At 39.7% G+C, this 144,179-nt stretch overlaps 1 protein-coding gene across 4 annotated transcripts; it reads left to right on the forward strand.

Moving 5' to 3' along the window:
* The first annotated feature begins 19,915 nt into the window (after positions 1-19,915).
* Positions 19,916-112,113, forward strand: SEPTIN14 (septin 14). Of its 4 annotated transcripts, none has more exons than XM_045047899.1 (11): positions 19,916-20,043; positions 20,680-20,748; positions 31,964-32,084; positions 32,915-33,110; positions 50,238-50,424; positions 52,843-53,004; positions 85,624-85,720; positions 87,012-87,180; positions 96,041-96,173; positions 105,288-105,456; positions 111,926-112,113. In XM_045047899.1, exons 2-11 carry the CDS (start codon positions 20,695-20,697, stop codon positions 111,997-111,999), a joined length of 1,362 nt encoding a protein of 453 aa, XP_044903834.1. In that variant the 5' UTR covers positions 19,916-20,043; positions 20,680-20,694; the 3' UTR covers positions 112,000-112,113. The 4 variants fall into 4 exon arrangements, with proteins under 4 accessions (XP_044903834.1, XP_044903836.1, XP_044903835.1 ...); XM_045047901.1 differs by having other exon boundaries at positions 52,843-52,986; XM_045047900.1 differs by lacking the exon at positions 111,926-112,113 and adding an exon at positions 105,872-106,209.
* The last annotated feature ends 32,066 nt before the right edge of the window (positions 112,114-144,179 follow it).

A 144,179-nucleotide genomic window follows, 5' to 3' on the forward strand; every position in this document is an offset into this window, starting at 1 on the left:
AATTTGCAAAAAGATTTACAAATATCTTTTCCCAATCCGTTGGTTGCCGTTTAGTTTTGTTGACTGTTTCCTTTGCAGTGCAGAAGCTTTTTATCTTCATGAGGTCCTAATAGTTCATTTTTGCTTTTAATTCCCTTGCCTTTGGGGATGTGTCAAGTAAGAAATTGCTACGGCTGAGGTCAGAGAGGTATTTTCCTGCTTTCTCCTCTAGGGTTTTGATGGTTTCCTGTCTCACATTCAGGTCCTTTATCCATTTTGAGTTTATTTTTGTGAATGGTGTGAGAAAGTGGTCTAGTTTCATTATTCTGCATGTTGCTGTCCAGTTCTCCCAGCACCGTTTGTTAAAGAGACTGTCTTTTTTCCATTGGATATTCTTTCCTGCTTTGTCAAAGATTAGTTGGCCATACTTTTGTGGGTCCAATTCTGGAGTCTCTATTCTATTCCATTGGTCTATGTGTCTGTTTTTGTGCCCATACCATGCTGTCTTGATGATTATAGCTTTGTAGTAGAGGCTAAAGTCTGGGATTGTGATGCCTCCCACTTTGGTCTTCTTCTTCAAAATTACTTTGGCTATTCGGGGTCTTTTGTGGTTCCATACGAATTTTAGGATTGCTTGTTCTAGTTTCGAGAAGAATGCTGGTGCAATTTTGATTGGGATTGCATTGAATGTGTAGATAGCTTTGGGTAGTATTGACATTTTGACAATATTTATTCTTCCAGTCCATGAGCATGGAATGTTTTTCCATTTCTTTATGTCTTCTTCAATTTCCTTCATAAGCTTTCTGTAGTTTTCAGCATACAGATCTTTTACATTTTTGGTTAGGTTTATCCCTAGGTATTTTATGCTTCTTGGTGCAATTGTGAAAGGGATCAGTTTCTTTATTTGTCTTTCTGTTGCTTCATTATTAGTGTATAAGAATTCAACTGATTTCTGTATATTAATTTTGTATCCTGCCATTTTGCTGAACCCATGTATCAGTTCTAGCAGACTTTTGGTGGAGTCTATTGGGTTTTCCGTGTATAATATCATGTCATCTGCAAAAAGTGAAAGCTTAACTTCATCTTTGCCAATTTTGATGCCTTTGATTTCCTTTTGTTGTCTGATTGCTGATGCTAGAACTTCCAACACTATGTTAAACAACAGCAGTGAGCGTGGACATCCCTGTTGTGTTCCTGATCTTATGGAAAAAGCTCTCAGTTTTTCCTCATTAGGATGATGTTAGCTGTGGGCTTTACATAAATGACTTTTATGATGTTTAAGTATGTTCTTTCTATCCCGACTTTCTTGAGGGTTTTTATTAAGAAACGATGCCGAATTGTGTCAAATGCTTTTTCTGCATCGATTGACAGGATCATATGGTTCTTTTATTTACTTTTATTAATGCGATGTGTCACATTGATTGATTTGCAAATGTTGAACCAGCCCTGCATCCCAGGAATGAATCCCACTTGATCATGGTGAATAATTCTTTTTTTATGCTGTTGAATTTGATTTGTTAGTATCTTATTGAGAATTTTTTGCATCCATATTCATCAGGGATATTGGCCTGTAGTTCTCTTTTTTTACTGGGTCTCTGTCTGGTTTAGGAATCAAAGTAATACTGGCTTCATAGAATGAGTCTGGAAGTTTTCCTTCCCTTTCTATTTTTTGGAATATCTTGAGAAGGATAGGTATTATCTCTGCTTTAAATGTCTGGTAGAATTCCCCTGGGAAGCCATCTGGTCCTGGACTCTTATTTGTTGGGAGATTTTTGATGACTGATTTAATTTCTTCGGTGGTTATGGGTCTGTTCAAGCTTTCTATTTCATCCTGATTGAGTTTTGGAAGTGTGTGGGTGTTTAGGAATTTGTGCATTTCTTCCAGGTTGTCCAGTTTTTTGGCATGTAATTTTTCATAGTATTCCCTGATAATTGCTTGTATTTCTGAGGGATTGGTTGTAATAATTCCATTTTCACTCATGATTTTATCCATTTGTGTCCTCTCCCTTTTCTTTTTGAGAAGACTGGCTAGAGGTTTATCAATTTTGTTTATTTTTTCAAAAAAAACAACTCTTGGTTTCATTGATCTGCTTTACAGTTTTTTTTAGATTCTATAGTGTTTATTTCTTTTTTTTAAATTATTTATTTATTTATTTATTTATTTATTTATTTATTTTTGGGACAGAGAGAGACAGAGCATGAATGGGGGAGGGGCAGAGAGAGAGGGAGACACAGAATTGGAAACAGGCTCCAGGCTCCGAGCCATCAGCCCAGAGCCCGACGCGGGGCTCGAACTCACGGACCGCGAGATCGTGACCTGGCTGAAGTCGGATGCTTAACCGACTGCGCCACCCAGGCGCCCCTATATTGTTTATTTCTGCTCTAATCTCTATTATTTCTCCTCTTCTTCTGGGTTTGGGGTGTCTTTGCTGTTCTGCTTCCAGTTCCTTTAGGTGTGCTGTTAGATTTTGTATTGGGGATTTTTCTTGTTTCTTGAGATAGGCCTGGATTGCAATGTATTTTCCTCTCAGGACTGCCTTCGCTGCATCCCAAAGCGTTTGGATTGTTGTATTTTCATTTTTGTTTGTTTCCATATATTTTTAAATTTCTTCTCTAATTGCCTGGTTGACTCATTCATTCTTTAGTAGGGTGTTCTTTAACCTCCATGTTTTTGTAGGTTTTCCAGACTTTTTCCTGTGGTTGATTTCAAGCTTCATAGCATTGTAGCCTGAAAGTATGCATGGTATGATCTCAATTCTTGTATACTTATGAAGGGCTGTTTTGTGACCCAGTATGTCATCTATCTTGGAGATGGTTCCATGTGCACTCGAGAAGAAAGTATATTGTGTTGCTTTGGGATGCAGAGTTCTAAATATGTCTGTCAAGTCCATCTGATCCAATGTATCATTCAGTGCCCTTGTTTCTTTATTGACCGTGTGTCTAGATGATCTATCCATTGCTATGAGTGGGGTGTTAAAGTCACTGCAATTACCACATTCTTATCAATAAGGTTGCTTATGTTTGTGAGGAATTGTTTTATATATCTGGGGGCTCCCGTATTCAGTGCATAGACATTTATAATTGTTAGCTCTTCCTGATGGATAGACCTTGTAATTATTACATAATGCCCTTCTTCATCTCTTGTTTCAGCCTTTAATTTAAATTCTAGTTTGTGTGATATAAGTATGGCTACTCCAGCTCTCTTTTGACTTCCAGTAGCATGATAAATAGTTCTCCATCCCCTCACTTTCAATCTGAAGGTGTCCTCAAGTCTAAAATGAGTCTCTTGTAGACAGAAAATAGATGGGTCTTGTTTTTTTTAATCCATTCTGATACCCTGTGTCTTTTGGTTGGTGCATTTAGTCCATTTACGTTCAGTGTTATTATAGATAGATATAAGTTTAGAGTCATTGTGATGTCTGTAGGTTTCATGCTTGTAGCAATGTCTCTGGTACTTTGTCTCACAGGATCCCCCTTAGGATCTCTTGTAGGGCTGGTTTAGTGGTGATGGATTCCTTCAGTTTTTGTATGTTTGGGAAGACTTTTATCTCTCCTTCTATGCTAAATGACAGATTTGCTGGATAAAGGATTCTAGGCTGCATTTTTTTTCTATTCATCACATTGAAGATTTCCTGCCATTCCTTTCTGGCCTGCCAAGTTTCAGTAGAGAGATCCGTCATGAGTCTTAGTGGTCTCCCTTTATATGTTAGAGCACGTTTATCCCTAGCTGCTTTCAGAATTTTCTCTTTATCGCTGTATTTTGCCAGTTTCACTATGACATGTCTCACAGAAGATCGATTCAAGTTACGTCTGAAGGGAGTTCTCTATGCCTTTTGGATTTCAATGTCTTTTTCCTTTCCCAGATCCGGGAAGTTCTCAGCTAGAATTTCTTCAGCACCTTTCCCTCTCTCTTCCTCCTCTGGAATACCAATTATGTGTAGATTATTTCTCTTTAGTGCATCACTTAGTTCTCTAATTTTCCCCTCATACTCCTGGATTTTTTTAATCTCTTTTTCTCAGCTTCCTCTTTTTCCATGATTTTATCTTTTAGTTCACCTATTCTCTCCTCTGCCTCTTCAATCCGAGCTGTGATTGTCTCCATTTTATTTTGCAGCTCTTATAGCATTTTTTAGCTCCTCCTGGCTGTTCTTTAGTCCCTTGATCTCTGTAGCAATAGATTCCCTGCTGTCCCCTATACTGTTTTCAAGCCCAGTGATTAATTTTATGACTATTATTCTAAATTCACTTTCTGTTATATTGTTTAAATCGTTTTTGATCAGTTCGTTAGCTGTTGTTATTTCCTGGACGTTTTTCTGAGGGGAATTCTTCCGTTTCGTCATTTTGGATAGTCCCTGGAGTGGTGCAGGACTGCGGGGCACTTCCCCTGTGCTGTCTTGAATAACCTGCGTTGGTGGGTGGGGCCTCAGTCAGACCTGATGTCTGCCCCCAGCCCACCGCTGGGACCACAGTCAGACTTGTGTACCTTCTCTTCCCCTCTCCTAAGAATGGAATTCACTGTGGGGTGGCGTGACCCGTCTGGGCTACTTGCATACTGCCAAGCTTGAGGTGCTGGGGATCTGGTGTATTAGCTGGGGTGGATGGGCAAGGTGCACAGGGGCAGGAGGGGCAGGCTCAGCTCACTTATCCTTCAGTGATCCACTTCAGGAGGGGCCCTGCAGCACCAGGAGGGAGTCAGACCTGCCGCCGGAGGGATGGATCCACAGAAGCACAGCGATGGGTGTTTACGTGGTGCAAGCAAGTTCCCTGCAGGAACTGGTTCCCTTTGGGATTTTGGCTGGGGGATGGGCGAGGGAGATGGCGCTGGTGAGCGCCTTTGTTCCCCGCCAAACTGAGCTCTGTTGTCTCGGTGCTCAACAACTCTCCTTCCCGTTGTCCTCCAGCCATCCCGCTCTCCGAGCAGAGTTGTTAGCTTATAACCTTCCAGATGTTAAGTCCCACTTGCTGCCCGAACACACTCCATCTGACCCCTCCGCTTTTGCCAGCCAGACTCAGGGCCTCTGCTTGGCCAGCAGGCTGCCCCTCTGCCCCAGCTCCCTCCTGCCAGTCCGTGTAGCACGCACCACCTCTCCGCCCTTCCTACCCTCTTCCATGGGCCTCTCGTCTACGCTTGGCTCCAGAGAATCCATTCTTCTGGTGATTTTCTGGGTTATTTAGGCAAGTGTGGGTGGAATCTATGTGATCAGCAGGACACAGTGAGCCCAGCGTCCTATGCCGCCATCTTTCTCCCCCAGCCAAATTAATTCAAAATTGATAAAAGACCTAAATGTGAGAGTTAAAATTATAAAACTCTTAGAAGAAACAATAGGAGTACAACCTCATGATGTGTTCCTGGAAATGATTTCTTGTATTTGACGTCAAAAGCACAGGCAACAGAGAGGAGTTAAGATGTTAGAGAAGTAGGGTACCCTGGGCTTTCCTGTCCTTCAAACACAGCTGTATTGAGGTCATATCACTTGGAACACTTAGAAAATCAATCTGTGTACTGGCCAAAGGATCTCCATGGTTGAGGGGAGACAGTGTGGCAGGTGTGAGGTGCATGGAAGAGAACTGGGGGTGAGAAAAACAGCAGTGCCATGGAGGGCAGGGAACGTTTCTGTGGAGACACAAAAGGGAGAGAAAGAAAGAAGGGTTGAAAGAGTGAGGCATTGGGTTCATACAAGATGAAAACCTCTGTAGACCACAGACTGAGGAGAGAGAAGTACTGAGTATTGCAGGGTTTTTTGCAAACAGCACTTGGAGCTCAAACTCTGAGGTTTTGGAAGTGTGTGACATTCTCCAGAGCAGAGCTACTAGGGAGAAGGAGGGAGCTGGTTCTTGAGTGCATAGTGTGGTGTAGGGATCTCTGGGGGCACACTGGGAGAGAACATTCCCCATTCCTGGAATACTTTCAGAAGATGGTATATTGCCTTTCCAAGGACAAAAGATCCTGTAGGCTCCAGCAAAAGGCCTTTTACTGGCAGATGACAGAGACGGGCTCAGAAGGCATATAACCTTATTGCTGCTTTTACCAGTGCACCAGTATAGATTCTGCACACAGGCCAGACATGGGGCTGTTTTTCTGGGCCAGAGGACATCAGACAGAGCATGGAGAGGCTCTACTCCAGAGGAAGGGGGAAGGTCTGTGTGGTTCTGGGTCCTTTAAAACTTCAAGTTTTGAATCCCACTTGTGTGCCAAAGGAAAAATGAAGAAGATCTGTGGCCCAGGGTGAGCTGACTGCTCTTGTATTCTGTGAGAACTGCGTGAACAGTGGGGTGTGTGAGATCCCCTGGAGAGATTGGGACAGTGCCATTTTCCCCCAACACAAACATGGTGGGGCTTCATAGAGCAACACAGTGTCCCCCAATGGAGGAGGAACCCACTTAAACCAAGCATGCCCCACTGTGCCTGACAACTGATTATTTACTGGCACAGGGTTGACACTGAGAGTGTGAAGTGGGCCTCTTCTCCAGAAGACCAGTACAGGCAGGACCCCACATGCACCAAGTGTACTGAAACAGAGTGCTTCAAAATGACACCTGTAGTTCTGGTGGAAAGAGGACCAGGCTTACTTTATTTCTTTTTTCTTTTCTGTTCTCTTCTCTTTTCTTTTTCTTTCCTCTTTTCTTTGTTCTTTTTTTTCTTTGCAGCCATGTTCATAGTATTTTTTTAATTTCATTTTCTGTTTTTTTAAATCAGTCTTTGTTCTTTTTTTCACCATTTTTTTCTTTTTTTATCTTTCTTTGGAATCAGCCTTAAGTTTCTGATTGTCTGGTTTTTTTTCATTTCTTTTCCTTTTTTCCCTTTTTTTGTGGGGGGTAGTCAGGCTTTTCTTCCCTTCCCCTCCCTTCCCTTCCCTCCTCCCCTCCTCCTTCCCCTCCACTCCTTGCTCTGCTCTTCTCTTCTTTAGGCTTATTTTAACAAACAAATCAAAACACACTGAGTTAAATGTTCAAACACTCCACCACTGCAAGCAAGAGGAGCTCTTAAAGTGCTGACCAGTGGGAAACAGCAGCCAAAATGCAATAGCGGAGTGCACACAGAATACACTGGAAACACTTCCTGAAGTGCCAGGCCCTGGATACAGTATGATCACTTTTAAATATAGCAGTACTCTCAGGTGCAGGAAACAAAACATGCTTTCATAACACATAAAAGACAGAAACTTAGAAAAAAATGACAAGATGAAAGAATTCTCCCTAAAAGACAGGTGAAGAAGAAATCATAGCAGGGACTTGCTCAAAACAGATATAAGCAATATATCTGAACAATAATTTGGAGCAACAGTTATATGATTACCATCTGGGCTTGAAAAAAGCATAGAAGACACCAGAGAAACTATTGCTGCAGCGAGATCATAAAACCTAAAAACTGGTCAGGCTGAGATAAAAAAAAATGCTATAAATGAAATGCAAAACCGATTGGACACAGTCACAGTAAGGATTGAAGAAGCAGAGGAAATAGGTGAAATAAAAGATAAAATTATGGAAAATAATGAAGCTGAAAAGAAGAGAAGAAAATTATTAGATCACAAGGGGAGACTCAGAAAACTTAGTGATTAAAATGAAACATCTATATCATAAGAGTCTCAGAAGAAGAGTGGGAGAAAGGGGCAGAAGGTTTATTTGACAAATTATAGCTGAGAAATTCCCTAATCTGGGGAAGAAAACAGGCATTCAAGTCCAAGAGGCACAAAGAACTCCCTTCCAAATCAATAAAAACAGGTCAACAGCACAACATATCATGGTGGAAGTTGCAAAATACAAATATAAAGAGAATTCTGAAAGCAGCTAGAGACAAATGTCCTTAACCTCAAAGGTAGACACATGAGGTTAGCAGCAGACCTGTCCACTGAAACTGGGAAGGCCAGAAGGGTGTGGCATGAAATAATCAATGTGTTGAGTGGGAAAAATATGTAGTGAAGAATTCTTTATCCAAAAAGTTTGTCGTTCAGAATAGAAGGAGAGATAAAGAGCTTCCCAGACAAACAAAAACTAAAGGAGTTGGTGACCACTACATCAGCTCTGCAAGAAATTTTAAGGGATACTCTTTGAGTGGAAAAAAAAACAAGACCAACATAAGAGACTACAAAGGACCAGAGAACATCACCAGAAACACCAACTCTACAGGTAACTCAATGGCACTAAATTGATGTCTTTCAATAATCACTCTGAATGTAAATGGACTAATTCTCCAATCAAAAACATAGGGTATCATAATGAATAAAAAACAAGATCCATCTATATTCTGCCTACATAAGACTTATTTTAGACCAAAAGACACCTGCAGATTGAAAGTAGGGGGTGGAGAATCATCTATCATGCTAATGGATGTCAAAGAAAGCCAGATTAGCTATATTTATATCAGACAAACTAGATTTTAAAACAAAGATTATAACAAGAGATGAAGAGGGACATTATATCATAATTAAAGAGCTTATCCATCAAGAATATCTAAGAATTGTAAATATTTAGCCCCCAACATGAAAACTCCCCAATGTATAAATCAATTAATTACAAACATAAATAAACTAATTGATAATAATAATAGTAGGGGACTTTAATATCCCACTTACAACAGTGGACAGATTATCTAAGCAGAAAATCAACAAGGAAACAGTGGCTTTGAGTGACACACTGGACCAGATACACTTAACAGATATATTCAGAACATTTCACCCTAAAGCATCAGAATACGCAATCTTCTCTTGCTCACATGGAACATTTTCCAGACTAGATCACATACTGGGTCACAAATCATCCCTCAACAGATACAAAAAGAAGATCACACCATTCATATTTTCAGACCACTATGAAACTTGAAATCAATGATAGGAACAAATTTGGAAAGCTGTCAAATACATGGAGGTTAAAGAACATCCTACTAAAGAACTAATCGGTTAACCCAGAAGTTTAAAAAAATGAAAAAATACATGGACGCAAATGAAAATGAAAATACAACAGTACAAACCATTTGGGATGAGGCAGAGGCATTCTTATGAGGAAAGTATATTGCAATTCAGGCCTATATCAAGAAGCAAGAAAGGTCCCTAATACACAACTTACCCTTACACCTAAAGGACCTAGAAAAGGGACAGCAAATAAATCCAGCAGAAGAAGGGAAATAATAAAGACTAAAGCAGATATAAATTATATAGAAACAAACAAACAAACAAAACAACCAGTAGAACAGATGAACAAAACTTAGAGCTGGTTCTTTGAAAGTATTAACAAAATTGATAAACCTCTACCCAGACTTATCAAAAAGAAAAGAGAAAAGATCCAAATAGATACAATCATGAATGAAAGAGAAGAGATCACAATCAACACCACAGAAATACAAACAATTAGAATACTATGAAAAATTATATGCCAACAAATTGAGCACTCTGGAAAAAAATGGACAAATTCCCAGAAACTCATATAGTAGCAGAACTGAAACAAGAAAAAATAGAAAATTTGAACAAACTCATAACTGGCAAAGAAATTGAATCAGTAATCAAATGTCTCCCAACAAACAAGAGTCTTGTGCCAGATGGCTTCCCAGGGGAATTCTACTAGACATTTAAAGAAGAGGTAATGCCTATTTTTCTCAAACTGTTCCAAAAAATAGAAATGGAACAAAAATAGAAATGGAAGGAAAGCTTCCAAACTCATTCTATGAAGCCATCATTACCTTAATCCTAAAACCAGTCGAAGACCCACTAAAAAGGAAAATTACAGGTCAATATCCCTGATGAAACTGGATACAGAAATTCTCAATAAGATACCAGCAAATCAAATTCAACAGTACATTAAAAGAAATATTCACCATGATCAAGTGGAATTTATTCCTGGGCTGCAGGGCTGGTTCAATATTTGCATGCAGAAGAATGAAACAGGATCACTTTCTTACACCATACACAAAAATAAATCTAAATGGATGAAAGACCTAAATGTGAGACAGGAAACCATTAAAATCCTATAGGAGAACACAGGTAGCAACCTTTTTACCTTGGCCAGAGCAACCCCATACTACAGATGTGGCTGAAGGCAAAGGAAACAAAACTAAACACCAACTATTGGGACTTCATCAAGATCAGCTTCGGAATACTGAAGGAATCAATCAACAAAACTAAAAAGCCGCTTACAGAAAGGGAGAAGATATTTTCAAGTGACATATCTGATAAAGAGTTAGTGTCCAAAATCTATAAAGAACTTATCAGACTCGGAGATGGGGGCCAACATGGAGGAGAAGTAGGGGGAATCCATACTTCCTGCATCTCTCAAAAGAGAAGTGTAGAAGCCAAAGGACTTTGAACACCAGAGCATAGGAGGAAAAGACACTGAATGTACTAGGAAGAAAATGGGAAAGCTGGAAAAAAGGTGGGTAACTGTGAACTGGGGGAGATAAAAAAAAAACCTGCATGTGCACGGAGAGGAGGGACCCCCCCTTCTGTGGAGAAACAAAGGGAAGAGAAAGAGCAGCTAGGGAAGTGCAGACTGTATCTGGACAGGAGAAAGACCTCTGACTGAGACTGAGAGGGATCTTATCTCTAACCATGGGGCTTTCTTCAGACTGGGCCTGGCTCCCTGTTTGTGCATCTGGGGAGGAGGGGAGCCAGCCCTGGGTGCGGTGGTAGGTCAGAGGCTCAGTCCACAGCTGGAGAAAGTGGTTCCCTGGAGAGCTGTGTGATAGTATGGAATCTGCCTGTGTCTGCCACCTCTGGGTGGAGTGGCTGGGCCAAAGGCACAGTCTGAAGGAGGATAAGGCCGCTGTTTCCCTGGAGTGCTGGGAAAAGACAAAGCCAACCTGCTTCTGCCACCCTGGGGATCATGGCGAGGGCAATGGCTCAATCTGCAGTAGGAGAAGGTGGACCTCCCTGAAGTGCTGTGGCACAGAAAAAGCCAGCCGGTACCACATATCGCCACACTGAGAGGGGCTTCCCCAGTGCCAGAGCGCACGGAGTGGGACTTTGAATCCTAGCCAAGCACAGGGTCAGGGGAGTTGGTGGAGAAAGACTGTCCCATCTGCACCCACGGCACAGTGAGGGTGATTCAAATTGAGCCCACCTGTCTGGCTCCATGGAGAAGAGACTGGGGGATCACCACCCCCCCCCCACTACCACCACCAAGGAAGGAGCTTCAGGGATCACTTCCAGGGCCCATAGTGGAGGTGGGTTCAGATTACGCCAAACCATGCCCCCTTGCACTGGGTAACTGCCTACCCACTGGAGCGGCACAGAACCTGCGGATAGCTACTACCTACAAGTGCTGCAGAATTTCCTGGATTAACCCTAGGTCAATTCTAGATATATAGATATATTCTGTCCCCCCCATTTCTCCTCATCTCTTCCCTCCCCTAGGCTGGTTACTCTGGTTATTGGTCTGTCTAAACTGACATATTTAATCCATTGTCTTTATACATGTTCTACACCTCCTTCTTTACACTCCTTTCTCTCTCTCAAATAATCAAGCAATATAGTTTCTCTGTCTGGGTAAGTTTATCTTCGTTTTGTTTTCCCCACCTCCTTCCTTATTTTCCTTTCTCTCTCTCTGGATTACGGCTTTTAGTCTCTCTGCCTAATCAATGGTTATTTTTTCTTCCCTGTGCCCTGCTCCTGTCATTTCTCTCTTTGTATATGCTCTTTCATTAGCACCACCTCCACCTTCTTCTTTACTTGTAGCCGGTGTTTTTGGGATTTTTGTTTTTAGTCTTTAGGTTTTTGTTTTTGATTGTTTGTATTATTTGTTTGTGTGTTTGTGTGTTTTTGTCTCCTGTTTGTTTTGCTTTACAGGGCTACTCCAAGGAACAAATTAAAGCACATCTGGTGGAGGGTCCAAATTATCACGAGTAGGGTAATAAAATAACCAAAGTCACAAAAACAGAGAGCAAGTAACACTCTCCAAAAAAAAAACAAAAAACAAAACACCTCCTGAGGGGCCAGGCCCTGGATGTATGGCTCCCCCTTTAATGTAGCAGTGCTCGCAGGTGCAGAGAACACAACAAGCTTTTAAAATGCTTAAGGGACAGAAAACTAGCCAAAATGATGAAACGGAAGAATTCTTCTTAAAAGAAATTCCAGGAAGTAGCGACAGCTAACGAATTGACCAAAACCAATTTAAGCATTAAAAGGCACCAGGATTTAGAATAACAGTCATAAAATCAATCGCTGGGCTTAAAAAAAGCATAGAGGACAGCAGAGAATCTATTGCTACAGAGATCAAGGGACTAAAATAGTCATGATGAATTAAAAATGCTATAAATGAGGTGCAAAATAAAATGGAGGTGGTCACAGCACGGATTGAAGAGGCAGAGGGGAGAATGGGTGATTCAGAAGATAAAATTATGGAAAAAGAGGAGCTGAGAAAAGAGAGATAAAAAAAATCCAGGAGATGAGCAGAGAACTAGAGAACCAGGTGATGCCATCATATGGAACAATATCCATATCATAGGATTTTCAGCAGAAGAAAGGGGCTGAAGGTATACTTTAACAAATCATAGCTGAGAACTTCCCTAATCTGGGGAAGGAAAAAAGCATTGAAATCCAAGAGGCACAGAGAACTCCCTTCAGATGTAACTTGAATAGATCTTCTGCACCACATATCATAGTGAAACTGGCAAAATACAAGGATAAAGAGAGAATTCTGAAAGCAGCTAGGGATAAATGGGCCTTAACATACAAAGGTAGACACATAAGGGTAGTGGCAGACGTATCTACTGAAACTTAGCAGGCCAGAAAGGAATGTCAGGAAATCTTCAATGTGATGAACAGAAAAAAAATGCAGCCGAGAATCCTTTATCCAGGAAGTCAGTCATTCAAAATAGAGAGATAAAGGTCTTCCCAAACAAAAAGTGAAGGAATTCATCACTACTAAACCAGCCCTACAAGAGATCTTAAAGGGATGCTGTGAGTGAAATGTTTCAAGGACCACAAAGTACCAGAGACACCACTACAAGCATGAAACCTGCAGATATCACAATAACTCTAAACACAAATCTTTCAATAATAACACTGAATGTAAATGGACTAAATGCTCTAACCAAAAGACATAGGGTATCAGAATGGATAAAAGAACAAGACCCATCTCTTTTCTGTCTACGAGAGACTCATTTTAGACTTGAGGACACCTTCAGATTGAAAGTGAGGGGATGGAGAACTACCTATCATGTTACTGGAAGTCAAAAGAAAGCTGGAGTAGCCATACTTATATCAGACAAACTAGACTTTAAATTAAAGGCTGTAACAAGAGATGAAGGACATTATATAATAATTGCAAGGTCTATCCATTAGGAAGAGCTAACAATTATAAATGTCTAGGCACCGAATTCGATAGCACCAAAATACATAAAACAAATAATCACGAACATAAGCAACCTTATTGATAAGAATGTGGTAATTTCAGGAAACTTTAATACTCCACCTACAGAGAAGGATAGAACATCTAGATAGAGAATAAAGAAACAAGGGCACTGAATGATACATTGGATCAGATGGACTTGACGGATATATTTAGAACTCTGCATCCCAAAGCAACAGAATATACTTTCTTCTTGAGTGCACATGGAACATTCTCCAAGATCGATCAGATACTGAGTCACAAAACAGACCTCAATAAATATAAAAGAATTGAGGTGATACCTTGCACACTTTCCGATCACAATGCTATGAAACTTGAAATCTACCACAGGAAAAAGTCTGGAAAATCTCCAAAAGCATGGAGGTTAAAGAACATCCTACTAAACAATGAATGGTTCAACCAGATTAGAGAAGAAATTAAAAAATATATGGAAACAAATGAAAATGAATATAAAACAATCCAAATGCTTTGGGGTTAGCAAAGGCAGTCCTGAGAGAAAAATACATTGCAATTCAGGCCTATCTCAAGAAACAAGAAAAATCCCAAATACAAAATCTAACAGCACACCTAAAGGAAATAGAAGCAGAACAGCAAAGTCACCCCAAACCCAGCAGAAGAAGAGACATAATAAAGATCAGAGCAGAAATAAACAATATAGAATCTAAAAAAACAGTAGAGCAGATCAATGAAACCAATAGTTCTTTTTTTGAAAAAATAAACAAAATTGACAAACCTCTAGCCAGGCTTCTCAAAAAGAAAACAGAGAGGACCCAGATAGATGAAATCATGAATGAAAATGGAATTATTGCAACCAATCCCTCAGAAATACAAGCAATCATCAGAGAATACTATGAAAAATTGTATGCCAACAAACTGGACAACCTGGAAGAAATGGACAAATTCCTAAGCACCCACACACTTCCAAAACTCAAAAAGGAAGAAATAGAAAACTTGAACAGACCCATAACTGGTGAAGAAATTGAATCAGTTATCAAAAATCTCCCAACAAATAAGGGTCCAGGACCAGATGGCTTCCCAGGGGAATTCTACCAGACATTTAAATTTTTTTTTCAACGTTTATTTATTTTTGGGACAGAGAGAGCCAGAGCATAAACGGGGGAGGGGCAGAGAGAGAGGGAGACACAGAATCGGAAACAGGCTCCAGGCTCCGAGCCATCAGCCCAGAGCCCGACGCGGGGCTCGAACTCACGGACCGCGAGATCGTGACCTGGCTGAAGTCGGACGCTTAACCGACTGCGCCACCCAGGCGCCCCGTCTACCAGACATTTAAAGCAGAGATAATACCTATCCTTCTCAAGCTGTTCCAAAAAATAGAAAGGGAAGGAAACTTCCAGACTCATTCTATGAAGCCAGCATTACATTGATTCCCAAACCAGACAGAGTCCCAGCAAAAAAAGAGAACTACAGACCACTATCCCTGATTAATATGGATGCAAAAATTCTAAACAGGATACTAGCAAATCGCATTCAACAGCATATAAAAGAATTATTCACCATGATCAAGTGGATTCATTTCTGGACTGCAGGGTGGTTCAATATTCAAACACAATCAATGTGATACATCACATTATTAAAAGAAAAGATAAGAGCCATATGATCCTGTCAATCGATGCAGAAAAAGCATTTGACAAAATTCAGCATCCTTTCTTAATAAAAACCCTCGAGAAAGTCAGGATAGAAGGAACATACTTAAACATCATAAAAGCCATTTGTCAAAAGCTCATAGCTAATATCCTCAGTGACGAAAAACTGAGAGCTTTCCCCCTGAGGTCAGGAACACGACAGGGATGCCCACTCTGACCACTGTTGTTTAACATAGTGTTGGAAGTTCTAGCATCAGCAATCAGACAACAAAAGGAAATCAAAGGCATCAAAATTGGCAAAGATGAAGTCAAGCTTTCACTTTTTGCAGACGACATGATATTATACATGGAAAACCCAATAGACTCCACCAAAAGTCTGCTAGAACTGATACATGGGTTCAGCAAAATGGCAGGATACAAAATTAATATACAGAAATCAGTTGAATTCTTGTACACTAACAATGAAGCAACAGAAAGACAAATAAAGAAACTGATCCCATTCACAATTGCACCAAGAAGCATAAAATACCTAGGAATAAACCTAACCAAAGATGTAAAAGATCTGTATGCTGAAAACTATAGAAAGCTTATGAAGGAAATTGAAGAAGACATAAAGAAATGGAAAAACATTCTGTGCTCTTGGATTGGAAGAATAAATATTGTTAAAATGTCGATATGACCCAAAGCTATCTACACATTCAGTATAATTCCAATCAAAATTGCACCAGCATTCTTCTCGAAGCTAGAACAAGCAATCCTAAAATTTGTATGGAACCACAAAAGACCCCGAATAGCCAAAGTAATATTGAAGAAGAAGACCAAAGTGGGAGACATCACAATCCTAGACTTTAGCTTCTACTACAAACTTTAATCATCAAGACAGCATCGTACTGGCACAAAAACAGACACATAGACCAATGGAATAGAATAGAGACTCCAGAATTGGACCCACAAAAGTATGGCCAACTAATCTTTGACAAAGCAGGAAAGAATATCCAATGGAAAAAAGACAGTCTCTTTAACAAATGGTGCTGGGAGAACTGGACAGCAACATGCAGAATAATGAAACTAGACCACTTTCTTACACCTTTCACAAAGATAACCTCAAAATGGATGAAGGACATGAATGTGAGACAGGAAACCATCAGAACCCTAGAGGAGAAATCAGGAAAAAAACCTCTGTGACCTCAGCCCCATCAATTTGTTAACTTGACACATCCCCAAAGTCAAGGGAATTAAAAGCAAAAATGAACTATTGGGACCTCATCAAGATAAAAAGCTTCTGCACTGCAAAGGAAACAATCAACAAAACTAAATGGCAACCAACGGAATGGGAAAAGATATTTGCAAATGACATATCAGAGAAAGGGCTAATATCCAAAATCTATAAAGAACTCACCAAACTCCACACCCAAAAAACAAATAATCCAGTGAAGAAATGGGCAGAACACATGAATAGACACTTTTCTAAAAAAGACATCCAGATGGCCAAGAGGCACATCAAAAGATGCTCAACGTCACTCCTCATCAGGGAAATACAAATCAAAATCACACTGAGAAACCACCTCATGCCGGTCAGAGTGGCTAAAATGAACAAATCAGGAGACTATAGATTCTGCAGAGGATGTGGAGAAACGGGAACCCTCTTGCACTGTTGGTGGGAATGCAAACTGGTGCAGCCATTCTGGAAAACAGTGTGGAGGTTCCTCAAAAAATTAAAAATGGACCTACCCTATGACCCAGCAATAGCACTGCTAGGAATTTACCCAAGGGATACAGGAGTACTGATGCATAGGGTCACTTGTACCCCAATGTTTATAGCAGCACTTTCAACAGTAGCCAAATTATGGAAAGAGCCTAAATGTCCATCGACTGACAAATGGATAAAGAGGATGTGGTTTACATATTCAACGGAATACTAGTAGGCAATGAGAAAGAATGAAATCTGGCCATTTATGGCAACGTGGATGGAACTGGAGAGTGTTATGCTAAGTGAAATAAGTCAGGCAGAGAAAGAGAGATACCACGTGTTTTCACACTTATGTGGATTCTGAGAAACTCAACAGAAGACTGGGGGGTAGGGAAGAGAAAAAAAAGTTACAGAGAGGGAAGGAGGCAAACCATAAGAGACTCTTAAAAAATGAGAACAAACTGAGGGTTGATCGTGGGTGGGAGGGAGGGGAAAGTGGGTGATGGGTATTTAGGAGGGCACCTGTTGGGATGAGCACTGGGTGTTGTATGGAAACCAATTTGGCATAAATTTCATAAAAAAAAGACTTATCAGACTCAACCCCCCAAAAGCAAACAACCCATTAAGAAATGGGCAGAAAATATGAATACTTTTCCAAAGAAGATATCCAGATGGCTAACAGACACATGAAAAGATGCTCAACATCACTCATCATCAGGGAAATACAAATCAAAACCACAATAAGATAACATTTCACACCTGTCAGAATGGCTAAAATTAATAACTCAGGAAGCAACAGGTATTGATGTGGATGCACAGAAAAGGGAACCCTCTTACACTGTTGGTGGGAATGCAGACTGGTGCAGTCACTCTGGAAAACAGTATTATGGAGGTTCCTCAAAAAGTTAAAAATAGAATTCCTCTACAATCCAGGAATTACACTACAAAGTATTTACCCAAAGAATCTGAAAATACTTATACAAAGGGATATATACACCCTAATGTTTATAGCAGCATTATCAACAATAGCCAAATTAGGGAAAGAGCCCAAATGTCCATCAACTGATGGATGGATAAAGAATATATGGTGTATATAAAAAATGGAATACTACTTAGCAATCAAAAAGAATGAAATCTTGCCATTTGCAACAACGTGGATGGAACTAAAGTGTACTATGCTAAGTGAAATAAGTCAGGCAACAAAAGAAAAATATCATATGATTTTACTCATATGTAGAATTTAAGAAACACATCAGATGAACATAGGGGAAGGGAAGGAAAAATCAGATAAAATCAGAGAGGAAGGCAAACCATAAGAGACTCTTAAATATGAGAAGAGGAGTTGTTAGTTGGTAGAGGGGTGGTGCATGTGGGATGGGTTAAATTGGTGATGGGCATTAAGGACACTTGTTGGATAAGCACTGGGTGTTATATGTAAGTGATGAATCACCGGGTTTACTCCTGAAACCAATACTACACTGTATGTTAACTAACTTGAATTAAAAAAAAAAGTTCTCAGCACATGAAAAAAAATTCTACAACTATATATGCGGTGACTGATGTTAACTAGATTTATTGTGTGATTATTTCACATTATATGCAAATATTGAATCATTATGGTGTACACCTGAAAGAAATATAATGTTGTATATCAATTATACCTCAATTAAAAATTTTTAAAAATTAAAAAATATAAATATTTGTTAAATTAAAAAAACTGTTCTAATATAACAAAACCTTAAAAACTAGTGATGTTAGTTGGTTTTGCAACTGAATTTGACATGCCTTGACAAAAGGAGTTATTATATCTCATAATCACATAACTTGTTTTACTTTAAGACATCCATCACACTTGTCTACATTATAAATGTTTATGGGTACTTGCCTTCTTTTTCTTTTTGTGTGAATGTGTGAAGTGACTAAAACACAAGTGACTATTTGGTGACACTGCCTTGATTAAAGTAGCAACAGTTTTATCCACCATTGCTTTTGAACCATCAGTGCAAATGTCAACACATTGGAAAAAGCAAATCACCTTCATATTATTCATATTTATACTCATATTATGGGTTCCCTGTAAGAGGGTCAGTGATCCCCAGAGTCCCAGGGAACATGCTTTCAGAATATTTGCTCCAGATTTATGTGACATAAGTAAACCACTATTTAATACACAGTTTGGAGGCGCCTGGGTGGCTCAGTCAGTTAAGCGTCCGACTTTGCAGGTCATGATCTCAGGGCTGTGAGTTCAAGCCTGTGCTGACAGCTCAGAGCCTGGAGCCTGCTTCATATTCTGGGTCTCCCTCATTCTCTGCCCCTCCCCCGCTCATGCTGTCTCTCTCTGTCTCTCAAAAATAAACATAAAAAAGACGCAGTTAGTTTGGTTTAAAACAAGATAATTTGTATCTCTAGTTTTCAAACCATCTTGTGCAAGTTTGCCAAAAGGCAGCAATTAGAGATATTCTTTTTCTGAAAATACTTTTCTCTTTTTTATAGCTTTATTGAGATGTAACAGAAAAATAAAAATTGTATATATTTAAGGTGTACAATGTGATGTTTTGATATACATATACATTGTGAAATGATTATCCCAATAAAGCTAGTTAACATATCCCTTACCTCACATAGTTAACACACTGTGTGTGTGTGTTTGCATGTGTGTGTGTGTGTGTGTGTGTGTGTCTGTGTGTATGTGGGGAATAAGAACAATTAAGATCTCTTTTAGCAAATTTCAAGTACACAATACAGTATTATTAACTATAATCACCATGCTATAGAGTAGATCTCCAGAACTTTATCCTTTGCATAATTAAAATTTGAGACTCTTGAATTTATAGTAACTTACTTCAAATTCTGAGACAGAATAGGCAGGGGAAGTTAAGAAACAATTTTTTTTTAGTGGTTTAGATGTTTATTGTTGATTTCAGTTAAAGGCTAGAAATGACTGCAATACCCAACATTAAAGTTCTGCTAATACAGAACTTGCATATATAGACCAGAGTAAACAATACCATAACACAGAACACTATCTGTTTTAAAGGATACTATTTACTATTAAGGAAAAAATGAAGTCAACATATACACGAAAGTGGAATAATTCTCAGGAATTATTATTCTCAAGTGAAGAAACCATGATACAGAGCCATTATTTGATACTGTTTACTTTTCTTTTTGCTATACTTGTATATAATATTTCCTTTTAAATCATGCCCCATATTCTCATATCTTTGTGCTCTACTCAAAAGTAGGATAGCATGTCCTTCTCAGACAGTTCTGCTTAGAAATCAGCACATGCTCTTTTGTACCTCCCCTCCCTTGTTCCACAGTGTTGCAAGCACAGTGAATATTTGGTTCATAACTGTGGACAGTAGGAAGAACACCAGCTTTGGAGTCAGTTCAGACCTGTGTCTGCTGCATTGCTGAAATCTTGGGCAAGTAAGTTACTTATTTTTCTGAATATGAATTTTCTCAACTGGCATATGGCAACAAAAATATGTCTATATCTATCTATTATGATGACTAAAGGAGCTAAAGCACATAAGCACTCAGCACAATGCTAGGTGCATAATAAGTGCTTCATAAATGACAGTTTTTATTAATTTAGTACAATGTTTAAGGGACTTGTTTAGATTTTATAAGCTCTTCTTTTCCAACTCTCCTTGAGCTGTATCACCCCAGCCTTCCCTGGTAAGCTTCTCTGGAAAGTTAAGTAATTTTGCCTTTCCTGGTTCTTTTAAGCACTTTTTAAAGCAAAATTACCTATTTTACACTCAGTGCTTTAAAGAAGAATGCTCTCTGTCCTCTTGATTTCAAAAGAGAGTTTACCCTTTCTTTAGATTATTCTGCATGTTTATGGTTAAATATATCACTGTGCATTTTAAGTTGAATATTACATATTATATAGGAGGCTGTCTAGCAAAACAGTTACAATTTAAAACAGATCAATAGTGTGGACTGAAAGCCAAAACCTGGGATAATGTCTCTATTAGACTCTCTTTTGATTTAAATTATATTGAAGGAATATAGTCTTATAAAGTAATTTTTAACAGATTTTTATTTCTTCATTTTCAGGTCTTTCAGCCTGGTATGGCAGAAAAACCATTGTGTATGCCCACACAAATACCCCATGATGAAGATACAGTTGAGTATATCTTTCAAATAGAACTTCCAATTTTGTACTTTAACAAGATTGGGTAATTTCAAAATATTGATTCAGTAAAATGATATAGACATAGGTCATAAAGATTCGTGTTTGTTATGCTTGCACAAGAATTAAATTTTACATTGATTGGAGTTAAATACCAATATTGGTTTAAATAACTGTTCCCTGTTTCTTGAGTTTGCAGACTTTTTTGGTAGTATTCTTATTTAACACCAAAGAATAACAAACCTCCCATTAGGTGGGAAGAATAGCACTATTTTGATGCATGTGTTTGTGGAAATTTATGTGCTGATAATAAATAACTTTTAAGTGAAGTTATTTTAGGAAGTGGTTGGGTGGCTGTTTATTTCTTTGCTCAGTGGGAGATTGAAACAAGTTACATTTTAAGATGAGCCTCTGTACTAGGGACAACTTACAATAATTCACATACAAATTTACACTAAAAAAGAGAGTAGTATGCCTGAATGAGTGAAAAGTGAGTTTTAGAATTCCTTTTGAGCAGAATGTCAAATATATATGTGAACATTGATCTATGTTAAATAGTGCTCATTTATGTCTTAGTACCTAATGGCTCTCTTCTTGGTATTTTCTCTTCCCCCAAACATGCATATCCAAACTACCATATTTTTTCTCTTTTCCTTCTCACTGTTACTCCTCTGAAGAGAATGGCTTATTCAATATTTGTTTTTCTATCAATCACATGCTTAAAATCACACTTGATCCACCTTTCATCTTCACTGCTTTTTAAACTACTGTCAAAGTCATGTCTCAGAAACGAAACCACTGACTTATGTCCATGACATAATATCTTTGGCCCCTCTTTTGCATTAAATCATGGTGAACATTCCTTTGTTTACATGATATTAAAATAATAAAATTTTAGAATTAGAAGGGATACCAAAGGCCAATTAGTCACACTTTAAGCTAAGGTAGAAATGCTCAGTACACACCCTTTAGCAAGTAACCTTCCAACTTTTTTTAACTATTTTACAATTGGCAACTTAGTTTGTTCCCTCATCATGCTCAAACAATAGGAAAGAGAAAACACTCCTCTCAACCTAGTTTTTCACCAGCAGTAACTAATATTTGGACAAGTTTTCATATCAGCACACAGATCAACTTTATTCTTTTTAATAGCTCTGTACTTTTGCTATTATAAATGTACTTTTTTTCAATAGCCAGCCCCTCTAAGTAGTGGTAAGGTAACTTCTGGGCTTTTTTTTTTCCTGTTTCTCTTTCTTCTTCTTCCTCCTCCTCATTTTTTCTTCTTTTTCGTCTTCACAATTCTGTATAATGCTGCATTGAATATCCTCCTACATACTTTTTCATATATATGTTTCATGTATTTTGTTAGAAATGAAATTATTGGATCAGAAAGTATATGCAATTTAAAATTTGATAGTAATTAGCAAGTCACTCTATAAAGATATTATGTCAATTTATGCTACAACCATCAATATGTGAGGATGTCTATCTTGTTTTTTTTTTAATCTCTCTCCTGTATTGGAATTCAAGGCTTAAGTAGACTCATTTAATTGTTTTTTATTGAAGTGTAATTAACATATTGTTTTATATTAGTTTCAGACATACAATATGATTAAACAATTCAATACATTACTCAGCGCTCATAATAATTAATGAACTCTTAGTCCCTTTTTATCTATTTCTTTCATTCTCCCACCTTCCTGTTTTCTGATAACCACCAGTTTCTTCTTTGTATTTAAGAGCCTGTTTTTTTGTGTGTCTTTTTTTCTTTATGTTTTTTGTTTGTTAAATTCCAAATATAAGTGAAATCATATGATATATGTCTTTCTCTAAGTGACTCATGTCAGTTAGCATTATACACTTTAGGTCCATCCATGTTGTTGCAAATGGCAGGTTCTCATTCTTTTTTATGGCCAAGTAATATTCTATTGTGTATATATGCCACATGTTTTTTTACACCAAGTTTTTATTTAAATTCCAGTTAGTTGACATACAGTGTAATATCAGTTTCAGGTGTAAAATTTAGTGATTCAACACTTACATACAACACTCAGTGCTCATCACAATAAGTATCTTCCTTAATCCCCATCACTTATTTACCACATCACCCTTCCCACCTCCCCTCTGGTAACCATCAATTTGTTCTCTATAGTTAAGAGTCTGTTTTTCTATTTGCCTCTATTTCCGCCACTATGTTCATTTGTTTTGTTTCTTAAATTCCACATATGAGTGAAATCATATGGTGTTTGTGTTTCTCTGACTGACTTATGTCACCTAGCACAATACTCTTTTGCTCCATTCATGTTATTGCAAATGGAAAGATTTCATTGTTGCTATTGCTGAGTAATATTCCATTATATATATATATATATATATATATATATATATATATATAGCCAATTTTTCTGTATACATTCATAGTCAATGGGCATTAGGACTCTTTCCATAATTTGGTGATTGTTGATAATGCTGCTATAAACATCAGGGTGCATGTATCCTTTTGAATTAGTATTTTTGTATCCTTTGAGTAAAGACCCAAGAGTGCAATTGCTGGATAATGGAGTAGTTCTATTTTTAAACCTCCATACCATTTTCCAAAATGTCTGCACAAATTTGCATTTCTGTCAAGAGTGCAAGAGGGTTCCTCTTTCTCTGCATCCTTTACCAACATCTGTTGTTTCCTGAGTAGTTAATTTTAGCCATTATGACAGGTGTGAGGTGGTATCTCATTGTGGTTTTGATTTGTATTTCCCTGATGTTGAGCAATGTTGAGCATTTTTTCATGTGTCTGTTAGCCATCTGGATGTCTTCTTTGGAAAAGTGTCTATTCATATCTTCTACCCATTTCTTAACTGGATTATTTGTTTTTTATATGTTGAGTCCCAATAATTTATTCTTGATTTTGTTTCTCTTGCCTCAGGAGACATATCTAGAAATAAGTTGCTATAGCTAATGTCAAAGAGGTTATTGCATATGTTATTCTCTATCTCATATTTAGGTCTTTCCTATCTCACGTTTAAGTCTTTAATCCATTTTGAATTTATTTTTGTGTATGGTGTAAGGAAGTGGTCCAGTTCCTTTCTTTTGCATGTTGCTGAACAGTTTTCCTAACACCATTTGTTGAAGAGACTGTCTTTTTTTCCATTGGATATTCTTTCCTACTTTGTTGAATACTAATTCACCACATAGTTGTGGGTTTATTTCTGGGTTTTCTATTCTGTTCCATTTATCTATGTATATATTTTTGTGCCAGTATCATAGTATTTTGGTGACTACAGCTTTGTAATATAACTTGAAGTCCAGAATTGTGATGGCTCCAGCTTTGCTTTTCTGTTTCAAGGTTGCTTTGGTTATTTTTAGTCCTTGTTCATTCCATACAGGTTTTAGGATAGTTTTTTTCTGGTTCAATGAAAAAATGCTATTGTTATTTTGATAAGGACTGCAATAAGTGTGTAGATTGCTTTGGGTAGTATGGACATTTAAACAATATTTGTTCTTTTGATTCAGGTCATAGAATGTCTTTCTATTTCTTTGTGTCATCTTTTGTTTCCTTCATCAGTGTTTTATAACTTTCAGGGTACGGGTCTTTCACCTCTTGGGTTAGGTTTATTCCTAGATATCTTATTATTTTAGGTGCAATTGTAAATGGGACCAATTCCTTAATTTCTCTTCCTGCTGCTTCCTTATTGGTGTATAGAAATACATATTTCTGCATGTTGATTTTATATCCCGAGACTTTACTGAATTCATGTGTTCTAGACGCTTTTGGTCAAATCTTTTGGGTTTTCTATATGGAGTATTATGTCATCTGCATATAGCGAAAGTTTGCTTTCTTCCTTGCTGATTTGGATGTCTTTTATTTCTTTTTGTTGCCTGATTGCTGAGGATAAGATTGTCGTACTATATTAAGTAGTAATAGTGGGAGAGAACAGGCCTGTCTTGTTCCTGACCATAGAGGAAAAGCTCTCAGTTTTTCCTCACTGAGGATTATATTAGCTGTGAGTCTTTTGTATATGGCCTTTATGATGTTGAGGTATGTTCCATCTACCCTTACTTTGCTGAGGGTTTTTATCAAGAATGGTTGCTGTATTTTGTCAAATGCTTTTTCTGTATCCATTGAGATTATATGGTTCTTACCCTTTCTTTTCTTAGTGTGATATATATGGTTGATTGATTTGTGAATATTGAACCACGCTTGTAGCCAGGAATAAATCCCACTTGATCATGGTGAATGATTTTTTTAAATGTACTGTTGGATTCGATTTGCTAGTATTTTATTGAGAATTTTTGCACCCATATTCATCAGTTATACTGTCCTGTAGTTCTTTTTTTAGTGGAGTCTTTATCTGGTTTTGGTACCAGGCTAATACTGGCTTCAGAGAATGAGTTTGGAGTTTTCCTGCCACTTCTATTTTTTGGAATAGTTTGAGAAGAATAGATATTAACTCTTCTTTAATTGTTTGGTAGAATTCACCTGTGATGTCATCTAGCCCTAGACTTTTGTTTGTTGGGAGATGTTTTATTACTGATATAATTTCTCTTATGGTTATTGGTCTGTCGAAGTTTTCCTTTTACCTGTTTCAGTTTTGGTAGCTTATATACTTCTAGGAATTTATCCATTTCTTCCAGTTTGTCCAATTTGTTGGCATATAGTTTTTCATAATATTGTCCAATAACTGTATTTCTGTGGTGTTGGCTATTATTTCTCCTCTTTCATTTGTGATTTTATTTATCTGGGTCTTTTTTATTTTGTAAGTCTGGCTAGGGGTTTATCAATTTTATTAATTTTTTCAAAGAACCAGCTCCTGGTTTCATTGATCTGTTCTATTGTGGGTTTTTTGTTGTCTTTTAGTTTCTATGCCATTTATTTCTTCTCTAATTTTTGTTATTTCCCTTCTTCTGCTGGCTGCAGGCTTCACTTGTTGTTCTTTGTTGAGCTCCATTAAGTGTAAGATTAGATTGTTTATTTGAGATTTTTCTGGCTTGTTTAGGTGGGCCTGTATTACTATCTACTTCCCTATTAGGATCACTTTGCCACATCTCAAAGGTTTTAAACCGTTCTGTTTTCATTTTCATTTGTTTCCATGTATTTCCTTATTCTTTTATTTCCTGTGTGACCCATTCATGGTTTAGTTGCATGTTGTTTAACCTCCATGTGTTCAAGCTCTTTCCAGACTTTTTCTCATGGTTTACTTCAAGTTTGATAGTGTTGTGGTCAGAAAATATGCATGGTATGATCTCAATATTTTTGTCCTTTTGAGGCCTGATTTTTGACCTAGTATGTGATTTATTCGGGAGAATCTCCCATGTAGACTAAAAAGAATCTGTATTCTGCTATTTTAGATTAGCATGTTCTGAATATATCTGTGAAGTCCATCTGGTCCAGTGTGTCATTCAAAGCCATTGTTTCCTTGTTGATTTTCTGTTTGGATGTTCTCTCCATTGATATAAATGGGGTGTTAAAATCCCCTAATATTATGGTATTATTATCAATGAGTACTTTTATATTTGTTGTTAACTTTTAAAATATATTTTGGTGTTTCATGTTGGGTGCATAAATATTTATAATTTTTAGACCTTGTTGGATTGTCCCCCTTATTATGGCATAGTGCCCTTTTTGGTCTCTTACTACTGACTTTTTTTTTTGAAGTCCATTTTTCGTGTATTAGTATGGCAACTCCACCTTTCTTTTCATGTCCATTGCATGTCAATATTTCTCAATCCCCTCACATTCAATCTGCAGGTGTCTTCAGGTCTAAAATGAGTCTCATAGGCAGCATATAAGTGGGTCTTGTTTTTTTAAATCCATTCTGACACCCTATGGCTTTTGATTGGAGTGTTAAGTCCATTTATATTCGAAGTAATTATTGATAGATATATTCAGTGTCACATCATTACTTGTTTTGTCATTGTTTCTGGAGATTTTTCCTGATCTTTTCTTGTCTTTGCCACCTTTGGTCTCTTCTTTCTTTGCCACTTTTGGTCTTTCCACTCAAAGTATCCCCTTTAATATTTCTTTCAGGGCTGTTTAGTGGTCAGTAATTCCTTTGGTTTTTGTCTGTCTGGGAAACTCTATTTTTCCTTCTATTCTGAATGATAGCCATGCTGGAAAATATTCTTGACTGCAGTTTTCCCCATTCAGCACTTTGAATATATCATGCCACTCCCATTTGGTTTGTCAAGTGTCTATTGAGAAATCTCCAGCTAGCCTTATGGGTTTTCCCTTGTAAGTTAAGGACTTCTTTAGTCTTGCTGCTTTAAAGACGTTTTCTTTCACTCTACTTTGCAAATGTAATTACAATATAGCTTGCTGTTGGCTTGCTTTTGTTGATTTAAAAATTTTTAAAAATGTTTGTTTATTTTTGAGAGCCAGAAAGAGAGACAGAGTGTGAGTGGGGGAGGGGCAAAGGGAGATGGAGACACAGAATCTGAAGCTGTCACAGGCTCTGAGCTGTCAGTACAGATCTCAATGCGGGGCTTGAACTCACAAACCGTGAGATCATGACCTGAGCTGAAGTTGGATGCTTAACCGACTGAGCCACCCAGAGGCCACATTTTGTTGATTTTGATGGGAGTTCTCTGTGCCTCCTGGATCTGGATGTCTGTTTCCTTCCTCAAATTAGGGAAGTTTTCAGCTACTATTTCTTCAAATAAATGTTTTGCCCCCTCTTCTCTGTCTTCTTCTTGTGGGACTCTTGTAATACAAATGTTATTACATTTGATGCAGTCATTGAGTTCCTTAAGTCTATCTCATGTTGCATAATTCTTTCTTATTTTGTTTAGCTTCTTTAATTTCTCTTACTTTGTCTTCTATCACTAATTCATTCCTCTGCTTCTTCCACTCTGCTATTCATTGCACCAAGCCTGTTTCCAATCTCATTTATTGCACTATTCATCTCTGATTGATTCTTTTTGAACTCTTTTATATCTGTGGTAATGGTCTCACTGATCTCTTCTTTTCTTTAAAAAAATTTTTTTTAATGTTTATTTATTTTTGACAGAGAGAGAGAAAGAGCATGAGCGGGGAAGGGGCAGAGAGAGAGGGAGACAGAATCTGAAGCAGGCTCCAGGCTGCGCTGTCAGCACAGAGCCCGACGTGGGGCTTGAACCCACAGACCGCGAGATCATGTCCCGAGCTGAAGTCGGATGCTCAACCGACTGACCCACCCAGGCGCTCCTCTCTTCTTTTCTTTTAAAATATTCATTTTATTTTTATTTTTTTTGAGTTTGTTTTTGAAATAGAGAGAGAGAGAGAGAGAGAGAGAGAGAGAGAATCCTAAGCAGGCTCCATACTGTCAGCACAAAGCCTGATGCAGAGCTTGAACTCATGAACCATGAGATCATGACCTGAGCCAAAATCAAGAGTCAGACAATTAGTTGAGTGAGCCACCAAGGTGCTCTTCTTCTATTCTTTTTTTAAACCCAGAGAATATACTTATTATTTTTGCTTTAAATTCTCCATCAGACATGTTACTTATATCTGCCTTTCTTAGATCTCTGGTTGTGACCTTATCTTGTTGTTTCATTTGGGATGAATTCCTCTGTCATGGCATTTTGTCTAAGTCTCTGCCTTCTTCTGTGTGTTACAAGCCTGTATGTTTCCTGCTCCCTAGAGTAATAGCTTATGAAGAAGAGGTCATAAATGTCCAGGGCCTGTCACTTTAGGAAGTGTCTCTGGTGTGTGCTGCATGCACTGCTATTTGCTCTATTCTTTTTTTTTAAAATTTTTTTTTCAACGTTTATTTATTTTTGGGACAGAGACAGAGCATGAACGGGGAGGGGCAGAGAGAGAGGGAGACACAGAATCGGAAACAGGCTCCAGGCTCCGAGCCATCAGCCCAGAGCCCGACGCGGGGCTCGAACTCACGGACCGCGAGATCGTGACCTGGCTGAAGTTGGACGCTTAACCGACTGCGCCACCCAGGCGCCCCTGCTCTATTCTTCATACCATGCGTCTGCAGGCTCTCCTTGCCTGCAGTGGGTAATGTTGGGTCCCTGGCCAGAATGTGGAGTTTTAACTAGGTATGGCCTTATCTGTTTGTTGAATGAGACCTGATACTACTGAAGCCCTGCAGATCTTCCTGGTCAGGAGACATGGTGTGGCCAGGTGTTTATGCTGGTCTTTCTTCTGGGGAAGGGGCCTGCTGTGCTGGTACCGAGGTAAGCTTGACTGAGAAGGGCAGTTGTGCCAGAGTGTAGGGGTGTGGGATTTGGTGCAGGCAGGTTAGGCAGCCAGTCTTGGTACTGCCTGCTTACTGCAGGTGTGTCTATGTTTATATGAGGGTTGAAGGAGGGAACTGACATAAGCTGTCTCCTTTGTTCCTGTAGAGGTGACTCCTTGAATGCTGCCTCTCAGAGAAGCACTCCAAGAAGAGCAAATAATCTCTCCATGTTTGACCCAGGCATTTTTGAGATGTCTGTGTCCATACTCTCTGCTTCTGGATTATTGCTTACCTTTTATCCGGGAGCAGCACAGTGCCCTCTGGGATCTCTCCCAGCGAAGCCTGCTGACTTTTAAAACCCCAGGCTAGGGGTGCCTGGGTGGCTCAGTCGGTTAAGAGGCCAACTGGCTCAGGTCATGATTTCACGGTCCATGAGTTCGAGCCCCACATCGGGCTCTGTGCTGACAGCTCAGAGCCTGGAGCCTGTTTCAAATTCTGTGTCTCCCTCTCTCTGACCCTCCCCCATTCATGCTCTGTCTCTCTCTGTCTCAAAAATAAATAAACGTTAAAAAAAATTAAAAAAAAAAACCTCCAGGCTTTAGGGACACGGTGTGGGCAAAGGCTTGTAGTAGTCTTCTTGGGGAGGAGCCAACTTCACTGGGACTGAGACAAGTTTGACTGAGAAGGGCATTTGCACCAGAGCACAGAGGGTGAGACTTGGTATAAGCAAGTTAGGCAGCCAGTGTCAGTGCTGTGCTATTTCCAGCAGGTGGCTCTGTGTATATGCTGAGGGGCTGCAGAGGGAAATAGCACCAGCTGGCTCCTTTGTCCCCAGAGAGTCAACTCTGTGAATGCTGACTCTCAGAGATGCACTCCATGAGCAGCAAATAATCTCCCCCACTGTGTGCCCCAGGCATTCTTCAGATTACTGATCCCATGCCTTCTGCCTCCCCATTCCCCTCACTGTCTCCTCCTCCCACCCCCCAGTTGTTTGCCTGCCTTATCTCTAGGAATAAATCAGTGTCTTCAGGGCTCAATCCCAGCAAAGCCTGTGGACCTTTAAAACTCATCTTTAAACCCTGCTGGTTGCAAGAACTCAACCCCTCTTGTTTTTCCAGCCAATGGCTTTAGGGGAAATGTTCTCCTTGTGTGTTCTTTCCCTTGTGTGCTCACTCTCTCTTGCTTTTTCCTGTGAACATAGCTGCTTCCCCTCTGCAGCATTTCTCTGCAGCATTTCTCCATTAAACCATGTCTCCACACTTCCTACATTCTTTGATGTGGCTTCTTTCTCTCCCTTTAGTTATGGAGCTTGTTCTGCCAGTCTTCAGGTTGATTTCTGGATTATTTAGAACGATTTGATAGCTATCTAATTGTGTTCAAGGGATGAGACAAGCCTAGGGTCCTCCTACTTTGCTGCCATCTTCTCCATTATTTTGTCTTCTGTGTCACTAATTCATTACTCTGCTTCTTCCACCCTACTGTTCATTGCATCAGGCCTGTTTCTAACGTCGTTCATTGTATTCTTTATCTCTGACTGATTCATTTTAAGTCTTTTATATCTGTGGTAAGGGTGTCTGATGTCTTCCATTCTTTTCTCAAGCCCTGATAGTATTCTTATGATGGTTGCTTTAAATTTTCCATCAGACATGTTACTTATATCTGTTTCACTGGCCATGGCCTTATCTTGTTCTTTCATTTGTGATCAATCACTCCATCTTTGCATTTTGTTTACGTCTCTGCCTTCTCTCTGTTAGAAAAGCCAGCTATGTCTCTATTCTGAAATAATGGCCTTATGAAGAAGAGATCATGTAACATCCCCAGCCTGTCATTTCAGTAAATGTCTGGATGTGTGCTGCATGCACTCTGCTATTGTGTTTTGGCTGCTCTATCCTTCAGGCCGGTCATCTGCAGAGGTTCTCTTTGCCTGTTGTGGGCATTGTTTGGTCCCTGGCCTAAATGTTGTGAGTTTTAATTAGGTGTGTTCTGGTCTGCTTATGAAATGAGACCTGACACTACCTCCACCAGAACTAAGTGCCCATAAAATTCTCTGGTCAGGAGACATGATGTGGACAGGGGTTTGTGCTTGCCTTCTAAGGGAGGGGTCCACCCCATTGTGCTTGAGGCAAGCTTGAATGAGAAGGGCAGTCCCATCAGAGTGCAGGGAGTGGGCTTTGTGCAAGCAAGTTAGTGTGGGCACTGCACTGCTTCCACAGGTGGCTCTTTGTTTATGCTGAAAGGCAGGGGACTGAAATGGTGCCAGGTAGCTCTTATGTTCCCACAGAGGCATCTGTGAATGATGTCTCTTTGGTATGTGCTCAGAGAAGAGCAAATACTTTCCCCACTATGTGCCCAGGCATTCTTTGGAGTTCTGTTTCCATGGGATCTGCCCCTGGGTTGTTTGCCTGCCTTATATCCAGGAGCAGAAAAATGCCCTTGGGGCTCTCTCCCAGACAAGCCAGCTCACCTTTAAAACTCCAGGCTTTAAGCAACATTGGTTGCAAGAACTCATGAAATTCAGCCCCTCTAGTTTTCCAAACCAATGACTTATGTAAAATATTCTCCTTGGGTGTTCCCCTCTGTGCTCCTCTCTTTCTCACCCTTCTCTCTGATGCTGGCTCCCTCCTTTCTGAAGCACCCATAATCTTTTTCTCCCCTATACCACTTCTCTGCACTTCATACTTTCTTTGATGTGGCCTCTTCTCTCCCTTTGTTGTGGAGTTTGATCTGTCTGTCTTCAGATTGATTTCTGGAGTATTTAGGATGATTTTATAGTTATCTATTTGTGTTCAAGAGACAAGATGAGGCTAGGGTCCTCCTACTTTGCTGCCATCTTCCTCTCCCTCCTCCAGATTTACTATTTTTAAAATTGAAAGCAAAAACTATGTGTCTGGACAAGACTTACTTGTTCACAAATTTACTTAATTCAAATCTTGTCTGAGTTATGATAATCAAATGATAATTCTAATTTCTTAAACCTATTATTAAAATTATTTTTTCAAATGATATTACTAATTTTAATTAATTGTTTTATTTTTGTGTTTTTAAGCAAAGAGGAGATAGTGTCCGTTGCTTAACAATGCTTGGTCATTTTGGTTTTGAATGTTTGCCTCATCAGTTGGTAAACCAATCTATTCAACAAGGATTTTCTTTTAATATTCTCTGTGTGGGTAAGTGCCTGATTCCTCATCTGAATTAGTACTTAATTTTCTCAAATGCTTACTTCAACTTATCTAAAGTAGTGTAACACTGGTGCTGCTAATTCAAGACCATGTCCTTCTATCTGTATTTGTTCCCATCATGTTAGTCACATTACTTAGACTTTTTATACAAATAAATTTTTATTTGTTTTTGAGAGAGAGAGAGACAGAGTGGGGGGGGGGGGACAGAGAGAGATGGAGAGAGAGAATCTCAAGCAGGCTCCACACTGTCAGTACAGAGGCCAATGTGGGGCTAGAATCCATGAATCATGAGATCATGACCTGAGCTGAAACCAAAAGTTGGACGCTAAAGAGACTGAGCCACCCAGGTGCCCCTAGACTTTTATTTTCTTTGGATGTTTCAGTACTCTTCAAAATCTGATATGCTTTCGTGTATATTTTTTCTATATTATATTAATGACTGAGAGAGTCAAGAGAAACATGTATACCTCATTTTTATTCACAAGATTTTTAAAATGCATTTTATTTATTTATTTATTTTTGAAAGAGAGAGAGAGTGCACACACATAAGCAGGGGAAGGGGCAGAGAGAGAAGGAGACAGAATCTGAAGCAAGCTACAGGTTCTGAGCTGTCAGCATAGATCCCAGTGTGGGGTTTGAACCCATGAACTGTGAGATCATGACCTGAACTGAAGTTGGACACTCAACCAACTAAGCCATTCAGGAGCCCCTAAACATGTATACTTTAAAGGACATTATAGTCATTGATGTATTTGGGTTAAGCGTTACTTCTTCTTGCCATTTTATGTCCCTAGATAATGTATCTATGTTTATTACAGGGGAAACTGGAATTGGAAAATCAACACTCATCGACACATTATTCAATACTAATTTGAAAGACAAAAAATCCTCACATTTTTACTCAAATGTTGGACTTAAAATTCAGACATATGAACTTCAGGAAAGTAATGTTCAATTGAAATTAACTGTTGTGAAAACAGTGGGATATGGTGATCAAATAAACAAAGAAGCCAGGTTAGTGTTTTCTTATTTTAATTACAAAAGATTTTATTCTTTCAAGGAATTTACCTTCTTTACTGACATTTCCTCTGGCTATATCACTCCCATCTGCCTCCACCTTTATATAGCCTTCTCTGCTCTCCTTGTGTCTCTTTTAAGGACATTTGTTGTTTGAACTAAGATGTATCCAGAAAATCCAGGATGATCTTGTTTATACAAACACTCTTTTTTTTCCCCAATAAGATTAAATTTACTGGTTTTATAGATTAGGATGCAGACATATCCATCTGATTCTCACCATTGAATCCTTTATATAAGGGTATATCCTTATATATCTATATCAATATCGATATAGATATCCTATATATAAGGTTGATTCCTATAAATTTTTCAAATAGATTTTCCCCATTTATTTACTTGTTGGATATTCTCATTTTTAAAATCACTTACCCAAGTTATAAGTAAATTTATTTCTGTAAAAATTTAAACGATCCAGATGAAATGAAAACCCACTTAGCCAAATGTAAGTACTTAGAGCCTTTTCTTTTTCCAAAAATAGCCACTATTGTAAGTTTAGTAAGTGTACTCTCAGACCTTATGTTGAATTTTTATAATAATTAATATACATTTGAAATAATACAGAACAAGTTTCCTTAAACTATATTATGTATAATATAAAAATGCATAAAACATTTATGAACAGGTTAATAGATAATTCTGAAACAAACATCCAATGTAATCACTTTTCTATTCAAATTGTGGTCTGATTCCCATGGGCCTTAGACATTTCCCTTTCTTATAAAAATTTTTTTAATGTTTATTTTTGACAGAGAGAGATAGAGAGAGAGACAGCATGAGCGGGGGAGGAGCAGAGAGAGAGGGACACACAGAATCTGAAGCAGGCTCCAGGCTCTGAGCTGTCAGCACAGAGCCCAATGCAGGGCTCGAACTCACAGACCGTGAGATCATGACCTGAGCTGAAGTCGGACACTCAACCAACTGAGCCGTCCAGGTGCCCCAAGACATTTCCTTTTCTTGATCACAACCCCTCACCAAACTCATAGAAGAAGAGTGTAAAATGTTTGCCAATGGTTGGGGAGAAGGAGGAATTAAGAGTTCTTGTTCAATGGATAACGTTTTAATCATGCAAGATGAGATCTGCTGTACAACAGATTTAACAGTATATGTAACAGTACTTTATATTACATTCAAAAACTTGTTATGAGAGTAGATATCCATTAAGCGATCTTACTGCAATTAAAAAAAAGCTATAGGAATGCCACAGGAGTTTTACTTAGAGGGAAATTAAAAAAAAATTTTAATGTTTATTTTTGAGAGAGAGAGAGAGAGAGAGAGTGAGGGAAGGGCAGAGAGAGAGGAAGACACAGAAACTGAAGCAGGCTCCCGTCTCTGAGCTGTCAGCACAGAGCCCGATGTGGGGCTCGAACCCACGAACCATGAGATCATGACCTGAGCCAAAGTTGGATGCTCAGCCAACTAAGCCACCTAGGGAAATTAATAGCATAAGATACTTATGTTAGAAAAAACGACAATCTCAAGTATTATAAATTTCAATGTTAAGAAACTAGCCAAATAAGAACAAATTTACCCTAAAGCAAGAAAAAGAAAAGAAAAATCATACTACAGCAGAAATTGATGAAAACAGAAAAAATGTCAGAAAATCAATAAATTGAAAACCTTTAACTAGACTGAGCAAGAAAAATAAATGAGAAGCCAAATACCACCAACATCAGGAATAAGAAAGAAGACATTATTATGGATTTTACAAATATTAAAAAGATAAGAATACAACAAACAATTCAATGCCCATAAAGTCAACAATTTAGAGGTTAGCCATGGGCTTTTCATATATAGCTTTTATTGTGTTGACATAAATTCTTTTATACATAGTTTCAAGAGTTTTGCTATTTTTTTAAATGATGAAAAGGTGTTAAATTACATCAAGTATCTGTTCTGCAACTATTGAAATAGTTATGTAATTTTTCTTTTTCAATCAATGTGGTGTTTATAAATCAACTTACTTATATTGAATAATCCTTGCATTCTGAGGATAAATCCCACCTACTCATTGTGTATGATTCTTTTAATTTGCTGTTGAATTCACGTTGCTAAGTATTTTGTTGAAGATTTTGCATCTGTGTTTATTAGGGATACTTATCTGTAATTTTTTTTTATATCAGGATAATTCTGGCCTTCAAAAGAGTTGGAAATTTTCCCTTTTCTTTAATCCTTTTGGAAGATTTTAAGCATTGGTGTCAATTCTTCTTTAAGTGTTTATTAGAATTCAATACTGAAACCTGAGTTTTCTGTGTTGGTAAATTTTTGATTACTTATTTAACCTCCTTATTTGTACAAGAATACCTGATTTTACTAGACTTACTTTATTGTGCTTGTCAGATATTTTTCTTTTTATGTATTTTTTTTTTTTACAAATTGAAAGTTTATTGCAGCTCTGTGTAGAACAAGTCTATCAGCCTGGCTTTTCCAAGAGCATTTGATGACTTTGTGTCTCTGTGTCACATTTGGTAACTTTGCAATATTTAAAATTTTTTCATGATTATATATTGTTATGATCAGAGATCTCTGATGTTACTTTGTAATTGTTTTGGGGTACTATGAGCTGTGTCCACAAAAGACAGGAAATTTAATTTGTAGATGTTGGGTTTTTAAGTTTTTATTTTAATTCTAGTTAGTTAACGTACAGTATTATATTAGTTTGAGGTGTACAATATTATGATTCCACACTTCCAAACAATACCCAGTTTTTTTCCCTTTGTTTTGTTTCTTAAATTCCACATATGAGTGAAATCATATGGTATTTGTCTTTCTCTGTCTTATTTCACTTAGCATTATACTCCCTAGCTCCCGCTATCTTATCGAAAATGGCAAGATTTCATTATTTTTATGCTGAATAATATTCCATATATAATATTCCATATATAATACATAATATTCCATATATAGTATATAATAAATATATAATATATTCCATACATTATATGGAATTACATATATATTTTTTATTCAGCATAAAAATATATGAATGCATATATGAATAATATATATATAATATATATGCCTCTTCTTTATCCATCAATCTATGGACACTTGGGCTACTTCCATATCTTGGCTATTGTAAACAATGCTGCTATAATTATAGGGGTACATATAGCTCCTTGAATTAGTGTTTTTGTATTCTTTGCTTAAATACCCAGTAGTGCAAATGCTGGATCTTAGGCTAGTTCCATTTTTAACTTTTTGACAAACAAAACTTCATATTGTTTTCCAGAGTGGCTGCCTCAGTTTTCATTTGCACCAACAGTGCATGAGTGTTCTTTTACTCTACATCTTTGCCAACACCTGTTGTTTCTTGTGTTGTTAATTTTAGCCTTTCTGACAGGTGTGAGGTGATACCGCATTGTAGGTTTGATTTGCATTTCCATGATGGTAAGTGATGATGAACATCTTTTCATGTGTCTGTTGACCATCTGGATGTCTTCTTTGAAGAAATGTCTATGTCTTCTTCCATTTTTAATTTTTAAAAAATGTTTATTTAGTTTTGAAAGAGAGAGAGAGACAGAGTGTGAGCAGGTGAGGGCCAGAGAGAGAGAGGGAGACACAGAATCCAAAGTAGGCTCCAGGCTCTGACCTGTCAGAACAGAGCCTGATGCAAGGCTCAAACCTACGAACTGTGAGATCATGACCTGAGCTGAAGTCAGACGCTTAACCTACTGAGCCACCCAGGTGCCCCACCCCTTCTACCCATTTTAAAATTAGATTATTTGTTTTTTGGATGTTGCATTTTATAAGTTCTTTATACAGTTTGGATACTAACCCTTTATCACATATGTAATTTGCAACTATCTTCTCCCATTCCGCAGGTTGCCTTTTAGTTTTGTTGCCTGTTTCCTTTGGTGGGCAGAAGCTTTTTATTCTCATGTAGTTGGAATGGTTTATTTTTTATTTTGTTTCCCTTGCCTCAGGGGACTTACTGAAAAAAAGGTTGCTACAGCTGATGTCAAAGAGGTTACTTCCTGTGTTCACTTCTATGATTTTTATTGTTTTAGGACTCGAATTTAGGTCTTTAATCCATTTTAAATTTGTTTTTATGTATGGTGTAAGAAATGGTCCAGTTTCTTTCTCTTTCGTGTAGCTGAGCTGTTTTCCCAATACCATTTGTTGAAAGGGCTGTCCTTTTCCCATCAGATATTCTTTCCTGCTTTGTCAAAGATTAATTGACTATATAGATGTGGGTTTATTACTGGGTTTTCTATTCTGTTCTATTGATCTACATATCAATATTTGTACCAGTACCATATTGTTTTGATTACTACAGCTTTGTAATATAACTTGAAATGTGGAGTTGTGATGCCTCCAGCTATTCTTTCTCTTTTTATGTTTATTTATTTATTTTGAGAGAGTGAGTGAGTGAGAGAGAGAGCACGTATACAGAAGTGGGTGAGGGGCAGAGAGAGAGGGAGAGAGAGACTCCCAAGTAGGCTCTGTGCTGTCAGCTCACAGCCTGATGCAGGGCTCAATCCCATGACCATGAGATCATGACCTGATCTGAACTCAAGAGTCAGATGCTTCACTGAGCCACCCAAGTGCCCCTGTTTTTCTTTTTCAAGATTGCTTTGGGAATTTGGGGTCTTTTATGGTTCCATATAAAATTTATAATTGTTTTAGTTCTGTGAAAAATGCTGTTGGTATTTTTTTTAGGGATTTAGTTAAATGTGTAACTTGCTTTGGGTAGTATAGACATTTAGCAATATTTGTTCTTTTGATCCATGAGCATGGTATATCTTTCCATTTCTTGGTGTCATCTTCAATTTCTTTCATCAGTGTTTAAATAGTTTTCAAAATACAGGTCTTTCACCTCTTTGTTTAGGTCTCTTACTAGCTATCTTATTGTGTTTGGTGCAATTGTACATGGGATTGAGTCCTTAGTTTCTCTTTCTGTTCTGTAATGATAGCTTCATTAGGGCTATCTAGAAATGCAACAGATTTATGTATTGACTTCGTATTCTGCAACTTTACTAAATTCATTTATCAGTTTGTGCAGTTTTTTAATGGAGTCTTATGAATTTTCTATATACCATCATGTTATCTTCAAATACTGAAAGTTTTACTTCTTTCTGACTAATTTGTATGCCTTTTATTTCTTTTTGTTGTCTAATTGCTATGGTTAAGACTTCTAGTACTATGTTGAAAAAAGTTTGGGGATGGACATCTTTGTATTTTTCCTGTCCTTAGAGGATAACCTCTCCATTTTTAAATATCGCCTTTGATATTCACTGTGGGTTTTCCATATAAGGCCTTTACTATGTTGAGGTAAGCTTCCTCCAAACCTGCTTTGTTGAGGGTTTTTATCATGAATGGATGTTGTACTTTGTCAGATGGTTTTTCTTTGTCTATTGAAATGATCATACGGTTCTTATCCTTTGTCCTATTTATGTGATGTATCACATTCATTGATTTGTGAATATTGGATCACCCTTGCAACCCAGGTATAAATCCCACTTGATCATGGTGAATGATTTTTTAATGTATTGTTGAATACTTTCTGCTAGTATTTTGTTGAGAATTTTTGTAGCCTTATTCATCAGGGATATTTCCCTGTAGTTCTCTCTTTTTAAAAAAAAAAAAAAAAGAAAAACAACTTTTTTATTGAAGCATAGTTGAAACACAATGTTACATTAGTGTTAGGTGCACAACATAGTGATTTGAAAAGCTTATACATTATGCTAGAGAAAGAGAACTTTTGGGGTAAAAGAGAATCCCCATAAGACTAATAGATTTTTCAGCACAAAATTTGCAGGTCAGAGGAAAGTGGAATGACATATTCAAAATACTGAAAAAAACTCCTAACCAAGAATATATTCAGAATTGAAGGATAGAGAAACAGTTTTCCAGGCAAGAAAAGCTGGAGTTTATCAGCACTAAACCAGCCTTACAGGAAGTATTAATGGGATTTTTTTTTAAGTTGAAAAGAAAGGGTGTTAACTAACAACAAGAAAACATGTGAAAGAATAAATCTCACTAGAAAGGTGAATATATAGTAAATGTAGTAGATTATTCACTTTTTAACATTTATTTTGTTTAAATTAATTAATTTTTAAATTTACATCCAAGTTAGTTAGCATATAGTAAAATAATAATTTCAGAAGTAAATTCCTTAATGCTCCTTACCCATTTAGCCCATCCCCCCTCACACAACCCCTCCAGAAACCCCCTATTTTGGCCTCTCCCTGTTTTTATATTATTTTTGCTTCCCTTCCCTTATGTTCATCTGTTTTGTGTCTCAAATTCCTTATATGAGGGAAGTCATATGATATTTGTCTTTCTCTGACTAATTTCACTTAGCATAATATCCTCTAATTCCATCCATGTAGTTGCAAATGGCAAGGTTTCATTCTTTTTGATTGCCAAGTAATACTCCATTGTCTGTGTGTGTGTGTGTGTGTGTGTGTGTGTGTGTGTATATATGTGTGTGTGTATCTATCTATCTATCTATCTTCTTTATCCATTCATCCGTCCATGGACATTTGGGCTCTTTCCATACTTTGGCTATTGTCGATGGTGCTGCTATAAACATTGGGGTGCATGTGCCCCTTCGAAACATCACATCTGAGAAATACAAATCAAAACCACAATGAGATACCACCTCATACCTGTCAGAATGGCTAACATTAACAACTCAGGCAAAAACAGATGTTGGCGAGAAAAAAAAAAAGAGGTTAGTTTGGGAGAGAGCCAAAGCATAAGAGACTGTTAAAAACTGAGAACAAACTGAGGGTTGATGGGGGGTGGGAGGGAGGAGAGGGTGGGTGATGGGTATTAAGGAGGGAACCTTTTGGGATGAGCACTGGGTGTTGTATGGAAACCAATTTGTCAATAAATTTCATATATATATATAAAAAAAAAGAAACATCACATCTGTATCCCTTGGATAAATACCTAGTAATGCAATTGCTCGGTCATAGGGTAGTTCTATTTTTAACTATTTGAGGAACCTCCATACTGTTTTCCTGAGTGGCTGCACCAGCTTGCATTCCCACCAGCAATGCAAAAGAGATCCTCTTTCTCTGCATCCTCGCCAACATCTGTTTTTGCCTGAGTTGTTAATATTAGCCATTCTGACAGGTATGAGGTGGTATCTCATTGTGGTTTTGATTTGTATTTCTCTGATAATGAGTGATGTTGAGCATCTTTTCATGTGTTAGCTGGCCATCTGGATGTCTTCTTTGGAGAAGTGTCTATTTATGTCTTTTATCCATTTCTTCTCTGGATTATTTGAATTTTTTGAGTGCTGAGTTTTTAAGTTCTTTATAGATTTTGGATACTAACCCTTTACCTGATATGTCATTTGATAATACCTTCTCCCATTCTGTTGGTTGCGTTTTAGGTTTGCTGATGGTTTCCTTTGCTGTGCAAAAGCTTTTTATTTTGATGAGGTCCCAGTAGTTCAGTTTTCCTTTTCTTTCCCTAGCCTCTGGAGACATGCTGAGTAAGAAGTTGCTGTGACCAAGGTTAAAGAGGTTTTTGCCTGCTTTTCCCTTGAGGATTTTGATGGCTTTCTGTCTTACGTTTATCTTTCATCCACTTTGAATTTATTTTTATGTAGAATGTAAGAAAGTGGTCCAGATTTATTTTTCTGTATGTTGCTGTCCAGTTTACCCAGCGCCACTTGCTGAAGAGACTGTCTTTATCCCAATGGACATTCTATCCTGCTTTGTCAAAGATTAGTTGGCCATACGTTTGTGGGTCCATTTCTGGGTTCTGTATTCTGTTCCATTGATCTGAGTGTCTGTTCTTGTATCAGTACCATACTGTCTTGACGATTACAACTTTGTAATACATCTTCAAGTCCTGGAGTGTGATGCCTCCAGCTTCGGTTTTATTTTTCAAGATTGCTTTGGCTATCCAGGGTCTTTTCTGGTTCCATACAAATTTTAGGATTGTTTGCTCTAACTCTGTGAAGAATGCTGGTGTTATTTTGATAGATATTGCATTGACTATGTACATTGCTTTGGGTAGTATCAACATTTTAACAACGTTTATTCTCCCTATCCAGGAGCATGGAATCTTTTTCCATTTTTTTGTGTCTTCTTCAATTTCTTTCATAAGCTTTCTATAGTTTTCAGTACATAGATTTTTCATCTCTTTGGTTAGGTTTATTCCTAGGTATTTTATGGTTTTGGTGCAATTGTTAATGGGATAGATTCCTTGATTTCTCTTTCTGTTGCTTCATTGTTGGTGTATAGGAATGCAACCGACTTCTGTGCATTGATTTTATATCCTGCAATTTTGCTGAATTCATGGATCAGTTCAAGCAGTTTTTGGTGGAATCTTTTGGGTTTTCCATATAGAGTAGTATGTCATCTGTTAAGAGTGAAAATTTGGCTTCCTCCTGGCTGATCTGGATGCCTTTAATTCTTTTGTGTTGTCTGATTGCTGAGACTAAGACTTCCAATATTATGTTGAATAACAGTGGTAAGAGTGGACATCCCTGTCTTGTTCCTGACCTTAGGGGAAAACTGTCAGTTTTTCCCCATTAGGATGATATTAGCCGTGGATCTTTCATATATGGCTTTTATGATCTTGAGGTATGATACTTCTATCCCTATTTTCTTGAGGGTTTTTATCAAGAAAGAATGCTATATTTTGTCAAATGCTTTATCTGGATATATTGAAAGTATCATGTGCTTCTTGTCCTTTTTTTAAATTGATGTGATGTATCATATTTATTGTTTTGTGGATATTGAACCAGCCCTGCATCCCATGTATAAACCCCACTTGGTCGTGGTGAATAATTCTTTTAATGTATTGTTGGATCTGGTTGGCTAGTATCTTGTTGAGGATTTTTGCATCCATGTTCATCAGGGAAATTGGTCTGTAGTTGTCCTTTTAATGGGGGCTCTGTCTGGTTTTGGAATGAATGTAATTCTGGCTTCATAGAATGAGTTTGGAAGATTTCCTTTCATTTCTATTTTTTGGAACAGCTTCAAAAGAATAGGTGTTAATTCTTTAAATGTTTTGTAGAATTCCCCTGGAAAGCCATTCTGTCCTGGACTCTTCTTTGTTGGGAGATTTTTGAATATTATTTTGATTTCTTTGCTGGTTATGGGTCTGTTCAAATTTTCTATTTCTTCCTGTTTTAGTTTTGGTAGGAATTTGTCCATTTCTTCCAGATTGCCCACTTTATTGGTGTATAATTGCTGATAATATTATCTTATTATTGTTTGTATTTCTGCAGAGTTGGTTGTGATCTCTTTCATTCTTGATTTTATTTATTTGGGTCTTTTCCTTCTCATTTTTTGGGGGTCGAACTGGCTAGGGGGTTATCGGTTGTGTTAATTCTTTCAAAGAACCAGCTCCTGGTTTTATTTATCTGTTCTATTGTTGTTGTTTTTTTTAGTTTGTTTCTTTGTTGGGTTTTGATAGCATTGATTTATGTTCTAATCTTTTTTTTCTTGTCTTCTGCTGATTTTAGGTTTTATTTGCTGTTCTTTTTCCAGCTCTTCTGGTGTAAGTTTAGGTTATGTATCTGAGACCTTTCTTCCTTCTTTAGGAAGGCCTGTATTGCTATATACTTCCCTCTTATGACAGCCTTTGCTACATCCCAGAGGTTTGAGGCTGTGGTGTTATCATTTTCATTGGCTTCCATGTACTTTTTAATTCCCTCTTTGACTTCTTGCTTAGCCCATTCATTCTTTAGTAGGATGTCCTTTAGTATCCAAGTATTTGTTATCTTTCCAAATTTTTTCCTGTGGGTGATTTCAAGTTTCATAGCATTGTGGTCTGAAATATGCACGGTATGATCTTGATCTCTTTGTACTTGTTGAGGGCTGCTTTGTCTCCCAGTATGTGACCTATTCTGGAGAATGTTCCATGTGCACTGGAGAATAATTTGTATTTCACTGCTGTAGGATGAAATGTTCTGTATATATCTGTTAAGTCCATCTGGTTCAGTGTGTCATTCAAAGCCAAACAATGTCATTCATTGTTTTCTTGTTGATTTTCTGTTTAGATGATCTGTCCATTGCTATAAGTGTGGTGTGAAGTCCCCTACAGTTATGGTATTATTATCAATGAGTTTCTTTATGTTTGTGAATAATTGATGTATATATTTGGATGCTTTCACATTTGGAGCATAAATGTTTACAATTGATAGGTCTTCTTGGTGGATAGACCCATTAATTATGATATAATGCCTTTCTTCATCTCATGTTACGGTCTTTTTTTTTAAACGTTTATTTATTTTTGAGACAGAGAGAGACAGAGCATGAATGGGGGAGGGGAAGAGAGAGAGGGAGACACAGAATCTGAAACAGGCTCCAGGCTCTGAGCCATCAGCCCAGAGCCCGACATGGGGCTCGAACTCATGGACCGTGAGATCATGACCTGAGCTGAAGGCGGACGCTTAACCGACTGAGCCACCCAGGCGCCCCTCATGTTACAGTCTTTATTTTAAAATCTAGATTGCCTGATATAAGTATGGCCACTCCAGATTTCTTTTGTTGACCATTAGCATGATAGATGGTTCTCCACCCCCTTATTTTCAATCTGAAGCTGTTTTTAGGTCTAACGTGGGTATCTTGTAAATAGCATATAGATGGATATTGTTTTCTTATCCATTCTGTTACCCCATGTCTTTTGATTGGAGCATTGAGTCCAATGACGTTTAGAGTGAGTACTGAAAGATATGAATTTATACCATTATGTTGCCTGTAGAGTTGATGTTCCTGGTGGTATTCTCTGGTCCTTTCTAGTATTTGCTGCTTTTGGTAACTTTTTTTTTTTCATTTTTTTCTCCCCTCAGAGAGTCCCCCTTAAAATTTCTGGCCAGGCTGGTTTAATGGTCACAAACTCTTTTAATTTTTGTTTGTCTGGGAAAATTTTTATCTCTCCTTCTATTTTGAATGACAGCCTTGCTGGATAAAGAATTCTTGGCTGCATGTTTTTCTGATTCAGCACATTGAATATATCCTGCCACTCCTTTCTGGCCTGCCAAGTTTCTGTGGATAGGTCTGCTGCAAACCTGATCTGTCTTCCCTTGTAGGTTAAGGACTTTTTTTCCCTTGCTGCTTTCATGATTCTCTCCTTGCCTGAGTATTTTGTGAATTTGACTATGACATGCCTTGTTGATGGTCAGTTTTTGTTGAATCTAATGGGAGTTCTCTGTGCTTCCTGGATTTTCATGTGTATGTCTTTCCCCAAGTTAATAAGTTTTCTGCTATGATTTGCTCATGTAAACCTTCTACCCCTATTTCTCTCTCTTCATCTTCTGGAGCTCTTATGAGTCTGATGTTATTCATTTTTAATGAGTCACTGAGTTCTCTAATTCTTATTTCGTTCTCATTTGCATTAGTCTCCCTCTTTTTTTCTGTTTCAGTATTCTCCATAAGTTTGTCCTCTGTATTGCTGATTCGCTCCTTTGTTTCATCCATCCTTGCCACTGTGGTGTCCATTCGAGATTACAGCTCAGTTATAGCAGTATAATTTTATTTTCATCCTGACTAGATTTTACTTCTTTTTTTTTCCACAGAAGGGGATTCTAGTCTGTTTTCAACCCCAGATAGTATTCTTATTATCGTGATTCTAAACTTTGTTTCAGACATCTTGCTTGTATGTGTGTTGATGAAGTCCCTGGCTGTCATTTATTCCTGTTCTTTCTTTTGGGGTAAATTTCTTCCTTTCATCATTTTGAAGGAAAAAAGGAATTAATAAATTAAAAAAATTAAAATTAAAATTAAGAAATTAAAAACAACACAAAGAAATCAAATAAAGGATGATAGATCCTAGGTATGTTTTGGTCTTGTTGAAAAATACTTGATAGATCAGAAAAAAAAGGGGGAAAAAAGAAAAGAAAAAAGAGAACAAAAGAAGGAAATAGGTTGAAATTTTGAAAAAATGGATACAATAAAATAAATAAAATGAAATGATGGAAGTAAATAGAATTTAAAAAATTTACAAAAAGGTAAAAAATATAGTAGGAAAAAATTAAAAATCTTTTTTAAAATATGGAAAATAAAAATAGTGTCTCTTTCTATACACAAGAATAAGAAAGAAAAGAAAAAGAAAAAGAAATTGAATAGATGGACCAATGAACAGAATCAAGTACAATTGAAATTACATCCGGTTTCCCCTAGAGGTCAAACTATGAAGCACTTTATAGTCTGTAAACTAAGCAGGTGGAGAGACTCTGTTCCTCAAGAGGGCAGTTGGCCCAGTTGTGCAGGGCTTAATGTAATGGCTCCGTTCTCCACTAGATGGCGTTGCTTAGCTTACTGGGGTGGATTGTTGTGGCACTTGTGGGTGTGTATGTGAATATGCCGGAGGGTGAAAATGGAGTCACCCAGCTACCCAGTGTCTCTTATCAGAACTCTGTGCTCTCCCCAACCTGCAATCAAGCACGTCTCCTTTGTCTCTGGCTTCCATCCACCACCTGCTTCTACACTGTCTGTGACAAAGCCATCAGGCTGCCAGGTGGCACCTCCATCCTGAGTTTTATCTCAATGGGTCTGTTTCCCAACCCCTCACTTCTGAGGGACTGCAGCTTTGACTCATACCACCCTCTGGGGGAGGGTCTTGCTGAGCAATGGCCAGGTGCTGGTCTGTCCCCAGGAATGTTCATGAGACTGTGCCACTGCCTCTGCCCAGCAACTGTGGCCAGGTGCCAGCCCACCCCAGAATAAGTTCGTGTGATCATATAGCAACAGTGTTTCAAGGATTATGGCAAATCACAACACACATCTGGCACCAGACTTCACCCTTAATGTCCTTGCTCCAACACCAGCAAATGTGGCCATTCTTTGGGTCCACTGGGACCTTTGTCTTTGTGGAGGCTGCACTGCTGCAAATGTCCTCCCAGCAGGGAACTGCCTCTCCCTGTGTGGCCCAAGGACCCCTTGGACCTCTCTTTCTGCTCCTAGGGATTTGTCTTTCACCCCAGAGCACCACCAGGTATCGACCTGCAGAGTTTCAGACTCTGGACTCCCCCTGTTTATAGAGTCTTAATGGAATTTAAACCCTCTATTTTCTCCTTTCTCCCTTTTTTTGTTCAGTCCCTTGTGGCTGTTTCCACTCTCCCTTTTTCTCTCCAGCTACTTTCCAGGTGTGCTTTGCCCATACTCTCCTCCTGCCCCCATTTTCATCTCTCCACAAGCAAAAACAGCTCCCTGCTCTCTGCGGCTTTTCTCTCCCCCAGTTCACCTCTCTGCACCACATACCTGCTGAGTTCTATGGTTCAGGTTGTGCATATTGTGTTAATCCTCAAATCAGTTTTCTAGGTGTGCAAGAGGGTTTAGTGTTGATCTGGCTGCATTTAAGAGATGAGAGACACACAAAAAAAACCTTCCATGCTGTTCTGCTGTCTTGGCCCCTCCCTTGTAGTTTTCTTCTTTAGTGGAGTCTTTATTTGATTTTGGTATCAGGCTAATGCTGGCCTCAGAGAATGAGTTTGGAGGTTTTCCTTTCTATTATATTTTCGGAATAGTTCGAAAAGAATAGGTACTAACTCTTTAAATGTTTGGTAGAATTCTCCTGGGAAGCCATTTGGCCCTGAAGTTTAGTTTGTTGGGAGTTTTCTGATTACTGTTGCAATTTCTTTGCTGGTTATATGTCTGTTCAAATTTTCTATTCTTTCCTGTTTCAGTGGTGGTAGATTATATGTTTCTAGTAATTTATACATTTCTTCCAGGTTGTCCAATTTGTTGGCATATAATGTTTCATAGTATTCTCTGATTATTGTATTTATGTGGTGTTGGTTGTTATTTCTTCCTTTTCATTTGTGATTTTATTTGGGTCCTTTCTCTTTTCTTTATGATAGGTCTGGCTAGGGGGTTATCTATTTTATTAAATTTTTCAATGAACCAGCTCCTGGTTTCATTGATCTGTTTAAAAATTTTTTAGTTTGTATATCATTTATTTTTGTTCCAATCTTTAGTATTTCTCTACTTCTGGCTTTAGGATTCATTTGTTGTCCTTTGGCTAGCTCCTTTAGGTGTAAGGTTTGGTTGTTTATTTGAGATTTTTCTTGCTTCTTAAGGTAGCCTTATATTGCCATATACTTTCCTCTTAGGAAAAGTATACTGCTTTTGCTGCATCCCAAAATTTTGGACCATGGTGTTTTCATTTTCATTTGTTTCCATGTATTTCTGTATTTACTCTTTGATTTCCTGTTTCATCCATTCATTATTTAGTAGCATGTTGTTTATCCTCCATGTATTTGGGCTCTTTCCAGATTTTTTTTTGTTGGGTTGACTTCACATTTTATGGTGTTGTGGTCAGAAAAGATGCAATGTATGATTTCAATGTTTTTGTATTTGTTGAGGCCCGATTTCTGACCTAATATGTGACCTATTCTGGAGAATGTTCCATGTTCACTTGAAAAGAATGTGTATTCTGATATTATAAAATGGCATGTTCTGAATATATCTGTGAAGTCCATCTGGTCCAGTGTGTCATTCAAAGCCATTGTTTCCTTATTGATTTTCTGTTTACATGATCTGTCCATTGGTAAGTGGAGTGTTAAAGTCCGCTATGATTTTGGTATTATTATTGATTAGTTCCTTTATGTTTATTACACATATATATTTGAGTGTTACCATGTCAGGTGCATAAATATTTATAATTGTTATATCTCCTTGTTGGATTATACCTTTTATGATTATATAGTGCCCTTTCTTGTGTCTTGTTACAGTATGTTTTAAAGTCTAGTGTGTCCAATGCAAGTATTACTACTCTTTCTTTTGACATCCATCTGCATGATAAATATTTCTTTCTCCCCTCATTTTCAGTCTGCACGTGACCTTAGCTATAAAATGAATCTCTTGTAGGCAGCATATAGATGAGTCTTTTTTTTAAAAAAATATACTCTCACACTCTATGTCTCTTTATTGGAGCATTTAATCCATTTACTTTCCAAGTAATTATTGATAGATAAGTATTTAGTGCCATTGTATTACTTGTCATTGTGTCTGGAGATTTTTTTTCCGACCCTTTCTTGTCTTTTCCACCTTTTATGATCCATTCTTGGCTGCGGATTTTACCCATTCAGCACTTTGAACGTATCATGTCACTCCCTTCTGGCTTGTAAAGTTTCTGCTGAAAAATTTCCTGCTAGTCTTATGGACTTTTTCTTGTTAGTTACTGTTTTCTTTTGTCTTGCTTCTTTAAATTTGTTCTTTATCATTGTATTTTGCCAATTTAATTACAATAGGTTTTGCTTCTGGTCTGGTTTTATTGATTTTGATGACAGTTCTCCATGCCTCTTTGATCTGGAGAGGTGTATTTTTTTCCCCACATTAGGGGAGTTTTCAGCTATTATTTCTTCAAATAAATTTTCTGCCTCCCTTTGTCTCTTCTGCTTTTGGGATTCCTATACTGTGGATGTTATTATGTTTGGTGGAGTCACTGAGTTTCCTAAGTCTATTCTCCTTTTGCACAATTCTTTTTCTCTCTTTTGTTCAGCTTGGTTACCTTCCATTACTCTATCTTCTAGGTCACTAATTTGTTCCTCTGCTTCTTTCATCCTGCTGTTCATTCCATTAAGCATGTTTCTTACTTAGTTTATTGTGTCCTTTATTTCTTCTCTTTGTTCCTTATATCTTTGTTAAGAGTTTTACTCATGTATTGCACTCTTTTCTCAATTCCAGTGAATCTTCCTGATCATTACTTTAAATTCTCTATCAGGCATGCTCTTTTTATCTGTCCCACTTTGATTTTGCTGTTGCCTTGTCCTATTCTTTCAGTTGGGTAAATTTATTTGTCTCCTGATTTTGTCTGCCTCTCTGTGTCTGTTTGTGTGTGTTAAGAATGTCAGTTATGTCTTCTGCTCTTGAAAGTAGTGACTTTATGAAGAAGAGGTCCCGGAGTGATTTGCTGTGCAGTGTCTCCTATGCACCAGAACCTGGTACTTCAGGAGAATTATCCTTTGTGTGTTGCTTACATCCTGCTTTTGTGTCTGAACCACTCTTCCTTTCAGTTCAGTCATCTGCATTGACTCTCTGCCTATTGTGGACTGTATTTATTCTCTGTGGCATTAGTGGGACCGAGACAGGGCAGCTCTTAAGGGTTCTGTCTGCTGGGGAACATGGGGGTGGGGCGGCAGTTTTAGCAAATTTGCCTGGTGCCACTAGTCCTATGCTGGATCCTTCAAAGTGCTGGGGTGTTGGGGGACTGGGCATTAGGGTGGGAAGTTGTGTGAGACTGAGCACAGCATATGGTGATATTTGGGCATGGCTTGCTCAGGATGTGCACCCAGTAGCTGGGTGGGGCTTGTATGCAGCTTGACAAAATTTTCCCTGGGCCCAGGGCTGAGGCTAGCAGGCTTGGAGTGTGAGTGTCCTCAGGAGAATTTGTGGGCATGGCACATTGCTAGCAAGTTATTTAGCTAGTGTCTGTGCAGCATGGCCTCCTGCAGATGGCCCTATGTTTATGTTGGCAGCTGGGGAAGGCAAGTGGCACCTGCCATCTCCTTTGTCTTTGGTGAAGTCCCCTAACATGCTCTGAATAAGTATAAACAGCTGTGTCTCCTGTTTGCCCCTGGTGTATAAATTGCCATTTTTTATGTTGCTTCTATGCACAGGCTGCTGTCTCTTTAAAGGCAACGACATAGCTATCACTAGCCCTCTGGGCTCACCCAGTGCTGAGCCAGCCAGCAGTTAAAGGTCCAGGTTCCAAGTTCCACTGGTTACACAAACTCAAGAATTCAACCCCTCTGGTTTTTAAAACTGAACTTTATGGGGATTTGTCTTCCCTGTGTGAACTCCCTGGTGCAAGGGCCTATTTCTCTACCCTCCTGCATATGCAGCTCCCTTCCTCCTGTGGGAAGTCTCCCTCCATCATTCTGGCCTGCCTAACCTTTCAGATGCAGCCTCTTCTCTGTATTTAGCTGTGGAGTTTGTTCTGCCAATCTTTGGATCACTCTCTCGTTTATTGACTTGGATGTAGATGATATATATTTGTAAACATGGGATGTAGTGAGCTCAGGGTCCTCCTACTATGTCATCTTCCCAAGCTCCCCCATATTAGCTATTTATTAAGTGGTGAAAAGACAGACTATAGATGTTATTAATCTTTTATACTAATATGTTGAAATAACCTTTTTTTCCCCAGCTACCAACCTATAGTTGAATATGTAGATGCTCAATTTGAGGCCTATCTTCAAGAAGAATTGAAAATTAAACGTTCCTTCATTGACTACCATGATTCCCGTATACATGTGTGCCTTTACTTCATTTCACCTACAGGACATTCTTTGAAGTCCATTGATCTATTAACTATGAAGAACATTGACAATAAGGTGTGTTAGGTAAATCCATTAACCTGTCAGGATTTGATTATTATTTTATGATAATATATAATTTGAAGGTATTTGCATACAAGAATTTATTATTTTTTAATATGTTTAATATATTTAAAATATGTTTAATATGTTAAAAAGGATAGCATTACAACATGCCACAAACTTAGTAGTTTAAACAACAGAAGTTAATTTTCTCACAGTAATGGAAAGTAGAAGTCCATGATGAAGATGCTGCCAACATTGTTTTCTTCTGAAACCTTTTTTATTGAGTGGTAGACCATCACCTTCCCAATGTATCTTCACATGTTCTGTACTCTGTGCACGTATCTGATGTCTTTTTGTTGTATGTCTATGTTTCCTCTTCTTTTAAGGATACCAGTTACATTGTATTAGCCCCTATTCTAATGGCTTTATTTTAACTTAATCACCTCTTTCAAGATTCTCCAAATACAGTCTTGTTCTGAGATATTGGGTGTTAGGACCTCAACATATGCATTAAGGGAGGAATGATACATTCAGCCCATAATAGCATTTGATAAATTTCAACCTTAGTTTGCTTTACAGATAAATTTAATTAAGTATGTGTTAGGAAAATAAGATACAGGTTAAAAAATATTTTTAAAAAACTTACAGGTTTTTTCTTGTGATTAAAGATCATACAGATTGTGGTAATTTGCCTGTATTTGTAAATTTGAATTTATTCTATTGTACTATAAAACAATCCCATTAACATTTACTTGACACCATTGATTGTGTGAAACATGAAGTTTTTATGACCCTGGCTAGTGATCCTACCAGAGGGATTCAGAATGCAGTATGTTCATGTATATTTTTTCCAATAGAAGGTAAATATACATATGAAAGAAACTTCTATTTCATGAGATTCTTTTCTGTACTTTATGAAGTTGAAGAGAGAAGAACTTTTAAAATTTGGCTTCTTTTTATCAAAGAAGGCCTGACTTTTGCTATATATTGTTCAAACTGGAAAGAAATTTTGTACCTAATCATATATGTCACCAAGTTGTTGAAAGAAGTTAGATTTTTACTTAAAATCAAGAGCTGACCTAATTTCTTTATTATTAGTGTATTCAATAGCCTGAGGCACAAAGTTTTATTTTTAATCTTATGGGTAGCTGTTATCATCAAAGAATTTCCAGATATAGAAAATTGCTATTTTTTTCCGCAAGGACATTACATAAAGGGGTGGGTAACCATGCCTATGTGTCTGTTGTCTTCTAGGTTGCTCAGTTCCCTTCTGCAATAAGTGACCTTCATTCCTCAAATCTGAACACCTAACAAATTAACATGGAAAATTTCCACTTGTTATGTGTTAAGGATTTACTATCATTAGAGGATAGCTTTCTCAGCAGTATAATCCAAGATATTTATGTTAGACTTGAATCTATCTTAGTAGTTGTCTGTTTTTTACCGTGGAAACTATTATTTAAGTTTCGAAAGCTAGATAAAAATTTGAACATCAATGTTATATTGAAGCCCTAGATTTGTACAAGGATTTTTTAAAATGTATTTTGAAGAATCTAAAACAAAAGCAAAATACATAGAACTGATTCTTATGCATTCACACTATATCACAAGCCTTGACATTATGTAGCTATGATTTAATAAAATATCTTAGTTTAACAGTAATAAAACATGTTTTAGAATTTTGCATATTTTTACTTTCTGCAAAGTTTAATTATTAAGATATAAATGCATGGAGACAGGAGGGTTTATGTTGTAGAACTATGAAGAAAAGTTTATGAATAAAATTTCAACCTCAAATATGCAATATGGAAATAGTGCCTTTTTAAAAAATATGAATGAAGAGTTTTGTGAGCAAGATATTACACAAATGTATACATACATTCAGCCTTTAGAGTATGGTAACAAAAAAAGTCTATTATTTTTACGTGGTCTTTGGAAAACAGAAGCAAATATATCTGCAAAGACATGTAGGTAGATCAAGGATCTGTGAAAATGGGACATTGATTAAGATGAATTTATGAAGAAGGTGATGCAAATGAATGACAGGTAGATGGACAAAATAAATCTCATATATAGTTTTGATGAAAGGTCTCTTCTGTCTTTTAGCACTCAGTTTAATAAGAAATCAAATCGATAATGAGTTAAATAGACTATTTCATTATACCACTTATATTTTACTAACTCCAAATGTGTTGAAAGTATAAGAAAGTTTGAGAAAAAAAGTTTGAAACTTTTAAACCTGAATTCTGAGAAAAGATTCATCTTCAAAAGTACTGATGATTTTGGGAAGCAATTTTGTGATGAAGGTATGGTAGCCACTGATTATCTAGTTGTAAAAATTTATTGTCACAGTGAGGTTTTGACTGTAAAAATTCCAGGATTAACAACACATCCTCAATGGTGATATTTTATTTGCTTCTTTATTTACAGGTGAACATTATACCATTGATTGCCAAAGCAGATACAATTTCTAAAAACGACTTACAGAAATTCAAGTGTAAAATAGTGAGTGAATTGGTTAGTAATGGCATCCAGATATATCAGTTCCCAACAGATGATGAAACTACTGCTCAGGTGAATTCCTCAATGAATGTAAGCTTCTAACTATTGAATATCATTTCTATTTTGTGTGGGAATAAAAATATAATTTATAAGTAACAATATTAGTAATAAATTGTCACTCGTATCTGACAAAGAGACTTTAAATAAGGCATTTTCCCCCAAAATTTATTGTGGGAAACCTTGCCTTGTCTTCCCTTCCCCTCCGGTCTTCCCTTCCCTTCCCTTCCCTTCCCTTCCCTTCCCTTCCCTTCTTCTCTTCTCCCACCTGTCAGACCTTGCCACCGATGCTAAGCAACTACTAATCAACTCTCTATGTAGATTTTTTTGTTATGGAATTAGCATATGAATAAATTTAATAATATTTGGTCTCTTCGTGTACATATTGGCTATTAGTATGTCTTCCCATGAGAAATGTTTGCTTATATCCTTTTTACAAGGATTGGAAAATGGAAAAAAACATCCATTTTTTAATTGAGGTTTTGTCTTTTTTATCATTGAATTGTAAGTTTTTTTTATATGTTCTGGATACAAGTTCCTTATGAGAAATATGGCTTGCAAGTACTTTCTTCCAAGCTGTTGGTCATTTCCTCACTTTCTTTTTGCTATCATTTGAAACACAAAAGGTTTAATTTTGATGAAGTCCAATTTATGTAATTTTGTTATTGTTACTTGTATCTTTGGTGTCATATCTAAGAATATTTTGCAAAACCCAATGTAATAAATATTTACCTTCTTCTAAGAGTTTAAAAATTATGGTAAAATACACATAGCATGAAAATTACCATCTTAAATATTCTACACTGTACAGTGGAGTTGTATTATACATTCACATTTTTGTGCTCCCATCACCATTATCTATTTACAGAACCCTTTTCATCTTGTAAAACTGAAGCCCTGTATCTAAGAAACAGTAATTCCACATTACCCTTCCCTTTAGCCCCTGGAAACCACCACTGTACTTTCTATCTATAAATTTGACTACTCAAGGTACTTCCTGAAAACACAATTATATAATATTTGTCCTTTAATGGATGTACAAATAACTCTTTGAATTACTTTGAATATATTCCAAGAAGTGGAATTGTTAGATTTTATGGTAATTATATGTTTAGTTTTTTTTTGAAGAACTGTCATACTGTTTTCATAGTGTCTGCACTATTTTTCATTATCAACTATAGTGTACAAGGATTCCAGTTTCTCTACATCCTAACCAATGCTTGTTATTTTCTATTTTTTTTAAATAGCTAATCTTAATGGATATGAAGTGGCATCTCATTGTAGTTTTTATTTGAATTTTCCTAATGATTATGTATGTTAAGCATCTTTTATTGTGCTTTTGGTATTTATATACTTTCAGTGGAGAAATATGTACATTTCCATCCTATTTAGTTGTCTAATTTGTTGGTGTTCAGTTGTTCATAATATTCATTTATAATTATTTTTATTTCTGAAATGTTGGTAGTAATGTGTCTCTTTCATTTCTGATTCTAATAATTTGAATCTCCTTTTTTACCTTGGTTGATAGAGCTAAAGTTTGGTCAATTTTGTTGTTTTTTTCCCCGAAGAACCCACTTTAAATTTCTTTGATTTTCCTATATCTTATTATTCCTTATGTCATTAATTCCCAATGTAACCAGTATTATTTTCTTCCTTCTGTCTGCTTTAGGTTTAGCTCTTTCTTCTTTTGTAACTGTCTTAAAATGAATGGTTAATTTGTGGATTTGACGTCTATCTTCTTTCTTTATAGGGATTTATGGCTATAAATTTCCATCTAGTCATTGCTTTGGCTACCTCACACAATTTTTTTAGTATTTTTATTGTATTTTATTATTATTTTTATTGTTTTTATTTTAATTTCAGCATATTTAACATATAGTGTTCTATTAGCTTCAGGTGTACAATATAGTGATTCAACAACTCCATTCATCACCCAGAGCTCATCAGGACAAGTGTACTCCTTCATCCCCATCGCCTATTTAACCCATCCACTACCCAACTCTCCTCTGGTAACCATCAGTTTGTTCTCTATAATTAAGAGTCTCCTTCTTGGTTTCTTCCTCCCTCTTTTTTCCCTTTGCTCATTTGTTTTGTTTCTTAAATTTCACATTAATGAAATCATATGGTATTTGTCTTTCTCTGATTTATTTCACTTCTCATTATACTCTCTAGCTCCATCCATGTTATTGCAAATGGCAAGATTTCATTCTTTTTTATGCCTGAAAATATTCCATTGTATATATGTATATATGTGTATATGTATATCTCTATCATTTACCTATCATCCATCTATTGTCTACATATCTATCACTTGCTCTTTATTCATCAATCGATGGACACTTGGGCTTCTTTCAAATCTTGACTATTATAAACAATGCTGCTATAAACATTGGGGTGCATATATCTCTTTGAATTAGTATTTTAGTATTCCTTGAGTAAATACCTTGTAGTGTGATTACTGATAAGTGTGATTAAATTTTTGAGGAACCTCCATACCATTTTCCACCATGGCTGAATCACTGCATTCTCACCAAACAGTGCACAAGTATTCCTTTTTTTCCACATACTTGCCAACACTTGTTTCTGACAGGTGTGAGATAATATACCATTGTAGTTTCGATTTGCATTTCCCTGATGAATGATGTTGAGCATCTTTTCATGTGTCTGTTGACTATCTGAGTGTTTTCTTTGGAGAAATGTCTGTTCATATATTCTGTCCATTTTTAATTAGATTATTTGTTTTCTTGGGTGTTGAGTTTTATAAGTCCTTTATATAATTTGGATACTAAACCTTTAGCAGATATGTCATTTGCAAATATCTTCTCCAATTCTGTAGCTTGGCTGTCAGTTTTATTCTTTTCTTTCTTGTACAGAAGCTTTTTATTTTTTAATTTTTATTTTATTAAAAACTTGTTTTTAATGTTTATTTTTGAGAGAGAGAGAGAGAGAGAGAGAGAGGAAACGAGCAGCGGAAGGGCAGATAGAGGGAGACACATAATCTGAAGCAGGCTCCAGGGTTGAGTTGTCAGGGTAGAGCCCCACGCAGGGCTCAAACTCACAGACTGCAAGATCATGACCTGAGCCAAAGTCAATAGCTTAATCGACTAAGACATCCAGGTGTCCCTGCAGAAAGTCTTTATTATGAGGTAGTCCTACTAGATTATTTTTGCTTTTATTTCCCTTGCTTCAGAGGACATATCTAGACAAATGTTGCTATGGCCCATGTCAGAGAAATTATTGTCTATGCTGCCTTCTTGTTTTATGGTTTCAGGTCTCACGTTTAAATCTTTAGTCCATTTTGGGGCACCTGGGTGGCTCAGTTGGTTAAATGGCTGACTTCAGCTCAGGTCATAATCTCATGGTCCGTGAGTTCGAGTCCTATGTTGGGCTCTGTGTTGACAACTCGGAGCCTGGAGCCAGCTTTGGACTCTGTGTCTCCCTCTTTCTCTGCTCCTCCGCTGCTTGTGCTCCGTCAGTCTCTGTCTCTCAAAAAAAATGTTTAAAACATTTTTTTAAATCTTTAGTCCATTTTGAATTTATTTTTATGCATGGTGTAAGAAAGTGGACCAGTATCATTCTTTTGCATATAGCTGTTCACTTTTCCAAACACCAGTTGCTGAAGAGACTATCGTTCCTTTTTGTGTGTGTGTGCTATTTATTTATAATTAAATTTTTATTTTAAATTTACATCCAAATTAGTTAGCATATAGTGCAACAATGATTTCAGGAGTAGATTCCTTAGTACCCCTTACCCATTTAGCCCATACCCCCTCCAGTAACCCTCTGTTTGTTTTCCATATTTAAGAGTCTCTTATGTTTTGTCCCCCTCCCTGTTTTTATACTGTTTTTGTTTCCCTTCCCTTATGTTCATCTGTTCTGTGTCTTAAAGTCCTCATATGAGTGAAGTCATAGATATTTGTCTTTCTCTGACTAATTTTGCTTGGTATAATACCCTCCAGTTCCATCCATGTAGTTTCAAATGGCAAAATTTCATTCTTTTTGATTGCCAAGTAATACTCCATTGTGTGTATATGTGTGTGTGTGTGTGTGTGTGTGTGTATACACATATCACATCACATATATATATCACATCACAGATATATATATATATATATATATATATATATATATATCACATCTTCTATATCCATTCATCTATCGATGGACATTTGGGCTCTTTGCATACTTTCGCTATTGTTGATAGTGCTGCTATAAACATGGGGATGCATGTGTTCCTTTGAAACAGCACACCTGTATCCCTTGGATAAATACCTAGTAGTGCAATTGCTGGGTCGTAGGGTAGTTCTTTTTTCAGTTTTTTGAGGAACCTCCATACTGTTTTCCAGAGTGGCTGCACCAGCTTGCATTCCCACCAACAATGCAAAAGAGATCCTCTTTCTCTGCATCCTTGCCAACATCTGTTGTTGCCTGAGTTGCTAATGTCAGCCATTCTGACAGGTGGTATCTCATTGTGAGATGAGGTGGTATCTCATTGTGGTTTTGATTTGTATTTCCCTGATGATGAGTGATGTGGAGCATTTTCTTATGTGTTGGTTGGCCATCTGGATGTCTTCTTTGGAGAATTGACTATTCATGTCTTTTGCCCATTTCTTCACTGGATCATTTGTTTTTTGGGTGTTGAATTTGAGAAGTTCTTTATAGATTTGGGATACTAACCCTTTAGCTGATACATTGTTTGCAAATATCTTCTTCCATTCTGTCGGTTGCCTTTTAGTTTTGCGGATTGTTTCCTTTGCTGTGCAGAAGCTTTTTATTTTCATGAGGTCCCAGTAGTTCATTTTTGCTTTTGTTTCCCTTGCCTCTGGAGATGTATTGACTAAGAAGTTACTACAGCCAAGGTCAAAGAGGTTTTTGCCTGCTTTCTCCTCGAGAATTTTGATGGCTTCCAGTCTTACATTGAGGTCTTTCATCTATTTTGAGTTTATTTTTGTGTGTAGTGTGAGAAGGTGGTCCAGGTTCATTATTCTGTATGCCACTGTCCAATTTTCTCGGCACCACTTGCTGAAGAGACTGTCTTTATTCCATTGGATATTCCTTCCTGCTTTGTTAAAGATTAGTTGGCCATACGTTTGTGGGTCCATTTCTGGGTTCGCTATTCCATTCCATTGGTCTGAGTGTCTGTTCTCGTGCCAGTACCATACTGTCTTGATGATTACAGCTTTGTAGTATGGCTTGAAGTCCGAGATTGTGATGCCTCCTGCTTTGGTTTTCTTTTTCAAGATTGCTTTGGCTATTCAGGGCCTTTTCTGGTTCCATACAAATTTTAGGATTATTTGTTCTAGCTCTGTGAAGAATGCTGGTGTTACTTTGATAGGGATTTCACTCAATATGTAGATTGCATTGAATATGTAGTATTGACATTTTAACAATATTTGTTCTTCCTATCCAGGAGCATGGAATCTTTTTCCATTTTTTTATGTCTCCTTCATTTTCTTTCATAAGCTTTCTATAATTTCCAGTGTATAGATTTTTCACCTCTTTGGTTAGATTTATTCCAAGGTATTTTATGGTTTTTTTGTGCAACTGTAAATGGGATCGATTCCTTGATTTCTCTTTCTGTCGCCTCATTGTGGTGTATAGGAATGCAACTGATTTCTGTGCATTGATTTTATATCCTGCAACTTTGCTGAATTCATGAATCAGTTCTAGCAATTTTTTGGTGGAAACTTTTGGGTTTTCCATATAGAATATCATGTCATCTGCGAAGAATGAAAGTTTGACCTCCTCCTGGCCAACTTGGATGCCTTTTATTTCTTTGTGTTGTCTGATTGCAGAGGTAAGACGTCAAATACTATGTTGAATAACAGTGGTGAGAGTTGACATCCCTGTCTTGTTCCTGACCTTAGGGGAAAAGCTCTCAGTTTTTCCCCATTGAGGATGATATTAGCGTTGGGTCCCTCATATATGGCTTTAATGGTCTTGAGGTATGATCCTTCTAGTCCTACTTTCTTGAGGGTTTTTATCAAGAAAGGATGCTGTATTTTGTAAAATGCTTTCTATGCATCTATTGAGAGGATCCTATGGTTCTTGTCCTTTCTTTATTGATGTGATGAATCACGTTAATTGTTTTGAGGACATTGAACCATCCCTGCATCCCAGGTATAAATCCCACTTAGTCATGGTGAATAATTTTTTAAATGTATTTTTGGATCCAGTTGGCTCCTCTTGTTGAGGATTTTTGCATCCATGTTCATCAGGGAAATTGGTCTATAGTTCTCCTTTTTAGTGGGGTCTCTGTCTGGTATTGGAATCAAGGTAATGCTTGCTTCATAGAATGAGTTTGGAAGTTTTCCTTCCATTTCTATTTTTTGGAACAGCTTCAAGAAAATAGGTGCTAACTCTTCCTTAAATGTTTGGTAGAATTCCCCTGGAAAGCCATCTGGCCCTGGACTCTTGATTTTTGGAAGATTTATGATTACTAATTTGATTTCCTTACTGGTTATGGGTCTGTTCAAATTTTCTACTTCCTCTGTCAGTTTAGGTAGTGTATATGTTTCTATGAATTTGTCCATTTCTTCTATAGTGCCCATTTTATTGGCATAAAATTGCTCATAATATTCTCTTATTATTGTTTTTATTTCTGTTGTTTTGGTTGTGATCTCTCCTTTTTCATTCTTGATTTTATTTATTTGGGTCATTTCATTTTTGTTTTTGATCAAACTGGCTAGTGGTTGATCAACTTTGTTAATTCTTTCAAAGAACCAGCTTCTGGTTTCATTGATCTGTTCTGCTGTTTTTGTTTTGATAGCATTAATTTCTGCTCTAATCTTTATAGTTTCCTGTCTTCTGCTGGTTTAGGCTTTTATTTGCTCTTCTTTTTCCAGTTTTTTGAGTAATAAGGTTAGGTTGTGTATCTGAGATCTTTCTTCCTTGTTTAGGAAGGCCTGGAGTGCTATATACTTTCCTTTTAATACTAACTTTGCTGCTTCCCAGAGGTTTTGGGTTGTGGTGTTATCATTTTCATTGGCTTCCATATACTTTTTAATTTCCTCTTTAACTTCTTGGTTAGCCCATTCATTCTTTAGTAAGATGTTCTTCAGTCTCCAAGTATTTGTTACCTTTTCAAATTTTTTCTTGTGGTTGATTTTGAGTTTCATAGCATTGTGGTCTGGAAATATGCACAGTATGATCTCAATCTTTTTGTACTTGCTGAGGGCTGATTTGTGTCCCAGTATGTGGTCTATTCTGGAGAATGTTCCATGTGCACTGGAGAAGAATGTATATTCTGCTGCTTTGGAATGAAATGTTCTGAATACATCTGTTAAGTCCATTTGGTCCAGTGTGGCATTCAAAGCCATTGTTTCCTTGTTGATTTTATGATTAGATGATCTGTCCATTGCTGATAGTGGGTTGTTGAAGCCCCTACTATTATGGTATTATTATCAGTGAGTTTCTTTATGTTTGTGATTAATTGATTTATATATTTGGTTGCTTCCACATTTGACAAATAAATGTTTACAATTGATAGGCCTTCTTGGTGGATAGACTCCTTATTTATGATATAATGCCCTTCTGCATCTCTTGATACAGTCTTTATTTTAAAGTCTAGATTGTCTGATATAAGCATGGCTACTTGGGCTTTCTTTTGTTGACCATTAGCATGATAGATGGTTCTCCATCCCCTTACTTTCAATCTGAAGGTGTCTGTAGGTCTAAAGTGGGTCTCTTGTAAACAGTATATTGATGGATCTTGTTTTCTTATCCATTCTGTTACCCTATTCTGTTACTCCAGTCTTTTGACTGGAGCATTGAGTCCATTGATGTTTAGAGTGAGTACTGAAAGATATGAATTTATTTCCATTATGTTGCTTGTAGAGTTGGAGTTTCTGGTGGTGTTCTCTGGTCCTTTCTAATCTTTGTTGCTTTTGGTATTTATTTATTTATTTATTTATTAATCTTTCCTCCCCTCAGAGAGTCCCCCCTTAAATTTCTTGCAGGGCTGGTTTAGTGGTCACAAACTCCTTTAATTTTTTTTGCCTGGGAAATTTTTTATCTCTCCTTCTATTTTTAATGGCAGCCTTGCTAGATAAAGAATTTTTGGCTGCATATTTTTCTGATTCAGCACACTGAATATATCCTGCCACTCTTTTCTGGCCTGCCAAGTTTCTGTGGATAGGTCTGCTGCAAACCTGATCTGTCTTCCCTTGTAGGTTAAGGACTTTTTTTCCCTTGCTGCTTTCATGATTCCTTGCCTGAGTATTTTGTGAATTTGACTATGATATGCCTTGTTGATGGTCAGTTTTTGTTGAATCTAATGGGAGTCCTCTGTGCTTCCTGGATTTTGATGTCTGTGTCTTTCCCCAGGTTAGGAAAGTTTTCCACTATGATTTGTTCACATGACCCTTCTACCTCTATTTCTCTCTCTTCCTCTTCTGGGACCCCTATGATTCTGTTGTTGTTCCCTTTTAATGAGTCACTGATTTCTCTAATTCTTAAATCGTGCTCTTTTGCCCTAATCTCCCTCTTTTTTTCTGCTTCATTATTCTCTATAAGTTTGTCCTCTATATCACTGATTCTCTGTTCTGCCTCATCCATCCTTGCTGCCGGGGCATCCATCCATGATTGCAGCTCAGTTGAAGCACTTTTTATTTCATCCTGACTAGTTTTTACTTCTTTTATCTCCACAGAAAGGGATTCTAATCTATTTTCAACTCCAGCTAGTATTCTTATTATCATGATTCTAAATTCTGCTTGATACATCTTGCTTGTATCTGTGTTGGTTAAGTCCCTGGCTGTCATTTCTTCCTGCTCTTTCTTTTGGGGTGAATTCCTTTGTTTTGTCACTTTGAAGGGAGAAAAGGAATTAATGAGGTGAAAATATTAAAATTAAAAAAATTAAAATTAAAAAATATTAAAATTAAAACATTAGAAACACACACACACAAAAATTGAATCAATGATGCTAGATCCTAGGTGTATTTTGGTCTGGATGTTGAACGTGGCTTCACAGATTAGAGAAAAAAGGGGGAGAAAAGAAAAAAAAAGAAATCATTTGAAAATTTGAAAAAATGAATACACTGAAGTAGACTAAAATGAAATGGAGTAAAACAGAACTTGAAAAAATGTACACAAAAGTAAAGAATATAGAAAAAATTAAAGAAAAATATTTTTAATAAAAATTGAAAATAAAAATGAATTTTTTCTCTTTCTGTATTCAAGAAAAAGAAACGAAATGAAAAAGAAAAAAAAAGAAAAAGAAAAAAAGGAAATTGTTTGAAAATTAGAAAAAGTGAATACCCTGAAGTAGACTAATATAAAATGATGGAAGAAAAATAGAATTTGAAAAAAATTACACAAAAGTAAAACACATAGTAAAAATATTAAAGAAAAATATTTTTAATAAAAATTGAAAATAAAAGTAAAAATTCTCTCTTTCTGTATTCAAGAAAAAGAGAAGAAATGAAAAGCGGGAAAAAAGAAAATTGAATAGACGGACCTGCTAACAGCAGACATACGACTAAAATTACTTTGTTTTCCCCTAGAAGTCAGACTATAAAGCACTTTATAGTCCACAAATTAAGCAGGCAGTGAGACTTGTGTTCTTGAAGAACGAGGTTGGCCCAGTTGGGTTGGGCTTAGTGTAATGGCTCCATTCTCCACTAGATGGTGCTGCTAGCCTACTGAGGTGGATTGTTGTGGGGCTCGTAGGTGTGTATGCGCATGCGCAGGAGTAGTGAAAATGGTGTCCCACAGCTACCCAGTCTCTAGTATCGGAACTCCACACTCTCCGATCAGCAATCGCACAACTGTCCTTTGTCTTCAGCTTTTGTCCACTCCCTGCTTTTATGCTGTCCATATCCAAGCCCCAGGTAGTACCTCTCTCCTGAGTTTTGTCTCAGATGCAGCTGTTTCCCCCAGCCCCTTACATCTGAGGGACTTTGGCTTTGACCTGTTCTGCCCCTCTGCAGAGGTCCTCAGGGAGCAATGGCCGAATGCCGGCTGCACCCAGGAACGCTTGCTGGACCCTGCCTCTGCTGGTGCCCAGAGACTGTGGCCAGGTGCCAGGCCACCCCAGGACAAATTCACGAGACAGTGTAGCAGCAGCATTTCAGGGATTGTGGAAAATAACAACACACATTTGGTGCCAGGCTTCACCCTTAATGACCTTGTTCCAGCACCAGTGAATGTGGCTGTTCTCTGGGGTCTTCTGGGACCAGGTGGCCTCAATAGTCTCTAACAAATGTCCTCCCAGCAGTGGAACTGCTTTTCTCCGTGTGGCCCAAGAACCTCCCAGACCCCACTCTTCTCCTGGGGATTCACCCTTCTCACCATAGCACCACGAGGTATCAAGCTGCAGAGTTGCAGACTTTGCATTCCCCTTGTTTACAGTCTTGATGAAATTTAAACCCTCTCCTTTCTCCTTTCTTTTTTCTTCTTTCTCCTTTCTCCCTTTTTAGTTTAGTCCCTGTGGCTGTTTCCTAATTTCAACTTTCTCTCCAGCTGCTTTTGGGGAGGAGGGCTTTTCCCATATTCTCCCCTCCCCCACCCCTGTTTCTGTCCTCTCTCTGCACGCAAAAGTGGCTCCCTGCCCTCTGCTGCTTCTCTCTTCCCAAATTCACCTGTTGGCATCATGTACCTGCTGAATTCTGTGGTTCAGGTTGTGCATATTTTTGTGTTAATCCTCAGATCAGTTTTCTAGGTGTGCAGGATGGTTTAGTGTTGGTCTGGCTGTATTCAGGGACGCGAGACACACAAAAAACTTTCATGCTGTTCCGCCATCTTGGCTCCCTGAGACTATCATTTTCCATTGTATATTCCTTCCTCCTTTGTCAAAGATTATGTGACCATATAATTGTGGGTTTGTTTCTGGGTTTCCTATTCTGCTCCATTGATGTATGTGTCTATTTTTGTGCCAATACCATATTATTTTGATTACTACGGTTTGTTGTAAATAAAATGGTCTAGAATTGTGAGACCTCCAGTTTTGTTTTTCTTTTTTAATATTGCTTTGGTTGTTTGGGATTTGGGGTTCCATACTAATTTTAGGATTATTTGTTCTAGTTCTGTTCCATGAAAAGTGTTGTTGGTATTTTGACAGGGATTGCATTAAATGTATAGATTGCTTTGGGTAGTATAGACATTTTAAGAATATTTGTTCTTCTAATCCATGACCATTGACTGTCTTCCCATTTCTTTGTGTCATCTTCAACTACTTTCATCAATATTTTATAATTTCCAAAGTATAGGGTTTTTTTTCCCTCTTTGGTTTTTTCCTAGGTATTTTATTATTTTGGTGAAATTATAAATGGGATTGTTTTCTTAATTTCTCTTTTTGCTGCTTCATTATTAGTATATAGAAATTCAACAGACTTCTGTATATTGATTTTATATCCTACAACTTTACTGAATTCATTTATCAATTCTTGTAGTTTTTTGGGGGAGTCTTGTAGGTTTCTATATAGAGTATCATGTCATCTGCAAATAGTCAAAGTTTTACTGCTTTCCTACTGATATTTATGATATTTATGATTTACTGATATTTATGCCTTTTATTTCTTTTTGTTGTCTTATTGCTGTAGCTAGGACTTCCAGTACTATTTTAAATAGGAGTGGTGAGGATGGACATCATTATCTTGTTCCTGACCTTAGGAAAAACTCTCTTGGTTATTTCCCTATTGAGTATGATATTCATTGTGGGTTTTTCATATGTTACCTTTATTATGTTGAGGTATGTTTCCTCTGTACCTACCCTGTTGAAAGATTTTATCATGTTGCTCTTTGACAAATTCTTTTTCTGCATCTATTGAAATGATCATATCATTTTTATACTTTCTCATATTGATGTGATGTATTACCTTGATTGATTTGTGTATTAAACCTCCCTTGCATGCCAGGAATAAATTCCACTTGGTCATGGTATATGATTTTTTAAATGTATTTTTCAATTTGGTCTGCTTGCATTTTATTGCAGATTTTTGTATGTTCATCAGTGATATTGGCCTGTAGTACTTTTTTAGTGGTGTCTTTAACAAGTTTTGGTGTTATGAGTAATGCTGGCTTTAAAGAATGAATTTGGAAGTTTTCCTTCCTCTTTTTTTGGGAATATTTTGAGAGGATTAAGTATTAACTCTTATTTAAATCTTTGGTGGAATTTGCCTATGAAGCTGTCTAGTCCCAGACTTTTGTTTGTTGAGAGTTTTTTGATTAATTCAACTTCCTTGCTAGTAATCAGTCGCTTCAAATTTTCTATTTCTTGGGTGTTGAGTTTGATAAGTTCTTTATAGATTTTTGGATACTAACCCTTTATCTGATATGTCATTTGCAAATATCTTCTCCCATCCCACTAGTTGACTTTTAGTTTTGCTGATTGTTTCCTTCACCTTGCAGAAGCTTTTTAATTTGATGAGGTCCCAATAGCTCATTTTTTCTTCTGTTTCCCTTGCCTCCAGAGTCTTGTTGAGTAAGAAGTTGCTGCGGCCAAGATCAAAGAGGTTTTTGCCTCTTTATCCTCGAGGATTTTGATGGCTTCCCATCTTATGTTTAGGTCTTTCATCCATTTTGAGTTTATTTTTACATATGGTGTAAGAAAGTGGTCCAGGTTCATTTTTCTGCATGTCGCTGTCCAGTTTTCCTAACACCACTTGCTGAAGAGACTGTCTTTATTCTATTGGATATTCTTTCCTGCTTTGTCAAAGATTGGTTGGCCATACGTTTGTCGGTCCATTTCTGGGTTCTCTATTCTGTTCCATTGATCTGAGTGTCTGTTCTTGTACCAGTACCATACTGTCTTGATGATTACAGTTTTGTAATACAGCTTGAAGTCCAGGATTGTGATGCCTCCTGCTTTGGTTTTCTTTTTCAAGATTGCTTTGGCTATTTGTCTTTTCTGGTTCCATACAAATTTTAGGATTGTTTGTTCTAGCTCTGTGAATAATGCTGGTGTTGTTTTGATAGGGATTACATTGAATATGTAGATTGCTTTGGGTAGTATTGACATTTTAACAATATTTGTTCTTCCTATCCAGGAGCATGGAATCTTTTTCCATTTTTTTTGTGTCTTCTTCAATTTTTTTCATAAGGTTTCTATAGCTAAATGGTAAGGGGCATTAAGGAATCTACTGAAATCATTGTTGCAGTATATGCTAACTTGAATGTAAATTAAAAAAAATAAATTAAAAAATAAAAGTAAACTAAAAACAAAACAAAACAAAGAATACACTAATACAAAAAAATTCTATTTTTTTCTACTTCAATTTTTTGTAGGTTCTATTTTCTAGGAATTTATCCATTTCTTCTAGTTTGTCCATTTTTTTTGCCAATTCACTTTCATAACATTCTTTTACAATTTTATTTCTGTGGTGTTGGTTGTTATTTCTCCTCTCTCATTTGTAATTTTATTTGGGTTCTCTTTGTCTCTCTTTCTCTCTCTCTCTCTCTGTCTCTCTCTCATGAGTCTGGCTACAGGCTCATCAATTTTGTTGACTTTTTCAAAGAACCATCTCCTAGTTTCATTGATATGTTCTTTTCCCTTTTTCTTTTTTTAAAAGTTTTTATATAATTTATTTCTGATCTAATCTTTATTATTTCTTTTCTTATGCTGTTTTTTTTCTTTTACTGGCCCCTGTAGGTGCAAAGTTAAGTTGTTTATTTCAGATTTTTCTTGCTTCTTGAGGAGGGCCTTATATTAGTATTAACTTCTCTCTTAGAACTGCTTTAGTCACATCCCAAAGATTTTGGGTCATTGTGTTCTTATTTTCATTTTTCTTCATATATTCTTTAATTTTCTCTTTGATTTCCTGTTTGACTCATTTATTTTATAGTGGCATATTATTTAACCTCCATGTATTTGTGGTTTTTCTAGATTTTTCTTGTGGTTGACTTCTAGTTTCACAGAGTTGTGGTCAAAAAAGATGTACAATAGGACTTGGCTCTTTTTGATATGTTGAGGTTTTTGCTTTGGCTTAATATGTGATCTCTTCTGGAGAATATGTGTACACTTGAAAAGACTGTGTATTCTGTTTTAAGATGGAATGTTCTGAATATATCTGTTAAATATGTCTGTTTCAGTGTGTGATTGTTTCCTTGTCGGTTTTCTGTTTAGATGGTTTATTCATTAATGTTAAGTGTTAAAGGCAACTGGAATAATTGTATAATTATCAATTAGTTTCTTTTTATTTTTTATTAACTGTTTTATACATTTATGTGTTTTCTTGTTGGGTGCATAAATATTTCCATCTCTGATATCTTCTTGTTTGTCTCTTGTTACTGTCTTTGTTTTAAAGTCTACTTTGTCTGATACAAATATGCTACTGTGGCTTTCTTTCAACATTCATTTGCATGATAGATGTTTCTTTATCTCCTCACTTTCAATCTGCTGGTGTCTTTAGGTCTAAAATGAGTATGCTCTTGTAGGTCTACAAGTGTGCTCTTGTAGGCAGCATATAGATGGATCTTGTTTTTTAATCCATTTTGATACCCTCTGTCTTTTGATTGGAGCCTTTAGTCCATTTACACTCAGAGTGATTATTGGAAGATATGAATTTAGTGCCATTGTGTTACCCATAGAGTTGGTATTTCTGATTATGTTCTCTGGTCCTTTATGTCTTTGTTACATCGGTCTTATTTTTTCTCTAAGATTCCCCCTTAAAATTTCTTGCAGGTCTGGTTTAGTGGTTACATCCATTAGCATGATAGATGGTTCTCCACTCCCTTACTTCCAAGTTGCAGGAGTCTTTAGGTCTAAAATGAGTCTCTTGTAGGCAGCATATAGGTGGGTCTTATTTTTTTATTCATTCTGATACCTATTTCTTTTAATTGGAGCATTTAATCCTTTTCATTTAGAGTGATTATCAAAAGATATGAATCTAGTGCCATTGTGTTGCATGTAGAATTGGTGTTTTGGGGTAATATTCTCTGGTCTTTTCTAGTCTGTTGCTTTTGGTCTCTTTTGCTTTGTTTTGTATTTTTCTCCACTCAAAGAGTCACCCTTAAAATTTCTTATAGGGCTTACTTAGTGGTCATAAAGTCCTTTAGTTTTTGTTTATCTGGGAAACTCTTTATCTTTCTTATTTTGAATGACAGTTTTGCTGGATAAATAATTCTTGGCTGCATATTTTTTCCATTCAGCACGTTGAATATATTCTACCACTCCCTTTTGGCCTGCCAGGTTTCTGTGGACAGATCCTTTAATATGTTGTTGAATTCCATTTCCTAGTATTTTGTTCAATTTTTTTTTGCATCAACGTTCATCAGGGATATATATATATATATATATATATATATATATATATCACACATCACATCTTTTTTATCCATGCACTTATGGATAAAAACTTAGATTGTTTCCATGCCTTGGCTATGGTAAATAATGCTGCAAAAAGCCATAAAGGTGCACATACCTTTTCAAATTAGTGTTTTCATTTATTTGGGATAAATACCAATAGTGGAGTTAGTAGATCCTATGGTATTTTATTTTTAATTTTGGGGGGAACCTCTATACTGTTTTCCATAGTGGCTGCACCAATTTACCTTCCCACAAACGGTTCATCAGATTTCCTTTTCTCCATATCCTCATCAACACTTCTAATTTCTTTTTTTTTATTCTAATGATTTTGATGAGCATAAAATATCTCATTGAGGTTTTGATATGCATTTCTCTGATGATTAGTAATTTGGGGCACCTTTTTATGTATCACTTTGCCATTTTTCTTGGGTTTGTGTTTAATATTCCTATTTCTGTAACATCAATTGTAATGTCTCTCCTTTTATTTCAGATTCTATTTGAGTATTCTTTTTTCTTTATTAATTTAGCTAAAGACTGATCATTTTTGTTAATATTTTCAAAAAAGAACCGTGATTTTTTTCTATTGTGATTCTATTCTTTATATCATATACCCTGCTCTAATGTTTATTGTTGCCTTCATTGTACTATGTTTGGGTTTTGTTTGTCTTCTTTCTAGTTCATTGAGCTGTAAAATGAGATTGTAGATTTGAGGTGTTTCTTTGTTTTAAATATGTTTATAGCTCTAAAGTCTTCTGTTAGCAGTACTTTGGCTGTATCCCATAAATTTGTGTTTTCTTTTGGTTGTCTGAAGGCAGTTCTACTTTCTTTTGTAATTTCTTTTTACACCCATCCATTGATTGTTTGAATGTGTTACTTAATTTGTACATAATCATGGGTTTTCTATTTTTTCTGCTATTGTTTTCTTTTTGTATTTACTTTGTTCAGCTTTTTGCTTGGTGTTTGGACAGAAATGATAACCTACAAGCTCTTTACATGCCACAAAGGAAACCAGAGTTTGGCTCTACTTTTCTTGAGTGCCCTTAGGCTTTTCTTTCTCTATGGTTGCTGTAAATTAAATCAGCTCATTTAGGAAGAGATTAGATGTCCTTTTTTTATGTCTCCCTCCAAGAAAAATTTCTGAAAAAGGGATGTGAAATTGGATGTGGGGACATTAGCAATTTATTTCCTTAGTGTGAGCATACTGTCAGTGGGGAGTTCTCAGTGGGGAGGGGCAGCAGCCTGAGGTACTTTTGCTTGCCTCGTTAGTCATTGAGCTATCTCCTTATACCCAAGGTGAGGGTGATGAGGGCCTCAATTTTGTCCAAAACTCGTCTAACCAAAATAGAGATTTTAGTACACAAATACAGCTTGAATAGAAGGGAGGCTTATTTTGCAAATGCAACTCCCAGAGGCTTAGTTTCAGAAACAGGTAGGTGGGGACTGAATCACAAATGCTATACTGTATTTATCATTTTGGTATTATGGCAATAATGAATGACTAAGTTTTATTTGTGTAAATTCTTCATAATAAATATCTAATGTATCAAGCCATATTTTGAAAATTAAACATTGTAGTTAGACTGAAACTTCAATTCTGCCTTCTCTACTTAAAAGCTGTAGGACTCTATGTACAAAAATGAGTCAAGGAATCCACAATATAAAAGGGTGTAATGTATGACATCAAAAATATATAACATGTGGGGAGGGGGAATAGAAATTTAGTGCTTTTAGTTTGGGTTCAAACTTAACTTGGTCATCAACATAAAATAAACTACTATATACTGGGGCAACTGGGTGGCTCAGTAGGTTGAGTGTCCAACTTTGGCTCAGGTCATTATCTCACCATTTGTGGGTTCAAACCCCATGTCAGGCTCTGGGCTGACAGCTCAGAGCCTGGAGCCTACTTCGGATTCTGTGTCTCCCTCTGTCTCTGCCCCTCCCCTGCTCATTCTTTGTCTCTATCTCTCAAAAAAAAAAAAACGTTTAAAAAATTTGAAAATTGTATTACACTCTAAGTCTAAAGTTCTCTCTTGTCTAGCAAGAGAGTGGGATGGATTAAAAGTGAGAGATGGCTAATGTCCAGGAAAAGACAAGAGCACCAAATAAGCGTCCTTGACCCGTATTTATTAAGATCAGAAGGCTTACAAATGTGATGGGTGTGCACAAAGAGACAATGAATTGGTGAACATTACCTCATGGGCATGAGGGAAAATGGGGTTTTAAAGATACACAGTGTTTGGGGTTTGGGTCAATATAAAACAAAATCCTGGCACTAGGCAGATGGGCAAATAGTTGTTAAGGGCAGACAGGAGGTGCTGCCATGTCTGTTTATCTTAGCTAGCCTAGGGGATAAGACAGATAGAACAAATAACCTCAGGATTAACAAGGCAACTTTTCTTTTGTTAATGAACTCTGCTCTGGGCAGCTTTACCCACAGTGCAGTAGTCTATAGCCCTATTTACCTGTTTACCTAACTTGGTCCTTCCCTCCTGTGAAAGCAGCTTTCTTCTATAGTACTAAATTGGGGGGCACTTTTGCCCTGAATGCCTAATCTTGCTTACCTCATATACCTTTGTATTGGGGAACTTTGCCCCCTCTCTATTCTGGGGACTTTGCCCATCCCTCTTTATTCTGGGGGCTCTAGCCACTCCCTATTTTATTCTGGGGCCTTTGCCTCATCCTACTACATTCTGGGGTCTTATCTTGTTCCTGCAAGTTTGGGTGAGAGCACCCTATGGCTTTGTAATTCTTTTATGCCTTGTTAACCCATTGGTGTAAGCCAAGGGAATTTCTAATCTTATTCCCCACAACAAACAAACAAAAAACAAACTTCTATATACTTAAGATGTTATATGTATAAACCTAATGTTAAACAAAAATCACAGGGAAGATGGCGGCGTAGGAGGATGCTGGGCTCACTGCATCCTACTGATTGCTTAGATTCCACCCATATCTGCCTAATTTACCCAGAAAACCACCAGAAGACTAGCAGAACAGACTCTCCAGAGCCAAGCGTAGACAAGAGGCCCACAGAAGAGGGTAGGAAGGGCAGAGAGGTGGTGCATGCTACACGGAATGGCGGGAGGAAGCCAGGGCGGTGGGGGGGCAGTCAGCACACCTGGCAAGGCAGAGCCCCCGAGTCTGGCTTGCAAAAGTGGAGGGGCCAGACAGAGTGTTTTCTGACAGCCAGCGGGACTTAACATCTGGAATGTTATAAGTCAGCAGCTCTGCTCAGAGAATGGGAGGGCTAAAGGACAATGGGAGGGAGAGTTGTTGAGCCCCAGAGGACAGCTCAGCTTGGTGGAGAACAAAGGTACTCACCAGCGCCATCTCCTTCGCCCACCCCCCAGCCAAAATCCCAAAGAGAACCAGTTCCCGTCACGAACTTGCTTGCACCGCGCAAACACCCAATGCTGTGCTTCTGTGGATCCATCCACCCGACGGGTCTGCCTCCCTCCTGGTGCCACAGGGCCCCTCCCAAAGCATACCACCAAAGGCAAAGCGAGCTGAGCCTGCTCCTCCCGCCCCTGTGCACCTTGTGGATCCACCCCCGCTAATACGCCAGATCCCATCGAAGCAGCACCACAATCCTGGCAGTGTGCAAGTAGCCCAGACAGAGGCCACACCACCACAGTGAGTCCTGCCCCTGGGAGAGGGGAATATGAAGTACACACCAGTCTGACTGTGGCCCCAGCAGTGGGCTCGGAGCAGACATCAGGTCTGACGGCGGCCCCGCCCACCAACACAAGTTACTCCAAACAGCACAGGGGAAGAGCCCTGCAGTTCCCCGCCACTCCAGGGACTATCCAAAATGAGGAGGAAGAATTCTCCTCAAAAGGAACTCCAGGAAGTAGCGACAGCTAATGAACTGATCAAAAACGATTTAAGCAATATACCAGAAAATTAATTTAAAATAATAGTCATAAAATTAATCACTGGGCTTGAAAAAAGTATACAGGACAGCAGAGAATCTATTACTACAGAGATCAAGGGACTAAGAAACAGTCAGGAGGAGCTAAAAAATGCTATAAATGACTGCAAAATAAAATGGAGGTGACCACAGCTCGGATTGAAGAGGCAGAGGAGAGAATAGGTGATTTAGAAGATAAAATTATGGAAAAAGAAGAATCTGAGAAAAAGAGAGATAAAAAAATCCAGGAGGATGAGGGGAGACTTAGAGAACTAAGTGACATAATTAAACGAAATAATATACACATAATTGGGATTTCAGAGGAGGAAGAGAGAGGGAAAGGTGCTGAAGGTGTACTTGAAGGAATTATAGCTGAGAATTTCCCTGAACTAGGGAAGGAAACAGTCATTGAAATCCAAGAGGCACAGAGAACTCGCTTCAGATGTAACTTGAATCGATCTTCTGTGAGATATATCATAGTGAAACTGGCAAAATACAAGGATAAAGAGAGAATTCTGAAAGCAGCTAGGGATAAACATGCTCTAACATATAAAGGGAGACCACTAAGACTCGTGACGGATCTCTCTACTGAAACTTGGCAGGCCAGAAAGGAATGGCAGGAAATCTTCAATGTGATGAACAGAAAAAAAAAAATGCAGCCAAGTATCCTTTATCCAGCAAGTCTGTCATTTAGAATAAGATAAAGGTCTTCCCAAACAAAAACTGAAGGAATTCATCACCACTAAACCAGCCCTACAAGAGATCCTAAGGGGGATCCTGTGAGACAAAGTACCAGAGACATTGCTACAAGCATGAAACCTACAGACATCACAATGACTCTAAACCCATATCTTTCTATAACACTGAATTTAAATGGACTAAATGCACCAACCAAAAGACATAGGGTGTCATAATGGATAAAAAAAAAAACAAGACCCATCTATTTCCTGTCTACAAGAGACTCATTTTAGACCTGAGAACACCTTCAGATTGAAAATGAGGGGTTGGAGAAGTATTTATCATGCTTCTGGAAGTCAAAAGAAAGCTGGAGTAGCCATACTTATATCACACAAACTAGACTTTAAATTAAAGGCTGTAACAAGAGATGAAGAAGGGCATTATATAATAATTACAGGGTCTATCCATCAGGAAGTACTAACAATTATAAATGTCTATGCGCCAAATAAGGGAGCCCCCAAATATATACAACAATTAATCACAAACATAAGCAACCTTATTGATAAGAATGTGGTAATTGCAGGGAACTTTAATACTCCACTTACAACATTGGATAGATCATCTAGACATAGGATCAATAAAGAAACAAAGGCCCTGAATGATACACTGGATCAGATCGATTTGACAGGTATATTTAGAACTCTGCATCCCAGAGCAACAGAATATACTTTCTTCTCGAGTGCACATGGAACCATCTCCAAGATAGATGACATACTGGGTCACAAAACAGCCCTTCATAAGTATACGAGAATTGAGATCATACCATGCATAATTTCAGACCACAATGTGATGAAGCTTGAAATCAACCACAAGAAAAATCTGGAAACCTTCCAAAAGCATGGAGGTTAAAGAACACCCTAGGGGCGCCTGGGTGGCGCAGTCGGTTAAGCGTCCAACTTCAGCCAGGTCATGATTTCGTGGTCCGTGAGTTCGAGCCCCGCGTCAGGCTCTGGGCTGATGGCTCGGAGCCTGGAGCCTGTTTCCAATTCTGTGTATCCCTCTCTCTCTGCCCCTCCCCTGTTCATGCTCTGTCTCTCTCTGTCCCAAAAATAAATAAAAAACGTTGAAAAAAATTAAAAAAAGAAGAACACCCTAATAAGGAATGAATGGGCTAACTAGAAAATTAGAAAAGAAATTTAAAAATATATGGAAACAAGTGTAAATGAAAATACAACAATCCAAACACTTTGGGATGCAGCGAAGGTAGTCCTGAGAGGAAAATGCATTGCAATCCAGGCCTATCTCAAGAAACAAGAAAAATCCCCAATACAAAATCTAACAGCACACCTAAAGGAACTAGAAACAGAACAGCAAAGACACCCCAAACCCAGCAGAAGAGAAATAATAAAGATCAGAGCAGAAATAAACAATATAGAATCTAAAAAAACTGTAGAGCAGATCAATGAAACCAAGAATTGGTTTTTTGAAAAAATAAACAGAATTGATAAACCTCTAGCCAGGCTTCTCAAAAAGAAAAGGGAGATGACCCAAATAGATAAAATCATGAGTGAAAATGGAATTATTACAACCAATCCCCCAGAAATACAAGCAATTATCAGGGAATACTGTGAAAAGTTACATGTCAACAAACTGGACAACCTGGAAGAAATGCACAAATTCCTAAGCACCCACCCACTTCCAAAACTCAAACATGAAGAAATAGCTTGATCAGACCTCATAACCAGCAAAGAAATTGAATAAGTTATCAAAAATCTCCCAACAAATAAGAGTCCAGGACCAGATGGCTTCCCAGGGGAATTCTACCAGACATTTAAGGCACAGATAATACCTATCTTTCTCAAGCTATTCCAAAAAATAGAAAGGGAAGGAAAACTTCCAGATTCATTCTATGAAGCCAGTATTACTTTGATTCCTAAACCAGACAGAGACCCAGTAAAAAAGAGAATTACAGGCCAATATCCCTGATGAATATGGATGCAAAATTTTTCAATAAGATACTAGCAAGTCAAATTCAACAGCATATAAAAAGAATTATTCACCATGATCAAGTGGGATTCATTCCTGGGATGCAGAGATGGTTCAACATTCACAAATCAATCAATGTGATACATCACATTATTAAAAGAAAAGATAAAAACCATATGATCCTGTCAATCAATGCAGAAAAAGCATTTGACAAAATTCAACATCCTTTCTTAATAAAAACCCTCGAGAAAGTCGCAATAGAAGGAACATACTTAAACATCATAAAAGCCATTTATGAAAAGCCCACAGCTAATATCATCCTCAATGGGGAAAAACTGAGAGCTTTCTCCCTGAGATCAGGAACATGACTGGGATGTCCACTCTCACCGCTGTTGTTTAACATAGTGTTGGAAGCGCTAGCATCAGCAATCAGACAACAAAAGGAAATCAGAGGCATCAAAATTGGCAAAGATGAAGTTAAGCTTTCACTTTTTGCAGATGACATGATATTATACATGGAAAGCCTGATAGACTCCACCAAAAGTCTGCTAGAACTGATACATGAATTCAGCAAAGTCGCAGGATACAAAATCAATGTACAGAAATCAGTTGCATTCTTATACACTAACAATGAAGCAACAGGAAGACAAATAAAGAAACTGATCCCATTCACAATTGCACCAAGAAGCATAAAATACCTAGGGATAAACCTAACCAAAAATGTAAAATATCTGTATGCTGAAAACTATAGAAAGTTTATGAAGGAAATTGAAGAAGATATAAAGAAATGGAAAAACATTCCATGCTCATGGATTGGAAGAATAAATATTGTCAAAATGTCAATACTACCCAAAGCTATCTACACATTCAATGCAATCCCAATCAAAATTGCACATTCTTCTTAAAGCTAGAACAAGCAATCCTAAAATTTGTATGGAACCACAAAAGACCCCGAATAGCCAAAGTAATTTTGAAGAAGAAGACCAAAGCGGGAGGCATCACAATCCCAGACTTTAGCCTCTACTACAAAGCTGTAATCATCAAGACAGCATGGTATGGGCACAAAAACAGACACATAGACCAATGGAATAGAATAGAGACTCCAGAATTGGACCCACAAATGTATAGGCAAGTATTCTTTGACAAAGCAGGAAAGAATATCCAATAGAAAAAAAGTCTAACAAATGGTGCTGGGAGAACTGGAAAGTGACATGCAAAAGAATGAAACTAGACCACTTTCTTACACCATTCACAAAAATAAACTCAAAATGGATAAAGGACCTGAATGTGAAACAGGAAACCATCAAAACCTTAGAGGAGAAATCAGGGGAAAACCTCTCTGACCTCAGCTGCAGCAAGTTCTTACTTGACGCATCCCCAAAGGCAAGGGAATTAAAAGCAAAAATGAACTATTGGGACCTCATGAAGATAAAAAGCTTCTGCACTGCCAAGGAAACAATCAACAAAACTGAAAGGCAACCAACGGAATGGGAAAAGATATTTGTAAATGACATATTGGACAAAGGGCTAGTATCCAAAATCTATAAACAGTTCACCAAACTCCACACCTGAAAAACAAATAATCCCGTGAAGAAATGGGTAGAACACATGAATAGACACTTCTCTAAAGAAGACATCCGGATGGCCAACAGGCAATTGAAAAGATGTTCAATGTTGCTCTTCATCAGGGAAATACAAATCAAAACCACACTCAGATATCCCTCACGCCAGTCAGGGTGGCTAAAATGAACAAATCAGGGGACTAGATGCTGGCGAGGATGTGGAGAAAAGGTAACTGTCTTGCACTCTTGGTGGGAATGCAAACTCGTGCAACCGCTCTGGAAAACAGTGTAGAGGTTCCTCAAAAAATTAAAAATAAACTTACCCTATGACCCAGCAGTAGCACTGCTAGGAATTTACCAAAGGGACACAGGAGTGCTGATGCATAGGGGCACTTGTACCCCAATGTTTATAGCAGCACTCTCCACAGTAGCTAAATTATGGAAAGAGCCTAAATGTTTATCAACTGATGAATGGATAAAGAAATTGTGGTTTATATACACAATGGAATACTACGTGGCAATGAGAAAGAATGAAATATGGCCTTTTGTAGCAACGTGGATGGGCCTGGAGAGTGTTATGCTAAGTGAAATAAGTCATACAGAGAAGGACAGATTCCATATGTTTTCACTGTTATGTGGATCCTGAGAAACTTAACAAGAAACCATGGGGGAGGGGAAGGAAAAAAAATGGTGAGAGAGGGAGGGAGCCAAAACATAAGAGACTCTTAAAAACTGAGAACTGAGGGTTTATGGGGGGAGGGAGGGGTGGGTGGTTGATGGGTATTGAGGAGGTCACCCGTTGGGATGAGCACTGGGTGTTGTATAGAAACCAATTTGACAATAAATTTCATATTAAAAATAAATAAACAAAAATCACAAACCTATATTAGACCCAAAACAAAAAAAAAAAAAAGAAAGTCAAGAATAATACTAAAGGAAACCAAAAAACCACAAGGGAAGAGGGCAAGAGAAGAGGGAAAGAACAGAGAAGAACCATAAAAATGACTGTAAAACAAGTAACAACTGGCAATAAACACATTTGTCAATATTACTTTAATGATAAATGGATTAAAATAAATGGATTCAAAGACATAGAATGACTGAATGGTTAAAAAGGCAAGACCCATCTGTATATTGATTACAAAAGACTCACTTCAGACCTAAAGACACACACAGTTTAACAGAGGAGGTATGGAAAAGAATTAAAGGTGGAGAGGCCAACATGGTGGAGAAGTAGGGGGATCCATACTTCCCTCATCTCTCAAAGAGGTGCTGAAGCCAAAGGACTTTGAATCCCAGAGTATGGGAGGGAAAGAGACTGAATCTACCAGGAAGAAAATGGGAAAACTGGAGAAATGATAGGCAGGTGATTGCAAACTGGGGGAAATAAGAAAGGCCACATGGGCATGGAGGGGAGGGATTCCCTTCTGCAGAGACAAAGGGAAGAGAAAGAGTGGCTAGGGAAGTGTAGGACCATGTCTGGACAGGAGAAAGACCTCGGACTGGGACTGAGAGGGATCCTAACTGGGGGGCTTTCTTCAGACTGGTGCTGGATCCCTGTTCACACACCTGGGGAGGAAGGGAGCCAGGCTTGGGTTAGGTGGTAGGTCAGGGGCACAATCCACAGGTAGAGAAAGCGGTCCCCACCCTGGAGGGCTGTACAATAGTACAAAGCCTGCTTGCACCCACCACCTCCGGGTTCAGTGGCTGGGCCGAGGGTGTAGATCACTGTAGGAGAAAGGGTCCCCTCCCTAGAGTGCTGTGGAAAAAGACAAAGCCTGCCTGCATCTGCCTGCATCCGCCACCCCTGGGGCTTGGTGAGGTCAGCAGTGCAGTTCACAGTAGGAGAATGCGGTCTTCCCTGAAGTGCAGTGATACAGAAAAAGCCAGCTGGGACCACATATTAGGCCACACTGAGAGGGGCTTCCCCAGTGCCAGAGTGCATGGAGTGGGACTTTGAATCCTAGCCAAGCGCAGGGTCAGGGGAGTTGGAAGAGAGAGAAGGACCACTACATCTGTGCCCATGGCACAGTAAGGATGACTCAAATGGAGTCCACAGGGTCCAGGTCTGTTGAGGCTGGGGTATCACCATTCCCCTCCCCCACCACCACCACTAACGTGGCCTCAGGAATCAGTCCCAGGGCCCATAGGGGAGGTGGGTCCAGACTACACCGAACCATGCCCCTTCGCACTGGGTAACTGTGTAAACTGACAGACCCTGTGAACAGTTCTCCCAGACCGGTGATGCAGCACTGTCTAGATTAATTCTACATCAATTCTGGATATATGAATATATACTCCCCCCAAACCCCATTTCTCCTCCTTATCTCTTCCCTCCTCTAGGCTGGTTACTCTGGTTAGCAGTCTGTCTAAACAGACATATTTAATCCATTCTCTTGATACATGTTTTACACCTCCTTCTTTATATTCCTTTCTCTCTTTCTGGAATAATCAAGCCATATAGTCTCTGGGTAACTTTATCTTCATTTCTTTTTGCCCTCCTCCTTCCTTATTTTCCTTTCTCTCTCTCTGGATTAAGCCTTTCTCTCTGCCTAGTCAATGTTTATTTTTTCTTGGTCACTGCTGGTGTAATTTCTCTCTTTGTATGTGCTCTTCCATCAGCACCGTCTCGACCCTGTTCTTTACTTGTAGTAGGTGTTTTTGGGTTTTTTGTTTTAAGTTTTTTTGTTTTTCTTTATTGGTTTGGGTGTTTCTGTGTTTTGTCTCCTGTTTGTTTTCCTTTACAGGGTTACACCAAGGAACAAATCAAAGCACATCTGGTGGAGGGTCCAAAATATCACTATGAGTAGGGTAATAAAATAACCAAAGTCACAACAGAGAGCATGTACCAATCTCAAAAAAAAAAAACACTTCCTGAGGTGCCAGGCCCTGGAGTGTATGACCCCCCCTTTAATGTATCAGTGCTTGAAGGTGCAGAGATTACAACAAGCTTTTAAAACACATAAGGGACAGAAAACTAGCCAACATGATGAAATGGAAGAATTCTACTGGAAAGAAATTCCAGGACGTAACAGCAGCTAACGAATTGATCAAAACCGACTTAAGCAATATAACTAAGAATTTAGAATAATAGTTATAAAATTAATTGCTGAGCTTGAAAAAAGCATAGAGGACAGCAGAGAATCTATTGCTACAGAGATCAAGGGACTAAAAAATAATCATGATGAATTAAAAAATGCTATAAATGAGGTACAAAATAAAATGGAGGTGGCCACAGCGTGGATTGAAAAGGCAGAGGGGAGAATGGGTGAATTAGAAGATAAAATTATGGAAAAAGAGGAAGCTGAGAAAAAGAGAGATAAAAAAATCCAGGAGTACAAGGTGAGAGAGAACTAAATGATGCGATGAAATGGAACAATACCTGTATGGTAGGAATTTCAGAAGAAAATGAGAGAAAGGTGCTGAAGGTATACTTGAACAGATCATAGCTGAGAACTTCTCTGATCTGGGGAAAGAAACAGGCATTGAAATCCAGGAGGCACAGGGAACTCCCTTCAGAGATAACTTGAATTGATCTTGTGCATGACATATCATAGTGAAACTGGCAAAATACAAGGATAAAGAGAAAATTCTGAAAGAAGCCAGGGACAAACGAGTCTTGACATACAAACAGAGACATATAAGGGTAGTAGGAGACCTATATACTGAAACTTGGCAGGCAAGAAAGGAGTGGCAGGAAATTTTCAATGTGCTGAATAGGAAAAATATCCAGTCAAGAATCCTTTATCCAGCAAGCCTGCCATTCAGAACAGAAGCAGAGATAAAGGTTTTCCCAGACAAAGAAAGACTGAAAGGAATTCATCACCACTAACCAGCCCTACAAGAGATCCTAAGGGGACACTGTAAGTGGAATGTTGCAAAGACCACAAAGGACCAGAAACATCACTACAAGCATGAAACCTACAGATAACACAATGACTCTGAATCCATATCTTTCGTTAATAACACTTAATGCAAATGGACTACATGCCACGATCAAAAGACATAGGGTATCAAAATGGATTAAAAAAAAAGACCCATCTGTTTGCTGTCTACAAGAGACCCATTTGAGACCTGAGACCTTTCAGATTGAAAGTGAGGGGGTGAAGAACCATGTATCATGCTCCTGGAAGTCAAAAGAAAGCTGGAGTAGCCATACTTATGTCAGACAAACTACACTTTCAATTAAAGGCTGTAACAAGAGATAAATATAAATGTCTATGTACTGAATTCAGAAGCACCCAAATATATAAAACAACTAATCACAAACATAAGCAACCCTACTGATAAGAATGTGGTAATTGTAGGGGACTTTAATACCCCACTTACAACAATGGACAGATCATCTAGGCAGAGTATCAGTAAAGAAACAATGGCCCTGAATGATACATTGGACCAGATGGACTTGACAGATATATTCAGAACTTTTCATGCAAATGCAGAATACACATTCTTCTCGAGTGCACATGGAACATTCTCCAAGGTAGATCACATACTGGGTCACAAAACAGCCTTCAATAAATATAAAAGTGAGATCATACCATGCACACTTTCAGATCACAATGCTATGAAACATGAAATAAACCACAGGAAAAAGACTGGAAAACCTCCAACAAAAGCATGGAGGTTAAAGAACATCTTGCTAAAGAATGAATGGGCCAACCAGGCAATTAGAGAAAAAATTTAAAAATACATGGAAACAAATGAAAATGAAAATACAACAATCCAAATGCTTTGGGATGCAACAAAGGCAGTCCTGAGGGGAAAATAAATTGACATCCAGGCCTATCTCAAGAAACAAGAAAAATCCCCAATACAAAATCTAACAGCACACCTAAAGGAACTAGAAGCAGAAGAGAAAAGACACCCCAAACCCAGAAGAATAAGAAGAGAAATAATAAAGATCAGAGCAGAAATAAACATTACAGAATCCAAAAAAAAAAAAAAAATAGTAGAACAGATCAATGAAACGAAGAACTGGCATTTTGAAAAAGTAAACAACATTGATAAACCCCTAGCCAGACTTCTCAAAAGAAAAGAGAGGGGACCCAAATAGATAAAATCATAACTGAAAATGGATTTATTACAACCAATCCCTCAGAAATATAAGCAATAATTAAGGAATACTATGAAAAATTATATGCCAACAAAATGGACAACCTGGAAGAAATGGACAAATTCCTAGATACACACACACTACCAAACTGTAACAGGAAGAAATAGAAAATTTGAACAGACCTATAACTAGTGAAGAAATTGAATCCGTTATCAAAAATGTCCCCCCAAAATATGAGTCCTGGACCAGATGGCTTCCCTGGGGAATTCTAGCAGACAGTTAAAGCAGAGTTAATGCCTATCCTTCTCAAGCTGTTCCAAAAAAAAATAGAAACAGAAGGAAAAATTCCAGACTCATTCTATGAAGCCAGCATTACTTTGATTCCTAAACCAGACACAGACTGAGCAAAAAAAGAGAACTACAGGCCAATATCCCTGATGAACATGGATGCAAAAATTCTCAACAAGATACCATCATATCAAATTCAACAGCATATTAAAAGAATTATTCACCATGATCAAGTGGGATTCATTCCCGGGCTGCAGGGTGGTTCAATATTCACAACACAATCAATGTGATACATCACATTATTAAAAGAAAAGATAAGAGTCATATGATCCTGTCAATCGATGCAGAAAAAGCATTTGACAAAATACAGCATCGTTTCTTAATAAAAACCCTCGAGAAAGTCAGGATAGAAGGAACATACTTAAACATCATAAAAGCCATTTGTCAAAAGCCCATAGCTAATGTCATCCTCAGTGAGGAAAAACTGAGAGCCTTCCCCCTGAGATCAGGAACACGACAGGGATGTCCACTCTCACCGCTGTTGTGTAATATAGTGTTGGAAGTCCTAGCACTGGCAATCAGACAACAAAAGGAAATAAAACTCATCAAAACTGGCAAAGAAAAGTCAAACTTTCACTTTTCGCAGACGACATGATACTATACATGGGAAACCTGACAGACTCCATCAAAAGTCTGCTAGAGAGGATAGATCAATTCACCACAGTTCCAGGGTACAAAATCAGTGTACAGAAATCGGCTGCATTTTTATACATCAATAATGTAGCAACAGAAAGAGAAATAAAGAATATGATCCCCTTCACCTTTGCACCAAGAATCATAACATACCTAGGAATAAACCTAACCAAAGACATAAAAGATCTGTATGCTAAAAACTATAGAAAGCTTATGAAGGAAATGTCAGAAGATACAAAGAAATGGAAAAACATTCCATGCTCATGGATTGGAAGAGTAAATATTGTTACAATGTCAATACTACCCAAAGCAATCTACACATTCAATGCAATCCCAATCAAAATTGCACCAGCATTCTTCCCAAAGCTAGAACAAACAATCCTAAAATTTGTCTGGAACCACAAAAGACCCCAAATAGCCAAAGTAATTTTGAGAAGAAGACCAAAGCGGGAGGCATCATAATCCCAGACTTCAGCCTCTACCACAAAGCTGTAATCATCAAGACAGTATGGTATTGGCACAAAAACAGACTCCTAGACCAATAGAATCGAATAGAGACCCCAGAATTGGACCCACAAATGTATGGCCAACTAATCTTTGACAAAGATTAGTGCAACCACTCTGGAAAACAGTGTAGAGGTTCCTCAGAAAATTAAAATAGATCTACCCTATGACCCATCAATAGCACTGCTAGAAACTTACCCAAGGGATACAGGAGTGCTGATGCATAGGGGCACTAGTACCCCGATGTTTATAGCAGCACTTTTAACAATAGCCAAATTATGGAAAGAGCCTAGATGTCCATCAACTGACGAATGGATAAAGAAGATGTGATTTATATATACAATGGAATACTACTTGGCAATGAGAAAGAATGAAATCTGGCCATTTGCAGCAACATGGATGGAACTGGAGGGTATTATGCTAAGTGAAATGTCAGGCAGAGAGAGACAGATATCATATGATTTCACCATATTTCCTCAGAAACTTGACAGGCAACTAGGGGGTGGTGAAGGGGGGGAAGTTAGAGAGAGGGACACCAACCATAAGAGGTTCTACATACTGAGAACTCAGGGTTGATGGGGGATGGGGGGAGAAGGAAATTTTGTGATGGGCATTGAGGAGGGCACCTGTTGGGATGAGCACTGAGTGTGGTATGGACATCAATTTGACAATAAATTATATTTAATTAAAAAAGAATTAAAAATTAAAATAAAAATTTAAAAGTAAATAAAAGTGGAAGTATGAAAAACATTTACCATGTAAATGGAAGCAAAAATAATATGGGATTTTAAGAAGCAAAACAGAAAAACAGTATGGAGTTCACTTAGAAAGTTGAAAATAGAAGTACCGTAAAATCTAGCAATCACAATACTGGTATGAACGCCCCAAGTGCAGAAACACTAATTCAAATGGATACATACACCTCTATTTTTATTTTAGCATGATTTACAATAGCCAAATTGTGGAAGAAGCCCAAGTATCCATCAATAGATGAATGGATAAAGAAGATATGGTACATATATAAAATTAAATATTATTCAGCCATAGAAAGAATGAAATGTTGCTATTTGTAATGACATGGATGAAGCTGGAGAGTATAGTGCTAAGGGAAATAAATCAGAGAAAGACAAATGCCATAAAATGTCACTCATATGCAGAATTTAAGAAACAAGACAAATGAGCAAAGGAAAAGATAGGAGCCACGAAACAGACTCTTAACTATTGATGACAAACCAATGGTTACCAGAAGGGAATGGGTAGGGGGAATGACCACTAAGTGCTGTATGGAAATGTTGAATCAGTATATTGTACACCTGAAACTAATATTACACTGTATGTTAACTAATGGGATTTAAATAAAAACTTTAAAAACGAGGAAAACTATTTTAAAAAATCAATAAAATCCTGTAGAATTCTATAGAATTTCTATATTCCCTGAGGTTTTTAATGTATCTACACTATGGGATTATTGATATGACTATTGAGGCTTTTTGTGAGGTATAAATGCCATAGTCTTTGTGAAGTGCCTGATACACAGGGTCTATCTATAACAAATAATTGATAAAAATTATGTTTCTTCCATTTCTCTTTTGGTATTTTTCATACACCATTTATTGTAAGATTTCACAAACCAAACAGACTTCTGAATTGAAAAGCTGAGTACTGTAAAATTTATATTTATTCTTCTGTGTTAAATTTTCTTCAGATTTTGTCCTAAATATTTTGGCCTTTCCTATATAATTGTACCTCTAAGAATTCATAGGGAATACTTTTTCATCAAAATCAATTAATAAATTAAATATTGTTAGGTATTAAGTATTTATATTGATGCTTACTAATTTTTATCTTAGACATTTCTTGTATATCAACCTTTCTATTCAAACAATCTATATAACTTCTGACAGATCATGAATTTATCTTGAATATTTCTGCTGTCTTTACAGCCTGTTGAAAACCTCATTTTTACCTGTGATTATTCTTCCTACTTTGCTTATTATCTTCCCAAATCTCCGTTTGGTTGCACATTAATTTTCAGAATCTCTCTGATTCTCACCTCCCAGAAAGACACTTTAATTATGTTTAGAATTTATTGATACATGTATGGTAGTATTTATTAATATACCCTAATTGTATATCCATTAATTATTACAGTTTTTTCTCAATATTTTCCATTTAACTTGTATATTGGAGTTAAAAGTGGTTTACACATAGGGTACCTAGGTGACTCGGTTAAGTGTCCAACTTAGGTTCAGGTCATGATCTTGCAATTAATGAGTTGGAGCCCCACCTTGGGCTTTCTGCTGTCAGCAAAGAGTTGACTTCAGATCCTCTATCTCCCTCTCTCTGCCCCTACTCTGTTCTCTCTCTTAAAAATAAATAAACATTTTAAAAAGTGGTTTACATATTATTTCCTCAACATTTTTTGTTTTGGGATAAAGACAATGTGAAAAAAATGTGTGAGTAAAAATATTTTTTATTTGTATTCCCCACAGCAGAATGCCTTGCTTTAGCCTCTACTCGGTAGTTTTCATTTATGTGCATGACCTGACAATAATGCTTGCAGAAATTAATTTGCACAAATTTACTGCAAGTCACAAAATCTGAGGCAGGGTAGATAAACTTGTTTGAATAAACATAATATTCTTTCTTTTGATTTCCACAACGGAAATAGGTAACAGAGTAGGCCTTATTGGTATAAGGGAACATAATGAAAGTTGTTCTTACTTTCTAGGGACAATTACCTTTTGCTGTAGTAGGGAGTATGGATGAAGTGAAAGTTGGAAAAAGAATGGTCAGAGGCCGTCAGTACCCTTGGGGAGTTTTACAAGGTAAATGTGATAAAAGTGAGCAGGCTTGCTCTGGAAAGACTGTGTGTGTGTGTGTGTGTGTGTGTGTGTGTATTCTCATAGTCCTAAAATATTTTAACTTGAGTCAGTAGTGGTAATTGCTGCTAAATAGTAAATTGAGAGTTACTAATTAGGAGCACAGATTCTTTTACATTTAACTGAATTCTCACTTTGACTATAATTCATTCTCACAGTTTACCAGGTGATGCTTTAGACAAAATTTCTTAGAGGTTTGGTAGAACCTCCTCATTTACCCCAACCTGACATATACATAGTATCTCTCTCTGCATAAACTACTACATTCAGAATGTTGGAAAGTGCTCTGAACGAAAGAACTTTGAACACTATTAAAGTATAAATGCCAGTCTTTAAAACCTGTTACATGAATTAATGACTACTTAATTTGTAAAGCATTTTTAAGTGGCCACCAAAGAAAAAGGATGGTAAGCTATTTAAAAAAAAAAGAAATGTAATTTACTTTTGGAAAATTCATACCTATATACTTATATTAGCTATCTAACATCATGATGAATTGAAATATTCTAATAGGCAGTCATTTATTCTCTGGTTTATATGATTGTAATACAGATTATTGGGGATTGGATTATCTCCACTTATACTAGTTTCAAAAATGTTTTAATTGATATATTAAAAATTAAACTTATGAAACACACTTCAAAACAATATATTTTAATGTATATTAAATTTGGTTACAATATCATGCACAATAAAGTATATATTGTGCCCAGTAGTCTGGATATGACAAACACAGGAAAGAGCCATATAAACTAATTGGTTGATTTTGAATATTGACTAATTTGGTCTCATAAATATGGGGTATAAATAGAAATAGAGAACTCAAACATGCATAACTTTTAATGTTTTCATGTCAGCAGGATTTACATTAATTAAAGTGTTTCATTAGTGAAATATTATATTCTGTGTTAGCACTCAGTGAAATACCTTGGAGGACAGTTTGTAAAATACTAACAATTATTAATGAAAAACTGTGTACACTAATATAACATATTATTTCACTGTTTCTTATTTATTCTTTGACTAATAAACTTAAAGCAACTTTCCTGGTCCAAAAATAAACTCTGCCTATAATAGATATGTCCCATATAATTGTAGTTACAAAGAATTATAGCTATTTAACAGAACGATCTCTTAGTTGTTATTTTAAATGTTTTTCATGCACATATCCACTCTAGAATACTGATTGGGTGCAAAGGATTGATAATGAGTGTTGTTACTTTATTTTTCTACCTAGTGGAAAATGAAAATCACTGTGACTTTGTCAAGCTCCGGGATATGCTTCTTTGTATAAATATGGAAGACCTGAAAGAACAAACTCACACTCAGCACTATGAACGTTATAGGTGCTGCAAACTGGAGAAAATGGGCTTTACTGATGTGGGCCCAGACAACAAGCCACTTAGGTGAGTAGAGAAGATCATGTCAGAACAAGCTAATGGGTGATTTAGAAACCCCCTACAACGATGATATGCAATCATTTGGGAATGAGAATAACTGCTTTTCACATTCTGGGTCATACTGAATTTTTTTAATGTCTTATTTTTTTATTTTTATTTTAAAATATAATTTATTGTCAAATTGGCTTACATACAGTGTGTAAAGTGTGCTCTTGGTTTTTAGGGTCGATTCCTGTGGCCTATTGCTTACATCCAACACCCAGTGCTCATCCCAACAAGTGCCCTCCTCAATGCCCATCACCCATTTTCCCCTCTTGAACACCCTCAGTTTCTTCTCTGTATTTAAGAGTCTCTTATGGTTTGCCTCCCTTCCTCTCTGTTTATAACTATTTTTCCCCTTCCTTTCCCCACAGTCTTCTGTTAAGTTTCTCAAGATTCACATATGAGTGAAATCATATGGTATCTGTCTCTCTCTGCCTGACGTTTCACTTAGCATAATACCCTCCAGTTCCATCCATGTTGCTGCAAATGGCCAGATTTCATTCTTTCTCATTGCCAAGTAGTATTCCATTGTATATATAAATCACATCTTCTTTATCCATTCGTCAGTTGATGGACATCTAGGCTCTTTCCATAATTTGGCTATTGTTAAAAGTGCTGCTATAAACATCGGGGTACTAGTGCCCCTATGCATCAGCACTCCTGTATCCCTTGGGTAAGTTTCTAGCAGTGCTATTGATGGGTCATAGGGTAGATCTATTTTAATTTTCTGAGGAACCTCTACACTGTTTTCCAGAGTGGTTGCACTAATCTTTGTCAAAGATTAGTTGGCCATACATCTGTGGGTCCAATTCTGGGGTCTCTATTCGATTCTATTGGTCTAGGAGTCTGTTTTTGTGCCAATACCATACTGTCTTGATGATTACAGCTTTGTGGTAGAGGCTGAAGTCTGGGATTATGATGCCTCCCGCTTTGGTCTTCTTCTCAAAATTACTTTGGCTATTTGGGGTCTTTTGTGGTTCCAGACAAATTTTAGGATTGTTTGTTCTAGCTTTGGGAAGAATGCTGGTGCAATTTTGATTGGGATTGCATTGAATGTGTAGATTGCTTTGGGTAGTATTGACATTGTAACAATATTTACTCTTCCAATCCATGAGCATGGAATGTTTTTCCATTTCTTTGTATCTTCTGACATTTCCTTCATAAGCTTTCTATAGTTTTTAGCATACAGATCTTTTATGTCTTTGGTTAGGTTTATTCCTAGGTATGTTATGATTCTTGGTGCAAAGGTGAAGGGGATCATATTCTTTATTTCTCTTTCTGTTGCTACATTATTGATGTATAAAAATGCAGCCGATTTCTGTACACTGATTTTGTACCCTGGAACTGTGGTGAATTGATCTATCCTCTCTAGCAGACTTTTGATGGAGTCTGTCAGGTTTCCCATGTATAGTATCATGTCGTCTGCGAAAAGTGAAAGTTTGACTTTTCTTTGCCAGTTTTGATGAGTTTTATTTCCTTTTGTTGTCTGATTGCCAGTGCTAGGACTTCCAACACTATATTACACAACAGCGGTGAGAGTGGACATCCCTGTCGTGTTCCTGATCTCAGGGGGAAGGCTCTCAGTTTTTCCTCACTGAGGATGACATTAGCTATGGGCTTTTGACAAATGGCTTTTATGATGTTTAAGTATGTTCCTTCTATCCTGACTTTCTCGAGGGTTTTTATTAAGAAACGATGCTGTATTTTGTCAAATGCTTTTTCTGCATCGATTGACAGGATCATATGACTCTTATCTTTTCTTTTAATAATGTGATGTATCACATTGATTGTGTTGTGAATATTGAACCACCCTGCAGCCCGGGAATGAATCCCACTTGATCATGGTGAATAATTCTTTTAATATGCTGTTGAATTTGATATGATGGTATCTTGTTGAGAATTTTTGCATCCATGTTCATCAGGGATATTGGCCTGTAGTTCTCTTTTTTTGCTCAGTCTGTGTCTGGTTTAGGAATCAAAGTAATGCTGGCTTCATAGAATGAGTCTGGAATTTTTCCTTCTGTTTCTATTTTTTTTTGGAACAGCTTGAGAAGGATAGGCATTAACTCTGCTTTAACTGTCTGCTAGAATTCCCCAGGGAAGCCATCTGGTCCAGGACTCATATTTTGGGGGGACATTTTTGATAACGGATTCAATTTCTTCACTAGTTATAGGTCTGTTCAAATTTTCTATTTCTTCCTGTTACAGTTTGGTAGTGTGTGTGTATCTAGGAATTTGTCCATTTCTTCCAGGTTGTCCATTTTGTTGGCATATAATTTTTCATAGTATTCCTTAATTATTGCTTATATTTCTGAGGGATTGGTTGTAATAAATCCATTTTCAGTTATGATTTTATCTATTTGGGTCCCCTCTCTTTTCTTTTGAGAAGTCTGGCTAGGGGTTTATCAATGTTGTTTACTTTTTCAAAATGCCAGTTCTTCGTTTCATTGATCTGTTCTACTATTTTTTTTTTTTTTTTGGATTCTGTAATGTTTATTTCTGCTCTGATCTTTATTATTTCTCTTCTTATTCTTCTGGGTTTGGGGTGTCTTTTCTCTTCTGCTTCTAGTTCCTTTAGGTGTGCTGTTAGATTTTGTATTGGGGATTTTTCTTGTTTCTTGAGATAGGCCTGGATGTCAATTTATTTTCCCCTCAGGACTGCCTTTGTTGCATCCCAAAGCATTTGGATTGTTGTATTTTCATTTTCATTTGTTTCCATGTATTTTTAAATTTTTTCTCTAATTGCCTGGTTGGCCCATTCATTCTTTAGCAAGATGTTCTTTAACCTCCATGCTTTTGTTGGAGGTTTTCCAGTCTTTTTCCTGTGGTTTATTTCATGTTTCATAGCATTGTGATCTGAAAGTGTGCATGGTATGATCTCACTTTTATATTTATTGAAGGCTGTTTTGTGACCCAGTATGTGATCTACCTTGGAGAATGTTCCATGTGCACTCGAGAAGAATGTGTATTCTGCATTTGCATGAAAAGTTCTGAATATATCTGTCAAGTCCATCTGGTCCAATGTATCATTCAGGGCCATTGTTTCTTTACTGATACTCTGCCTAGATGATCTGTCCATTGTTGTAAGTGGGGTATTAAAGTCCCCTACAATTACCACATTCTTATCAGTAGGGTTGCTTATGTTTGTGATTAGTTGTTTTATATATTTGGGTGCTTCTGAATTCAGTACATAGACATTTATATTTATCTCTTGTTACAGCCTTTAATTGAAAGTGTAGTTTGTCTGACATAAGTATGGCTACTCCAGCTTTCTTTTGACTTCCAGGAGCATGATACATGGTTCTTCACCCCCTCACTTTCAATCTGAAAGGTCTCAGGTCTCAAATGGGTCTCTTGTAGACAGCAAACAGATGGGTCTTTTTTTTTAATCCATTTTGATACCCTATGTCTTTTGATCGTGGCATGTAGTCCATTTGCATTAAGTGTTATTAACGAAAGATATGGATTCAGAGTCATTGTGTTATCTGTAGGTTTCATGCTTGTAGTGATGTTTCTGGTCCTTTGTGGTCTTTGCAACATTCCACTTACAGTGTCCCCTTAGGATCTCTTGTAGGGCTGGTTAGTGGTGATGAATTCCTTTCAGTCTTTCTTTGTCTGGGAAAACCTTTATCTCTGCTTCTGTTCTGAATGGCAGGCTTGCTGGATAAAGGATTCTTGACTGGATATTTTTCCTATTCAGCACATTGAAAATTTCCTGCCACTCCTTTCTGGCCTGCCAAGTTTCAGTATATAGGTCTCCTACTACCCTTATATGTCTCTGTTTGTATGTCAAGACTCGTTTGTCCCTGGCTTCTTTCAGAATTTTCTCTTTATCCTTGTATTTTGCCAGTTTCACTATGATATGTCATGCACAAGATCAATTCAAGTTATCTCTGAAGGGAGTTCCCTGTGCCTCCTGGATTTCAATGCCTGTTTCCTTCCCCAGATCAGAGAAGTTCTCAGCTATGATCTGTTCAAGTACACTTTCCACCCCCTTCTCTCTTTCTTCTTCTGGAACTCCTATAATAGGGATATTATTCCTTTTCTTTGAATCACTTTGTCTAATTCCTCCCTTGTGGTCCAGAATTTTTAAAACTCCCTTTTTCTCAGCCTCATAGTTTCCCATAATTTTATCTTCTATTTCACTTATTCTCCCCTCTGCCTCTTCAATCTTCACTGTCATCACCTCTAGTTTATTTTGCACCTCATTTATGGCATTTTTAGACTCATCATGGCTATTTTTTAGTTCCTTGATCTCTGCAACAATAGCTTCTCTGTTGTATGTTTTTTTTCAAGCCCAGCAATTAATCTTATGATGATTATTCTAAATTCTTGTTCAGTTATAACGTTTATCAATACTTTAGCTGTCATTTCTTCCTGGAATTTCTTTTGAGGAGAATTGTCATTTTGACTGGTTTTCTCTCCTTTGTGTGTCTTAAAAGTTTGTTACATGCCCTGCACCTGTGAGAAGTAATATATTAAAGAGGTGTCATACACTGTTCAGGGTCTGTACCTTCCATAGGTGTCTTTTGGAGTGTGTTACTTGCTCTCAGTTGTTGTGACTTTGGTTTACTTTATCTCTCTACTTTTCATAGTGATGCTTCAACCCTTCACCAGGTTTACTTTGATTTGTTGATGGAAGTAACCCTGGAAAGTAAAACAGACAAACAAAACACAAACACACAAACCAAAAAACCCCCAGAAAACCCCACAGAAACACCAGCTACAAGTAAACAATATGGTGGAGGTAGTGCTTATGGAAGAGGCCTTATCCCATACTAAGAGAGAAATGACAGGGTTGGGGAGAAAGAAAGGAAAATTGACCAGAGAAACTGTATGGATTAATCCAGAGGGAGAGAAAGGAAAATAAAGAAGGAGCTGTATAACATGTATAAAGCCAATAGATTAAATATGTCTGCTTAAACAAACCAACAATCAGAATAACCAGACTCGAGAAGGGGAGAGATAAGAAGGAGAAAAGGAAGTAAGACTGTGTCTATATAATAAGAATTGTCTGAAAATTAAATCAGGCAATGCAACAGTGCTGGTCTGGAGGAGGGGCTGTCTGGTTCATCAGTGTCAATCCTGCTCTCGTAGATACGCAGTTACCAGGCACAGAGGGGCATGGTTTGGTGTAGGCGGGTCCTGCTTCCACTCTGGGCTCACTGTTCATTCCCTGAAGCCTCACATTATTGGTGATGGGGAGAAAAATGGCACCCTAGTCTCTCCTCCATGGACAGTGTGTCCCAAACCACTCTGTTCAGGCTGTCTTCACTGTGCCATGGGCTCAAACAAGGTGATTTGTCCTGCTCCACTGACTTCTGTGCCTCCCTGCATCTTGGCTGGGACTTAAACCCCGATGTCTAAAGGTTCCCACTCTATACACCCTAAGTTTTGGGAAGTGCCTCTTTGCACTGCCAGATATATGGTCTCTGGCTGGCAGGTGCAGGCAGTCTTTTTCCTCTGAATGGCTATATACCTTCTTCCCACACCACTCCAGGGAGGGAATTGCTTTCTCCCTCTGTAGACTGCACCTCTGAACTAGTTACTGAGCTTGGGACTGGCTCTCCTCTTCCCCAGGTGTGCAAACAGGGCAGCTCGTCCAATCTGGAGAAAGCCCCACAGTTAAGAGATTGGATCTTTCTCAGTCCTGGTCTGTGGTTTTTCTCTTGTCCAGATACAGTCCTATGCTTTCCCACCCTCTCTTTCTCTTCCCTTTGTCTCTCCACAGAAGGTGATTCTTCCCCTCCATTCCTCTGCTGCCCGTTTTATCTCTCCCAGTTTGTAATCACACACCAATGGCCTGCCAGTTTGTCCCAGTGGGTTCCTGGAGGCATCTCTGTTACTTGGTCGCCCAGACTTTTGGAGTTCAAAGTCCTTTGGCCTCAACACTGCTGTGTTTGAGAGATGAGGGAACTTCAGATCCCCCTACTTCTCTGCCATGTTGTATCCAAATGGATCATCTCAAATTTTGTTTTTTAATCATCTTCAGACTTGGAGAGAGTTATTAGGAGCAACATAAAGGGCTCATTTATATGCTCAAAAAAGAGTATCCAATGTATCCAATATGTATATATGCTGAAATGTGTATCCAAAAGAAAAACATTATATTGTTTTTATTTTTGTATTTTATATGAAATAGATGTACATGAAGGAGGTTTCCAAATATTGGCAAAGCCTTTATTGATAAAAGCTGGCAAAGAATATTAAGAAGGATGACAAAGGACATTGAATGTTGGATGAAAGAGAGAGGAAAAGCCACAGTGGAATGTTGTAGAATTCAAGTGAAAATAGTTTGAGAGTAGGTGTATTAGTGATATTTAAGTAGAATAGTTTTTGTGCTGCAAATGAGAGTGTGGTATGATCCAGGTATGCTGATTTTTTCAGGTATTTTGAAGACAAACAAAATTGAACTGGTTATTTTAACTGAATTATATTTTGAAAGATGTCTGACTTAATATTTAATTTTTATTTTGGGAGAAGAGGTAGACTTTCTAAGAAAGATGTGAAAACCATGGGGCGCCTGGGTGGCTTGGTCGGTTAAGCGTCTGACTTCGGCTCAGGTCATGATCTCAGGTCCGTGAGTTCGAGCCCCGCATCAGGCTCTGTGCTGACAGCTCGGAGCCTGGAGCCTGTTTCAGATTCTGTGTCTCCCTCTCTCTCTGCCCCTCCCCTGTTCATGCTCTGTCTCTCTCTGTCTCAAAAATAAATAAACGTTAAAAAAATTAAAAAAAAAAGTAAGATGTGAAAACCAGATTTTTCTCACTCATAAAATAATTTTTAAAAATTAACTATAGTAATACACGTTACATTAGTTTAAGGTGTACACATAATGACTTGACAACTTTTACATTCTGCTACACTCACTACAAGTGTAGTTACCATCTGTCACCATACAACACCATTATGATACCATTGACTTTATTTCCTATGGTGTACCTTTCACCCACTTGACTTACTTCATAACCAGGAGCCTCTACCCCCTCACTCCCTTTCACCCATTTTTCCCATCTCCCATTCCCCTAGCCTTTGGTAGGCACCAGTTTGTTTGTATTTATTTGTCGGTTCCTCCTTTTGTTGTTTGCTTATTTGTTCATCTGCTTTGTTTTTTACATTCCACATATAAGTGAAATCATACAGTATTTTTCTTTCTATGACATTTCACTTAGCTTAGTACCCTCTAGGTCCATCCCTGTTGTCACAGATAGCAAGATCTTATTCTTTTTTAAGGCTGAGTAATATTATTTACACACACACACATGCATACACACAGACATACCCCACATCTTATTTATCCATTCATCTATTGATGGAAACAGGTTGCCTCCATGTCTTGGCTATGGTAAATAATGCTGAAACACACTTAAGGATTCAAATATATTTGAATATATATGGATCCAAATATATATTATTTAGATCCAAATAATCAAATATATATCCAAATATATATTTGATTTCATATATATAAATATATAATATATTATATATAATATAAATAATATATAATATATATTACATAATATATAATAAATATAATATATATTTATATTATATATATAATATATTATATATATTTATATAATATATATATATTTGAATTAATGTTTTCATTTTGGGGGGTAAATAACCAGTAGTGGAATTACTGGAACCTATGGTATTTCTATTTTTAACTTTTTAAGGAACCTCCATATTTTTTTCCACAGCACTTGTACCAATTTACATTCCAACCAACAGTGCATGAGGATTCCCTTTTTGCCACATCATACCAACATCTGACAGGTGTAAGATTATGTCTCATTGTGGTTTGATTTTCATTTCCTTGATGATAGTAATGTTGAGCATTTTTTCATGTGTCTGTTGGCCATCTGTATATTTTCATTGGAAAAATGTCTATTCACATCCTCTGCCCAATTTTATAAGTTTATTTTTTCTTTTTGGTGTTGAGTTGTGGAAGTTCTTTATATATTTTTGTTACTAACCTCATATCAGATATATTATTTGCAAATGTTTTATCCCATTCAGTAGGTTGCCTTTTAATTTGGTTGATGGTTTCCTCCACTGTACAAAAGTCTTTTATTTTGGTGTAGTCAAAATAGTTTATATTTGTCTTTGTTCCCTTTCCCTGAGGAGACATAGCTAGAAAAATGTTGGCAGAAAAATGTTGACCAATGTCCAAGAGATTATTGCTTATGTTTTCTTCTAGGAGTTTTATGGTTTCAGGTTTTGCTTTAGGTAATTAATTAATTTTGAGTTTCTGTGTATGGTATATGAACGTAGTCCATTTTCATTCTTTTGCACCTAGCTGCTCAGTTTTTCAGTGTCAATTATTGAAGAGACTTTTACACATTGTGTATTCTTTCCTCCTTTGTCATAGATTAATTGGCCATATAAACTTGGGTTTGTTTTGGGGATCTTAATTATGATCCATTTATTTGTCTATTTTTGTGCCAGTACCATACTGTTTTGATAATTATAGCTATGATGATGATAATGATGATGAGGATGATGATGATGCTTCATTTTAAATAAGAATTTTATAAAGTAGAGGTCTCCTGAAATTTTATTATCAAAAGATGTGAAGAGTTGTGATATAATGAAAAGTGTTGATAATAAGAAATCACTGATATAAGTGTTTCAAAATTCTAGTACTCTTTAGGTAGGCTGTCCATATATTCAATACTGCACTCCACTTTTTTACATCTCATGATATAAATTTTTTTACATTATATTTTACAGTATATAGTTTATGTACTGTACAGTATATATTTTTACAGGTTTATTTATATACCATTTTAATATGACAATACTAAAATATTTTTTATAGTTTTCAAGAGATCTATGAAGATAAAAGACAAAAGTTCTATGATCAATGTCAGAGGGAAGAAGAAGAATTGAAACAAAAGTTTATGCAGCGAGTAAAGGATAAAGAAACAACATTTAAAGAATCTGAAAAAGAGGCAAGTACACTGATATAATCCAATTTGTGTTCATTTTAATGTGTATTATTAATTTGGAGTTTTAATATCAAAGGTTTAGTTGATGATTTTGGAGGAGACTTGCTACTTTTGAAGTAGCTGTTTACAGTATAGGTTTTGAATACAAGCTTTAAAAATTATAGTCAACAATTTTATTTTTTAGAACATATAGACAATTTGTATTTTTAGAAAAAATGAAAATAATTTTGTAAAACCTATTTACCTTTATTTTATAATATGAATTTTCATGAATAAATTTTAATTTATAAAAAATTCAAACTATTGATATGTGTGATGAGTTATTACTTTCTAATGCTACTACTGCATTATAAAAAATTTTCACTTTTATAAATAAGCAGGTAAATGTTGAATAACACACATCTTAATTAATTAGAAAACATTTAGTTGGTGAATTATTTGGATTTTTTTTTCATTTCATTCCTTTATGTTTCCAAGAAATTGAAAAAAAAAAGACAACTTATATAGTTTTGATTACTTGCACCAATACCTTTTTAACAAAAAATATATTTGGAATCATAAATACCTTTCAAATGATTGTGGTTTTAACTTAATATTTTAGTTTTGAGCAGAAATAGGTACATTGAACATGAACTTCTTTCTCAATAGAAACAATGTAGTGATTAGGTGTTCTGTAACAGATGTCTCAATCATGGACAGTTGAATTATAGGTAATAAAAATTCTTTTAGCTTCAGTATAAAGGTAAAGTTTTGGAATTATTCAAGGGTATCTTATGGAATCCAAGAACAGAAAGCATAACTGGATCTCATGATAACTTAAACCCAAAGTAGGAGGTTATCAGAAACCAAATCAGCCATTTACATTCTCTATTTCTTCCCTACTTTATTCCCCTTAGTTATGGCACTTAACTGTGTACATCTGTTTCATTTTTGTCCTCTGGTCATCAGTTATTCTCCCATTCTTCAGTTATATTTCCCTCAAGAAAAACCAAACATAACTTAAAATTGGTTGTGCAGAGTGATGAAATTCTTAACAGAGAACAGAGATTAATTTTTGTAGAAAAAAAATTAAATTTCTGGTAGAAATAAAATGACCGGGATAGTAAAAGCAACCACAAAGAGTAAAATGAAAGGAAATGGGCCCACCAGACTTGCTCAGAAAAGGAACAGCTTAGTTATTGAAAACATGATAAGTAGACAGAAGTTATGATTAACTGACAAGGAAAGTGGAGACTCACAGAGGTAAAGCAAACTTTTTAAGCACATGTAGCAGATAAATTAGAATTCAAACTTACAACTTTATAATTTTCAAATACTTAAAATTGATGTTTGTACATTTCCCACATTACTAGAGATTTCATCATCTTTCTTCTTATCTTCTTAAATCTGTTATTTTAATTTCAGTTAGCATACAATGTTATTTTTAAAAAATTTTTTAACGTTTACTTATTTTTGAGAGAAAGAGACAGAACATGACGGGAGAGGGACGGAGAGAGAGGGAGACACAGACTCTGAAGTAGGCTCCAGGCTCTGAGCTGTCGGCACAGAGCCTGATGTGGGCCTCTAACTCACAAACTATGAGATCATGACCTGAGCTGAAGTCGGACGCTCAACTGACTGAGCCACCCAGGCGCCCCAGCATACAGTGTTATATTAGTTTCAAGTGTACAATATAGTGATTCAACACTTCCATATGCTACCCTGGGCTCATCACAAGTGCACTCCCAATCCCCAATCACCTCTTTAACCAATCCCCCCACACCCTCCTGTCTCTATCAGTTTGCTCTCTATAATTAAGAGTCTGCTTCTTGAACTTTCTCTCTGCTCACTTGTTTTGTTTAACAAATTCCACATGTGAGTGAAATCATATGGTATTTGGCTTTCTCTGACTGACTTACTTTGCTTAGTTGTAGTCTCTAGCTACATCCATGTCATTGCAAATGGCAAGATTTCATTCTTTTTCATGGCAGAATAATATTCCATTGCAATATATATACCCCATCTTTATTTAAATATTAATCAATGAATGGGCACATGGACTGCATCCATATATTAGCTATAGTAAATAATGCTGCTGTATGTATCCTTTTGAATTAGTGTTCTTGTATTCTTCAGGTAAAAATCAGTAGTGCAATTGCTGGATCACAGGGTAGTTCTATTTTTAACTTTTTGAGGAACCTCCATACTTTTCTCCAGAATGGCTGCACCTTTGCACAGTGCATGAAGATTTCTATTTCTCCACATCCTCACTGACACCTGTTGTTTCTTGTGTTGTTGATTTTAGCCATTCTGACAGGTGTGAGGTGATGTCTCATTGTAGTTTCTACTTGCACTTCCCTGATGGTAAGTGATGATGAACATCTTGTCACCTGTCTGTTGGCCATCTGCATGCCTTCTTTGGAGAATTGTCTGTTCATGTCTTCTGCCCATTTTTTAATTGGATTGTTTGTTTTTTGGGGGGATGTTGACTTTTATAATTCCTTTATATAATTTGGATACTAACCCTTTAGCAGATTTGTCATTTGCAAATATCTTCTCTCATTCCTTAAGTTGCCTTTGAATTTTGTTGATTGTTTCCTTCAGTGTGAAGGAGGTTTTTATCTTGATGAAGTCACAAGAGTTTATTCTTGCTTTTGTTTCCAATACTTCAGGAGACATATCTAGAAAAAAGTTGTTATGGCTGATGTCAAAGAGGTTACTGCTTATGTTCTTTTCTCAGATTTTATGGTTTTTGGTCTCACATTTAGGTCCTTAATCCATTTTGAACTGTTTTATGTGTATGGTGTAAGAAAGTGGTTCCGTTTCATTCATTTGCATGTTGCTGTCCTGTTTTCCCAACACCATTTGTTGAAAAGACTATCTTTTTCCACTGGATATTCTTTCTTGCTTTGTTGAAGATTAATTCACTATATGGTTGTGGGTTTATTTCTAGGTTTTCTATTCTTTTCTCTTGATATATGTATCTATTTTGTGCCAGTAACAAAGCATTTTGATCACTGCAGATATGTAATATAACTTGAAGTCTGGAATTGTGGTATCTCCAGCTTTGCTTTTCTTTTTCAAGATTTCTTTGGCTGTTTGGTGTCTTTTGTGGTTCCATACAAATTTTAGGATTGTTCTATGAAAAAAGCTGTTGGTATTTTAATAGGGATTGCATTACATGTGTAGATTGCTTTGGGTAGTATAAAGATTTTAACATTTGTTCTTCCAATCCATTTCTTGATGTTATCTTCAATTTCTTTCATCAGCATTAGTTTTCAGAATACAATTGTTTTACTTCTTTGTTTATGTTTATTCCTAGGTATCTTATTATTTTGGGTGCAATTATAAATGGGATTGTTTTCTTTAATTTCTTTCTGCTGTTTTATTATTTGTGTATAAGTGCAATAGATTTGTGTATGTTGATTTTGTATCCTGCAACTTTACTAAATTCATTTATTTGTTTATTCATTTTAGCAGGTTTTTTTCGTGGAGTCTTTTGGGTTTTCTAGAGTTTCATGCAGTCTGCATTTAGTGAAAATTTGACTTCTTCCTTGATGATATGAATTCTTTTTTATTTCTTTTTGTTATCTGATTGCTGTAGCTAGGACTTCCAGTACTATGTTGAATACAAGGGGAGAGAGTACATCCTTGTCTTGTTCCTGACCTTAGGGGAAAAACTCTCAGTTTTTCCCCTTTAAGGATAATGTTAGCTGTACATTTTTCTTATATGGTCATTATTATGTTGAAGTCTATACCCTCTATGCCTATTTTGTTGAGGGTTCTCATCAAGAATGAATGTGTACTTTGTCAAATTCTTTTTCTACATCGATTGGGAGGATCATATGGTTATCTTTTCTTTTATTAATGTAATGTGTCACATTGATTGACTTGCAAATATTGAACCACCATTAATCCAGGTAAAATCCCACTTGGTCATGATGAATTATTCTTTAATGTATTGTTGGATTGGATTTAACAATATTTTTTTGAGAAATTTTGCAACCATCAGAGATACTGGCCTGTAGATCTCTTTTAGTGGAGTCTTAGTCTGGTTTTGGAATCAGGGTAATCACTGGCCTCATAGAATGAGTTTGGAAGTTTTCTTTCCATTTCTACTCTTTTGGACTAATTTGAGAAGAATAGGTATTAACTCTTTTTAAAATGTTTGCTAGAGTTCTCCTGTGAAGCCATTTGGCCCTGGACTTTTGTTTGCTGGGAGTTTTCTGATTACTGATACAATTTCTTTGCTGGTTATCGATGTGTTCAAGTTTCCTATTTCTTGCTGTTTCAGCTTTGGCGGTTAATATGTTAAGCAATTTATCCATTTCTTCCAAATTATCCTATTTGTTGGCATATAATTTTTCATAACATTCTTTTGTAATTGTTTGTGTTTCTGTGGTGTTGGTTGTTATTTCTCCTGTCTCATTTGTGATTTTATTTATATGAGTCCTTTCCTCTCTCTTTTCTTTTTGATAATTCTGGCTAGGGGGTTATCAATTTTATTTTTTTTCAGAGAACCAGTTCCCAGTTTCATTGCTGTGACCTGTTTTGTTTTGTTTTTAGTTTCTATATCATTTATTTTTGTTATAATCTTGATTATTTCCTTCCTTCGGCTGGTTTGGGGTTTTGTTTACTGTTGTGTTTCTAGTTTCTTTAGTGTAAGGTTAGGTTGCTTAGATTTTTCTTTCTCTTGAGGTAGGCCTATATTGCTATAAACAGCCCTCTGGAACTGCTTTTGCTGCATTCCAGATGTTTTGGACTCTTGTTTTCTCATACGTTTTCATGTACTTTGAAAGAGTTTGGTGTTTTCTTAAAAAACTAGTCATGCCCTTTTCAATATAATTCAACAATTGTACTCCTTGGTATTTACCTAGAGGAAATGAAACTTATGTCCACACAAAAACCTATACACAGATGTTTAAAAGAGATGTATTCATTATTGCCAAAACTTGGAACAACTGAGATGTCTTCCAGTAGCTGAATGGTATAAAGTGGGGTGTTAAAGTCCCCTACTATTATTGTATTATCAATGAGTACCTTTATGTTTGTTTCAAATTTTAATATATTTGGGGGCTATCATGTCGGGTGTATAAATATTTACAACTGTTAGATATTATATTTGGAATGTCCTCTGTATTTTGATATTGTGCCTTCTTTCATCTCTTGTTATAGTCTTTGTTTTAAGTCTATTTTGTCTGATACAAGTATTGCTACTCTGGCTTTCTTTGACATCCATTTGCATGAAAGATGTTTCTCCATCCCCTTGTTTTCAATCTGTATGTGTCTTTAAGTTGAAAATGGGTCTTTTGAAGACAGCACATAGATGGGTCTAGGTTTTTTTTTTTTATCCATCTGTCACCCTATATCTTTTGATTGGAATACTTAGTTCACTTACATTCAAAGTAGTTATTGATAGATGTGTAGTCAGTGTCATTTCATTACTTGTTTTGTTACTGTTTCTGAAGATCTTTTCTGATCCTTTCTTCTTTGTCACTTTTGGTCCCTCCTTTCCATTCAGAGTTCCATTTAATATTTATTGCAGGGCTGGTTTAGTGGTCATGAACTCCTTTGGTTTTGTTTGCTGGGAAACTCCTCATCTCTTTATTCTAAATGAAAGCTTTTCTGGATAGAGTATCCTTAGCCACAGATTTTTCCCATTCATCACTTTCAATATATCATGCCACTTCCTTCTGGCTTGCCAAGTTTATATTGAGAAATATCCAGCTAGCCTTGTGGGTCTTCCCTTGTAAAGACTTCTGCTTGTAAGATGTTTTCTCTGTCTCTATATTTTACAAATTTTATTACAATATGTCTTGGTGTTGAGTTGCTTTTGTTGATTTTGATGGGAGTTCTGTGTGCCTCTTGGATCTAGATATTTGTTTCCTTCCCCAGATTAGGGAAATTTTCAGCTATTATTTCCTCACATAAATTTTCTAACCCCACCCCCATTGTTTCTATTCTTCTATAAGAAGAGAAACTATACAACGCTGATGAAAGAGATTCATATCTTTCATAAAATGAATGTTATTACATTTGATGGATTCATTGAGTTCCCTGATTCTATTCTTGTGTTGCATAATTCTTTCTTTTCTTCAGCTTCTTTATTTTCCATTATTCTCCCTTCCAGGACACTATATTATTCCACTGCTTCTTTCGGTCTGCTCTTCATTGCATCAAGCTTGTTTCCCACCGTGTTTATTTCAATCTTCATCCCTGATTGGTTCTTTTTAACTCTCTTATCTCTGTGGTAAGGGTCTCATTGGTGTCTTCTATTCTTTTCTGAATAGAGTATCCTTATGATTGTTCCTTTAAAGTTTCCGTCAGGCATGTTACCTATATTTGTTTTACTTAGCTCTCTGATTTGGCTTTATCTTGTTCTTTCATTTGGGATAAATTACTCTGTTTTGGCATTTTGTCTAATTCTCTCCTTTCTTCTCTGTGTTAGAAAAGCCAGTTGTGTCTCTTCCTCCTGAAAGTAATGGCCTAATAAAGAAGAGGTCAGGTAGTGCTCAGGCCTGGTACTTCCTGAAGTATGTGCAGTTTGTACTGTGTGCACTCTGCTGTTGTTTTCTGGCTGCTCTATCCTTCAGGCTACTCATCTGCAGAGGCTCTCCTTGCCTGCAGTGGGTAATGTTTAATCTCAGGCCTGAATGTGGTGAGTTTTAACTAGATATGCTCTGGTCTGCTTGTGAAATGAGACCTGACATCAGTTCCGCTAGAAGTGAGGCCCTGCAGTACTCCTTGGTCAGGAGATGTGATCTGGGCAGACGTTTGTGCTGGTGTTCTGAGAGAGGGGCCTGCCACACTGGGACTGAGGCAAGCTTGACTGAGAAGGCAGTCCTGGTAGAATGCATGGGGCTTGGTATATGGAAGTTAGGCAGCCAGTGTCAGTGCTGCACTGCTTCCAGCAGGTGGCTCTGTGTTTTTGCTGAAGGATGGAGAAGGGAAATTGTGCCAGTCAACTCCTTTGTTCCTGGAGAGATGTGTTAGTGAATGCTGTCTCTCAGAGAAGCTCTAAGAAGGACAAATAATCTTTCCAATTATGTGCCCCAGGTGTTCTTCAGATCACTGTTTCCATGCCATCTGCCCCTGTGTTCTTTGCCTATCTTCTCTCCAGGAGCAGGACAGTGCTTTCAGGGCTCTATCTGAGCCAAACTTTCTGATCTTGAAAACTCCAGGATCTAAGCCTCACAGGTTGTAAGAACTCACATAGTTCAACCCATTTTATTTTCCAAGCCAATGGCTATGAGGAAACATTCTCCTTGTGCATTCCTCCATGTGCTCCCCTCACTCTCTCCCTTTTCCATGACCAACAGCTACCTGTTGGTATCAGGTTGTTGATATCAGGTTTCCTTCACAGCACCTGATATCCATTTCTCCTCTAAATCACATCTCCACACTTACTATCTTCTTTGATGTGACCTCTTCTCTCCCTTTAATTGTGGAGTTTGTTCTGTCAGTCTTCAGGTTTATTTTTGGCACATTTAGGATAATTGGATAGTTAATTAGTTGTGTTTGTGGGAGAAGGTGAGCCTCAGTTCCTCCTACTCCACTGCCATCTTCCTTCCAAGTCTCACCTTCCCATCTTTAAGTGAGTTTTCTCACTGATTTTTGCCATCATTTATAGATACCACACTCTCACATCCCCAGTCTTTTCAACTGTGTGTCAGTATTCATTTCCTTCTCAGGCATGAAAATGTAATTCTATCTGACTTCAGCAGAAGGAATGTAATCTTTACTTATGGGCGCCTGTGTGGCTCAGTCGATTAAGCATCTGACTTCAGCTCAGGTTATGATGTCATGGCTCATGGGTTCAAGCCCCATGTCAGCTATGCTGACAGCTTGGAGCCTGGAACCTCCTTCAGATTCTGTGTCTCCGTCTTTCCCTGCCCCTCCCCTACTCTATCTCTCAAAAAATAAATAAACATTAAAAAAAATAAAAAAAAAACCCACCATGGATTTGGGACACCTGGGTAGCCCAGTCGGTTAAGCATCAGACTCTTGATTTCGGCTCAGGTCACGATCTCACAGTTCATGAGATCAAGCTCCACATTGGGTTCCATGCTCACAGCATGGAACCTGCTTGAGATTCTCTTTCTCCCTCTCTGTCTCTCCCCCACTCACTCTCTCTCTGTCTCTCAGAAAGAAAGAAAGAGGAAGAAAGAAAAAAAGAAAGACCATGGATCTCAAACTTTGTTGCACACTAAAATTACCTGGGGATTTTCTAAAAGGACTGATGCTCAGGTTTCATTTCCAGATAGTGTGATGCAATTGATCTGTGGGTAGCCTGTGCATTAGGAGATTTACAAACTTACTGAATGATTCTAATGGGCATCTAGGGTAATATCAACACCATGCTTGTGTTCTTCACAGCCATATAAGGCAGCTAATTAATATTGTGGCAATTTAAGCCCCTAGTCTGTTTTTCAAAAAGTTAAACTGAAAATTAGTTGGTCCTTTATAATTTTTTTGGATTAGCAAAAATTCAAAAAAATCATACCATCTCTGATGCATACAAGCAATCCTTATGTTGAATAATGTCTTACTAAGACCCAGGCCTGTCTCTAATGGAAACTAAGGTGGTATTATCTCTTTCTTAGGATTAATTTGGCTTAAATCCCACAGATTAAAGATCTCAGTAGTAAATAACAAGTAACTGAATGAGGTTTTTTTCTTCCTATAATTGTACTAATCTTACTTAACAAGGAAATTATCAGACTTTCTTTTGAAATGACTTTATCAATTAAAGTATAGACAAAAAACTTATAATCCATGTCATAATTTAATGTATGTATCTTTACAGGACATGGATCTATCAATTTTTACTCAGAGAGATTAGTGGAAAAGTATAGAGTGAAAAATTATACATTAGTAAAAATTTTTAAATTGAGTATTTTTCATAATTTTGCATCTTATTACATTTGGCTCAATGGGAACACATTTAAAATTAAAATTAAGAAAGAAATTTCATATATGATTTTCTACTTTAAACATGAAATTTAGAGACTGTTACTAAGATCATGCTCTACTCTGATGATTAGGTTATATTTAATAACCAGTAGAAAACACCATCAAGTCCCTGGGAATGTGCTACCATAGTGTGCATTGAGTCACAGCTGCGCATTTGTTTTACAGTTACAAGAAAAGTTTGAGCATCTTAAACGAGTCCAACAAGAGGAGACAATGAAACTTGAGGAGAAGAGAAGACAATTGGAAGAAGAAATAATGGATTTTTATAAATTGAAGGCTGTTTCTGGAACATTACAGACTCTGGTGTGCACCAATATAAAGAAGGAGAAAGATCGTAAGAAATAGCCCTCTCTTACCATTCTGTGTATTATAGAGCCCTATCGCTCTCAAGTCTATCTTTCTGTGAGATTATCTTTATAGCACTTAACTCTTCCCCAATTAGAATGAGAACTTCCCAAGAGCAGGTACCCTGACCATCATATTAGATTTTGTGTCTTCAGTGTTTTTAACAAAAACTAACACAGTTTCCACTCAATAAATATTTGCTAAAATGAAAAAAAAAATCTAAGAAATGCATAGCATAGTGTAAGTAGTGTTGATTAGCTGTTTTTGTTTGTTTTTTTAATACCATAGCTCTGGCTATGGCTCCAGTGCATAACTATAACTATAACTATAACTATAACTATAACTACTATATAACTATAACTATAAAACTATAACAACTATAACAACTATAACTATATATCTAGGGGATTTGTTCATGAGCCATTGCCGGAATCAAGCTCCAGCAGGTCCAGGGGTTCCTGAAGGCTGAACAGCGTTGGCAAAAAAATGAAAAAAAATAAATCAAAAATAGAAATGGACACAGACAACAGCAGTGTGTTGAACTGGCTGCTTTATTATGGCAAATGTGGCATTATATTTGTTAGCAATTTCCTTGTAGTGTGCATCATCTATGTTTTCTAGCATTACCTAATTCTAAAAATGTTCCTATGTGTAATCACCTTTTAAGGAGTAACATGGTTATTTTCTCATAACATTCCCTCCTGCCCTTTGCTTATTGATTAATTTCTTACATTATTTTCATTATGTATCTACGTTTATCTATAATCTATAAAGCATTTGCTTTGCTGTTTTCATGAAAGGTCATCTATCTCTCAACACCTCAAGTGTAACAGTTACAGGAACATGACCTCTTAGTTGTTTCACTGAACCATTTGTGGTTTGAGGAACAAAAGCGTTCGCCTTGGTCCGAGGTGCCAGGAGGGGGCCAAAAAGGCCTTAGGAACCCACGCCATATACATTCTCAGAGAGACAATGCACCTAGGAAATAATGAACCATTTTGTACTTTAACCGACTAGGTTCAATCATCATCTGGAATGCCTCCTGGGGGCCAAGTGGACCTAGGGGTTGGAGTAACTTGTGCCCATAGATACACTCCTTTGTTGCCAGAGTGGGGCTTTCAAATCCATTTGTACTCCCTCTTTTATGTAATTTGGCCTTAATAAAGTACCTGGGGAATTGTCTGTTGGGGAATTGTCCTTGACAGGCCCCTGGGAAAAGAACCTTTGGGAAAGAAATGAGGTTCCTCAAGGAAATTGTGCAGCCCTACATTTAGCCCTTGCCACTCCCTATAAAGATTCTTCTACCTAAAGGAAAGATAGCCTCATACATTTCCCAGCCAAGGAGGGACGAATGGATTTAAAACCCCCACTCCGGCAACAAAGGAGTGTATCTATGGGCACAGGTTACTCCAACCCCTAGGCCCACTTGGCCCCCAGGAGGCATTTTAGAATTAAGAGGTATTTAGATTAGGATGGGGACGGTCCCAATCCGTCCACCGCCTGGGCCCTGCCATCAGGCTGGTTGGATAGCTTGGCTTCTGGCAAGCCATATGTATAAAAATCTAATCTTATGCTCACTTCCTTTACTAAATTCCTAATAATTTCTTGATAGTTATTACAATAAAAGACTGAGTTTTGTTAGAACTTCTATGCTTTGAGGTCAGACCTTGTAAAACTATTAGAATAAAAGTTTTAGAAGTTGGGTAGAGCCAGAGAACAATGGAGCACCATAAGTAATATTTGGATGATGATTTATAGATTTTATGTATATATTAAAACTAAAGTTACCAAGCTTTTAGAAAATAAGTTGGATTTTTTTTGCTAATTCAAAATTTTCTTTCTGACTGAATATTCTAATATTTGTGTAGCTAGCCTTCACCATGACTCCTTCTGTTAAAATGCTACTTTTGAGGGGTGCTTGGGTTGCTAAGTTGGTTAATTGACTCTTGATTTTGGCTCAGGTCATGTTCTCAGGGTCTTGAGGTTGAGCCCTATGTGGTCTTAAAGTTCTCTCTCTTCCTCTGCCCTTCCCTTGCTCATGTGCTCTCTCTCTCTCTTTCTCAAAAATAAAAATGCCACATTTGAGGGCATTTATATGTTTATTTCAACAACATCTGGCATAGTGCATGATATTTTCTCATGTTCCTAAAAGAATATTTGTTTCTGTTGTAATGTTATTACTGCATAATTTCAAAGACAGAACTTTTTTCTTTTTAAAAGGATATCAGGGTATTATAATTTAGCTTCGGAATATAATAATGTCTGGTTATATTTACTTATTGAAAAGTTATTTAAAAATATGGGGAAAGGGAGGTACATCCACAGGATTTTAATTTTATTTTTATTTTATTATTTTTTTAGAAACAGAGAAAAAGAGAGTGCATGAGTGGGGAGAAGGAAAGAGGGAGAGAGAAAATCTTAAGTAGGCTCCACGTTCAGCGCTGAGCCCAATGTAGGGCTTGATCCCATGACCCTGGTATCATGACCCAAGCCAAAATCAAAAGCTGGATGCTCAAACAACTGAGCCACCCAGGCATCCCACATGCATAGGATTTTTAAATATGATATTAAATCATTTTACAGATTTTATAATTTGGGGGAGGAAAGAAATCTTCTATATAAGCTTTCAATAGAAACTCTACTAGGACTAGGGTCTTTTTTTTTTTTTGCTCACTTTTGCATTTTGCTCACTTTTGCTTTGCCTGACCACACAGTAGCTGGCACCTGTTTATTTGATAAATGAATACGTTAACAATACTTTAGCTGTATTATAGGTATGGATAGTTTAATCTAGATCATTAATCTTCAGAAGATAGACAATGTAACTTAGTGCTTTTCAAATGCTGGATTATACTGCTAAGGGACTTTCATCTTCTTACTCTTTCAACACAATCTAAAGTTATTAAAACTGGAGTCAGCAAAGTTGAGACATGTATAAAAAATAATAACATTAACTTTGTAAAAATTATCACTCTATTGCACATTAGAATGGACTTTCTGGTAATAATGTGACAGTCCATAGTTTCTTTTAGAGATTATAAGGGTTTACCTTACATAAACTGTGTATTTAAACAATTTCTTTTCTAATGGCATAGAACAAGTTATAATTTAGGAAAATAAGGCATACATTTGCTCTTTGTATAACAGTTTTGTAAAATAGTGTGTTTCACATATATCCTTTAATTTCTGATTACAATTACTTTTCTCTTTCAGATCCATTTTTATGTAAAACAGAAGTTCCAAATTTATGTAGCACAGTTTTCATAAGTCAGAGTTACTAAAGACTTATAAGTATAATTTGGCTTTCCTTTTTTTTTATTTGCTACACTATTTTGATGTTAATGCAAATTGCCTTTTTAAAAATTTCAGTTTCCATTTGATCACTACTAGTAATACACAGTGCAATAATTTTAATGCAATGATTCTGTATTTTGTCACTTTTATAAAACTTGTTAAATTTATTAATAAGTTGAAGTAGATTTTTTTGTAGATTTATTTTGATTTACTAGGTATGTGACCATATCATCTCTGATTCAAAACAGTTTTCTTCTATTTCCTTGCCTTACTGAGTTGACTATGACTTTTATTACAATGTTCAGTAAAAATGTTGACCTCTTTAATATTAGGAAATAGACACCAAAGTCTATCATTTTTTCATCTTTTTTGAGATATAGTTAACAGAACATTGTGTAAATTTAAGGTGTACAATGTGTTGATTTGATACATTTATATATTGCAAAATAATTACCAACATAGGATTAGCTAAGAAACTTCCTGTCATCATGGAGAGAGGAGCAAGAGAGAAAGAGTGAAAACAAGAGTGAAAATAAATGCAGGGGATTGCACAAAAAAACTTTCCCCAAACCACTGACTGGGAAAAGGAGAGGGTTTAAATACTACAAGTTTTTTATAAACAGTAGAGTGCAGAGTCTGAAGTTTCTGCAGTCAGCACCATCAGGAGGGTCGCACCCAGTGGGCTCAGCAGTGCTGAGTGGGGAAGGAGGGCAGAGACGCAGGAGTGGACAGCATGGTCTGAGGGTTGCATGGGGAGGAAAAAGTTCCCCTGCTTGGAGTGCATTTGGCAGAGGTGATTTGGCCTTTCTGTGCACAAAAGATCCTGTGGATGCCATTGAGCTGCCCTGTTCAATAACATAACAAAGATGCTGGCTGAGGACAGCAGCCTTGGCACCAGTTTTGTGCTGCTATGTACCATAAACTCCGAACTGGAGGATGGTTGTGTGACCATAGTTTTGGACAAGACTGCACTGGCCACAGTGCAGCAAGACCCTCCCCAGAGGATCAGCATGGGTCCTCACCACAAGTGTCTCTGATGTTTGGAGTTTAGAATCACAGCCACGCCTGAGATAAAATACAGGAGTGCTTGCTGCCTGGAAGGCAGACAGCTCAGACACAGACAGGGTGAGGGTGGGGATCTGATGGAAGCTGGGGACACAGGAAAGATGATTGCTCATCTGTGAGGGCTTCCTGAGTGGCAGGTAAGAGCTCCCTGCTCCAGAGACAAGAGAGCTAGGCTAAGCCATTCACTACCCCCACCCCCAACAACACTGATCCAGTTCAGTGAGCAAAACAGTGCCACCAAGTGGAAGCCAGAGCTACTTTCACCAAACACCACTGGAAGCACCCTGCAAGTGTATCTCCTCTAGGGCAAGTCCACCTGAGAATCAGAGCAGCAGGCCCCTCCCCCAGAGGGCTAGGACAAATCCCTCCTATGCACCAACTCTACTGATTGTAGAGTGCTGCAAATCTTCAGTTCTATGGGAAACAAGATCTAGTTTTCCTTGGGGATTTTTTTTTTTTGGATACAGAGGAAGCAATTTATTTTCATTTTAAATTTTATTTTGTTATTTATTTTTTACTTTATTTTATTTTACATTTTATTTTTACTTATTAAAATTTTTTTTAATGTTTATTTTTGAGAGAGACAGAGTGTGAGTGGAAGAGGGGCAGAGAGAGAAACACACACAGAATCTGAAGCAAGCTCCAGGATTGGAGGTTGTCAGACAGAGCCCTACATGGGGCTCAAACCCATGAACTGCAAGATCATGACCTGAACCGAAGTCGGACACTTAACTGAGCCACCCAGTCACCCCAATTTTTACTTATTTTTTGAATCAAGATTCTCTCCTTTTTATTGTTCATATATTTATTTTTAATTGAAATTTTAGTAAATATACAGTGTAATATTGGTTTCGGGAGTAGAATTCAGGGATTCATCACTTACATACAGCACCCTCTAACCCATCTTCCATCCACCTCCTTCCATCAACCCTCAGTTTGTTTTCTATTATTAAAAGATAGAGTGATTTGTTTCCTTCTCTTGTGGTTTCCCTGTCTCCTCTTCCCATCTCCCTGCTTCCCATATGTTCATCCGTTTTGTTTCTTAAATTCCACATATGAGCGAAATCATATGGCATTTCTTTCTCTAACTGACTTATTGAGCTTAGTATAGCATATTCTAGCTCCATCTATGTTGTTGCAAAGGGCAAGATTTCATTTTTTTTAAATGGCTGATTAGTATTCCAGTGTATATATATGCCACATCTTAATCCACTCATCAGAATAGACATTTGGACTCTTCCCCTAGTTTGGCTATTATTGATAATGCTGCTATAAACATTGGGGTGCATGCACCCCTTAGAATCTGTATTTTAAATTTTTTAATGTTTATTTTGAGAGAGAGAGAGAGAGAGAGAGAGAGAGAGCATGAGTACAAGCAGGGGAAGGGCAGAGAAAGAGGGAGACACAGAATCCAAAGCAGGGTCTAGGCTCTGAGCTGTTAGCACAGAGCCCAAAGAGGGGCTTGAACTCATGAACTGTGAGATCATGACCTGAGCTGAAGTTGGATGCTTAACTGACTGAGCCACCCAGGCACCCCTAGAATCTGTATTTTTGTATGCTTTGGGTAAATACCTAATAGTGCAATTTCTGGATCATAGGATAATTCTATTTTTAGTTTTTTGAGAAACCTCCATACTGTTATCCAGAGTGGCTACACCAGTTTCATTCCCACCAACAGTGCAAGAGGGTTCCCCTTTCTCTGCATCCTCACCAACAATGTTGTTTCTTGTGTTGTTAATGTTAGCCATTCTGACAAGTGTGAGGTGGTATCTCATTGTGGTTTTGATTTGTATTTCCCTGATGATGAGTGATGATGAGCATCTTTTCATGTGTCTGTTAGTCATCTGGATTTTTTTTTGGAAAAGTGTCTATTCATGTGGTCTACCCATTTTTTAACTGGAATTTTAGTTTTTTGGGTCTTAAATTTGATGATAACTTCTTTATGGATTTGCAAACTAACCCTTTATCAGATATGTCATTTGCAATATCTTCTCCCATTCCGTAGGCTGCCTTTTAATTTTGTTGATTGTTTCCTTCACTGTGCAGAAGCTTTTTAAGTCCTAATTGTTCATGTTTGCTTTTGTTTCCCTTGTCTTCAGTGACGTGTCTAGTAAGAAGTTGTTCTGGCTGCGGTGAAAGAGGTTCCTGCCTGTTTTCTGCTCTAGGAGTTTGATGGTTCCCTGTCTCACATTAGGTAGTTCATCCAATTTTTGAATATTTTTGTGTGTGTATGTTGTAAGAAAGTGGTCCAGTTTCATTCTTTTGCATGTAACTGTCGTTTTTCCCAACAGCGTTTGTTAAAGAGACTGTTTTTTCCCCATTGTATCTTTTTTCCTCCTTTGTCAGAGATGAGTTGAGCATTTAGTTGTGGGTCCATTTCTGGGTTTTCTATTCTGTTCCATGGATTTATGTGTCTGTTTTTGTACCAGTACCATACTGTCTTGACTACAGCTTTGTAATATAGCTTGATATCAGGAATCATGATGCCTGTAGTTTTTTTCTCTCTTGCAGGATTGCTTTGGCTATTTGGGGTATTTTTTGTTTCCATACAGATTTTAGGATTGTTTGTTCTAGCTCTGCAAAGAATGCTGGTGGTATTTTGATAGGTATTGCATTAAATGTGTAGATTACTTTGGGCGATATAGACATTTTAACAGTGTTTGTTCTTCCAATCCATAAGCATGAAATGTTTTTCCATTTCTTTCATAATTCTTCTAGAGTTATCAGTACAGATCTTTTACCTCTTTAGTTAGGTTTATTTCTAGTTATCTTATTCATGGTACAATTGTATATGGAGTCTATTCCTTGATTTCTTTTTCTGTCACTTCATTATTTGTGTATAGAAATGCAACAGGTTTCTGCATGTTGGTTTTTTTACCCTGCGACTTTGCTCAATTTATCTATTAGCTCACGCAATTTTGCAGAGTAGGCTTTCAGGTTTTTCACATAGGTTATCCTGTCCTCTGCAAATAGTGAAAGTTTCACTTTTTCCTTTCCAATTTGGATGCCTTTTATTTCTTTTTGTTGTCTGAATGCTGAGGCCAAGACTTCCAGTACTATGTTAAATAGTAATGGTGAAAGTTGATAACCTTGTCTTGTTCCTAATTGTAGGGGAAAGGCTCTCAGTTTTTCTCCCCATTGAGGATGATATTAGCTGTGGGTCTTTTGTATATGGCCTTTGTGATGTTAAGATGTTCCATCTATCCCTACTTTGTTGAGGTTTTTTTTTTTAACCAAGAATGGATACTGTAATTTGTCAAATGCATTTGTTTTTGCATCTATTGAGAGACTCATATGGTTCTTACCCTTTCTTTTATTGATGTGGTGTATCACGTTGATTGATTTGTGAATATTGAGCCATCGCTACAGCCCAGGAATAAGTTCCACTTGATTATGGTGAATAATTCATTTAATGTACTGTTGGATTCTATTTTCTAGTATCTTTTGGAAATTGTTGCATCCAGGGTCATCAGGGAATTGGCTTTTAATTCTTTTTTAGTGAGGTCTTTGTCTGGTTTTGGAATCAAGGTAATTCTGGCCTCATAGAATGAGCTTGGAAGTTTTATTTCCATTTGTATCTTTTGGAACATTTTGAGAATAGGTATTAACTCTTCCTTAAACGTCTGGTACAAGTCCCCTGGGAAGCCATCTGGACCAGGAATTTTGCTGGAAGATTTTTGTATGGTGATTCAATTTCTTTATGGGTCTGTTCAAATTTTCAGTTTCTTCCTATTTCAATTTTGGTATTTTGTGAATGTCTAGGAATTTGTACATTTCTTTCAGATTGCCTACTATGTTAGCATATACTTTTTCATGGTATTCTCTTATAATTTCTGTATTTCTGTGGTGTTGGTTGTGATCTTGCCTCTTTCATTTGTGATTTTATCTATTTGTGTCCTTTCTCTTTTTGAGAAGTCTAGTTAGGGTATTGTCAATTTTGTTTATTCTTTCAGTGAACCAGCTCTTGGTCTTATTGATATGCTTTAATGTATTTTATGGTTTCTAGATCATTTATTTATGCTCTAATCTTTAATATTCCTTTTCTTCTGCTGACTTTGTGCTTTATTTGCTGTTCCTTTTCTAGATTCTTTAAGTATAAGGTTAGATTGTGTATTGGGGACCTTTCTTGCTTCTTGAGATAGGCCTGAATCATAATATACTTTCCTCTTGGGACTGTCTTTCTTGCATCCCAAAAGGTTCCAGACTGTAGTGTTTCCATTTTAATTGACTTACATGTATTTTTTATTTATTCCTTAATTTCCTGATTGAGCCATTCATTCTTTAGTAGGATGGTTTTTAACCTCCATGTATTTGAGGCTTTCCAATTTTTTGTGTGTGGCGATTTCAAGCTTCATACCATTGTGATTTGAAAATATGCATGGTATGATCTCAATTTTTTTCTACCTATTGACAGCTGATTTGTGACCAAGTGTGCAGTCTATTCTGGAAAATGTTCCATGTGCACTCCAGAAGAATGTGTGTTCTGTTACTTTAGGATGAAAAGTTCTGAATATATCTGTTAAGTCTATCCAGTCCAGTGTGTCACTCAAAGCCATTGTTTCCTTGTTGATTTTCTGCTTAGATGATCTGTTAATTGTAAGTGGGGTGTTAAAGCCCTCTACTATTATTGCATTAATTATCAATGGGTTTTCTCATGTTTGTTATTAATTGATTTATATATTTGGGTGTTCCAAGCTGGAGACATAATTGTTTACAATTGTTAGATCTTGGTGGATAGACTCCTTAATTATAATATAATGCCCTTCTTTGTTCCTTGTTATAGTCTTTGTTTTAAAATCTAGCTTGTATGATATGTTTGTCTACTCCATCTTTCTTTTGACATTCATTAGCCTGATAGATGGTTCTCCATCCCCTCACTTTCAATTTGCAGGTGTCTTTGGGTCTAAGGTGAGTCTCTTGTAGGCAACATATAGATGGATCTTGTTTTGTAATCCATTCTGATACTCTATCTTCTGAATGGAGCCTTTAGTCCATTTACATTCAGAACAATTGATGAAAGATACGAATATAGTGCCATTGTAGAGCTGGTGTTTCTGGTAATGTTCTCTGGTTCTTTGTAGTCTTTGTTATGTTGGGTTTTATTTTTCTCCACCCAAAGAGTCCCACTTAAAATTTGTTGCAAGGATGCTTTAGTGGTCATAAACTTGTTTGGTTTTGTTTTTCTGGAAAACTCTTTATCTCTCCTTCTATTCTGAATGAAAGCCTTGCTGGATAAAGAACTCTTGGCTGCATATTTTTTCCCCTACTGAACATGTTGAATATTTCCTGCCACTCCCTTCTGGCCTGCCAAGTTTCAGTGGACAGGTCTGCTACTAACCTTATATGTCTATCCTTGTAGATTAAGAGCCTTTTGTCCCCAGCTGCTTCCAGAATTCTCCTTGTCTTTGTATTTTGAAAGTTTCACTGTGATATAGCATGGTGTTCACCTGTTTTTGTTGATTTTGTGTGTGGGGGGGGTTCTCTGTCCTCCTGGATTTGAATGCCTTTTTCCTTCCCCAGATTAGGGAAGTTCTCAGCTATAATTTGTTCCAATAAACTTTCTATCCCCTTTTCTCACTCTTCTTCTCGGACTCCTGTGATATGGATATTGTTTTCCTGGATTGAATCATTGAGTTACCTAAGTCCCCCTTGGTGATCCAATAGTTTCCTTTCCCTCTTCTTTTCAGCTTCCTTGTTTTCCATTATTTTATCTTCTTATCATTTATTCTCTTCTCTGATTTTTAAATCCTTCTTGTGACTGTTTCTAGTCAATTTTACATCTCAGTTATAGCCTTCTTTATCTCAGCCTGACTAGTTTTTAGGTTTTTGATCTCGGTAGCAAGGGTTTCTCTGGTGTCTTCTATGCTTTTTATTCAAGTTCATCTCATAGGCTTATGACTGTTGTTTTAAGTTCTTGTTCACATATTTTGCCTATATCTGTTTTGAGCAAGTCCCTGGCTGTAATTTCCTTTTTTAAAATTTCAATTCAGGTTAATTAACATATAGTGTAGTATTGGTTTCAGTAGAATTTATTGATTCATATAACATATACTTAGATATAACACCCCAGTGGTCATCCCAACAATTGCCTTTCTTAATCTGGCTGTGATTTATTCTTGACCATTCTTTTGGGGAGAAATTCTCTGTCTTGTGATTTTGGCTAGGTTTCTGTCTTCTGTATGTTTGGAATGTTTATTTTATTTATATTGAGAGAGAGAAAGAGTGAGAAAAGAAAGGGGCAGAGGAAGAGAGAGAGAATGTGAAGAAGTGGGGAGGCTAATGTGAGGCTCGATTGCATGACTGCAAGATCATAACTTGGGGAAAAATTCAAGAGTCAGACGCTTAATTGAGACACAGGGGCCTGTTTTGCATGTTTTGAAACTTTCTTAGGTTTTCTACACCAAAGAACAGTGCTATATTAAAAAACTTCATACATTGTCCAGGCCTGACACTTTAGGAAGTTTTCCTGAATGCTGTATGCTGTGTGTGATCTGCTATTGTGTTTTGGCTGCTCCTTCTCACTTGTCAGTCCACTGCAGAGTTCCTCCTTGCTTGTAGTTGGGAGTGTTTGGACTTTAACTAGGTGTTCTTTGATTTGTTTGAATAAAAGGGGAAAGAGTAGGAAAAAAATCCTGATCCAAAAATAAAGAGAAAAGGAAAATGAATGAATAAAAAACCAGACAATCAAAAACCTATAAGCCTTATTCCAAAGAAAAGAACAGAAAGAAGCAAGAAAAAGAAAGAACAAGGGAGAAAAGGAAATGAAAAAAAAAAAACAAAAAACTATGAACCTGATTAAAAAAATTAAAAAAAGAAGAAGAGGAAGAAGAAGAAGAAGAAGAAGAAGAAAGGAAGAAAGGAAAGGAAGAAAGAAAGAAAAGGAAGGAAGAAAGGAAGGAAGGAAAAAGAAAGAAGAAAGAAAGAAAAGAAAGAACGCTTGGTTCTATTTCCACCAAAACATCAAGTGATGCCTTGAAGCACTCTATTTTCAGTACATTTGGTGAATAGGGTGCACTACCTGTGATGGTCTTCTGGAGAAGAGGCTCAGAGTCTATCTTGTCCCAGTAAATAAGCAGTTACCAGGCACAGGGGGGCAGGTTTGGAGTATGTGGGTCCTGCCTCTACTGGGGGCCACCGTGTTGCCCTCTGAAGTCCTACCATGTTGGTGTTGGGGGACAATGGTGCCACCCTTATCTCTCATTCCCAGATAAGGGGTCTCACACCCTCCATTGTTCTGGAAGCCCTCACAAAGTAGGGAGGGCAGTCAGCTGACTCTGTGCCACAGCTCTCTTGTGCTTTTTTCTTCAGCATGTGGCTGGGATTTAAAACTCAAGATCTTAAGGACCCAGAACTAAATGGACTGCCCTCCTTCTCTTGAGTAGAGCCTCTACATGCTGTGTCTGATGTACTTTGTATCAGAAAAACAGTTCTACACCTGTGCAGTGTGAAGAATTTAAAGTGTACCACCACTAAAAGCAACGATAAACCCTCTATGACTGCCTCTGTCACCTGCCAAAGAAAAGCTCTTTTCTGGCACCTACAGGGTCTTTTGTCCTTGGAGAGGAAATATACCCTCTGCCCAAAGTATTTCAGGAAGGAGAGTGCTTTCCCATTGTGCCCCAGAGATCACTACACCACATTTGCACTCTAGGGGCAACTCCTTCCTTCTACACAGGAGTGCATGCCACAGTTCCACTCTTGAGAAAGTCATACACTTCCAAAACCTCAGGGTTTGAACTCCACATGCTGCTTGCAAAAAATCCTTGCCATACTCAGTACCTCTAGCTCCACAGCCTGAGGTCCAGAGAGGTTTTCCTCTTGTGCAAACCCGATACCACATTCTTTCAATGCCTGTTTATCACTCTCCCTTTTGCCTTTCCACAGAAAGGGTTCCCTTCCCTCCGTGGCATTGCTCTTTTTCTCTCCAATTCACTTCCATGCACCTTGAACTTTCCACAATGTCTCCCTCCAACAATGGAGATTCTTCTGCCAGTCTGCAGATCAATTTCCTGGGTGTTCCAAGTGGACTGACTGCAATACAACTGTGAGAAATGAGGATGGAGAGCCCAGCATCACCCTTCTTCCTGCCATCTTAACTCCTCTCCTGAACCAAACTTTTCTAAACAAGCAAAACAAAACACACCTGGGATATAGATTTCTTTATTATTTCATTTTATTTTTTACCTCCTAATTGACAAGACAGAAGAATTCAGCCATAAAGAAACAACAGGAAGAAGTTGTGTCAGGTATTAATACATATATAAGTAATACGTCACAATTGAATTTAAAACCAGAATTATATGGATACTAACTGGATTTGAAAAAAGCATAGAAGACACTAAAGAATCCCTTACTGCAGAGACAAGAGAACTAAAAACTACACAGGCCAAAATTAAAAACGTCATAACTGAGATGCAAACCTGAATGGATGCCATGTCTTTCAACAATAGCCAAATTACAGAAAGAGCCTAAATATCCATCAACCAATGAATCGATAAAGAAATTGTGGTTTATATACACCATGGAATACTACTTGGCAATGAGAAAGAATGAAATATGGCCTTTTGTAGCAATGTGGATGGAACTGGAGCGTGTCATGCTAAGTGAAATAAGTCATGTAGAGAAAGACAGATACCATATGTTTTCACTCCTATGTGGATCCTGAGAAACTTAACAGAAGATCATGGGGGAGGGGAAGGAAAAAAAAGAGAAGGAGGGAGCCATACCATAGGAGACTCTTAAAAACTGAGAATAGGAAGATGGCAGTGTAGGAGGATGCTGGGCTCACCGCGTCCTCCTGATCACTTAGATTCCACCGACATCTGCCTAAATAACCCACAAAACTGCCAGAAGACTAGCAGAATGGACTTTCCAGAGCCAAGCATAGACGAGAGGCCCACAGAAGAGGGTAGGAAGGGCAGAGAGGCGGTGCGTGTTACACGGATTGGTGGGAGGGAGCTGGGGCAGTGGAAGGACAGCCTGCCCAGCAAGGCAGAGCCACTGAGTCTGACTTGCAAAACCAGAGGGTCTAGATGGAGTGAGTTCTGACAGCCAGCGGGACTTAACATCTGGAATGTTAAAAGTCAGCAGCTCTGCTCAGAGAGTGGGAGGGCAAGAGGACACTGGGAGGGAGAGTTGTTGAGCCCCGGAAGACAGAGCTCAGCTTGGTGGAGAAGAAAAGCACTGGCCAGCGCCAACTCCCTCTCCCATCCCCCAGCCGAAATCCCAAAGGGAACCAGTTCCCGACATGGAACTTCCTTGCACCATGCAAACACCCAATGCTGTACTTCTGTGGTTCCATCCCTCTGACGGGTCTGCCTCCCTCCTGATGCTACAGGGCCCCTCCCGCAGGGAACTACCAATGGCAAAGTGAGCTAAGCCTGCCCCTCCCGCCCCTGTGCACCTGGTGGATCCACCCCAGCTAATATGCCAGATCCCATCAAAGAAGCACCACAAGCTGGCAGTGTGCAAGGAACCCAGGCAGGGACCATACTACACCACAGTGAGTCCTGCCCCTGGGAGAGGGGAAGATAAGGTACACAACAGTCTGACTGTGGCCCCAGGGGTGGGCTGGGGACACACATCGGGTCTGACTGTGGCCCTGCCCACCAAGTTACTCCAGACAGCACAGGGGAAGTGCCCTGCAGTTTGGTGCCACTGCAGGAACTATCCAAAATGATGAAATGGAAGAATTCTCCTCAAAAGGAACTCCAGGAAGTAGTGACAACTAATGAATTGATCCAAAATGATTTAAGCAATATAACAGACCATGAATTTAGAATAATAGTCATAAAATTAATCGCTAGGCTTGAAAAAAGTATACAGGACAGCAGAGAATCTATTACTACAGAGATCAAGGGACCAAGAAACAGTCAGGAGGAGCTAAAAAATGATATAAATGAGGTGCAAAATAAAATGGAGGTGACCGCAGCTCGGATTGAAGAGGCAGAAGAGAGAATAGGTGAATTCGAAGATAAAATTATGAAAAAAGAAGAAGCTGAGAAACAGAGAGATAAAAAAAAATCCAGGAGTATGAGGGGAGAATTAGAGAACTAAGTGATGCAATCAAGCACAACAATATCCGTATAATAGGGATTCCAGAAGAGGAAGAGAGAGAGAAAAGGGCTGAAGATGTACTAGAACAAATCATAGTTGAGAACTTCCCCAATCTGGGGAAGGAAACAGGCATTGAAATCCAAGAGGCACAGAGAACTCCCTTCAGAAGTAACTTGAATTGATCTTCTGTGTGACATATCACAGTGAAACTGACAAAATATAAGAATAAAGAGAAAATTCTGAAAGCAGCTAGGGATAAACACGCTCTAACATAAAGGGAGACGGATAAAACGCGTGACGGATCTATCTACTGAAACTTGGCAGACCAGAAAGGAATGGTAGGAAATCTTCAATGTGATGAACAGGAAAAATATACAGCCGAGAATCCTTTATCCAGCAAGTCTGTCATTTAGACTAGAAGGAGAGATAAACGTCTTCCCAAACAAAAACTGAAGGAATTCATCACCACTAAACCAGCCCTACAAGAGATCCTAAGGGGGATTCTGTGAGTGAAATGTTGCAAGGACCACAAAGGACCAGAGACATCACTACAAGCATGAAACCTACAGACATCACAGTGACTCTAAACCCATATCTTTCAATAATAACACTGAATGTAAATGGACTAAATGCACCAACCAAAAGACATAGGGTATCAGAATGGATAAAAAAAAACAAGACCCATCAAGTTGCTGTCTACAAGAGATTTATTTTAGACATGAGGACACCATCAGATTGAAAGTGAGGGGATGGAGAACTATCACGCTACTGGAAGTCTAAAGAAAGCTGGAGTAGCCATACTTATATCAGACAAACTAGACTTCCAATAAAGTCTGTAACAAGAGATGAAGAAGGGCTTTATATAATAATTATAGGGTCTATCCATCAGGAAGAGCTAACAATTATAAATGTCTATGTGCCGAATACGGGAGCCCCCAAATATATAAAACAATCACAAACATAAGCAACCTTATTGATAAGAATGTGGTAATTGCAGGAACTTTAATACTCTACAACATTGGATCGATCATCTAGACACAGGATCAATAAATAAGGGCCCTGAAATTATGGAAAGAGCCTAAATGTCCATCAACTGATGAATGGATTTAAAAATTGTGGTTTATATACACAATGGAATACTACGTGGCAATGAGAAAAAATGAAATATGGCCTTTTGTAGCAACGTGGATGGAACTGGAGAGTGTGATGCTAAGTGAAATAAGCCATACAGAGAAAGACAGATACCATATGGTTTCACTCTTATGTGGATCCTGAGAAATTTAACAGAAACCCATGGGGAGGGGAAGGAAAAAAAAAGAGGTTAGAGTGGAGAGAGCCAAAGCATAAGAGACTGTTAAAAACTGAGAACAAACTGAGGGTTGATGGGGGGTGGGAGGGAGGGGAGGGTGGGTGATGGGTATTGAGGAGGACACCTTTTGGGATGAGCACTGGGTGTTGTATGGAAACCAATTTGACAATAAATTTCATATATTAAAAAAAATAAAAAATAAAAAAATGCAAATAAAATACAATAAAATAAACAAGGGCCCTGGATGATACATTGGATCAGATGGACTTGACAGATATATTTAGAACTCTGCATCCCAAAGCAACACAATACACTTTCTTTTTGAGTGCACATGGAACATTCTCCAAGATAGATCACATACTAGTTCACAAAACAGCCCTTCATAAGTATACGAGAATTGAGATCATACCATGCATAATTTCAGACCACACTACGATGAAGCTTGAAATCAACCACAGGAAAAAGTCTGGAAAACCTCCAAAAGCATGGAGGTTAAAGAACACCATAATAAAGAATGAATGGGTCAAACCGGCAATTAGAGAAGAAATTTAAAAATACATGGAAACAAATGAAAATGAAAATACAACAATCCAAATGCTTTGGGATGTAGCAAAGGCAGTCCTGAGAGGAAAATACATTGCAATCCAGGCCTATCTCAAGAAACAAGAAAGCTCCCAAATACAAGATCTAACAGCACACCTAAAGGAACTAGAAGCAGAACAGCAAAGACACCCCAAACCCAGCAGAAGAAAACAAATAAAGATCAAAGCAGAAATATACGATATAGAATCTAAAAAAAATGTAGAGCAGATCATTGAAACCAAGAGTTGGTTTTTTGATAAAATAAACAAAATTGATAAACCTCTAGCCAGGCTTCTCAAAAAGAAAAGGGAGATGACCCAAATAGATAAAATCATGAATGAAAATGGAATTATTACAACCAATCCCTCAGAAATACAAGCAATTATCAGAGAATACCATGAAAAATTACATGCCAACAAACTGGACAACCTGGAGGAAACGGAAAAATTCCTAAGCACCCACACACTTCCAAAGCTCACATGAAGAAATAGCTTGAACTGACCCATAACCAGTGAAGAAATTGAATCAGTTATCAAAAATCTCCCAACAAATTAGAGTCCAGGACCAGATGGCTTCCCAGAGGAATTCCACCAGATATTTAAAGCAGAGATAATGCCTATCCTTCTCAAGCTATTCCAAAAAATAGAAAGGGAAGGAAAACTTCTAGACTCATTCTATGAAGCCAGCATTACTTTGATTCCCAAACTAGACAGAGACCCAGCAAAAAAAGAACTTCAGGCCACTATCTCTGATGAATATGGATGCAAAAATTCTCAATAAGATACTAGCAAATTGAATTCAACAGCATGTAAAAAAGATTATCCACCATGATCAAGTGGGATTCATTCTTGGGCTGCAGGGCTGATTTAATATTCACAAATCAATCAATGTCATACATCGCTTTAATAAAATAAAAGGTAAGAACCATATGGTCCTGTCAATAGATGCAGAAAAAGCATTTGACAAAATACAACATCCTTTCTTGATGAAAATCCTCAAGAAATTTGGATGAAAGAACATACCTAAATATCATAGAAGCCCACAGCTTTTATGAAAAACTGAGAGCTTTCCCCCTGAAATCAGCAACACGACAGGGATGTCCACTCTCACCACTGTTGTTTAACATAGTATTTGAAGTCCTAGCATCAGCAATCAGACAACAAAAGGAAGTCAAAGGCATCAAAATTGGCAAAGATGAAGTAAAACTTTCACTTTTTGGAGATGACATGATACTCCACATGGAAAACCTGACAGACTCCACCAAAAGTCTGCTAGAACTGATACATGGGCTCAGCAAAGTAGCAGGATATAAAATCAATGTACAGAAATCAGTTGCATCCTTATACACCAATTATGAAGCAACAGAAAGACAAAGAAACTGATACCATTCACAATTGCACCAAGAAGCATAAAATACCTAAGAATAAACCTAACCAAAGATGCAAAAGATCTGTATGCTGAAAACTATAAAAAGCTTAAGAAGGAAATTGAAGAAGACATAAAGAAATGGAAAAACATTCTGTGCTCATGGATTGGAAGAATAAATATTGTTAAAATGTCAATAATACCCAAAGCAATCTACACATTCAGTGCAATCCCAATCAAAATTGCACCAGCATTCTTCTCGAAGCTAGAACAGGCAATCTTAAAATTTGCATGGAACCACAAAAGGCCCCGAATAGCCACAGTAATTTTGAAGAAGACCAAAGCAAGAGGCATCACAACCCCAGACTTTAACCTCTACTACAAAGCTGTAATCATCAAGACAGCATGGTATGGGCACAAAAACAGACACATAGACCAATGGAATCGAATAGAGACTCCAGAATTGGACCCACAAATGTATGCGCAAGTATTTTTTGACAAAGCAGGAAAGAATATCCGATGGAAAAAAGTCTCTTTAACAAACGGTGCTGGGAGAACTGGAAAGCGACATGAGAAGAATGAAACGAGATCACTTTCTTACACCATTCACAAAAATAAACTCAAAATGGATAAAGGACATGAATGTGAGACAGGAAACCATCAAAACCCTAGAGGAGAAAGCAGGAAAACACCTCTCTGACCTCAGCCGCAGCAATTTCTTACTTGACACATCTCCAAAGGCAGGGGGATTAAAAGCAAAAATGAACTATTGGGACTTCATGAAGACAAAAGTCTTCTGCATTGCAAAGAAAACAATCAACAAAACTAAAAGGCAACCAACAGAATGGGAAAAGATATTTCCAAATGACCTATTGGACAAAAGGCTAGTATCCAAAATCTATAAAGAGCTCACCAAACTCCACACCCAAGAAAACAAATAATACAGTGAAGAAATGGGCAAAAAAACATGAATAGACACTTTTCTAAAGAAGACATCCAGATGGCAGTGCAGAAGCTTTTTATCTTCTTTACACATACCAAACATTCATTATGCACACACACACACAGAATACGTATGACACTGATGAATACATATGACACACACACCAAAAAACACATACAACACAGACATACACATGTACACCATAGGTGTACCTCCCACACACTCCATGTATACAACACCCATGCTAAATAGACACGACACAAAGCATAGCCACCCCAATTTTACACCACAACACCATACACTCATATGTACCATATATAGAAGACATATATTTCACTAACATACCTTACATACACAATTCCACAGCATATACATCACAAACACACTATAATATCACCACACCTTAAACATGTGTGTTTAAACACACATACCCTACATATGTCAATCACTGTACCACAAATACAGACAAATAACACCTATACACACTACACAGACCACACTTACTCTGTGTATACTGCACATGTAAACCGCATTTACAACTCATATATACCACACACAGACGATTCACATACACCACATTATAACCAATACTAAGATCTATACACACACTGCACACACCACAGATGTTACACACACAAATACACACAAAGCACGAACCATACACCTATACTGCAGACACACTGCACATATTCAACACACATACTCAAATGCACCACACAAATACCACTCACAAGGACACATACTTCACACTCACACCTACCCACCACACAACACCTTATTCAACACACACACACATATACACCACCCAAATATCACTCACAGGAACACATACTTCACACACACCACACCACACCTTCACCACAAATACACAGCACATATACCTCATGCATGCTCAGCACACACTCACCACACACAACACATATTCCATACACACATACCAGACTCCACTTATTTTCCATATATACAACACACACAGAAAACACATGCACCATACACACAAAACACACACCACTCTCACACAACAGATACACTATTCTTTCACAGAAATACACACACACCACATATACTCCACAGAACCACCACATAAACACCAAAAAAAACAGGTATATCAGTTTCACCACACACCCTACACATACATGAACCACACCTACAACACTCGTATTTCACAGACGCCGCACACAAGACACTCAACATAAATACCACCACACATATTCCCAATGTTATAATACACATATTCCACATATACCACAAACGCACACATACCACACATACACCAAACATTATGACACATACAGCAATGTATACACACAGTATGCATATGCCACACACATTACACATACAGTATTACTGCACATATAACATGCCTGTACAAAAATACAACACACATGACACATATTCAACACATGCCACAGACATATATACCACACACACAAACAACATACGTGTCATACGATAACCATCCACATGGCACACAATCACAAACTACACAGACACCACGTTCACACCACAGATACACCACACACACAAATATCACACATGATTAACACATACCAAAAAATCCTTACTGACACAAATAGACCTAGTCTACATCAATGCTGCACACATGCCACACACACTACATACACCACAAAGAAAATCCTTTTACACCCAGGCCAAACACACACTACACATACACAAACACATACATTACACACACACCACAAATATACCACACACACAGCATACACCTACCAACACACACCACACATGTAATTACTTCTACCACAGAACACCACACATGCAAACTTGCACACATACATCACAAAGAACAACCACACATACACCACACATGTGACACACAAACCTATTATATCACAAACAGCTCAAATACACCACACCATAATACACAAAAACACACAAAATACACATCATGCAAACACCACACATATTGCACACGCATCTCACATACACCACACCTAAGACATGCATATATTGCTCACATACGTCACTCCCTCAACACGCAGAAACACATAACTACGCACTCAATGCACACAAAACACATAACACACAGACCGCCACACACGCATCACTCAGTCCCTTCAAACAAGGATTGCATATACCATACACAACACACATACAACAAGCACCAACCACACACCACACTCACCACACACACACACCACATATAAACCAGATCACCTAACATAAAACACACAAGAGATAGGCACCACACACACTAAACAAGCACCACAAACACACCACACAAATACAGGTGTAGCACAGATTTACACCACATATGCACAATAGATAAATATATACACATATACAGCATCCACGTGACAAAAATACATTAAGTTCACTTAATCTATTTGCCATAATGTCACCACACTCACCAATGCACACTACAACACACTGCTAAAAAATATCACACCCAATACACACATAAAAAAGACATATATCTCACAGGCAAATGCCAGACACACACCACACACTATCACATGTAAGCCCAGGCGTCAAAAATTCTCAGATACTTGGGGCGCCTGGGTGGCTCAGTCAGTTAAGCATCTGACTTCGGCTACGGTTATGGTCTCACATGGGTTCGAGGCCCACATTGGCCTCTGTGCTGACAGCTCAGAGCCTGGAGCCTGCTTCAGATTCTGTGAATCCCTCTCTCTGCCCCTCTCCCGCTTGTGCTCTCTCTCTCAAATAAATATTAAAAATCTACAGACACAGTAAAAGTCCACAGATACACAAAAAATATACCACACTTAGAAACACATACCAAACATGGAGCCACACACATAGAAAGTCGGCATACACATCAAAAACACACTATATATATATACACAACATGTACACATGTTAATGACACATATGACATGCACACCACACATCAGACACATGACATAAGCCCAAACACATGCACACATATACCAAAAACACCAGCCATACATATATCCCACAGGACACACAAACCAAACAGGCAACCAACAGCAAACATAGGCCACAGAATTCATATAACCTATATGTCATATTGGTAACACAAACTGAAAGGACAGCACATATTAGCCCATACAGATATGTCACACATGCACCATAGTTACACCACAAACACATTTCATATTGATACAAAACCACATGCTAAATAGACACCACACACAGCATATATCTCACCACACAGACAACACACATACACATGCACATATTCACCATACTTAACTCACACATATACAACACATTCTCCTCACATAAACATAAACCACACATACACTGCACACACAAACCACACACAACAAAGACAACAGATACAGCACACATATTCTACACATCAAAACATAGCACACCTACCAAACATATATTACCTATAACCAACACACACTACAGTAGATTCAACTATGCCGCACTTACTACACACATCAAACCCATATCACGGACACAAATACACACCACAAATAGCACACAAGAACACCACAAGTAGGAAACAAAATATGACCACATATACTACAAGCACAGAATCATTACACTACACCTTACACTCAACAGAGATAAACCATGCAGATACCATACACACAAACTCCACACATACTGCATAAAACCCCACATATACCACAACTCATACCACACATACTCCCACACATCACAAACATAACACACCTATCCCACACACACAGACAATCCAATTTCCCTGCACACATACTGCACAAACACACACCAAATACACACTATGAACACAAGACACTTTGCAACCCACGACTATAACAATTCCATTCCATGCCACAAAGCATATACTGCATTCAACCACAAATATGTATTACACACATCACAAAACAAACACCACACAAAGATTGCACATATACCACACACTGCACACAAACTATATATACAACACATACACACAACACCCACACAACTCATATCCTGCACATAAAAGACACATATGGAGCATGTCATATCATTTACACTAAACAGACAAATATATGCACAAGAAACACAACATATAAATTCCATGCACATGATACATACACCACACCACAACGCACATGCCAGAGACACACGCACACACACTATAGGCGCTACAAAAATCTTACTTGTCACAGAGAAACACACAAACACTTTTCCCACACCAGACATATACTGCAAATATATTGTATATATACCAAAAACATGTGGGCATGCATACACAAACCACATGCATGCCAAAAACACCACGCATATCACCCTTCGATCACATATACACGATAAATATATAACACACACTATGATACCTAAAACCCATACTGAACACAAAGGCATACCATACATATACCAGAAACACAATGTAGGACACACATACTGCACAAAACACCATAAAATCAACAATCACATATATACAACAAAAATATAGAAAGGAGAGCACATGGACAGCACATTTACTACATAGATGCCAAATATTCACAAGATATAAAACAAACAAAAAATACACAGCTCCGTGCCTTAAGGGACGCTGCAGACACTGCTGACACGAGGGAAGCAAGATGGGTTCTCGTAGAAGGATTGCCCATCGTGTCTTTCGAGCGAGTTCTGCATCCGGTGATGTCGTCGTATGGCCACACCGAGGTTTTCCCACACCCTTGACTGTGTGAAACGAGGTGTCCGTCCGTGGGACAGGTGGAGTCACCATAGTGTGGTCTCTCCAGATGAGCTTAGGACAGTCAAACGCCCAGGGTCGGTACACCTACTCCCACACTTCTGACTTCCCGGAGTCCACTGAGGCCAAGTGCGGTCGGTTACCGCACAGCCTTGCTTCTGGGAGATGCACATGGGGCGCCTCCCTGTGAGTCCCTGCAAGCATTTCCAACCCTTGTAACTTTAGGGGAAGGAGAAGTTGGTCGACATCTGGATCCCGCCCCCTGTTGGCTGCACAGCCTTGAGGGCACGGGGCTCGGCTCGTCGGCCCCACCGGGCTTCTCAGCAGACAGTTCGTGCTTAGGGAAATGGGGTGTCAGTTGAAAGAGGCCCTCCGCACGAGTGTGCTTCCCCGAGATGAGTCGAGGGGACAGGCCCTGGCGGCCCCGCGGTGCTCTACAGCAAGGTCGGTTACCACACAGCCTTGTATCTGGGAGATGCACATGGGGCGCCTAATGTGAGGCCCCGCAATCATTTCCAACCCTTGTAACTTTAGGGGAAGGAGAAGTTGGTCGACTTCTGGACACCGCCCCCTGTTGGCTGCACAGCCTTGAGGGCACGGGGCTCGCCTCGTCGGCCCCGCCGGGCTTCTCAGCAGACAGTTCTTGCTTAGGGAAACGGGGTGTCAGTTGAAAGAGGCCCTCCGCACGAGTGTGCTTCCCGGAGCTGAGTCGAGGGGACGGGCCCTCTCGGCCCCGCAGTGCTCTCCAGCAAGCACTTCCGCCTTAGTGGAACAACGTGTTGGTTGAAAGCTGGCTGTCCCCAACTGGAGTTTCTCTGGCAGAGTTCAGTCCCTGGGACTTTTCAGGCAGGCATGGCAGACTATTTCCAAGGCTTCTTCCTTCGTGAAGGGAGAAGGAAAGAGGGTGGTCCCACACTGAGGTTTCACAGAGTGGAGGCTCTAGCATTGCCCTGCGAATTGACCGAGGGGTTGGAAAGCCTGCCAACCTGTTGCAACCAGGCGTTGCTGAGCTGAAAAAGGCTTCCCACCGTGCTGTGTTTCACTCTGTGGCTCTTTGCTGCCTGGCTTCGCACAGCTTTGCACACACGTCTAGCTTTGGGAAACGAGAGGGTCGTCACAGCAAGGATGCAGCCCAGTGTCGTTTCACCACAAGAGTGTGAGGCAGTCTCCGCACAGGTCACGCCTCATTTCCCAGACACTTGTCAGTTGGGGAAACCCCAATATGTGTGAAACGCGTATCGCCGGACCGTGGTTCCACACAGCTCCCTTGGTGGACACGTCGTGTTCAGCGCCCCCGTCTCAGTGTTTCCAAGGCTTCTAACTGTGGGAACCAAGATGTTCGTTCCAAGCGGGATCTTATGGCCCCACTCCGAAACCACCCCACAAGCACACTCCCACGGTCTTCCTTCCTGCACCTCAGCCCAGGGAGCTTACCATGTCGGCCAGCGTCAGTTTCCCAACACTTGTGTACCTTAGCCACACCAGCTGTCAGTGGCTAGACGGTCTCCCCACCTTGAGGCTTCTGAGAGGTGCGGAGACGCCACTGGCCTGAGAGCTCCGTTCTCGGCGGGCCGCTGCAGACACTGCTAACACGAGGGAAGCAAGATGGGTTCTCGGGGAAGGATTGCCCATAGTGGCTTAGGAGCGAGTTCTGCGTCCGGTACTGTCGTCATATGGCCCCGCCGAGCTTTTCCCACCCCCTTGACTGTGTGAAACGAGGTGTCCGTCCGTGGGACAGGTGGAGTCACCATAGTGTGGTTTGTCCAGAAGAGCTGAGGACAGTCTAACGCCCAGGGTCGGTACACCTACTCCCACACTTCTGACTTCCCGGAGTCCACTGAGGTCAGGTGATGTCGGTTACCGCACAGCCTTGCTTCTGGGCGACGCACATGGGGCGCATCCCTGTGAGGCCCCTCAAGCATTTCTAACCCTGGTAACTTTAGGGGAAGGAGAAGTTGGTCGACGTCTGGACACCGCCCCCTGTTGGCTGCACAGCCTTGAGGGCACGGGGCTGGCCTCGTCGCCCCGCCGGGCTTCTCAGCAGACAGTTCGTGCTTAGGGAATCGGGGTGTCAGTTGAAAGAGGCCCTCCGCACGAGTGTGCTTCCCGGAGCTGAGTCGAGGGGACGGGCCCTCTCGGCCCTGCAGTGCTCTCCAGCAAGCACTTCCGCCTTAGTGGAACAACGTGTTGGTTGAAAGCTGGCTTTCCCCAACTGGAGTTTCTCTGGCAGAGTTCAGGCCCTGGGACTTTTCAGGCAGGCACAGCAGACTATTTCCAAGGCTTCTTTCTTCATGAAGGGAGAAGGAAAGAGGGTGGTCCCACACTGAGGTTTCACAGAGTGGAGGCCCTAGCATTGCCCTGCGAATTGACCGAGGGGTTGAGAAAGCCTGCCAACCTGTTGCAACCAGGCGATGCTGAGCTGAAAAAGGCTTCCCACCGTGCTGTGTTTCACTCTGTGGCTCTTTGCAGCCTGGCTCCACAAAGCTTTGCGCACACGTCTAGTTTGGTAAACGAGAGGGTCGTCACAGCAAGGATGCAGCCCAGTGTCGTTTCACCACAAGAGTGTGAGGCAGTCTCCGCACAGGTCATGCCTCGTTTCCCAGACACTTGTCAGTTGGGGAAACCCCAATATGTGTGAAACGCGTATCGCCGGATCGTGGTTCCACACAGCTCCCTTGGTGGACACGTCGCGTTCAGCGCCCCCGTCTCAGTGTTTCCAAGGCTTCTAACTGTGGGAACCGAGATGTTCGTTCCAAGCGGGATCTTATGGTCCCACTCCGAAACCACCCCACAAGCACACTCCCACGGTCTTCTTTCCTGCACCTCAGCCCAGGGAGCTTACCATGTCGGCCAGCGTAAGTTTCCCAACACTTGTGTACCTTAGCCACACCAGCTGTCAGTGGCTAGACGGTCTCCGCACCTTGAGGCTTCTGAGAGGTGCGGAGACGCCACTGCCCTGAGAGCTCCGTTCTCGGCGGGCCGCTGCAGACACTGCTGACACGAGGGAAGCAAGATGGGTTCTCGGGGAAGGATTGCCCATAGTGGCTTAGGAGCGAGTTCTGCGTACGGTACTGTCGTCGTATGGCCCCGCCGAGGTTTTCCCACCCCCTTGACTGTGTGAAACGAGGTGTCCGTCCGTGGGACAGGTGGAGTCACCATAGTGTGGTTTCTCCAGATGAGCTGAGGACAGTCTAACGCCCAGGGTCGTTACACCTACTCCCACACTTCTGACTTCCCGGAGTCCACTGAGGTCAGGTGATGTCGGTTACCGCACAGCCTTGCTTCTGGGCGACGCACATGGGGCGCATCCCTGTGAGGCCCCGCAAGCATTTCTAACCCTGGTAACTTTAGGGGAAGGAGAAGTTGGTCGACGTCTGGACACCGCCCCTGTTGGCTGCACAGCCTTGAGGGCACGGGGCTCGCCTCGTCGCCCCGCCGGGCTTCTCAGCAGACAGTTGGTGCTTAGGGAAATGGGGTGTCAGTTGAAAGAGGCCCTCCGCACGAGTGTGCTTCCCGGAGCTGAGTCGAGGGGACGGGCCCTCTCGGCCCCGCAGTGCTCTCCAGCAAGCACTTCCGCCTTAGTGGAACAACGTGTTGGTTGAAAGCTGGCTTTCCCCAACTGGAGTTTCTCTGGCAGAGTTCAGTCCCTGGGACTTTTCAGGCAGGCACGGCAGACTATTTCCCAGGTTTCTTTCTTCATGAAGGGAGAAGGAAAGAGGGTGGTCCCACACTGAGGTTTCACAGAGTGGAGGCTCTAGCATTGCCCTGCGAATTGACCGAGGGGTTGAGAAAGCCTGCCAACCTGTTGCAACCAGGCGTTGCTGAGCTGAAAAAGGCTTCCCACCGTGCTGTGTTTCACTCTGTGGCTCTTTGCAGCCTGGCTCCACACAGCTTTGCACACACGTCTAGCTTGGGAAACGAGAGGGTCTTCACAGCAAGGATGCAGCCCAGTGTCGTTTCACCACAAGAATGTGAGGCAGTCTCCGCACAGGTCATGCCTCGTTTCCCAGACACTTGTCAGTTGGGGAAACCCCAATATGTGTGAAACGCGTATCGCCGGACCGTGGTTCCACACAGCTCCCTTGGTGGACACCTCGCGTTCAGCGACCCCGTCTCAGTGTTTCCAAGGCTTCTAACTGTGGGAACCGAGATGTTCGTTCCAAGCGGGATCTTATGGCCCCACTCCGAAACCACCCCACAAGCACACTCCCACGGTCTTCTTTCCTGCACCTCAGCCCAGGGAGCTTACCTTGTCGGCCAGCGTCAGTTTTCCAACACTTGTGTACCTTAGCCACACCAGGTGTCAGTGGCTAGACGGTCTCCCCACCTTGAGGCTTCTGAGAGGTGCAGAGACGCCACTGGCCTGACAGCTCCGTTCTCGTGGGGCCGCTGCAGACCCTGCTGACACGAGGGAAGCAAGATGGGTTCTCGGGGAAGGATTGCCCATAGTGGCTTAGGAGCGAGTTCTGCGTCTGATACTGTCGTCCTGTGGCCCCACCGAGGTTTTCCCACCCCCTTGACTGGGTGAAACGAGGTGTCCGTCCGTGGGACAGGTGGAGTTACCATAGTGTGGTTTCTCCAGATGAGCTTAGGACAGTCTAACGCCCAGGATAGGTACTCCTACTCCCACACTTCTGACTTCCCGGAGTCCACTGAGGTCAGGTGATGTCGGTTACTGCACAGCCTTGCATCTGGGCGACGTACATGGGGCGCATCCCTGTGAGGCCCCGCAAGCATTTCTAACCCTGGTAACTTTAGGGGAAGGAGAAGTTGGTCGACGTCTGGACACCGCCCCCTGTTGGCTGCACAGCCTTGAGGGCACGGGTCTCGCCTCCTCGTCCCGCCGGGCTTCTCAGCAGACAGTTCGTGCTTAGGGAATCGGGTGTCAGTTGAAAGAGGCCCTCCGCACGAGTGTGCTTCACGGAGCTGAGTCGAGGGGACGGGCCCTCTCGGCCCCGCTGTGCTCTCCAGCAAGCACTTCCACCTTAGTGGAACAACGTGTTGGTTGAAAGCTGGCTTATCCCAACTGGAGTTTCTCTGGCAGAGTTCAGTCCCTGGGAATTTTCAGGCAGGCACGGCAGACTATTTCCCAAGTTTCTTTCTTCATGAAGGGAGAAGGAAAGAGGGTGGTCCCACACTGAGGTTTCACAGAGTGGAGGCTCTAGCATTGCCCTGCGAATTGACCGAGGGGTTGAGAAAGCCTGCCAACCTGTTGCAACCAGGCGTTGCTGAGCTGAAAAAGGCTTCCCACCGTGCTGTGTTTCACTCTGTGGCTCTTTGCAGCCTGGCTCCACACAGCTTTGCACACACGTCTAGCTTTGGGAAACGCGAGGGTCTTCACAGCAAGGATGCAGCCCAGTGTCGTTTCACCACAAGAATGTGAGGCAGTCTCCGTACAGGTCATGCCTCGTTTCCCAGACACTTGTCAGTTGGGGAAACCCCAATATGTGTGAAACGCGTATCGCCGGACCGTGGTTCCACACAGCTCCCTTGGTGGACACCTCGCGTTCAGCGCCCCCGTCTCAGTGTTTCCAAGGCTTCTAACTGTGGGAACCGAGATGTTCGTTCCAAGCGGGATCTTATGGCCCCACTCCGAAACCACCCCACAAGCACACTCCCACGGTCTTCTTTCCTGCACCTCAGCCCAGGGAGCTTACCATGTCGGCCAGCGTCAGTTTCCCAACACTTGTGTACCTTAGCCACACCAGCTGTCAGTGGCTAGACGGTCTCCCCACCTTGAGGCTTCTGAGAGGTGCGGAGACGCCACTGGCCTCAGAGCTCCGTTCTCGTGGGGCCGCTGCAGACCCTGCTGACACGAGGGAAGCAAGATGGGTTCTCGGGGAAGGATTGCCCATAGTGGCTTAGGAGCGAGTTCTGCGTCTGATACTGTCGTCCTGTGGCCCCACCGAGGTTTTCCCACCCCCTTGACTGGGTGAAACGAGGTGTCCGTCCGTGGGACAGGTGGAGTTACCATAGTGTGGTTTCTCCAGATGAGCTTAGGACAGTCTAACGCCCAGGATAGGTACTCCTACTCCCACACTTCTGACTTCCCGGAGTCCACTGAGGTCAGGTGATGTCGGTTACCGCACAGCCTTGCATCTGGGCGACGCACATGGGGCGCATCCTGGTGAGGCCCCGCAAGCATTTCTAACCCTGGTAACTTTAGGGGAAGGAGAAGTTGTTCGACGTCTGGACACCGCCCCCTGTTGGCTGCACAGCCTTGAGGGCAAGGGGCTCGCCTCGTCGCCCCGCCGGACTTCTCAGCAGACAGTTCGTGCTTAGGGAAATGGGGTGTCAGTTGAAAGAGGCCCTCCGCACGAGTGTGCTTCCCGGAGCTGAGTCGAGGGGACGGGCCCTCTCGGCCCCGCAGTGCTCTCCAGCAAGCACTTCCGCCTTAGTGGAACAACGTGTTGGTTGAAAGCTGGCTGTCCCCAACTGGAGTTTCTCTGGCAGAGTTCAGTCCCTGGGACTTTTCAGGCAGGCACGGCAGACTATTTCCAAGGCTTCTTCCTTCGTGAAGGGAGAAGGAAAAACGGTGGTCCCACACTATGGTTTCACAGAGTGGAGGCCCTAGCATTGCCCTGCGAATTGACCGAGGGGTTGGGAAAGCCTGCCAAACTGTTGCAACCAGGCGATGCTGAGCTGAAAAAGGCTTCCCACCGTGCTGTGTTTCACTCTGTGGCTCTTTGCAGCCTGGCTCCACACAGCTTTGCACACACGTCTAGCTTTGGGAAATGAGAGGGTCGTCACAGCAAGGATGCAGCCCAGTGTCGTTTCACCACAAGAGTGTGAGGCAGTCTCCGCACAGGTCATGCCTCGTTTCCCAGACACTTGTCAGTTGGGGAAACCCCAATATGTGTGAAACGCGTATCGCCGGACCATGGTTCCACACAGCTCCCTTGGTGGACACGTCGCGTTCAGCGCCCCCGTCTCAGTGTTTCCAAGGCTTCTAACTGTGGGAACCGAGATGTTCGTTCCAAGCGGGATCTTATGGCCCCACTCCGAAACCACCCCACAAGCACTCTCCCACGGTCTTCTTTCCTGCACCTCAGCCCAGGGAGCTTACCTTGTCGGCCAGCGTCAGTTTTCCAACACTTGTGTACCTTAGCCACACCAGCTGTCAGTGGCTAGACGGTCTCCCCACCTTGAGGCTTCTGAGAGGTGCGGAGACGCCACTGGCCTGACAGCTCCGTTCTCGGGGGGCCGCTGCAGACACTGCTGACACGAGGGAAGCAACATGGGTTCTCGGGGAAGGATTGCCCATAGTGGCTTAGGAGCGAGTTTTGCGTCCGGTACTGTCGTCGTATGGCCCCGCCGAGGTTTTCCCACCCCCTTGACTGTGTGAAACGAGGTGTCCGTCCGTGGGACAGGTGGAGTCACCATAGTGTGGTTTCTCCAGATGAGCTGAGGACAGTCTAACGCCCAGGGTCGGTACACCTACTCCCACACTTCTGACTTCCCGGAGTCCACTGAGGTCAGGTGATGTCGGTTACCGCACAGCCTTGTATCTGGGCGACGTACATGGGGCGCATCCCTGTGAGGCCCCGCAAGCATTTCTAACCCTGGTAACTTTAGGGGAAGGAGAAGTTGGTCGACGTCTGGACACCGCCCCCTGTTGGCTGCACAGCCTTGAGGGCACGGGTCTCGCCTCGTCGCCCCGCCGGGCTTCTCAGCAGACAGTTGGTGCTTAGGGAAATGGGGTGTCAGTTGAAAGAGGCCCTCCGCACGAGTGTGCTTCCCGGAGCTGAGTCGAGGGGACGGGCCCTCTCGGCCCCGCAGTGCTCTCCAGCAAGCACTTCCGCCTTAGTGGAACAACGTGTTGGTTGAAAGCTGGCTTTCCCAAACTGGAGTTTCTCTGGCAGAGTTCAGTCCCTGGGACTTTTCAGGCAGGCACGGCAGACTATTTCCAAGGCTTCTTTCTTCATGAAGGGAGAAGGAAAGAGGGTGGTCCCACACTGAGGTTTCACAGAGTGGAGGCCCTAGCATTGCCCTGCGAATTGACCGAGGGGTTGGGAAAGCCTGCCAACCTGTTGCAACCAGGCGTTGCTGAGCTGAAAAAGGCTTCCCACCGTGCTGTGTTTCACTCTGTGGCTCTTTGCAGCCTGGCTCCACATAGCTTTGCACACACGTCTAGCTTTGGGAAATGAGAGGGTCGTCACTGCAAGGATGCAGCCCAGTGTCGTTTCACCACAAGAGTGTGAGGCAGTCTCCGCACAGGTCATGCCTCGTTTCCCAGACACTTGTCAGTTGGGGAAACCCCAATATGTGTGAAACGCGTATCGCCGGACCATGGTTCCACACAGCTCCCTTGGTGGACACGTCGCGTTCAGCGCCCCCGTCTCAGTGTTTCCAAGGCTTCTAACTGTGGGAACCGAGATGTTCGTTCCAAGCGGGATCTTATGGCCCCACTCCGAAACCACCCCACAAGCACTCTCCCACGGTCTTCTTTCCTGCACCTCAGCCCAGGGAGCTTACCTTGTCGGCCAGCGTCAGTTTTCCAACACTTGTGTACCTTAGCCACACCAGGTGTCAGTGGCTAGACGGTCTCCCCACCTTGAGGCTTCTGAGAGGTGCGGAGACGCCACTGGCCTGACAGCTCCGTTCTCGTGGGGCCGCTGCAGACACTGCTGACACGAGGGAAGCAAGATGGGTTTTCGGGGAAGGATTGCCCATAGTGGCTTAGGAGCGAGTTCTGCGTCTGGTACTGTCGTCCTGTGGCCCCACCGAGGTTTTTCCACCCCCTTGACTGTGTGAAACGAGGTGTCCGTCCGTGGGACAGGTGGAGTCACCATAGTGTGGTTTCTCCAGATGAGCTGAGGACAGTCTAACGCCCAGGGTCGGTACACCTACTCCCACACTTCTGACTTCCCGGAGTCCACTGAGGTCAGGTGATGTCGGTTACCGCACAGCCTTGCATCTGGGCGACGCACATGGGGCGCATCCCTGTGAGGCCCCGCAAGCATTTCTAACCCTGGTAACTTTAGGGGAAGGAGAAGTTGGTCGACGTCTGGACACCGCCCCCTGTTGGCTGCACAGCCTTGAGGGCACGGGTCTCGCCTCGTCGCCCCGCCGGGCTTCTCAGCAGACAGTTGGTGCTTAGGGAAATGGGGTGTCAGTTGAAAGAGGCCCTCCGCACGAGTGTGCTTCCCGGAGCTGAGTCGAGGGGACGGGCCCTCTCGGCCCCGCAGTGCTCTCCAGCAAGCACTTCCGCCTTAGTGGAACAACGTGTTGGTTGAAAGCTGGCTTATCCCAACTGGAGTTTCTCTGGCAGAGTTCAGTCCCTGGGAATTTTCAGGCAGGCACGGCAGACTATTTCCCAGGTTTCTTTCTTCATGAAGGGAGAAGGAAAGAGGGTGGTCCCACACTGAGGTTTCACAGAGTGGAGGCTCTAGCATTGCCCTGCGAATTGACCGAGGGGTTGAGAAAGCCTGCCAACCTGTTGCAACCAGGCGTTGCTGAGCTGAAAAAGGCTTCCCACCGTGCTGTGTTTCACTCTGTGGCTCTTTGCAGCCTGGCTCCACACAGCTTTGCACACACGTCTAGCTTTGGGAAACGCGAGGGTCTTCACAGCAAGGATGCAGCCCAGTGTCGTTTCACCACAAGAATGTGAGGCAGTCTCCGTACAGGTCATGCCTCGTTTCCCAGACACTTGTCAGTTGGGGAAACCCCAATATGTGTGAAACGCGTATCGCCGGACCGTGGTTCCACACAGCTCCCTTGGTGGACACCTCGCGTTCAGCGCCCCCGTCTCAGTGTTTCCAAGGCTTCTAACTGTGGGAACCGAGATGTTCGTTCCAAGCGGGATCTTATGGCCCCACTCCGAAACCACCCCACAAGCACACTCCCACGGTCTTCTTTCCTGCACCTCAGCCCAGGGAGCTTACCATGTCGGCCAGCGTCAGTTTCCCAACACTTGTGTACCTTAGCCACACCAGCTGTCAGTGGCTAGACGGTCTCCCCACCTTGAGGCTTCTGAGAGGTGCGGAGACGCCACTGGCCTCAGAGCTCCGTTCTCGTGGGGCCGCTGCAGACCCTGCTGACACGAGGGAAGCAAGATGGGTTCTCGGGGAAGGATTGCCCATAGTGGCTTAGGAGCGAGTTCTGCGTCTGATACTGTCGTCCTGTGGCCCCACCGAGGTTTTCCCACCCCCTTGACTGTGTGAAACGAGGTGTCCGTCCGTGGGACAGGTGGAGTTACCATAGTGTGGTTTCTCCAGATGAGCTTAGGACAGTCTAACGCCCAGGGTCGGTACACCTACTCCCACACTTCTGACTTCCCGGAGTCCACTGAGGTCAGGTGATGTCGGTTACCGCACAGCCTTGCATCTGGGCGACGCACATGGGGCGCATCCCTGTGAGGCCCCGCAAGCATTTCTAACCCTGGTAACTTTAGGGGAAGGAGAAGTTGGTCGACGTCTGGACACCGCCCCCTGTTGGCTGCACAGCCTTGAGGGCACGGGGCTCGCCTCGTCGCCCCGCCGGGCTTCTCAGCAGACAGTTGGTGCTTAGGGAAATGGGGTGTCAGTTGAAAGAGGCCCTCCGCACGAGTGTGCTTCCCGGAGCTGAGTCGAGGGGACGGGCCCTCTCGGCCCCGCAGTGCTCTCCAGCAAGCACTTCCGCCTTAGTGGAACAACGTGTTGGTTGAAAGCTGGCTGTCCCCAACTGGAGTTTCTCTGGCAGAGTTCAGTCCCTGGGACTTTTCAGGCAGGCACGGCAGACTATTTCCAAGGCTTCTTCCTTCGTGAAGGGAGAAGGAAAAACGGTGGTCCCACACTATGGTTTCACAGAGTGGAGGCCCTAGCATTGCCCTGCGAATTGACCGAGGGGTTGGGAAAGCCTGCCAACCTGTTGCAACCAGGCGATGCTGAGCTGAAAAAGGCTTCCCACCGTGCTGTGTTTCACTCTGTGGCTCTTTGCAGCCTGGCTCCACACAGCTTTGCACACACGTCTAGCTTTGGGAAATGAGAGGGTCGTCACAGCAAGGATGCAGCCCAGTGTCGTTTCACCACAAGAGTGTGAGGCAGTCTCCGCACAGGTCATGCCTCGTTTCCCAGACACTTGTCAGTTGGGGAAACCCCAATATGTGTGAAACGCGTATCGCCGGACCGTGGTTCCACACAGCTCCCTTGGTGGACACGTCGCGTTCAGCGCCCCCGTCTCAGTGTTTCCAAGGCTTCTAACTGTGGGAACCGAGATGTTCGTTCCAAGCGGGATCTTATGGCCCCACTCCGAAACCACCCCACAAGCACTCTCCCACGGTCTTCTTTCCTGCACCTCAGCCCAGGGAGCTTACCTTGTCGGCCAGCGTCAGTTTTCCAACACTTGTGTACCTTAGCCACACCAGCTGTCAGTGGCTAGACGGTCTCCCCACCTTGAGGCTTCTGAGAGGTGCGGAGACGCCACTGGCCTGACAGCTCCGTTCTCGGGGGGCCGCTGCAGACACTGCTGACACGAGGGAAGCAAGATGGGTTCTCGGGGAAGGATTGCCCATAGTGGCTTAGGAGCGAGTTCTGCGTCCGGTACTGTCGTCGTATGGCCCCGCCGAGGTTTTCCCACCCCCTTGACTGTGTGAAACGAGGTGTCCGTCCGTGGGACAGGTGGAGTCACCATAGTGTGGTTTCTCCAGATGAGCTTAGGACAGTCTAACGCCCAGGGTCGGTACACCTACTCCCACACTTCTGACTTCCCGGAGTCCACTGAGGTCAGGTGATGTCGGTTACCGCACAGCCTTGTATCTGGGCGACGTACATGGGGCGCATCCCTGTGAGGCCCCGCAAGCATTTCTAACCCTGGTAACTTTAGGGGAAGGAGAAGTTGGTCGACGTCTGGACACCGCCCCCTGTTGGCTGCACAGCCTTGAGGGCACGGGTCTCGCCTCGTCGCCCCGCCGGGCTTCTCAGCAGACAGTTGGTGCTTAGGGAAATGGGGTGTCAGTTGAAAGAGGCCCTCCGCACGAGTGTGCTTCCCGGAGCTGAGTCGAGGGGACGGGCCCTCTCGGCCCCGCAGTGCTCTCCAGCAAGCACTTCCGCCTTAGTGGAACAACGTGTTGGTTGAAAGCTGGCTGTCCCCAACTGGAGTTTCTCTGGCAGAGTTCAGTCCCTGGGACTTTTCAGGCAGGCACGGCAGACTATTTCCAAGGCTTCTTTCTTCATGAAGGGAGAAGGAAAGAGGGTGGTCCCACACTGAGGTTTCACAGAGTGGAGGCCCTAGCATTGCCCTGCGAATTGACCGAGGGGTTGGGAAAGCCTGCCAACCTGTTGCAACCAGGCGTTGCTGAGCTGAAAAAGGCTTCCCACCGTGCTGTGTTTCACTCTGTGGCTCTTTGCAGCCTGGCTCCACATAGCTTTGCACACACGTCTAGCTTTGGGAAATGAGAGGGTCGTCACTGCAAGGATGCAGCCCAGTGTCGTTTCACCACAAGAGTGTGAGGCAGTCTCCGCACAGGTCATGCCTCGTTTCCCAGACACTTGTCAGTTGGGGAAACCCCAATATGTGTGAAACGCGTATCGCCGGACCGTGGTTCCACACAGCTCCCTTGGTGGACACGTCGCGTTCAGCGCCCCCGTCTCAGTGTTTCCAAGGCTTCTAACTGTGGGAACCGAGATGTTCGTTCCAAGCGGGATCTTATGGCCCCACTCCGAAACCACCCCACAAGCACTCTCCCACGGTCTTCTTTCCTGCACCTCAGCCCAGGGAGCTTACCTTGTCGGCCAGCGTCAGTTTTCCAACACTTGTGTACCTTAGCCACACCAGCTGTCAGTGGCTAGACGGTCTCCCCACCTTGAGGCTTCTGAGAGGTGCGGAGACGCCACTGGCCTGACAGCTCCGTTCTCGTGGGGCCGCTGCAGACACTGCTGACACGAGGGAAGCAAGATGGGTTCTCGGGGAAGGATTGCCCATAGTGGCTTAGGAGCGAGTTCTGCGTCCGGTACTGTCGTCCTGTGGCCCCACCGAGGTTTTCCCACCCCCTTGACTGTGTGAAACGAGGTGTCCGTCCGTGGGACAGGTGGAGTCACCATAGTGTGGTTTCTCCAGATGAGCTTAGGACAGTCTAACGCCCAGGGTCGGTACACCTACTCCCACACTTCTGACTTCCCGGAGTCCACTGAGGTCAGGTGATGTCGGTTACCGCACAGCCTTGCATCTGGGCGACGCACATGGGGCGCATCCCTGTGAGGCCCCGCAAGCATTTCTAACCCTGGTAACTTTAGGGGAAGGAGAAGTTGGTCGACGTCTGGACACCGCCCCCTGTTGGCTGCACAGCCTTGAGGGCACGGGGCTCGCCTCGTCGCCCCGCCGGGCTTCTCAGCAGACAGTTCGTGCTTAGGGAAATGGGGTGTCAGTTGAAAGAGGCCCTCCGCACGAGTGTGCTTCCCGGAGCTGAGTCGAGGGGACGGGCCCTCTCGGCCCCGCAGTGCTCTCCAGCAAGCACTTCCGCCTTAGTGGAACAACGTGTTGGTTGAAAGCTGGCTTATCCCAACTGGAGTTTCTCTGGCAGAGTTCAGTCCCTGGGAATTTTCAGGCAGGCACGGCAGACTATTTCCAAGGCTTCTTTCTTCATGAAGGGAGAAGGAAAGAGGGTGGTCCCACACTGAGGTTTCACAGAGTGGAGGCTCTAGCATTGCCCTGCGAATTGACCGAGGGGTTGAGAAAGCCTGCCAACCTGTTGCAACCAGGCGTTGCTGAGCTGAAAAAGGCTTCCCACCGTGCTGTGTTTCACTCTGTGGCTCTTTGCAGCCTGGCTCCACACAGCTTTGCACACACGTCTAGCTTTGGGAAACGCGAGGGTCTTCACAGCAAGGATGCAGCCCAGTGTCGTTTCACCACAAGAATGTGAGGCAGTCTCCGTACAGGTCATGCCTCGTTTCCCAGACACTTGTCAGTTGGGGAAACCCCAATATGTGTGAAACGCGTATCGCCGGACCGTGGTTCCACACAGCTCCCTTGGTGGACACCTCGCGTTCAGCGCCCCCGTCTCAGTGTTTCCAAGGCTTCTAACTGTGGGAACCGAGATGTTCGTTCCAAGCGGGATCTTATGGCCCCACTCCGAAACCACCCCACAAGCACACTCCCACGGTCTTCTTTCCTGCACCTCAGCCCAGGGAGCTTACCATGTCGGCCAGCGTCAGTTTCCCAACACTTGTGTACCTTAGCCACACCAGCTGTCAGTGGCTAGACGGTCTCCCCACCTTGAGGCTTCTGAGAGGTGCGGAGACGCCACTGGCCTCAGAGCTCCGTTCTCGTGGGGCCGCTGCAGACCCTGCTGACACGAGGGAAGCAAGATGGGTTCTCGGGGAAGGATTGCCCATAGTGGCTTAGGAGCGAGTTCTGCGTCTGATACTGTCGTCCTGTGGCCCCACCGAGGTTTTCCCACCCCCTTGACTGTGTGAAACGAGGTGTCCGTCCGTGGGACAGGTGGAGTCACCATAGTGTGGTTTCTCCAGATGAGCTTAGGACAGTCTAACGCCCAGGGTCGGTACACCTACTCCCACACTTCTGACTTCCCGGAGTCCACTGAGGTCAGGTGATGTCGGTTACCGCACAGCCTTGCATCTGGGCGACGCACATGGGGCGCATCCCTGTGAGGCCCCGCAAGCATTTCTAACCCTGGTAACTTTAGGGGAAGGAGAAGTTGGTCGACGTCTGGACACCGCCCCCTGTTGGCTGCACAGCCTTGAGGGCACGGGGCTCGCCTCGTCGCCCCGCCGGGCTTCTCAGCAGACAGTTCGTGCTTAGGGAAATGGGGTGTCAGTTGAAAGAGGCCCTCCGCACGAGTGTGCTTCACGGAGCTGAGTCGAGGGGACGGGCCCTCTCGGCCCCGCAGTGCTCTCCAGCAAGCACTTCCGCCTTAGTGGAACAACGTGTTGGTTGAAAGCTGGCTGTCCCCAACTGGAGTTTCTCTGGCAGAGTTCAGTCCCTGGGACTTTTCAGGCAGGCACGGCAGACTATTTCCAAGGCTTCTTTCTTCATGAAGGGAGAAGGAAAGAGGGTGGTCCCACACTGAGGTTTCACAGAGTGGAGGCCCTAGCATTGCCCTGCGAATTGACCGAGGGGTTGGGAAAGCCTGCCAACCTGTTGCAACCAGGCGATGCTGAGCTGAAAAAGGCTTCCCACCGTGCTGTGTTTCACTCTGTGGCTCTTTGCAGCCTGGCTCCACACAGCTTTGCACACACGTCTAGCTTTGGGAAATGAGAGGGTCGTCACAGCAAGGATGCAGCCCAGTGTCGTTTCACCACAAGAGTGTGAGGCAGTCTCCGCACAGGTCATGCCTCGTTTCCCAGACACTTGTCAGTTGGGGAAACCCCAATATGTGTGAAACGCGTATCGCCGGACCGTGGTTCCACACAGCTCCCTTGGTGGACACGTCGCGTTCAGCGCCCCCGTCTCAGTGTTTCCAAGGCTTCTAACTGTGGGAACCGAGATGTTCGTTCCAAGCGGGATCTTATGGCCCCACTCCGAAACCACCCCACAAGCACTCTCCCACGGTCTTCT

Source organism: Felis catus, chromosome E3, assembly GCF_018350175.1.
Source record: "Felis catus isolate Fca126 chromosome E3, F.catus_Fca126_mat1.0, whole genome shotgun sequence".
NCBI lineage: Eukaryota > Metazoa > Chordata > Mammalia > Carnivora > Felidae > Felis > Felis catus.

What these genes read in the sequence shown, in the direction of transcription:
- SEPTIN14 (XM_045047899.1), top strand. Translation starts at nt 20,695, where the DNA reads ATGGCAGAAAAACCATTGTGTATGCCCACACAAATACCCCATGATGAA. An exon ending in CAAATAAACAAAGAAGCCAG is followed by an intron (nt 33,111 to 50,237) that starts GTTAGTGTTTTC and finishes TTTTTTCCCCAG; the next exon opens with CTACCAACCTATAGTTGAAT. An exon ending in TATAAAGAAGGAGAAAGATC is followed by an intron (nt 105,457 to 111,925) that starts GTAAGAAATAGC and finishes CCTTGTCTTCAG; the next exon opens with TGACGTGTCTAGTAAGAAGT.